This window comes from Lactuca serriola, chromosome 6 (genome assembly GCF_051521515.1).
Source record: "Lactuca serriola cultivar US96UC23 chromosome 6, Lser_US96UC23_V15, whole genome shotgun sequence".
Lineage (NCBI taxonomy): Eukaryota > Viridiplantae > Streptophyta > Magnoliopsida > Asterales > Asteraceae > Lactuca > Lactuca serriola.
Window position 1 is genome coordinate 56,158,438 of NC_136413.1, and position 144,179 is coordinate 56,302,616.

Sequence of the window (144,179 nt, forward strand, 5' to 3'; positions counted from 1 at the left end):
TTTAATAAATATTCAATAAACCCTTATAATTAATTTGGAAATTATTTATTTCTAGGAAATAATAATTTTCACTAGCAAGTAAGATGTTGTTTGTTTTTTCTAAGGCAAAATGTCTGCAGTCTGCGGACCACATCTGTAGACCTCTGCAGTAGAAGAGGTGGACCAAACGTCTGCAGTCTGACAAAAAAAGACTGTGTGTTTTTTTAACATCTGTGGGCTACTAAAATAAATTGAAATATAAATAAACTGATATTTTTAAACTTCAAAGTGATTTTTTAATGTTTTTATGATTTTTTTTATAAATAATTAACGAATCTATATCAACTTTTATGTATTATTATATAAAAAATAAAAATAAAAATAGTATGAATTAACGTATCTATTTGATAAAAACCAACAATTTTGGTTGTAAAGTTATAACTAAACATTACAATTAGTGATAAAAAAATTGATATATAAATGGACGAAAATAAACTTTGATTTTTTCAATTAAATCTATTAAAAACATACCATAAATATTTTCTAAAGAAATTGACGATACTGTATTAAATAATATTTTACAAAATTTGGCAAAAAAATATATGATTATATTATGAATTTTTTTCATATTTATATAAACAACTTCAACGACTATTATTGTAATAAATCTTTATTTACAAATTTGTCAAAAATATCATGTTAGTATCGTCGAACGTTTTTTTTTTAAGTTTTGTATTTTTTTTTCAAATTGTTTATCATTAATAAAGTTGGAAAAAATATAAATTAAAAAAAAACTTAAAAAAATAAAGATATATATGTTTTTTTAGGCTAGAAGATGTCTGAAGATGTTAGAAGACTCAGGTCCACATCTACGCCAAGAAGAGAACGCACAAACATTTTTAGGTCTGCAGTCTTCAAAAAAACAAACAGTCTGCGAAAGCTAATGTCTGCGCGTGGTCTGCGCGGCACAGACAGAAGAGGCTATGCAGATCTGCAGACAAAAAACAAACACTACCTAAGATTACATTATTTCATATTGTATGAATTAATAAGTCATGTACAACATTTTGGACCTTTAGGACTTTTTTTTTACCAAAAAGCTAAGGTTTATATTTTATAAAACTTACAACTTATGTATTCCTTTTTCTTCTCGAAATCATTGGTTGCCATAAGGATGAGAAGTCATGGGCTTTTGAATATTATAAGGGAAAGTATGGCATGACTTAAATCATGGGGGAACACTTAGGTGCAGGGGAATGATGGACTTAAGGAATTGGTGTAATAACTCTAAATTTATTATTATTAAAAAAACGTTTTATTACATTATATTGTTTATTTCCATTAAACATGTTAGTAAAGATAACTTATGTCGATGACTTAATTACCTTTATGTATCCAAAGGAAAAACACATCACACGGTCACCATTTCATTGCTTGTGAGTAACTAAATGCATACAATATTCACGATATAATATTAAACATCTCACTAATAGTTACTAATAATCATAATAAAAGTAATAACTTTTGAGCATATATTATTTTTGTTGACAACTTAAATTTTTATTTGTAGTTGTATGTAAATAAAAGTAATGAGAAACCCTTAAACATATTAGTACAGATAACTTATGATGATAGCTTAATTATATTTTTGTCTCCAAAAGTAAACAATGGTCACGATAATATTTATAGACGGTGACTATAAGTAATTATTTATCACTCTATATGAAAAAAAACACATCACTATAAGTATTTTATAGTCGCCGTTTAATTGCTTTTGAGTAAGTAAATGCACACAATATTCGTAATATAATATTAAATGTGTCACTAAAAGTTAGCAATAATCATAATAAAAGTAATAACACGTGTGAGTATAGATCATTTTTGGTGAAGCCTTAAATTTTAATTTGTAAGTGTATTTAACAATAGTAATTAGAAACCATTAAACATGTTAATAAAGATAACTTATGTTGATAGCTTAATTATATTTGTGTCTCCAAAAATCAAAACAATAGCCGCGATAAAATTTATAAACGGTGACTATAAGTAAAAATTTATTAGTTTATATGAAGAAAACCACATCACTATAAATATTTTACGGTCATCATTTAATTGCTTGTGAGTCAGTAAATGCACACAATATTTACGATGTAATATTAAACATGTCATTAAAATTTATCAAAAATTATAATAAAGTAATAACACATGAGTAGAGATCATATTTGATGACAACTTAAATTTTTATTTGTTGGTGTATGTAAAGCATAGTAATGAGAAAACATTAAACATGTTAGTAAAGATAACTTATCATGATAGTTGAATTACATTTGTGTCTACAAAAGTCAATAATAGCCATGATAATATATATATATATATATATATATATATATATATATATATATATATATATATATATATATATATATATATATATATATATATATATATATAAACGGTGACTATAAGTTAACATTTAACACTCTATAGGAAAAATCACATCACTATAAATGTAGTATCAACAACGATTATCAAAATAAGATAGATACATGTCTAAAACCACCAAACTATATAATGATGGGTTTGACCTATAAAAACGGGTTTTCATTTGATATACTGACCATAATTAAACCGCAACATATCCTAACATCAATGATGTGACCTTTCATTACATGTTGAATGAAAAAAAAAACTTGACATAAAATGTCTATAATGACGGGTTATTACGTGGATAAAGCCAAATTTGTACTAGTTCACAAAGTTGTCAAATTTATGGAATCCATCCACTCAAATCTACACAAATAAGATGAAATGTGCTTCAAAATCTAGACGTAGAACAGATGGATAAAAAGGTAGGAACTTATGGACTAGAAAGGTCCAAGCTACACACAAGAAGGCAATGGAGATATTTTCATGTTGAATACTTGCACTTGGAGCTCACATCTTCCTTCTTCAAGGTCACAAACTACCACAATAAGTTTCAAGATGAACATAAGGTGCTAGGGTCCTGTTTCTAGACTTGAGATGGTGATGGAGGTTGGGTGAACAAACCCTAGCCATCACATCCTTTAAATAGGTCTTTAGGCCTGAAATTAGGGTTTTGCACTCCAGGCTTCACCATGTTATGGCCATATCCTAGCTACATCGTGGTGCATTAAAAAATGCATGTTTCATAAAGCCTTGCTACACTGCGGTGCTTCCTCCACCACGTCATGGTCACCACCAAGGGCCGTGTTTAGAAAGCCTAAAATTACTTCGTCTCAAAAGAAGTATTTCTGAAACGGGGTGTTACAAGATGAAGAAGGACTAGGAATGGTGTAATTATGTATATGTGTCCTTTTATGCTGTTAGCTATTTTGTTGATGTTAAGTCTTTTAAAATGTTGTTTATGAAGTATAAAAGTTATATATGTTGTTATGAGTCCTAGAACTTTCGTATCTTACTAAGATTTTTGTAACACCCCATTTTTTATGCTTTTAATATTATGGTTGTAAAATAGTAACCACACCTAGTCAATTTTTACAAAAATATTCTCAAACAAATTTTTTTTTGGAAAAGAAACTTCCCTAATGAGGGTTTCCGGGCCAGCTTTCGCGCACCGACTAATCCCCTGCTGTAAACATGAGGTTTTGCCTCATGCCATGGAGTCACTGCAGACGAACCTCCATGACCACAAGGGCTGAGTGGTGTCAGGATTTGAACATGGGTCAATAGGTTATCTACCATATTTTCCACATGCCTTACCAAGTCACCACAACCAAAGTGGTTCAAACAAAAAAAATTTGTAAAAAAAAAAAAAAAAAAAAAAAACCTCAAATATTATTAAATTCACATCAAACTTAAATCATATCTAGTAAACAAGTTTACCAAAGATCATTACAAGGTGTCTAAAAGAAGCTATACTCTGACTATCATTTAAATACTTCTGGCATGTCAACAATCATATTCTAATCCTTTGATTACAAGCTTAGATACATGCAAACAAACAAAATGTGTCATTTATGTCTCGTATACCTCATATAACATATTACTTTCTTTTTTTCATTTAACTTTCTTTCAACAAAATGATTCAAATCTCATAGTCATTTAACAAATATATTAATCTGCTCATCCATTTCAATAGATACATGTGTTTTATAAAAGCAAAATACTCATTCCGGACATTTCTGCTCTTTTTGTTCAACTTTTTACCAAATAGTCATTTTCTTGCATAAGTGTGTTTACACTCCATGCCATATAGTCTAAACATGTGGCAATAATGTTTAACATCTTTCTAAAATAATACCAATGTTAATATAATAAAATACTAGGTGTGAGACCCATGTATTACATAAGTTTAATTAAAAAAAAAATATATGAAATTTTAACAATTTGAAAAGTTTGAATTTATAAGAAAAATGAAAAAAAATTGGATTATTAAAATTATTGAAACTTTAATGTATTGAATAAATTACATATATAAACCCTTTCTAATAAATACTTTACATATATATTACCTTACATATTAAATATGAAATTTTAATTTAATAAAATGAAAAATACAATAAAATGACAAATGGAAAATAGAAAATCTAAAAATTTTAGAAAATGTCAAGTGTCCAAATGAAGGAGAAGAGAACATGTGGCAAAAAAACATACATTTATTATAGTAGATGATAAATTTTTTCACATATTTCGGGTGAGGAATGTTTATAGTTAACGATACTTTAATTAAATATCTACTAAACAATCTGTTCAATTCCTACAAATTTGTGAAATGTTTTTATAGCGTCACGTTTTAAGTAGTATGACTTACTTGACAATAACCCGATTCTAAAGCTCTTTTGATTTAGTTGCATCATAAGGAAGACTCTCTTGTATTACTAGTCGCATAGATAATTGACATGCTATTTGATTATCATAATGTTATGTTTACAATCATCACCTAGTTTAATTTGCTTGAGTGGGCAAATACATCAACATTTTTCTTTTGACATGATGCCTAATAATATCAAAGAAAAGTAAAATATTATTGATGAAACTAAACCTAGGTTATTAGTTTAGTTTGACTTATAATTAGTCATTTACAACATCGAAATCATTTATGAATTCCAATATAATATGTTTGACTACAAAAATAAAAAGTGCCCAAGTAAAATAGTCGGAAGGCAAGAAACTTTGGTATAAACTTTTTTAAAAATCCATTAATCAAGCCAATCGTGACTATATATACTAGTATTACAATTCTAACTAATAATAAAACTAATTATAAATTAACTTAAAGTAATTACAGATAAATTATAAATTAAGTAATTTAAGAAGATGATAATAACAATTACGAAATCTTACATTTTTCCATTAGAAAGTGCTATTGGAACCAAAACCTACTTGGCTGCGTCGATTGCATCTACGAAAAAATTTATTTTGTTTACGGATTTACGTTAAAATATTTCAAATTTTCATAGTATGATTTGTTTTGCTAATTTATCAACCGGTGCAGTTGATTCAAGAGCACATTAATCGGTGGAAGTACTTCTTTTGGTTACCGACATTTTTTGATTCTTTGAAATTAGAAAATTCACTATTTGATAGTTTGATTGAATTCAAGGGAGTTTTAGAGAGATTTCTAGAGAGTAATAGATATTATCGTTAGAGAAGTGGTTGAAAGTGTGGGATATTTATAGGTTGAGTTTTGGAGAAAAAATGAGTCGTGTTATGACCATTGGGGACCTATTTAGAATGTGAGAAAACAATTTTCTCGCAATTGGGAGGCCACGAGGCCGAACTGAACACAGATGGATCTAGGACTGCTTTAGGATTGGTGGTTGACTCAAATTAGGGATTTGATATGGATACTGGATAGCCTAACGACTTTCCGTTTTAGGACCTGTTGGGCATGCTGTCATTTTTATGACCTTTTTGTGCAAGTCTAGATATTTATAAACGATCCTAACTACTTTTGAATATGAGGATGTGAGTCATAATGAAATTCTTAGGAAATCTGGTCATTATATTTTGGCTTTATTGATAAAAAAGTCATCATTTTTTTTTTTGTAATTTAACTATTGGACCCAAATATTACTTGCAAAATGGCACAATTTACAGGTTACCGCAAAAAATATCAGGTTTCGATAGTTAAATTGTAAACAAAATATCAATGATGACTTATATTTTTTAATGCACAATAGTTTTTTTTAACCTCAAGCCTTATATTTTTTAAGATTAAGAAAGTGTTTGAGATTTTATTTTGAACCTCAAAAGGACTTTTTTAGGCAAAAGGATTCATGTGAGAAAATTAGTTGTTTAAAAAATGTATAGATTAGCTTTTGTTATAGGCAAAGTCAATAAACCAACAAGTTGTTTTTTCTAAAAAATAATTTTCTTAACTTATATATGTTTTAAAAGGTGTTTGACTTTACAACCTAAAAAGTTATAAATAAATTTAAAAAGTACGAAATTCTAAATTATTGAAATATATTTTTTTATTGAAATGCCTTCGAAATTATAATCTATTTTTGTTGAAAGAACCGTTACATTTTGTTTGATTTTTAATATATGATAATAAATAAATTATAATTCTATTTAATAAAATATAAAAACCGACTAAAATGTAAAAATGTATTGTTATGAAATGTATCTATCTTTTTTTTAATGATGGAATTAAATCAAAATTTAATACGAAATATACATTCACATACCAAGTATCTGGTTGAAACCAATGCATTAATTCATCCATAGATCAATAGAGACAATGCAAAATAGTCTTGTCCTCATGAAATAAGAGCTTTATTTTTGCAATAACTTAGCAATAAATACTTTTAATTTATATAGAACTTGGTGAATCTTTGCACATTGGACAACAATATCATTATATATTAAAATAATAACACTTAAAAAAATATTATTAAATATTTCTAATTAAAAAAACAAATGTAAGTTTTAAAACAAACTTATAGGTAACCTATTAATTATATTAATCATAGTTTTACACCAATAGTGATGTATACCATTAATTGATATATTTATAGATCGTTAAAGTTGTGTAAATTATGAATCAAACCTATGATATATATATATATATATATATATATATATATATATATATATATATATATATATATATATATATATATATATACAGAGAGAGAGAGAGTTAGGTTCAAACCATAAACCCTAAACCTTAAACCCTAAACCCTAACCTTATATATATATATATATATATATATATATATATATATATATATATATATATATATATATATATATTGAACCAGCAAATCGTACTATATTATAAAATGAACATTTTTCCTTTCACCACATTCATTTGAAAACTCCAATGCATTTTTCCTTTCATGACATTCATTTGAAACTCTCATCACTTTTCAATTTCTTTCTAATAATGATTATAAGTTTGTTAATAAGGTTAAATAAATATCAAACCTAAAGTGTAATCATATATAAATTAAATTTCAATATTAAAAAATATCTTCCTTCTACATATAAAGTTATGTTTTTTAACTTTTAATATATTATACTTAATTTATTAATTTTAATATATTGTTGGATGTAAACCATTATCATTTTAAGCTACAAATTTGAACAATTTATATAAAATACTGAAATTATAAACTTAAATATCATATTACGTGGTCAACTTAAATATAAATTTTAGTTTAACTTAAACAACCTAAAAAATATTTTTTGTAAATAATTAAAATTGATAAATTGTAATGTCTTTCTAATAATGATTATAATTTGGTTAATAAGGTTAAATAAATATCAAACATAAAGTGTAACAATAAATAAATTAAATTTCAATATTAAAATAGTATATTTACTTCTGCTTATAAAGTTACGACTTTAACTTTTAACATATTATACTTAATTTATTAAATTTAATATGTTATTGTATGTAATCATTATCAGTTTAAAGCTACAACTTTTGAACAGTTCGGACAAAATACTTAAATTGTTAATTTAAATATAAGATTACATTGTCAACTTAAATATAAATTTCAGTTCTAATTAAAAAACCCAATAAATATTTTGTGAATAGTTAAAAGTGATAAATTGTTTTGCTAAATGCAAAAACTAAATTCTAATATCAATTTATCTAAAATATTTTCTATAGATACTTTTATAATCATTAAAAGTTTTCAAATAAGTAGCTTAAAATAACTTATAATAACAACAGTTAAAAATAACTCTATATAAATGATTATATTGTTACCTTTAAAATAAAAAAACAATATTTGATGTTTTAAATAATTACAATGATAGAAATTAAAATGTTAAACAAATAAATTTTAAAAAATTAATTAACAATAAAAACAACTATAAATACGTTAAACCATATATTATATTTAATTTTATTTATGAGTAACTCGCAGGTAGAAGTCATTCAAAGGATTAAGATTATGCAGTTATAATATATATATATATATATATATATATATATATATATATATATATATATATATACATATTATCATATAATTCGAAATAATCAATATATTATATCAATTTAGTATATAAGTTATTATATAAAATTTAACAACAATGTTATTGTTATATTTAAAAAAAACATATGTTTGTAAAGATTTCAACTATATAGGTCTTTCTGCGCAACGCGCGTGCATGTAATATATAATCTAGGGTTTTTTTTTCATAAAAGCCCAAATTTTACACAAAAAAACCGGTTATGCCCAAAGTCGTTTTTTTTTTTTTTTTTTTTTTTTGCCACAGATGCCTCAAATACTGGTAAATTGGTTCGATTTTGGCCTTTACCTTGATTTTACCTTCTGGGGCCAGTCATATTTGTCATAGAAACCCTATACTTATCATTTCCACCACCACCGCCCTTTGATACCAACACCACCATCAGCCACACACAAACCACCACCACCACCACTACCACTACCGTCCATCATCCACCATCCCCACCACATCGATCATCAAAATCGATATCCTCTCTCTCTCCCATCATCTGATCGGAAACAAATCATTGATCTACATACCAATTTCCGATTTCTAGTTGACTAGGTGCCATGAAAGACGATGGATTACAAAATCAGCCCATCCCATTCTTTTTAACTAGAAAGAACAACAATGGTGATGATGAAGGTGGGTGTTCGGTGATGAAGAACCCATATGTGAAAAACCCCATCTGGAACGACCATCATCCCCTTTCACCTTTTCAGAACCAACAGATACCACCTACACAAACACCATCTAGCACTGATAAGCACATCTGAACACCAAAAACAAAAATTGCAACATAAAAATCTAAAAAAACATTAACCCATATAAACAGCATTGCCATCACCTTAGTCCACCATCGATTAAGAGAAAAAGAAGGGGATTGATACTTCAATTTTGAAGTCAGTTTCTTTCTGAGAAGAGTGCACACACAGAAAGCAATAAAGAAACATTTAACCTGTTAATCGAACTAAGGGGTGAAACTCAATTCTTCTATGCAACTTGAAGGAAAAAGGAGAAGGAAGCTGTGAATTTTGGTGAGTGTGGATCGATAATACAAAGCAAGAGAAGAGAGACCTGCAAATCATAGGGACTAATCTCAATTCTAGCACCCTTGTGTATGATAATCTTGATGAATTAAGAACACAGGTTCTCTTCTTCATTGATGAATTAATTTGCAGGTCCGAAACAATTTGTGTGTTCCTCTGTATCACATACGATGCTTGGAGGCGGATGTCTTACCAGGTGAGTGTGGATCGATAATACAAAGTAAGAGAAGAGAGTGAGAGAGCTGCGAAATCAGAAGAGGAAGAAGAACCTTCAATCGATTTTGGAGAGTGAGAGAGTTGCAATTTTTTTTCTTGTTTCTTTGGATCCCGTCGATTAAAGAAATAGACGATGGTGAAGGGAACAATCAAAGATGATGGTGAAGGCAGAGAGGGTTTGAGAAAAAAACCATGTGGGCTACCGGCCATAGAAGGTAAAATCAAGGTAAAGGGCAAAATCGAACCAATTATCCGGTATTTGAGGCATCTGTGGCAAAAAAAAAACGACTTTGGGCATAACCGGTTTTTTTGTGTAAAATTGTGGGCTTTTATGACAAAAACCCTATAATCTACTCCTAAACTAACACTTACATCCACCTACATCCACAACGAGACTTGAACTCTCGACCTCAATAAGGGATGACACCACCTACTATGATGAGCTATATTTAATGAATAACAAAAAGTTTGAAAAAAATAAATACCATAACTTTTGATAACATGAATACACTAGTACATGTATTATAACATTTATATTAAATAACTTATAAAACACTTACAATTATTACAAAAGAAATATACAAAATTAGCATCCATTTGATATATAGAAATATTATATTATCCTAAGATTCAAGAAATCTATTTTTTTTTTAAATTTTAATATTTGAATCACAAATATCTTCATACATATTAATGTTTTTTGTATGCAAAACTTATTTATACTCCTATAAGTTACAAAGTGTAAAAATGAGAGGAAAATAAAAAGTCATTAGTTATTACTAATTAATAACCATATGTTAAAAACTTTTGAGTAGTACATATTAAGTATACATAAATTAGAACACATTTGATTTTAGTTGGAGTTTCAAATGAATGTGGTGCTTGGAAATATTCCATATTAATATATTAGATACTTAGTGAGTATTTGCACGATGCCCATAATTCAATTATATAGTTAATTATATAAATAGTTTGAGGATTTTTTTAGTAAATTTAAGATTACAATTTAGGTTTTACCTTTAAAATTACAACTTATAACTTTTAACAATTTACTAAATAGTCTTTAGACTAAAAGTAGACCTATTAACGTATCAATACATGTTATTTAAAACTAAACTACCGCAACTAAATGAAGTTTTTTTTCTATTCATATAGATACTTTTGAGAATTATGCAACTAAATAAAGTTTTTTTTATTCATATTGATACTTTAGAGAATTAGTTAAATATAACTGAGTTTAGCAATAAAAGATTAATATGTTCATGTAACACATAGACTAAATATTGTACCAAAACATCTAAAACTTATATTTAAAAATAATTATGTGTATCTAATATTTTATCTGTATTATTTATATCAGATTATTAGTACAAGGGTGTAAGTTATTATATAAATGGTGATTATTTAACTCCTTATTGGTAAGAGCAATTAAAATACATATCTTTAATTACATTCATGTAATGAAAATTTGTTAATTGCATTAAAACTCTATTTTAAAATTCAAAATTTTCAAATTTCAAATAAAGGTTATTTAGAATTAAACATATACAACTTAAAAAGTTTTTTTCATGCTATGATACTTATGAGACCTAATTAAAAGGATTAAAATATATAAATTGTGTTTAATAAATTAAATGAATAATATAATCATATGATGTGTAGACCATATATTATACCAAAAGCATTCAAAACAATTATTAAAAACAAAATTATGTGAATCTATTAATTTTTGTATATTTATTTATATGAGGGTGTATATTATTTTTGCTCAACAAACAATTTAATTAAATATGTAATACAAATTTATATATTTAAGACAACAATTCCATAACTACCTGATAAAATTTTCATATTTATTTGTATTGAATTACAAAAAGATGTTTACAAGAGTTCATATATACTACAACTATAGAAATAATAATTGTCATATGTTTATAATTAGTAGTCGATAATTTAAAACTTAATATACAATCAATAAAATTAATCACATATATATGTATTAAATTAAAATAGCACTATCATATATTTATATATTCTTTGTAAAGCCATTTTCAAATATTTATTTGAAGTTGAATCTTATGATGTTGAAATTTTCCAAAGAACAATTTTTAAAAAAATAAGAATAAAAATAATTACCGTATTAAAATAAAATTCACATGTTAAAATAACCCATCAAAACACAATTATGGTTTAAACACTTTAAAAACATCAAAAATGCCCTGACACTTTTCTTTTAGCTATAAATGTACAATCTTCACCCAACATTTTGTTGTTGTTTCTATCTTATTTCTCTTTTACAAACACACTTTCAAAACATAACATATCAATTCGACTCTAAACATACAACCTTGTGACAATATTCATCATATTAAAATACCAAAAACTTTTGGATTGACTTTTCTTTTGGCTCTACACATAGAACTTTGAGACAGTTCTTCATCATCTCTAAGTACAAAAAACTTTTGGATTGACTTTTATACATAAAATAATTCCTATGGAATTTTAAGAAAATAGATGAATCAACATATGGAAAGAAGAAAGCAAACATATTCAAAACTTCTTCATTCTTATGCACTCAAGATAACACAAATGAAAAGAAAAGAAAATGAAAAGAGAAGAAAAAGAAGTGTTTCTTATATAAGCAAAATATTTCAATTAAGTAACCATTTAAGTAGCATAATATGAAGAGTGTGAGAGTGTCTAATGAATATGGTTCAAGATAGATGACCTATCTTAAACCATATTCATTTGAATGACCTCTTTTATAAGAGACTAGACGAATCCTCGCGTGCTGCGCAGAATACAACAATATATTTTAATCTTTACAAATATATGTTTTTTTAAATATATCAATGATGTTGTTGTTAGCTATTATATAATAAATCTTATAATAAGTTGATATAAAGATTGTTTGTTTTGAATTATATGATAATGTAGACATCTTTTAAAATTCTATAATCTCAATTAAGTAACCATTTAAGTAGCATAATATGAAGAGTTTGAGAGTTTCAAATGAATATGGTTCAAGATAGATGACCTATTTTAAACCATATTCATTTGAATGACCTCTTTTATAAGAGACTAGACGAATTCTCGCGTGCTGCGCAGAATACAACAATATATTTGAATCTTTACAAATATATGTTTTTTAAATATATCAATGATGTTGTTAGCTATTATATAATAAATCTTATAATAAGTTTGTATAAAGATTGTTTGTTTTGAATTATATGATAATGTAGACATCTTTTAAAATTCTATAATCTCAATTAAGTAACCATTTAAGTAGCATAATATGAAGAGTTTGAGAGTTTCAAATGAATATGGTTCAAGATAGATGACCTATCTTAAAACATATTCATTTGAATGACCTCTTTTATAAGAGACTAGACGAATTCTCGCGTGCTGCGCAGAATACAACAATATATTTGAATCTTTACAAATATATGTTTTTTAAATATATCAATGATGTTGTTGTTAGCTATTATATAATAAATCTTATAATAAGTTGATATAAAGATTGTTTTTTTGAATCATATGATAATGTAGACATCTTTTAAAATTCTATAATCTCAATTGTCTCAGCGGTCATTACCTACATGTTATATATGAATAAAATTAAATATAATATATGGTTTAATGATCTATATGGCTGTTATTATGATTAATTACTTTTAAAAAGTTTATTTGCTTAAGATTTTTATTTCTATCATTATAACTATTTAAAACATCAAAGATTGTTTTTTTAAGTATTAGTAAAATTTTTGTATATAATATTATTTTTAACTATTGTTGTTGTAAGTTATTTAAAAGAATGTATTTGGAAATTCTTAATCATTTTAATTTGGATTTCAGAAATTTAACTTTTTTTAAATTTATTTGATGAATATTGTTAGTTTTTTTTATTGTAATTATTTAAAAGAACAAATATTGTTTTTTTTTTAAAAGATAACATTATAATTTTTAGTATATAATATTACTTTTAACTATTTTTATTGTAAGTTATTTTTAAGATACTTATTTGAAATTTCTTAATGACTATAAAAAATAATTTTCATGTTTTTTTTTTTTTTTTTTTTTGGTGAATTTAGGATTCACCATCCATATTTTCATTCATAGCTACAAATTTTCAGTTATATAAAGTGTATGACGTGTGATTAATTATTTTGATTATGAAAATGTGTGGGGGTTTCAAATGCATGAGATGTTTCTAAATTTATGTAAGGTTTCAAATGCATGATATGATTGGAAAATATATATATATATATATATATATATATATATATATATATATATATATATATATATATATATATATATATAGTTAAATAGATATAGATTACAATATGCCTACTTTTTTAAACATTCAAACAATAAACGCCATATGGTATTCTTTCTCTCTTGGATTTTTATAATGGTTACCAATGTCAATAGTGATTTCATAATTACCTAAAAAACCAATTTATGTAATTTGCAAAAAAAATAAAAATAAAAATAAAAATAACAATAAAAAAATCTACAAATCATCTTCCTTTTAAACATGTTTGTTTATACATAGCAACCAACATGAAGATTTTTCAAGCAAGTATTTGGTATTTGAATATTATTCGTATCAAATTTTAATCTAGATTCATTATCAAAAGCTAATAATACATGTCATAACAATATATTTTTACATTTTAGTCAAGTTTTATATTTTATTAAATAGAAGTTTAATTAAAATTTTGTATTTTATTTATTATCATGTATTAAAAATCAAACAAATTGTAATAATTGTTTCAATAAAAATAGATTGTAATTTAATCTTAAAATAGATAAGACTTAAGATTAAAGATTATTATGCATTGAAAAAAAAATTACTTATATTTTGGCCTACTGACAAAAGAAAAATCACTCTTGACACTTTACTTACGATTTAACCAACGAAACATGTTATTGTTTGCGGTAAACTGTTAATTAAGTTAAGTTGTAAGTAATAGCTGATTCCAATGGTTAAATTGCAAAAAATTAAAATAAAGAAAAAAACATAGAGCCAAAATGTAAATATTCTTTTACAGATTTCCCAAATTCTAACAAGCCAAATGTCCAGTGGACATGAAGATTTAAGTCGCAATGAAAAGCAACCACCAACTAGCTACTTGTGCTACCATCAATTATGTCCAATTCTACTATATTTCTTATCGGTAGAAAAAGAAAGTAAATGAAACAGAAATTCTTCCCTTGGTAATTAGTAGCCTAATTTTTCTATTAATGGTACGTTTTTGCATTTTACTTCTTATTACTTTCTTGGGCCATTACAGCTTGTGGACTTTTTTAAATTTGTTTAGTCGTGTAGGCCAATTATATCAATAATAACCTTTCTTTTGAACCACCATAATTAAGTATCCCACGGGTGGTTTGTGTAACAAGTTGTTTCCAACTGCAATTCATTAGACCAACCAACCGTTAGACCTATATAACATGTGTTAATTGTAAAGGCTATTTACTAGCTTTCTTCATCTGATATCTAATGGAAATGGAAAGCATTATTGAGTATCTTGAAAATAAAACTATCTTAGTCACAGGAGCTACTGGATTTCTGGCAAAAAGTAAGTCTCTCGCGTATTCAATCTCTCAACAGTAGAGATATGTTATAGTTTTTAATTTATGTTTATATACTGCAGTTTTAGTTGAGAAGATACTAAGGATACAACCAAACATAAATAAGCTCTTTCTTCTTATAAGAGCTTCAGATTCAAACTTAGCCATGCATCGGTTACACACGGAGGTACCTATAATATATCATATATATATGAGCGATCTGAATATGGGGTTATTATACATCCATCATTATGTGTGGAACCCATCAAAACTAGGTAGTTGTTAATAAAAAAAAACGTTTATTTGACGCTAGATAATAACCTACTGATTTCAATGTGATTTGTTTCTATCATAAAATAAATTAAAATCCGTAAAACCATTCCGAAGTCGAAACTATGCTTTTTTTTTTCATCTAAAAGAATTAGCACCCCATAGTTAAAACTTAAAACCTATTCCAACAAAAAAATGTTCTTTGCAAAAAGAAATATATATTTATTTAGATAGTTGCAAAAATATGCCACTCCTTTCTTTCTCACATTTCGAGATCCTCTCGTGCTTTTCCGTTGGAATTAAATTGAAATAACAACATAATTTTTTTTTAAATAACTTTTGTAGTGAAATAGATATATACTAGGTGTAAGATCCATGTATTACATGGGTTCATTTAAAAAAAACATATGAAATTCTAAAAATTTTAGAAATTTGAATTTATAAGAAAAAAATAAACAAATATTGAATTATTAAAATTAAATTGTTTGTTTTTCTTTTAAATTAAACAAATAATTTAGATAAATAAATAAAGGAAACTAATAGAACATTAATTTAGAAAATTTGAAATTAGAAGGAAGTCAATTAATAAAATTGATATGAATTTATTATTACATTTATTGTAATTAATTATTACATTTAAATATTATGTGGAAATTAATAAAATAAAAAAAACCATAAAATGCCATGTGGAAAAATATTAATTAAAAATAACCACAAAATGACATGTGCCAAAATCAATGAGAGTGTGACATGTGATAAAAAGATCTTCATTTATTATAGAGGATTCCAATCAAGTAGAACTGAACTGAACACAATAGGAAACATAGATCTTCGACTAGCAGTATCTATATTTTTTCCAAAAAGAAAAAGAATTGCAACAGTACAACTTCGCATAGCAGCATCATACAAATTCGATATCCATACTTTTGAGGGAGTTAGGAAAAGAGGAAACAAAAATTAGAGTTTTAATGTTTATCTAAAAGAGTAAATAATAGGTGTACGTTTATTTTTATTAAAATGATGTGTCATCCTTTCTAATAAATAAAGATTTTTTTTATTATACCTCATATTTTCATTTATTTTACCACATATAATTTTAAGGTTATTTTAAATTAATGTTTATTCCATATTTTATTTTATGGTTTTTTCATTTTATTAAATTCTAAATAGTATTTAAATATAATAATAAATGCGTATGAATTTCATTAATGAATTTTCTTTCTAATTTCAAAATTATTAAATTAAAGATTCATTAATTTTCTTTATTTATTTATCTAAATCTAAATTATTTGTTTAAATTTAAAAGAAAAAAAAACACTTTAATTTTTATAATTCAATATTTTCTCACGTTTCTTATAAATTCGTACTTCTTAAATGTTTAGAATTTTGTATTTAGTTTTTTATAAAATAAACTCATATAATACATAGGTCTCACATTTAATTAAATATAAAAAAAAATGTTATCAAAGTTTTATATTTATAAAATTGATTTTTAGTGTATCTAATCATGTAGCTGTGATTTTGAATCAAGTATCAAACACAAGGGAACTAGCTATGATTTTGAATAAGAAGATAAAACTATTAGTTAAACAAAAGAACATAAAAATAATTTGTGGATTTTGTTTAAACTTAATTAAACTTGAATTAACAACTAACAAACTAACAAACGACATCAAAGAATTTGATTAAAACAGTAATTTGAAAGTACTTTTACTTATATTCTGATTCTCTCCATTTTCTTATGGTTAACTTATTAGAAATGCAAAAAGATTTATATTATTGATTATTGATTCATATTTGATTAACTCTCATGGTCCGATTAACATACACTATTAATTGTAAAAACATTTAACACAATGTTCACGCAACTAACTATTTCAATAAACCAATTAAATATTTAAAATATGAAAGATTTGATTTAATGATTAATTTTAATAGTTATGAAAATTAAGCGAAGCATATAATGGTTAAGTAATGCTATCGTACACATTAAAGTCCCTAATTAAATCATTTAATCTTATGATTTGTTCAATCTCTAGTCCAAACAATTTATTGTTCATAAAAACCTATAGATGTAAACTATATTTAATCAGTCTACTATTACCAAAATCATATCGTAACCTCCTTTCGTATGATGGAGAAGTTCCATAGACCATCTCTCATTGGTTGCTATGAAGTGTAAACTATTTTTAATTAGTCTACTATTACCAAAATCATATCGTAATCTCCTTTCGTTCTAGGTGGTTTGGTTATGAAATACATGGCAATATTTTCCCATTTGCCTATGGGTAACGATAATGGTGCCAAACTACCATATGGTTTATGATGTTGAGTCTTAACTCTTGTGCAAGTCACACATTTGGCCATATACTTAGTGACATCAAGTTTCATCGTTGTCCACCAGTAATATAGTTTCAGATCCATATATATTTTGGTGCTGCCAGCATGGATATAGTAAATGGTTTTGTGAGATTCTTCCATGAGAAGATCTCTTATACCACCCATCTTTAGTATCTAAATTTTGTCGTGGAATACTTTCAACCCTTGGTTGTTTCTTCCAAACACTAACATTATTCCCATACATTCTTCTTTTCGGTTATCTCCTTCTAAAGCATCAATATTAGCCCTTTTGATACTTTCCACAATCGTCGAGACAATTTTAATTCTTAACTTTCTTGGGTTTTTCCTCTGCATGTTTATCTTTCTACTCAACGCATCTGCTATGAAAATTGCTTTACCAGGATGGTAAAGTATTTCACATTCATATTCCTTGAGTAATTCTAGCCATCGCCTTTGTCTGATGTATAAATCCTAATGATCAAAGAGATACTAGAGAGTCTCATGACAGTGAAAAGTTTACACTTCATTTCATAGAGATAATGCCTCCTTATATTTAACGCATAAACAACTGCTGCCAACTCTAAATAATGAGCTTGGTAGTTTTGTTCTTGGGTCTTCAGTTGTCGTGATGCATATGCTATTACTTTATTCCTTTAGGTCAAAACACATCCTATCCCAACTCCAGATGCATCACTGTAAACCTCAAAGTCTTCAACTCCATCGGGTAAAGTAAGGATCAGTTCTTCACGCAACTGCTTCTTTAGTTTCTCAAAAACTTCTTCATGCTTCTCACTCCATATATAAGTAGCCCCTTTGTGGGTCAAGGCTGTCAATGGAGCATCTGTTAAAGAGAACCCTTGGATAAACCATTGGTAATATCCAACTAATCCCATAAAACTATGAATCTTAGTGGGACTTTTCTTTCTTTCCGACTTCGTCATCGCTTTAATCTTTGCTAGATTGACCTTTATTCCATTTTGGGTAACCAAATGACCCAATAATTTCACCTCTCAGATTTAGAAATGACATTGGAAAACTTTTCATACAACTTCTCCTTCTTTAGAACTTCTAATACTTCACGCAAGTGCTTGTCATGCCCCTGCTTGTTCTTTGAGTATATTTGAATATCATTGATGAAAACTATTACAGATCTATCGAGGAATGGTTTGCAAATTCGATTCATCAGATCCATAAATGCTACCGAAGCATCGGTTTGTAAAAATCTTGTTCTCTCACCTTCAGTTGATGATATCCTAACCAGAGATCTATCTTTGAAAAGTAGCTAGCGCATTAAAATTAATCGAACATGTCATCAATTATAGGCAATGGATATTTATTCTTCTATGTTTCTTTATTCAACTCTCTATCGTGGATGCTCATTCTCATGGTTCCATCCTTCTTCTCCTTAACGAATAGCATAGGGGCTTCCTAGTATGATGAACTAGGTCTAATGAAACTTTTGTCCCACAATTCCTGAAGTTATATCATAAAAATTACTCGCCCTAGTTCATTTACACGACATTTGTGTCAATACACCATAAATGGTTCTTTTCTAAAGGGATTTACTCTAACCATCATCTTTCTAAAACACATTCCAGCATCTTTCACACTTAGCCAATTCATTCCTAGCACCATGTCTAAACCATTTGACTTAATGGGCAATAATTCCTTGTGGAACTTATTTGCATTCAAGTCAATGATGATGTTTTTCATGCAATCACTAACAGGTATTACCACTAGCAACTTCTATTGGTAAGTAAGTTTCTAGTTTGCATAGAGGCAATGCAAGTTTTCTACTAAATTTATGAGAAATAAAGAATTAATTTTCTCTCGAATCAAACAAAATATTGGCAGGAAAATCATTTACTAGAAATGTACTTGAAGCGACATTTTCTTCTTCTTTTGTTGCCTCAAGGGCCATCTTGAATGCTCATGCATTTGGGTTTGGCTGCAGATTTGGCATTGTAGCTCCTTTTTTCTTCAGACAATAATTCTTGAAATACCCTTGTTCTCTACACTCAAAACACACTTTCTTGTTAGAGGTACATTCCTTAGCATAGTGACCCATTTTTCCACACTTTAAGCGGGCCACCACTTCATCACATCTCCCATAATGCTTCTTCTTAAACTTTTCACACCACTTCACCCAGTTGTTACACCTAGACTTCTTGTTGTTGGGGCTAAACTTCAAAAACCTACTCTTCTTATTGGACCTTGAATATCCTTCAAAAAAAAAATTCTCTCTCGTACAAGCTTTTTCCAGACCCTTATCCGTTATTTGATTATCCATATTCTTAGCCGCCTAGAAGGATGCTTACAAGGTAGTCACTTACTTCACCTTTAGGACATAATATGTTGGCAAACCATAATCAAATTTCTTTATCTTTGAAAGTTCACTAGGGACCAAGTATGAAACTAAATTCATCTTTTTAGTGAAAGAAGCAACATACTCACTGGCCTTCTTCTTTTCTTTCTTCAGATTCTAGAACTCATTATTAATTTCCAAAAGGTCTCTTTCTGAATAGTACTCTGTTTTCAATTGTTTCGGGAATTTTTCCTATGACATATTTATCTCTTCTCTATTCGGCGTAGTCTCAATAAACATTTTCCACAAACTTAACACTCTAATCTTCAGTTTTTTGACAACGAAGGCTGTCTTCTACCGGTTGATGTAGTTGCAACTCTCAAATACGATCTCTATTTCAGAGATCCAGTTCATAACAATCAATTGTTTTGGGTACCCATAAAGACTCAGTGGCTTGGCAACCATGAAGTCCTTATACTTTCATCCATTTGTATCATCCCTGCATCTGCATTTCTCCTCCTAACCACTCATTGTTCAACTTGATCAATGGTTTTGCTATAGTTTCCTTTTTCCGACTGATATTCATTCATATATGGTTCAACAAATGGAGCAGCAGTTCTCTTCTATTCTCATGTTGAAGTCGTCTTATTTCCTCTATTTGTTGGTCTAACATAGCCTGTATCATAGCATGGACTCCCACCATCATGAAACGTTTAGGTGAAAGTACAACTTTTGGTGCACGTTTAATTAAACACTAAGGTTTAGGTTGTCGATTTCCATTTTCATTTCCCAATCCGCTACATGTCCTCACCATGACTCTTTGTACACCAAAACAATTTATTAGTGTATAGGAACATGAGTATATCATGATAGGGTAAGTTTTGTTTAAGTTAGACACATAAGTCCTCCTTATCACATAAAAACGTTACATGCTAATACTAATACAATAATTATACGTTTAGAATCATGTACACATAAAATTTCCTTTTTACAAATAATGGTTGGCAATAGAACTCAAATCTTTTCAAGTAATATCAATCTAGGTAGGCAACTCAAGACATGCTATAATATAAATCATTTAGCACTTAATAGCATATTAGGCGTGTGTAAAAAAGTAAGCTAGTACTCATATCAATTTAGGTGTACAACCTAAAATATATTAGAAACACACCTCAACATCGTCACTTAGCATTCTAATTTTATATCTAGAATTTAACAAAATTCTTAGTTCGCTTAAGCTAATGTTCTGATACCAACTGTGACATCCCAATTTTCACGGCTAAATAAAACTTTTAATTTATGCTTATTTTAAAATAAAATACTCTTTTACAAAATATATTGGTGCAAAATTTATCCCAAGACATTTGTAAGAGGAAATGAAACACATTTTCAAAGAAACAGTTTCATTAATATTAAAAACTTCGGATGTCAACCCTAATATAGAAACATAAGCATAACTTAGTCACTATATGTCTTACAACTATTTATTGTAGTAATAACCTTAAACACCATAAATCTCTCAAAAATTTAAGATCATTATGCATGTATCTTCATACCATTGCCTGTGATTTAAAGAAACTGAGTGAGTCAGACTTGAGAGTCTAGTGAGTACATAGAGTTTTCAACCCACAATAATATAGTTAAGTCTTTTTAAATTTGTATTTCACGCCAGAAAATTAACCAGATTATCCATTCCCATTATTCTCACTTATAATCCAAAAATGATGATCTTTACTACCCAAAGTAATTTAAGTATTATAATAAAATAAATAACTATTCAAATATTTCAATACCAAAAGGCCATTGGCCTAGCTGTAAGGAGTGATCATCTAATTTGAGAGGTCATGGGTTCAAGTCTCAATTGAGAAATAAGTGGTATATATGGTAGTTAGACTAGATTAGTTTTCCGTTAAAAAAAATCAAATATTTGAATTAAGCAAGCAAAATTCTATCAAGCTACTTTATCTAAAAAATAGTGCATATGATAGTTAAGTCTTTAAATACTATGTATTTATGTGTAATATGAAAGTAACTAAGCACTTACCTTGTAAAAGGTGGATGATTGTGGGAAAGTTTGTCTTTCGTCTGACACTTAAATTTCCCTTTTAAACAACCTACATAAAATTATTACTAAGTATTAGTCGTCGTTTTATATTTCTAGAAACTATAATTACACTATTTCAGATTCCTCAATAATCCCATTGGAATATCGAGTTCTTTAAAATAAGTAATGATCAGGTAAGATCATTTTAGAGGTAGAATCCGTTTAGTATACAAAGTATATTTTTTTAGAAAAGGGAAAACGACTTATATGGGTAGCTATGTTTCAAAATTATTCAAAAAATATCATTCAAGTTTGGTGTGCTCAAAAAACGCCATCCAAGTAAAGAATTTGTACAAAACACACCAACGAAGTATATTCTTTGTTCAAATTTGGTCCTGTGGTAACTGGCAATTACTGGTAAAAAATAAGTAAAGGAAAAAAAACAAGAGGAAATGACTCAAAGAGGTAACTATGTTTCAAAATCGTTCAAAAAACACCATCCAAGTAAACTATTTGTACAAAAAACACCAACAAACTATATGTCTTGTTCAAATATTACCCACCGATAACTAGCTCTTGCAGGTTAAATGATGACTTGCCTTAACTATTATGACATGGCATAACAATTATTGAAAAACAATAAATGATATATTCCTCCTTTAAAGCTCGATTTAGGGTTTCTTCATTAACAAATGAGTTCTTCTTCACCTATGATTGCTCTTCTCCTTCTAACCTGATGATCTCGAACTCAAGTCCAAAACTCTAATTCTTGACTTAAGGCAAAAAAGGCTCCTTTACCCCTGCCTTAATGGGCCTCCCTCCCCCTAAGGCCCAAATCCATAAAAAGCCCCAAAAGGCATCCAAGCCCAATTATAAGGCCTCTAAGGCCCAATATGGCCTAAGAACCCCCAACATGGCCTTAAACCCAATAAATGACTTGCTATAATCAGGTGGGCTTGAGGCCTAAATTAAACAAGTCCATGCATACGCCCAACATATGCTGAAGCCTCTACTATTTGGATGTCAAGCCAGTACGCCCGATGTACTCCTAGCATACTCAGCTAGGGTCAAGAACCACAAATCTTCTAAAGGCTATAACTTCTTCATTCTAAGTCCGATTTCATCATTCTTTATATCCACGAGAGTCAATTTAGGCATCAGACAACCATACCGAGGGTCTAAAGAATGACGAAATCAGACATGGAATGAAGAAGTTATGGCCTTCAGAAGATTGGTGGTTCTTGACCCTAGCCGAGTATGTTCGGTGTACGCTAGGAGTACGTCGGGCATACTAGCTTGAAATTCGGATCGTAGAGGCTTCAGCGTATGTTGGACGTATGCATGGACTTGTTTAAGTTGGGCCTTGGGTCCACCTGATTGTAGGAGGTTATTTTTTGGGCTTAAGGCCATGTTAGGGGTTCTTGGGCCATATTGGGCCTTAGAGGCCTTGTAGTTGGGCTTGGATGCCTTTTTGGGCTTTTATGAGTTTGGGCATTAAGGTGAGGGAGGCCCATTAAGGCAGGGGTAAAATAGCCCATTTTGCCTTAAGTCAAGAATTAGAGTTTTGGACTTGAGTTCGAGATCATCACTTTAGAAGGAGAAGAGCAATCATAGGTGAAGAAGAACTCATTTGTTAATGAAGAAACCCTAAATCAATTTTTAAAGGAGGAATATATCATTTATTGTTTTTTGAATAATTATTATGCCATGTCATAATAGTTAAGCCAAGTCATCATTTAACCTGTAAGAGCCAGTTACCGGTGGGTAATATTTAACAAAACATATATTTTGTTGGTGTTTTTGTATAAAAAGTTTACTTGGATGGTGTTTTTTGAACATAACAAACTTGGATAGTGTTTTTTTGAACAATTTTGAAACATAATTACATCTTTGAGTCATTTCCTCTTGTTTTTTTTCCTTTACTTATTTTTTACCGATAATTGTCGGTTACCAAAAGGTCAAATTTGAACAAAGAATTTACTTCATTGGTGCTTTTTGTACAAATTCTTTACTTGGATGGTGTTTTTTGGACACACCAAACTTAAATGGTATTTTTTGAACGATTTTGAAACATAGTTACCCATATAAGTCATTTTCCTTTTAGAAAATCCACTTTTAACACCTCACTAAATCTAACATTGACATCATTCCCTTAAATAGATCGATCAGTATAACAACTGGAATTACTAATAAATCACTTTTATATAAACAAATATCAAGTTCGACTAAATTATATTCATTTGTTGACAAGAAAATTTATATTGTCAACTGATGAAAATACGTATTTTCTAGGAAATGCCTAGCGACAAACATGAGTGTTATAAATAGCCTCGAAATCCGATTTCTTCTTTTGTTTACATTGTTCTCTTTGGTAAATTCTTTGTCTTTGTTGTCAGAACCTTTCCGCCTTTTCCATCTTGTACTCTTCATAAGGTTTCCACTTACTCTTCTATCTCCGATTCGTATTGTATTTATCGTCGAATGATAAACACACCTGGGCCTTTTTTTACCATTGTTTTCTAGATCCCAATCCTTTATTGAATGATGGTTTCTATAGTTGTCGCAACCTACTTGTATGGCATGGAGTCTATGGTTTGCATTCTTCATGTATTGACTCAATTTGTTGAGCTTTGTACTTAATGCCGCCAATCCATTGAAAATTTGTCTCACTGATCTCCCTCTTAATGAACCTTCTCTTGTTGTGTGTTCCATTGTAACAAATGCCTTGCAAGTTTGTCAACTAAATACTTTCTATCCGTAAGAGTCTTCTTTGTAATAGTCCCTTGGGAGCCTACCAATTGTCTTCTACAAATGTTTCCCCATTGTAGAAGGTTTGGACTACTTGTTGTGCATTAAGATCATGTTGTGGGCTATTTTGATGTAACTCTTTATATCAGTCCCATGTTTTGAATATTGTGTCCCCCCATCGAGTTGTTAAAATAATTAAACTTATATCTTCAGCTTGGCGATTTTCAAAGGTGGGTTAAACTGTTGGATAATTTTGTACTTGAGATCGTCCCACATAGTAATATATAAAGTCGATAAGGATTTTGACCCATTTCTTTGACGCATCCTTAAAAGTTATTGGGAAGACTTCTAACATGCTTGTACCCTTCTTCGCCTCTAGAATATTGAAATAAAAGGCGGTCTCGATCATTTCCTCTTCATGCCTGTGGGTGTCTTTATGGTCTTTTCTGAAGAAAAAAAATATAAAACAAACGTGTTGTGGGTGTCTTTGTGGTCTTTTCTAAAGTGGATGCTAAAATCATTAAGAAACTGAAACAAAATATAAAACAAACGTAAAAACGAAAAAAAATGAAAAATAAAATAAAAATAGAATCCCAGTAAACATGTTGTGATAGGTAAGGAGTCGTGTCGCGAATACTAACAAAACAGAAAAATAACTTTATGTGGGATAGATCTTAAAAAGGATGGATTACTAATGGCTAACTAATCTAAACAAAAACTTGATGTGTGGTTAACAATTTTTAAAATAATTTTCAAAGTTTTAAATTTCAAAATTTGATTTTATCACAACTAGAAAGTAGCACACATTACGCAGTATACCTAATCATGTAGCAACATAGTTATGTAAAACTAAGTATCTAATATAAGGGTAACGTTTCTGATTTTGAATCAGAAGATAAAACTTTTAATTAAACTATTGAACATAAAAGTAATTTGGGGTTTTGTTTAAACTTAATTAAACTTGAAACTAAAACAAACAAACTAGCAGACGAAGGAAAAGAACTTGATTAAAACAATAATTTTATAGTAATTCCACTTAAATTTCGAATCAACCACTTTTCCTATAGTTGATTTATTAGAAGTGTAGTGGATTTATATTATTAATTGTCGATTCCTATCATGATTGGCTATCTTGGTTTGATTAAGTAATACTATTAATTAAAAAAATATTTAACACCACGATCATCTAATTATTCATTCCAATCACCAATTTAAATTTTAAATTATGTAAGATTTGATCTAGTGATTAAGCTCAATGATCGTAAAAGTTAATCTAAATACATAATGGTCATCTAAAGTTATCTTACACATTAAAGTTCATAATTAATCATGTAACCTTATGATTTACTTAATCTCTAGTCATAAACATTTATTTTCCATAAATTAGTTAGGATACAAGCTTATATAAACAGACTAGTCATTTAGAATATAAAACTCAATTTTACGCAATAAAAATTGGAACTTTAATACGCAAGGATTTGCGATCAAACAAACCTAATAAAAAATAAAGTTTATAAATCCAAACTAACAAATCAAACCATAGTATTAAGGTTCATCTACATCTAACAGAAAACAACCATATTGGAATTGCTAAACAACCAAATGATTAATTGACGATTCCACTCTTTTGATCTTCGAAACAACACTCTAATCGTGTTCTTTATCTTCAAATTCCCTTCTAGTCATCTAAAATCGTAATATGACTTCTCTAAAGTTACTAGCATAAAGCATTTTGAGGAGGAAATTTATTTATAGGAATAAGAAAATCCTCCGTTTTGCGTAGCGACTATGGGTTTCGTGTCGATTATCGTATCATGTTCGCGTTCCTATATAACTTTGGGTCTTTTTTGCGGTGCTTTTTGTGATGTGTCGAAGCATGTCCTCGGTGAATTTGGAAAGATTTGAACTTTGATCTTTATCATCTCCATTAAGCTCTAATCATTTCCTTTTACTCATCAGATGCATATTTATCTATATTTATCCAATTCAAATCATTACCATTATCATTTATCTTTATATCAGTGTTGCAGAAATCAGCCTAATCGGCCGATTAATCGCTAATCGAACCTCTACCAATGAGATTTATTGCTAATTGGTCACTACAATCGGGTTTGGGTAATACGGACCTAATCGGGCCTAATCAGACTTCATCGGACTTAATCAGATTTAGTCAACACAGGTCAAAGTTGAACCTAATCGGCCCTAATCGGATCGAATCGCCGATTAATCACATTTTTTGTAGGATTAAAATTAGATTTATAAATTTTTGAATAATTTTATTAATAATTAATGGTCCCCGATTAATCTCTAATCGCTAGTCCATCGATTAGCAGCCGATTAGCGATTTTTGCAACCATGCTTTATATATAACATTTAAGTTCAATAGTATTAAGATCATCGCCTAGTATATATATATATATATATATATATATATATATATATATATATATATATATATATATATATATGGGAAAAATGAATCTGTGACTGTCATGTATGTAATATTAGGTATAGAATCATCAGAAGCGACTTCATTTTGACTATAAAAAACAATTTTTTTCATTGATAGCTTCTTTCTATTGCTTTTGAGCTCATATTATTTTTGATTTCATAATTTATCCTCAACATCTATGTATTTTGAATGTGTTGTTTATATTAGACCTCTAGTAGCCTTCATAACTTTCTTTAACACCTACCATATGTATACTTGCATTGTTCTATTTGATGTGTTATGGGAATAAGTTTATTGGGTTTTTAATGAATAATTTCAATCTTTATTATAGTTTTCTATATTAAATTTGAATATAAAGACTTATAGGTAATTGATAATGTATCCTCGTACATGGTTTATGGTGCAAAATTAAATATTTAAAACTCCATAAAAATATGTACAAAACCTATCATCTAGTTGTATAGAGGATACAAGAAGGATTGTAGAGAGATTTTATTGAATTTTGTTAAAACTATGTATTTTTGATGGTTTTATACCTAATATTAGGTACATAACAGCCACAAATTCCCTAAGCCCTATATATATATATATATATATATATATATATATATATATATATATATATATATATATATTAAGGCCATATCACAAAAAAGTCATACTTTTAATGGGTTCTACACATAATCTTAGGTGTATAAAAGTTTCATATCCATTTTTGTGTGTGTGTGCACGCACACACACACAAACATATATATACATATATATATATATATATATATATATATATATATATATATATATATATATATATATATATATATATATAGGAATAGGATTAAATGAAGGCACTAATTGAAATGAAAACATGAAGAGAATAGTTTTATGCTATTATTTTGCTATGAATTTTATATATAGTTTGTGTCATTATTCATCTATGAAGATATTAATAATTATAGATTGATGTTCACATTAGAAATTACTATAATACTACACATATACAAAACTTTATATAGCAAAATAATAACATAAATGTAATATGTTCATGTATTTCACTTTATTTAGTGTCCTCATTTTAACCATATAAAATATGTGGTATATTAGAGTTGTATTGAAATGTTTACAAATGTAGTTTACTAATGATTGTTTAATTGTTATATTATCAGTTAATTTATGTATAGATGTATATATAGGTACTCGACAATGACCTATTTATGAACATCAAAGAGGTACACAAGACAAATTTTCAAAGATTCATATCTGAAAAGGTTATGCCTGTGGCTGGTGATATACGACTACAAAATTTTGGAGTGACGAACATTAGTTTGTTGAATGAAATGCGGGGACAAGTCAATGTTGTTGTAAGCTCGGCTGCTACTACCAAGTTTGATGAAAGGTATTCACATATATCCATAAACCAACTTTTACATATATACATATCTTTGCCTAATTAAGTGTCTAGAATATTTGCAAAAGTATAATGACCTTGTCACTGAGGTTGAGGAGGTTTCTAACTCGATATTTTATTTGAGATTTTACTCTCTTAGTTATTCAACTAGAATGTTTTATTCCATTATGAAGCTTTAAGATTATGTTTCAAATACCATTAACTTCTATGAATATTAAAAGTGACATGCAAGATTGGTAGTGATCATAAAAAATAAATGGTACAAGAAAGAATCTAATCCATGATAATTGATCTTTGTTTTCAAGTTATAATTTGATTCCATGTTTCAGTAATGTTGTAATCTATATTAAAGTTTACAAAGGAAACAACTGCTACAAAGAAGTGAGAAATACGATATACTAAAGATCAAATTCCTAAATATATGGCACATTATGTAAAGTGCATCATTATTTATTTACTATTTGACCCTGTAGATTACAAGGATCTAAAATCCAAAGAAGCATCTAGGAAATACGAAGTGTAAACGTGAAAAAGAATATCAAAATGTTCTAAAATTCTCAACTCTCCAGTAGTCTTCCAACCAGATTATAGGTTATGTGACAACACAAAGGAAGATCCAAAGGGAACATCATCCTTGAGATCTAAAATTAATCCCCCCCCCTCCCCCAATAAAGCAAGAATCCAAACCCTCCATAAAATCCACTTCAAAATCAAAAATTTGTTCTCAATCAGGGACGGATGCAGAAATACACAGTAGGTGTTGCCGCAGTTGAAAAGGTGTTGCTGGTGCATGAAAAATAGGCAAAAAACCAAAAAAATCGAAATGTTTTCCATTGTGTACGAGAAAACTAGGTGTTGCCGGTTCCACACCGAGACACCAAGTAAAACTGTCCCTGTTCTCAATCAAACTTGATCAAGAAAAACCAAAATCGAATCAATCAAAGGACCATAGTCACCACAGCAACAATCTCAACTTGCTCAACACAATGCCTAAAGTAACATACCCAACTCTAACAATCCTTTCCCAAGCATCACAAAACAATATAGTTTTGAAAATCACTTTTCTTTTGATTGATCATACTAAAATTATCCTTTGTTTTATGATCTAAATAAGATCATAAAACCTTTGAATAGGCATGAGAATGTGCTCAAACATGTCAATCAATACCAAAACCCCCTTGACATGTGGAATAAAACAATAACTGTAAATCCTTAAAAATTATATATAATATGAATTGTACAAAATTTTGACTTTTTAGATAATCCTTTCACTTGAATTGGAACACAAATATGTACTGTTCATCGTTGTAAAAATCACTGGAATATGAACTTCTGCATTTGATCTTGAAATCACTAGCCAAAAAGAATTGTAAAGCTTCATGAAATGTGCCTCAAATCCGAGAAAATGCCCACTTCATTTGAACTTGATCCATAAACATGGCTTCTTTTCATCATGAAAAGAACCAAAAATCTGATGTGTAAATATTTATGTTGATTCACACATCACATAACCACGTGAATGATTTTGAAAAGTTGATCAAATGCATTCGTTTCAGAATATCCGATTCTTAATTCTGAATTCACGATAATTTTCTTCAGATTAATCATTCTTTAAGCTTTCGGATAAACAAATTAAACCATCGCTAGAAACAGTTTATGGATCAAATCAAACCGCTTCAGCAACATCACTTCATGAAATTCCACAAATTCATGAAATTCCACAAATCATAAAATTTTCGACAACGAGTTTGATCACGCTTCCAATCTCATCATTTTCTCATATGGTTTCATTGTGATTCAGAATCATCACAAATTTGATAAAATCTATTTCACTAACCGACACTTGAATGATAATATGAATCACAAATTGATTCAAGAACTGATGTTCAATAGAAACTTGGAACTGACTTTGATCAATTAGCAAATAAACATGATTGAATCCAGATCGATCGATTGAGCAAGAATAAATGAAATCGGCTCAATGAATTAAAGAATGTGTTAAATTCGAGTTCGGTATTTAAGAATGAATGATTTGCGATTTAGAATTCAGATTGAGCAATAGGATCAGATTGATCAAACCACTAAAAACAAATTAAGCGTGTATCAACAAAGAAGTTCCGAATCATAGACGTCGTAAGAACGTGAAAGAACAGATGAACTAAATGATTCGCACTGGGCTTTTTGAAGCACAATAAAAATATCAATGAACAATAATGGATCAGCATAATGGTCCAAAATTGAATTGGATTACAACAGATTTATAGAATTAGATTCGATAAAAAAATAATGATGAAGAGTAACTTGAATACATGAATTTGATTCCAAGAGCTTGAAAAATTTCACCAAACAAAAAATATCTTAAATCGATTATGTTGAGAATTGTGAAATCGAGATCGTTCTATCTGCTTAGATTTTCATGGTACGACTCTGATACCATTTGTTAGTATATATAACCAAGATTTGACATGTGGAAAGTAAGAACAACATAGTCATAAAGATATGATTTAGGTGTTAAAGTTGCATTCGGTGTTAAATCTCCTTCTTTTTGGAAGATGTTTTTCTCAATTTCGGAAGGTAATTGCGTTGAAGTTAACGAATTTGTTTTGGGTCCTTATAAGTTTTGAAGCTTTTCGGATTGGACTTTGTGCATGTTGTTCGATTAGTCCATGTATTTTTAGCTTTCTTTATTTTGGTTCCCCCCCTCCTCTAATTCATTTGAGCAATGCATCATTTTGCCGCTAGTGCATTTGTTAGCATGTCCTATTATCTTGTTAGCACAAGACCATTATGGCATGACTGAGTGTCACTAACATTTTTATGTACATATGTTAGAATACATTTTTTATACAATGATTGGTTATTTGAGGTGCTTGAAGGGAATTATAATTTATAGGTTTTAACTTGAAGGCTCTTTGGATTATGTATGATTTGATCGATCATTATGAATCTGTCTGTATTGTTTCATAGAGTTTGATACCAAATTTTGAGTTTTGTATTCAACTTTTATGGGACAACCACTTAGTGAAACTTATGACTGCACTCCTTATTTGCTTGTTTGTTATTAAATAAGAGATTATTTGATGGATCTGTAGCAACAAAGATCAGAGATTAGTTATTCTTGATATGTACTTCTGAGTGATGTTTAGGTTTCATGTATGATTTGGATGGTAGTGTATTATAACTGATAGGTATAATTCATTATTGTTTGTGTTTGTCACTCATTTCGAAAATAAAAAAATGTGTATATATTGGAAATATTTTATATTGCTTTGTAGGCTAAAAAAATTAATCATTAAAGCAGGTTCATCTGAGATGGTTTTGTAGAACATATTATAGATCATCTAGTTTTGTTCAAGAATTTTGTACCAATAGGTATTTGGTCCTAAGGCGTTTCGTCGAAATACATTTGATATGAAAGACATTTGTGAGAGATACATTTTTGTTAGATAATGTATTGATTCATTCTCAAAAGGTAATTACATAAGAATATATAGAGAATACCTAAATCCTAATGGCTAAACCCTAAAGAGCTTGGGCCTAAACCCTAATCACTAACATCCCCCCCCCCCCCCCCCCCCGAAGTTTGATCGGGTGGAGAAAGTTAAAATGGAAAAAAAAACATAAAAACTAGATGAAGATAGCGGCATCGATGGTGGTAGAGCTCTAACAATGGCGGCTAATATCGACTGCTCATCTGAGGAGAAAAGAAGAGGTAGACATAGGTGATTCTGTTGTAAAAAAGAGAAGACTGACGGCAGCTATGATGATCATGCAGCCAGTGGCAGAGGAGTTCGGAGAAAGGAAGCAAGAAAGAAAGAGTGCTCGAGTTGCGACGAACGGAGCCAATTCCGGCGAGATCGGCAACTGCAATGTTGATAGAGAAAGAAATGACTACAGATTAGAGGCTTCCTGACGGGGAAGGTGGCATTGGAGGGAGGCAACAACAACATCAGAAGTGGCTGAATTGGAAAAGAGATCTGAAGAAGTGACCAGCCGAGGAGGAGGCAGAAGGCGCATATACAAGGGTCATCTGAGGAGGAGGTAGAAGTAAACGAGGCAGCGGAAGAAACCAATGAAATAGCTCTAGTTTTGTGTCGGTGGCTATTTTATTATTCAGGCGGAAAAGAAAAGAAAAGGAAAATTGTGGAACATAATGAAGGCATCTCTGATGACTATTAGAGAATGTTGTCGGAAGTGGAAGGTCGTGGCTGTGGGTTGTGGTCAGCAGCAAAGTTTTAACCTAGAGCTCTGATACCATGTTAGATAATGGATTGATTCATTCTCAAAAGAAAATTACACAAGAATATACAAAGAATACCTAAATCCTCATGGCTAAACCCTAAAGGCCTTGGGCCTAAACGCTAATAACTAACAATTTTGTTGTGCATTCTAGCTTGCTTTGAGATTGATCAATTTAGTTTTATAAGGTATGTCACTTGTTTAGTTTCGACCATTTTAGGATATAATGCAATTTTGTTCTGAGTCATGGCGATGTCGAAACTCGAGGCAACATTTTCACTATTTTGAGTTTTGGACATACTCTTATTTGACTTTAAAGGGGTTGCTTTTGACTTTACATTGGAGTTATCTATTCTTTTCGGGTTGTGGGTATGTTGGTATCATTTGTAGTTTTTGATACACTTTGTTATATATACACAACCATAAAAGAGTTGCCAAAAATTTGGCTTTTTTGTTTCGAGAATATGGGTGCATTGTTATCAAGGTGGAGTGTTGTTTTTTGGTTATACATAATGCTTCCTATATACAATCGTTCGAGAATTTATAAATCTTCAAAAAAAAATTGGACAACTCAAAATCGCCTCTTATTGGCTACTCGAAGTAGCCGTTATTTGTTTTTTTGTCGATCATACCATATTTGGCACTTCCTGACCACTTGGTCACCAATTGAAATAACGATTTTTTTTGACAAATATGGCCACATAAATTGGGCACCAGAACTATCGGCCAAGTAGCCATTTTTTGTTGCTTTCCTCTAAGTTTCGAGAATTATGTCATTTTTGGGCTAGTCTTTCCTCCATTCTCTCTAGTGACTCTTTGAAGGCAAACTTTATTCTTTCACTTTGGCCACTTGAAAGTGATTTGTAACCATGTTTAATTTCTTATCAATAATATAAATCGTCAGTTTCTCCTTGTGGATGTACATAATCTCCAATTGTGGAACCATGTTAAATGCTTGTGTGTCATAAATTTATTGTTTTCCATTTACATTTGTTTTATCTTAGAGTGTACACGTGTTTATGAGTCCATGTGTTTGATATCTCTTTGGGATATGTTTGGGTTGCTAAGTGTGACATCCCCAAAATCACGGCCAGAAAAGACCGATTTCGTTTATGCTTTATAAAATCAGAGTACTTCTTTTTATAAAAATATTGCGGAATTTGTTCCCAGAAAAATAAATGCGTTATCAAAACATTTTCGAAGAAACGTATTTTATTCATTTTAAAACTTTTGGGATGTCATTGTCAATACAGGAACATAAGCATAAACGGAACTTACAATTATTTACACTAGTGATCTACATCTCTTTAAATCTCTCAGTGTAATGTCACTTCATATCAACACCTGTGATATAAATAAACTGAGTGGGTCAGGTTGGGAAACCTGGTGAGTACATAGGGTTTTCAACCCACAATAATATAATTATTATGTTCAATCATCAAACAATTAACCCAATTACCCATCCCCATTATCTTATTTATTCTTTAAGGATCTCCTCTAAGAATCAGCTATTTCTCGTTCATTCATTCCTAAGGATCATCCTAAGGAAACAACATGAAGTCCATTGTTGCCAATGACACATTGGTTAAGCGCAACTACTAATCTTGTCACTTAGGCGCAGCTGCCAAAATTGTGACATTTTCTATGAGGTGCTTCTGCCGGTATTGACCTTTAAACGCTACTGTCATGGTCATAAGGCTCCCCATTCGGCGCAGCTGCCGATACTGTCCTTAGAGCGCAGCTGCTAGGTCGTTTACCATAGATCTAAAACATCTACGGGTTGTGGCGCAGCTGCCAGTGCTCATCTATAGGGTACTAGGTCCACTGCTGCCAATGTATACCTATAGGGCACTAGGTCGATGCTACTAATGTCCCTCTATTTCAGCTTTTATCCCTCGTCATTCACCTACCCATGTTTTGTCCAACATATTTTGTAGATATAAAATACTTTACACAGTTTACATCATTTAAAACATGTATAAGAATCTTTCACCAGCATAGACAGCAAGTATTCAGACAATATGCACACATAGCACGTAATTAATAATAAAATACTTCATATTTATGTGTAAGATGAAAGGGACCATGCACTCACCTGAGTAGGTGGTGACTCAACACTCGAACAGCGCTTCGATACTCTCAAAACAATTTCCTTCGAGAAAACCTAGTATCAATACTACTAGGGTTTAGTCTAACGATAACCGCGACAAACTAATAGTCTAGCTATTATTATTATTATATAAGCGTTAAATAACACTCAATATAACTCATAATAGCCCAAATACTCATTATAAGTTCCTAATAATGTTACTAAATTAAAACATAAGCTATACTAAAGATAGGGTAGGTACAGCTCACTTATAGCGGGTTTTTCGCAAAACCGGGCTTCGCTGGAGCAGCGTTCCCGAGCCGAAAGGCTCTTTTCTCGGGACTCTGGGAGCCTCGGGGCTTCCTTCGGGTGCTAGGAGGTTTACCTAGGCTTTTAGGGGGGTTAGGGAGCTTAGAGAGAGAGAGAGAGAGTATAGAGAGAGAAAGAAGAAGGTTGAGGGGTGAGAAAATGAGGGAACCCGGCACCTCTATTTATAGGGGAGAAATCTGATGGACTCGCCGAGTCTGAGTCATGACTCGCCGAGTTGGTGCATGTGGCAACCTTCTGGTGGTGCCACGTGTCCAATTCTGGTGGTGCCACGTCACCCCCTATCGCTTATCAGCCTTCGAACTTAGAAAAATCATAAATTTCGCATACGAGCTCCGTTTTCGACGTTCTTTATATCCACGCGTAGGTAAAATCAAGATCTACAACTTTCGTTTACACTCCGTCGGCTAATTCTCGACCGATCTCAAATTTAACAGTAGGAGGAGTTTAGACTGTTAAATGACCGCGAAGAATTCGTAACTCCTTCATACGAACTCCGTTTTCGTCCATCTTTTTACCGTTGAGTTCCTATTAATGAGATCTTCAACTCTCATTTAGGTCGCGTAAGCCAAAAACCGCTCGACCTAAAATTCGAGTTTCGGGCCGTGCACTGCTAAGCCGAATCTTAGAAAAATCATAACTTCCTCATACGAAGTCAGATTTGGGCGTTCTTTTTATCGACGCTCTTAGTTTAACATATTATACAACTTTCGTTTAGATTGCTAAGGCTAAATCTCGTTCTAGCGTAAATTCACTATTTACGCTTCCCGGTGCCGTGCCGGTTTTGCCGTAAAACTTCGACGGGCCATAACTTCTTCGTTATAACACGGATTTCGGCATTCTTTATATGTATGGAAACCTCGTGACATATACTACAACTTGGTTAAGATTATTTATTCTAAATAATCTTTTGTCGAAAAGTCATTTTCGACCCTTATTGCCTCTAAATTGACTAGCCCGGATTTGCGGGCGTTACACTAAGGTAATCATTTGGAGTGCATTTGGAGCTTTCCTTAATTCCACGGTTTGCTAATTTTTGATAGACATCAAGTGTTTGATAAAATGTCTGGCTTATCTTAGAGTAATATTTTGCCTACCATATTACATCACCATATGTTGAGTTGATGGATGTCATGCTATTTCGGGTTGCACTCTTCATAATTAAAAGTGGTATATGGATGGTGATTTTGGTATATCATTATTGAAGATGACATTATAGGCATTTAAACGTCTATGGTTATGTAATGTCCCAAAACATATGTAAATTTTTTTATTTTAGAAATCATTAATTCCATACATCAGATGTCTCAAAATCAACCATGATATAGTATACCAAAATCATCAGAGTAAAAATAGTCATAAGTGCATAATCATGAGGGGGATGTTGTGCGATCACATCGGGCCCTTATTTTCATACCGGAATTTCATAAAACCATTAACATAAAACCATAATCACAAAGCTTAGTGAGTTTCCCAACGAACCACATACCATACATACAGTTAGGCCCAACCCTAGGGTATACTCCAACCCAACATCCAATCATGGTTCCAACCTTTTGGTATATTTCAACCCAAACATGTAATAATGGGACTAGCCCTGGGGCTTCTTTCAACCTAAAAATACAATCATGGGCCTAACCCTAGGGTTTCTTTCAAGCCAAACATACAAACATGCGATGGGTTTTATATGTTACAAAAATTTATTTTTGGCGGAAAAACATAAACCCTAAGTTCAAATTCACTCTATAGGATCTATGTTCTCACTATGATTTGCAAACAACTATTGAATACGAAGAACCTTGGAAGTATATTACTATTTTCATAATTATTAAAGGTTTATAGAAATTACATACCTTTTGTTTATTATAGTAAATAAACAATTATTCCTTCTTGATATCACATTAGAAAGCAAGCACCAGAAATCTCGTGCCTCTAATGGTTCAAAACCAAACCCTAGCAAATTGGAAACTAAAGAGGAGAGAGGAGGAGAGGAAGGATTTTTGTTTCTACCTCTTGTAGAAGGGATGAAAGAAATTGTGAACCCTTAGGAGGGTTGATATAGGTGACTAGAAGACCTGGATAAGGCATGTTTCTTTGGATAAACCTTTTCCCTTTTGCTTCCCCCTAAGGCATCCAAGTCTCCTAAGAACCCAAGAAAAGCTCTAGAAACCCTTTAGAAACCCCATAATCATCTAGAATTTCGTCCCCCCTCCTAGGGAAGTTCTAGAATTGGTTAATGCTCAACTTTTAAACATTGTCATATTTAGTCCTTCCACTATTAATTAATCCAATTAATCCCAAAATTAATTTCAATTAATTCTAAATTAAATAATACTATTTCTAATTAATATATTATTATTATAATAATATATCAATAAACTATTTGTTTTGATTTCTAATTAATTTATTAACCATATAATAAATTAATAAATTAGACTCTCTCTCTATTTCTCTCTCCCTCTATCTCTCAATCTATATCTCTTTCCAAAAACCAACCATTGACTAGGTTTGAGGGCAACCCAAAAGGACTTTGGTAATAATTCAAGGTTATACTAATTTAGTTAGTGGCTTAGACACCTACTCCAACAATATGGGCTCATCCCAAGGGTATATTTTAACCCAATCATACATGCAAGACTCATAAGGACAAGTAGCACCATACAAAACACAATCCAGTGGGTCGACATTGGTAACTTTGACCCATAAGTATGGTGAGAAAACTCACCTCTCAGTCGATACTCAACTGCGGCTGCTCTCGGTGCTAGAAATTATGATGCTAAGCACCACCTATATTGTTATACTAGGTAAGCCCTTAGCTCTTCTTTGAAAACTATGAGTTTGATCAAAAGTCAACTCAACTCAAAAGTCAACGGTCAAAGGTCATGGTCAACGGTGAAACTTCTCACTTCAGCAAATCACCACACTGTGTCATCAAATCAGGACAAAATAGTGGATCCATCCCTAGCTGCCACAGTGTGGCGATCTAATGCCACATCATGGGAACTAGGTTCCAAGCAACTTAATGGACTAAGTTGCTTCCTTCAACCCTAAGAGCTTCAAATCTCCGATCTGATCTGAAACATGGTCTAGAAGGATAAAGCTTCCAGCTTTATCCTTTAAGACCACCCAAAAGATAAATATTTCAAACCTTAGGTTCCAAAGAGGATAGGCAAGACATGGATTCATCCATTAAGCATTTATTCAAAAAATTCCATAACACATTAACTCCATAAGGTTTCTATCACCAAAACTAACATAAAATTTGGTGGTTTATAGACGTGCATGTCCAATTCATGTATTGAAGCCATAAGGAGTCTAAATAAGGGTTTTTGATAAAACAATCTCATGCATGGCTTAAAAACTCAACTATACTTCAGATCCAAACCATCATTCTCACCACATGTCCTAGAGATTCATAAAGTTGCAAACTTTATGAGATCTCATCACTCCAACTAAAAAGAACATGATGTTAAGGGACAAAAATGAAGATCTAGCAAGTTATCATGATAAAGATCGAGTCTTGGACACTTACAAAGGTCCAAAAGAGTGTTAGGGCGAAGAATGGAGACTTGCTATCTCCCTCTTCATAAAGGGCCATCAATAATTCAACTTCATATCACTATACATACTTGTGGCCCCTGGGTGGATCAAAAAAATTGACTTATGAGCATCCTCTAGTACTGTCTGTCTATCCCCACCAGTAGTTGGGACCGAAACCCTACCACATTGAGTCCAAAAACCCCGATTATCTCCAACGAATAATGGAATTAGTCACCTGATTCATTCCTCATTCCAATTTTCCTTCTTCAATCCTTGCACCTGAGCCTTCTTGATCATATATATAAGAGGAGAAACAACAATCATTCTCAAGAACAGATCCTTGATGGGTGTACTAAAGCGTCAGCCACAACATTGGCCTTCCTTGGGTGATATAGAATCTCGATCACAATCAGAATCCTTCACTACATCCAACCACCTTCAATGTCTCATATTTTAGTTCGGTTGATCCATTAGATATCTCAGGCTCTTGTGGTCAGTGTAGATACTACACCTAACCCCATACAAGTAGTGCCTCCAAATCTTGAGGGCAAAAACCATAGCCCCCCAACTCCAAATCGTGTGTAGGGTAATTCGTCTCATGCGGCTTTAGCTTCCTCGAATCGTAAGAAATCACGTGACCCCTGCATAAGTACAACCATCAATACTGAGATAAACACATCAAAATAAAATACACAATCATCCACACCCTCAGGAAGGGTGAGAATCAGGGCCTTGCATAATCTTTGTTTCAATGTCTCAAAAGTAGTCTATTGATTGGGCCCCCATCGAAAAGTAACATTCTTCTTCGTCAAGCGGGTCAATGGTACAACAATCTTGGAGAAATCCTAGATAAATCTTCGATAATAGCCCGCGAGACCTAGAAAGCTCTGAATCTTTGATGGTGTCCTCACAATCTCCCACCGCATCACGGTCTCAATCTTGGCCAGATCGGCCAATATACCCTTTTGGTTGATGATGTACCCCAAGAACTTCACCTCGCTAAAAAAACTCACATTTTAAGAATTCAGGGTCTCCACTACCTCTTGCAAATGCTCCTCATGTTGCTTAATGGTCTCAGAGTAGACCAAAATATCATCTATAAACACAATCACCGACTGATCCAACATCGGTCTACATACCTAGTTGATGAGATCCATGAACACTGCTAGTGCATTGGTGAGCCCGAATGACATCACCACAAACTCATAATGACTATAACGAGTCCTAAAGGTCGTCTTCTGAATATCCTCATCTCTGACACTCATCTGGTGGTAACCTGAATGCAAATCAATCTTGGAGCACCAATATGCACCCTAAAGTTGGTAAAATAAATCGTTGATCCTCGAGACCAGTTAATGATTTTTCACCATTAACTTATTTAACTCTCGACATTCAATGCACATCCTATGTGAACATTCCTTCTTTTTCATGAACATGATTACTGCTCCCCATGGTGAACGACTTGGTCATGTAAACCCTTTATCCAGCAGCCCTTACAACTACGTAGACAAATCCTGCATCTCCATAGGTGCTAATGATATGGTACTTTGGCTATTGGAGCTGCACTGGGAACCAAATCAATCCAGAACTCAAATTACTGGATGAACTCCAGGTAAATCCTCAGGAAACACATCGGGGAAATCCCGAATTATGGGCACCTTACTCAACGTCGTCATATCCCCAAACCGAGTATCTGCCACATAAGCTTAAAACCCCAAACTGCCCTGCTGGAAATATCTCATGGCCCTTGTAGATGAACGGAGGGTCGGTCCCTGCAGAGCTTCCTCGCCATGAATAACCAGTTCTCCCCCACTTGGGGTTTGAACTCTCTGTAACGACCCAAATTTTCACGACCAAAAATTTCATTTTAAATTAAGTGATTAACAGAACTTTAGTAGTAAAACATCATCCGAGCATATCAATTCATAAAACATATCTCGTGTCTGAAAACCAAAGCATGAAAATAATCATAATGTCAGAGTACAATCCCAGAACATCTCATCATGCGGAAAAACCAATGTGTATGTGTATGATGTGTCGCTACCGCGCCAGCTCTTTCCCCTTCGCTGAAGAGGTAACTTAAAACAATACTGTATACTGTAAGCACAAAGCTTAGTGAGTTCCCCCATCGTACCACATACCATACAATCATATCACATACATATAGCTAGGCATTTCTGGGGTGCCCGACCTAGCCGGTACGGCCATTCTGGGGTGCCGACCTACCCGAACGGCCATTCTAAGGTGCCGACCTACCTGTGTCAAGCCATTCTGGGGCGCTGACCTACCCATGTCGAGCTATTCTAGGGTGCTGACTACCCTTCGGTCCTAACAACTGAACCTCGGGGACTATTTCACCCCTACTACGACTATCACACATATCATAGCATAATCTATCGTCAGACATATCTGGGGTGTCCGACCTACCCTTCGGTCCTAACGACCGAATCTCGGGGTCCTTTCCCCCTTCTACTACCTCTATTTCACATAAGATATCATGCTAGCAGCTAAATATATCATAACATACTGTTAGGCATATTTGGGGTGCCTAACCTACCCTTTCGGTCGTAACAACCAAACTCTATCACTATCACATATCATATCACGCTAGCATATAACATATCAGGTAGTAGCAACACAAATGAATATCACAAAGACAAACATCTAACATACGATCCCTACTGGTGGGCCGACATTGTGGCCGTAGACCCACCACTACTGGAAGGTAACTCACCTCGTAGTAGCTGCTGATCTATGCGGGAACTCTCTATCTGCTGCTGCTGTTGCTCCGGAAATCCTCCGGCTATAAATCCCATAAATCACACCATCAGAGTCTGATATCTAATCTTTGGGTAAAATGACCATTTTACCCCTGATCAAGTCAAGTCAAGGACAAAGTCAACTTCCAATTGACCGGACTCGCCGAGTCCCTATCCTTCTATTTGTCCTTAAACCCGCTTCTACTCGTCGAGTTGGGACGTCAACTCAACGAGTTCTTCTGTCATATGAATGACACATGAAAACTCATCCGACTCGTCGAGTTAATGAACAACTCGTCAAGTCCACCTTCATATGATGAACAAGTTCTGTCCTCGAATCGCCGAGTTGATGAACAACTCGTCGAGTTCTAAGAAGATTGCCTTGGACTCCCCGAGTCCGTTCATGCACTTGTCGAGTCCCATGAATTTCTAGAACAATGGCTTAGTCCAAAACATTGGGTCACTCCCCAGGACCTTCCTGAAACCTTTCCACACTCAACTGGGTCCTTAAGACCCTCAGTTGATACGGGACAGAACCTTGGACTCGCCAAGTCCAAGAACGAACTCGTCGAGTTGGTCACATTCACTCACTGAATCTTCGATTTCTGATGTACAACCCTTGATCAAAAGGTAGATCTATACTTTTACAATCAATCTAGCACGTAAAGTTACAACCTTTGCGTGCTTGCATGGGGCTTTGACAATGCATGGGGTTTTCTTTGAGTGCAAAAGCCACTCGTTTCTTCCTTGTAACCCCTCTAAGGACCCAGATCCGAAACATCAACCTCAAACCATGCTTGCAATCTTGGTTGGTGACGAAAATGGCTTAGAAAAGCCCTAAAACTCCACAAAATGCGATCTATCAAAAGAGCAAGCAAGGTATAGACTTTATACGTTGTGAAGTCTGCAAATGATGCTCAAAACCGAATCCTCCTAGCCTCCTCTTGATCCTTCAAGCTTTACCTTCCTTTCTTGGATCACAAAAGCACCAAAATCACTCCAAATGCCTTAGATTGCTTTAATAACGGTTAGGGTTTTCTATGGGGGTCTTCTGGGAGCAAATGGGACTAAGGAGGCCGAGTTACGGTGTTTAAATAGGGTGCAAACCCTCGAATTAGGGTTTTTGTCCAAACAGGGTCTACTCGCCGAGTTCGGGGACTGACTCTCCGACTAGACCACTTAAGTCCCATGTCCCTTCTCGCTTCTACTCGGCGAGTTGGACCTTCAACTCGCCGAGTCCAAGGCCAAAATGCAAACTATATAAGAAGAGAATACGTACCAAGAACCAGGTGCTACACTTTACTAGCTAGTGCTTACATTCAATCATGTTCATATTGGGACCCAACCAATCCATCCCTATGATAACCTTCGACCCTCGCAGAGGAATCAGAACCAAGTTAATAGAATATATCTCACTAAACAGGTTCAGAACACACCCTCAATGAACCGTCGAACCACTCACCAAATGATCATCAACAATCTCTACCTCCATTGGATAATCTGATATCCTAGGAGCATCGCTAACCTTCTTGCTAAGTGTAAGAGATACAAAGGATCGGGTAGCACCCGAATCGAATAGGACATGAGCAGTTATACTGTTGACTAAGAAAGTTGCTATACACGATCAGATAAAACATAAGAATAAACATAAAAACAATAAGGGATAAGATAAGAAAACATACCAGTAACCACATCTGGTGTTGCTCTCATCTTCTTAGCCATCAGCTGAAATGCCTTGCTCTTCACCACAGGTGTGTCTGCCTTGCCCTGGCGGCCGGCGGTGATCATCAAGGTGGTTGGTGTAACTGCCGCCACTGCTCCTCCTGTCAGTCTCAACTAATCAACCTTTTTATGGTCTGTCTGTTTGCAGTGGAATCAAATTAGTGCACCTCGGGAGCAGTCCGTACCCATATGGCCAGTCTGTCCACACCTAAAACAACCCAAACCCAATACTTGACTTGCCCTGCCATGCGGCTTGCCACACTTGCCATAACAGTTATGACCCTGTTGGCCTTTAGTAGGGGTGCTCAAAAATATCCGTATCCGAAATTCCGAATCCGAATTATCCGAAAAATCGGATATCCAATTTTTTGGAATCAGAATTGGATAGTGCTTTTCAGATTTTTCGGATAATTCGGATATCCAATATCCGAAAATTTTGATTTTATTTTATACATTATTTTCTATTTTAGTCACATATGTCTTATGATATGAATTTTAGTAACTAATTTTTTTTGATAATACCCTTAATTAAATACCTATAATACTTCATATGCCTTTCTAATTTAAAAATATGTATTTTTAACTTAAAAACTTCATACGTTTTTCAAATTTTAGCAAAATTTCATATTTTCGGATATTCGATTCTGTATCCGAAATTTCGGATACGGAATCGGATACCAAAAATCAACTATTCGAAATTTCAGATATCCGAAATTCGGATATCCGATTATGAACACCCCTAGCCTTTAGTATGTGAATCAGAAGTCTTGGGCCTCTTTGTCTGGCCCACTGTTCTCTGTACCTATTCCGACTTGCGCTTCGTTTGAATCTCCAACTGAATCTCCCTTTCTCGGGCTCTCATAATCATGTCATTCAGGGTTTTACAACCTGAAAAACTTACAAACTCTCTAATATCGTTCCTCAACATATATTGGTATCTCGTCTTCATTATTTCCTCATTCGCAACATTCTATGGAACCAACAGAGCCCTCTCACAGAACTTCGTGGGGATCTCTGCTACAGTATCAATAGTCTGTTGAAGGTCCTGAAACTCCCTTGCCAACTACTGTTCCTCAATCTTCGGTGCAAACTCCTCGTGACATCTTGTAACAAACTCCTCCCAAGGCATGGCTACCACAATCATAGATCCCAAATCACGACCAACCTCCTCCCACCAGTCACATGCTCGGTCTCTCAAAACATAGGAGGCAAACCCCACCTTCTCCTCCTCAGGACAAAATCTCGTTAACTAAGCATTCTTCATTTCAGCGACCTAATAGTGGCTAGCAGTGGGGTCCTTAGCACCAAACAACTCTGGGCCTCTACATACCTTAAACTCCTGAAATAAGGGGACTCCATGTTCCTAATTATCCTGCGAGGATCTTTGTACATAGGGCCCCGAGTCACTCATCCAAGAGCTCTGTAATTCCCTTCTTGATGGTACCGAAAATCACAAGGATGGCCACCATGATATCGCGAGTAATCTCTAATTTGGTAAAATTGTGTAACCGTTCATCCATCAGTTCGGCACCAGAGCTAGAACCAGATCCCGAATCTCCTCCTTGAGTGGTCACCATACTCAACTTAAATACAAACAGACAAACAATCAACATAATCTTTATGTAACTTCCACTCTTCAGGCCCCTTAGAATCTCCGAGACTATTCTTGACTCGAGTACAAATCCTGTGCTTTCAGTAGTATGGTCCCAACACAACCTTCCACACCTATCTGTACTTTCCTCAAGAACTACCCCAAATCCTCTATGACACCCCACTAAAGCCATAACCACCATCCCTATGCTAAACAACATACATATCATACTATAGCATTTCTTAGGCTCTCCTAATAATTCTCAACTTAGTCATCCTGCAATACTAAGAATCTCAACCAACACTGCTGGTTGCCTTATGCATGCAAGTTGTACATAAAATGGGATCATACAGACTGTCGAATAATTATTCTTCCCTAAGTCCACAACCAAACTAGAAACATGAAATAAGGCTAAACCAATCATTCTAGGGCAATATGAACCTAATCATATACAAATTTCAAAGCATACACTTACCAATTAACTGAGTCGATATCAACCCCAAGTAACAAATAACATCCCATTCTCCTAGGCTATAAATCATCACACAAATAAGGAAATTCTAACATATGATTCTTGAAGGTATACGTAGCCCTACTATGGCATGCAACTCACTTATAAGCCATACCAATCATAACACATGTATATGGTCATTTTAGGAACCACTTACTTGAGCTCGGCTGATTGCACGCATCACACCCCCTTTTCTTTATAAAAACCCTTTTATAAAGTTCATTTTCCTTTTGAAAAGATTATCAATTCCCCAGTTTGTTCTGATAAACCCAAAAGTACACCCGAATCCCTGAAACTAAGGCTCTAATACCAACTTCTAATGTCACAAAATAGTGGTAAATTTTTTCATTTTAAACATCATTAATTTCGTACATCAGATATATCAAAATTAACCAGAATATAGTATATAAAAATCATTAGAGTAAAAATATTCATACGTGTATAATCATGAGGTGGATGTTGTGCAATCACGTTGAGCCCTTCCCTTTCATATCGGAAGTACATGAAACCATAAACATAAAACCGTAAGCACGAAGCTTAGTGAGTTCATAAAGTACCACATACCATACATATAGTTGCGCCAAGCCCTGGAGTATATTCCAACCCAACATCCAATCAACGGGCACAACCCTTGGGTATGTTTCCACCTGAACATGCGATAATGGGCCCAACCCTGGGGTTTCTTTCAACCCAAACATACAAACATGGACCCAACCTTGGGTTTCTTTCAACCTAAACATATAAACATGGGCCTAGCCTTGGGAGCCAACCCTGGGGTATATTTCAACCAAATCATACATGCAAGATTCACAAAGACAGCTGGCACCCTACATAACATAATCCAATAGGCCGATATTCGTGCCTTCGACCCACAAGTATGGTGAGAAAACTCACCTCTCCGTCAATACTCAGCTTTTACTGCTCTTACTATTATAAATATCGATACTACACACCACCTATACAACTATACCAGGTAAGCTCTTAGCTCTTCTACCAAAACAAGGAGTTTCATCAAAAGTCAACTCAAGTCAAAAGTCAACAGTCAAAGGTCACAGTTAACAGTCAAACTTCTAACTTCAGTGAATCGCCACGTCGTGGCATGGAATCAGGACAAAACAATCAATCGATCCCCAATCGCGACCGTGTGGCGACTTGATGCCACGTCGAGGGAACTGAGTTCCAAACAACTTGATGGATTAAGTTGTTTCCTTCAGCCCTAAGACCTTCAAATCTTAGATTTGGTCCGAAACATGGTCTAGAAGGATAAAGTTTTCAACTTTATCCATTAAGACCACCCACAAGACCAAAATTATAAACCATAGGTTCCAAAAAGGCTTGAAAAGACATGGATTCATCCATTAAGCGCTTATTTGAAAAAGTACTTAGCCTATTAACTCTAGAAGGGGTTCTATGACCAAAACTAACATAAAAGTTGTTGCTTTATAGACATGCATGTCCAATGCAAGTATTGAAGACATAAGGAGTCAAAATATAGGTTTTTGATAAAAAAAATCTCATGCACGGCTCAAAAATTCAACTATACTTCTGATCCAAAGCATCAATCACACCAAATGTCCTAGAGATTCATAAAGATGCAAACTTTATGAGATCTCATCACTCCAACTAATAAGAACATGAAGATTAAGGGACAAAACTCAATATCTAGCAACCTAACATGATAAAGATCGAGTCTTGGAAACTTACAAAGGTTCAAAAGAGTGTTAGGGCGAAGAATTGAGATTAGCTCGTTGAATCTTAGCTTACTTCTTCTTTTTTCCTTCAAGAACGTCTAAGAAACCAAAAAGATCTTGAATAGTGGAGGAAAGAGATTATGGTTTCTTCATGGAGGCTGAGGGTGAGCAAACACTAGCCTCTTCATTCCTTTAAATATGGAGCAAAACCAGAAGAATAGGGTTTGCCATCAGACAGCTGCCATGTGGTGGAAACTTAAATGAAATACACCTTCCAAGATTGCCTCTTCACATCATGGTGGTACCTCCACCACTTCATGGCAACCCTAAAATGCCAAAAAATTAAAACATAAAGTACCTCAAGATCTGAGCATTACATGTTAGCCTTGGGAGAGAATATCGTTACCAAGATATTTGAAGTAACAATATCAAGGGTAATTGTAATAAACTCAAGGTCATTTATTGGAGATGTCACTAATTAACAAGCAAGATTTGATGATGTCAATTCTTTCTTAGCAATTAAGGGAGAGATTGTGTATGAGAATCATTAGGTGGTATTTGAAGATTGGCATCCTCGACGAGGATTTAAAGATAAAGATAAAGGGAACAATTTTGAATATTTGATATAGAGCTTTTGGATATGATATGGTTACTCTTTCTTCTTAATAGATACACCAGTTAGCTAGTAGCTTGATTTGTGGTCATGAGGCTACTAAACTATCTTATTTGAAGATTTGCATCCTTATTGATGATTTAAAGATGAATATATATGGGTATAGTGATGTTTCTCTTGATTGTGGTAGGTGTGTATGTTGAATAGGGTTTTGGCGAGTTTCAGCCACATATAAAAGGGAAGATTCATGACCTTTAAAAATCATGGAAGCTCGCTATGTGAAGTTCGTAAAAGATTAAAGATGCATGCTATTTTTGTGAAGGACTTTTTCCATTTGGTTAGGGATCAGAGATTCTCAAGATGGTTGAGAACAAGGATACTTCATTTGTTTTCATTTACGATAAGGCGTTTGGTTATTTTTGGGTTCTTTGAATATATGATGTTTTGGGTACCATTTAGGTATTTCATGGTATTATGAGTAGAATGGGACAAAGTTTGGTTTATCGACGGTTGTCTCTGTACTATGGATTTTGCAGTTAGGTGCATTTGTATCGAATATATACTTTTGTTCTTCATTTTGTCCTGTGTTTCCTCGATTCTCATTTGTTCTTATTACATATTTTTCTTGGCTCTGTTGTAAGTCAATTTGTAAAATTTTAGGGACGAATGTCCATTTGGTAGGTTCTTCTTTTGGAGTTTGGTTGTGTTGGTGATGATGGTTGATTGGGTTTTAGTTGCTCTAGGTTCATTTGTATTTGTTGAACTTGATGCAGATTATTTTGTTCTTATTATGGTTGCAGATATTTGGGATATGTAGTTCCTTGTGTCTTTCTCATTAGAGGTATTCATTGTTTTTTTCATCACAACACATTTGGGCTCCACAATCATTAGGATTATGTTAAGTATTTTGGACTTGCTTGAGTTTCGACACCATTGTTCTCATTGTTGCTTCTTATTATGGGATTAGTTCCTTCCTATTATGGGACCAGTTCCTGTTCAACCAACAATGGATGATTTCGTTGATTTTGGAAGGGTTAAGATTATATGCTTTTGGATTTTGTGCATATTTTGTGTTAAGTTTTACCTCACCATACTTTACATAGACAAGTTGAATTCATTTGTTATACGTGAATTAACTTGGTTATATAAGATTACTTTTTTTTGTTTAAATGTTTCTTTTTTAGGAGTGTTTGGAGATATGTGATTTCATCACTCATTTATCTAAAAAAGCCATTTGGATTTCAGATGCTTGTTTTCTCTACCTTCTACTTGTGTTTGTTAGAGTAGTGATTACTTAACCTTTATGATCTGCCTAGGTAAGAATGTACCAAGTAGAGAAGCTTTCTAATTAAGGTGGAGCATATTGAAGCATTTTTCATGTTGTTACTTCTTGGAGATATTGTTGCATCCGACATGTGTCATTAGGTATATTGGGGTCATTTGTTTGCATGCATAAGTTATAGTCTTTGTTTGCTTATACTTTTAGGTATAGTCCATGAGTATCCGTGTTGCTTTGGAGATCCAATGAGGATGTTTCATCTTTTATTTGTTTGTTGTAGTATTTGGAGTGGCCAAATTTTGGTTTGTCTACCATCCCTTAGAACCGCCTACTCTATTTGACTATGCTTTGGCTTAGCTTTAGGTGATGGATGTTACACAAAGTGGCTCATTACCATTTGGGTATTCACTTTGTTTTGGTATTGCTTGGGCTAATTATGGAGTTTGCATACCATTTGATGAGGTTTTTGGGTGAGGGCTAGTTTTTAAGGCTTGCAAATTTTGATCCATCTTACATTTTGGAGAATTTCACAACAATGGTGTATAGTTGGTTTGGATATTATCATGGATTTACTTGTTGCATGAAGGATCCTTGCTTATCGGTCTAAGTGTTTATTGGGTGTTTACACTTATTTACCTCTTTTACACATTTAGTATTTTTTTCTTCTAATGGATATTAAGCATCGATCACTTTGAGACAAGTAAACTCTAGATTGACCTTAGTGAAGCATGGTGAATCTTGGGACATGTTATTTCTCAAGTCGGGAAGATAATTCCATTAAAGTTGATGCATTTTCTTTCTAGTCCTTATAAGTTTTGAAGCAGTTGGGACCGGACTTTGCAACGGTTGTTCACCTACTCCATGCATTTGCTTTTTTTTGTTTGTTTTTTGTTTTTGGTATCTCATCACTAATTAAGATAGAGTCCTTTGAGCAAGGTACATTTTTCCATGTCTACATTTGTAATCATGTTATATAGTGTGGTCAACACAAGGCAACTTTTGCATGATCGGTTAATGTCACTGACAGGTTTATGTATATATGCTATGATACATTTGTTATGCCATGATAGGTATTTTTGAGGTGCTATCAGGGAGCTCCGATTTTTAGTTTTTTATCCAAAGGTGTTTTGGATTATATATAGTTTGATCGGTCATCATGAATCTACTTATGCAACTTCATAAAGTTTGTTATCCAACTAGTTTTGTATTCAAGTTAATTTTATGAGACAAGCATTGAGTGATAATCGATGTTGCACTCTTGGTTTCTTAATTAAAAGAGAGATTCATCAAGGGATTTGGAGAAACAAGCATTATATATGCTTGATATATACTTCTTATTACTGTTTGTGTTTTTGTGTTCGATTTGGATAGTAGTAGATTATACTTGACAAGTGGAACTCATCAATTCTGGTGGTTGTCACTCGGTTCAAGAATGGAAACATGTTCACATCTTGAAAATATTTTCCATTGCTCTGTAGTTTGAAAAAGTATTGCAATTACCATGGTTGTAGAACTCGCTACTCAGTACCTACTCGGTCGATTACCAAGTAGTGAGTACTCGGGGAGTACTCGGATTCGGTAATTCATATAGAAATATTTTTAGGGAAATTATATATTTCAAAATCATAAGTTAAAACCATAAGTTGAATGAAATATATAACAAAATTAGATACATGTGAATACACAAAAACTAAAAAAACACACAATGATCCCACTTCGTGAATAATTATTAAAAATTTAAGATATATATGTAGTAATAATCACATATGTGTGTTAAATAATAAATCATTAAGTATACTATACATATTAATCAACGAGTCGGCCGAGTTTTACAACAGTGTTCGCTTCAACAAGGGGCCGATCGGGGAGTACTCGGATTTTGTAACTCGCCTCGGTAAGGGCCAAGCAGCGAGTACTCGGACGAGTATTCGGCCAACTCGGCGAGTTTTACAACACTAGAAATTACTATAGAATGTTCATTTGGGATGGTTCACTGGAATAGTTTAAAGATCATGCAGTTTGTTCGGACAAGATATTTGGTTGAAAAAACATTTTGGACGAAAGGCTTATAGTAGCCATTTTTTGTTGTTGGTTTTCTTTAAGTTCCGAGAATTAGTTCTATTTTAAGATAGTCTTTCCTCCATTCTCTCTAGTAATTTATTTAAATACAAAGGGCATAGTTCCTTAATTTGGTCGCTTTTAAGTGATTTGTAACCCCGTGTGATTGCTGATCAATAATACAAGCTATTTATTTCTCCACGTGGATGTGCAAAATTCCCTGATTATGGAACCATGTTAAATGTTCGTATCTGTAAGTTTATAGTTTTTCATTTACATTAATTTGCTATATATATATATATATATATATATATATATATATATCTTGGTATGTGTTGCTCTTATTATTATACATTGTTATGTTATTCCATATTCTAGTTTGTTATCTATTTGGTTGTTAGGTTTTATACCTATTTAACGGATTAAGTGTTTGTCATCTCTTTGGGATATATTTTGATTGCTAAAGTAATCATTTGGATCCATCCTAGGATCCCGTAACAAAAATAACACAACCACAACAACACATGTTGATAATAAGTCATGTTGATAATAAGTCTAGTAGGAAAAACACAACCACAACAACACGGGCACAGGCTGATAATAAGTTTTGTTTCCTACTAGACTAACTAACTATTTTCCTAGAAAGCTTATTTTCCTAACAATTATAGTATAAAGATGCATAAATAACTGATAATATAAAAAATCAAAGAATACCAACTTGTGATTCGATTTTCTCTCATATATTACATTTTCACGCTTACTTTGCTCAAGTCCTAATCTAGATGAAAATCAAGACCGTATTTCACCTTTTTACCCTTGATTTTCAAAATGTCTACCTAATCCACTTTATGTTTCTTTTTAAAGGACAAAATACATAATCTTTTTTTTTCTCAAGTCATTCAACAATTCTACATCTAACATAATATTTCTTTTTTGCAACATAGTCTAATATTTTTATTCATGATCAATCTCATTAGAGGACATTATCATATAATTAGAATTTTATTTTGAAACGACAAACTAAATTACTCCTAAATACCACCTATATATATATATATATATATATATATATATATATATATATATATATATATATATATAATAAACTCATGACCTCTCATTTGAGAGTCACTCTTTATCGTTAGTCGATTGGCCCTTTGGTTGATCATTAGATAATTAACTGATCCATTTACTGTTGGCATTGATCACCCTCCATTTATACCTGGTCCATGAGACATCAACATCATCATACACCTCTATTCCTAAGACATCTATGAATTTTGTTGATTCCATGCCCATGACCCATCAATATACTTGTCCTCGTAAGTCTACCAAACTCCATGATTTTAACAAATTAATCCTTCTGTTTAGCTTCATTTTCAGTTTTTTATAGTATAAATTTTACATATGAAACAATGTCCTGTTGTGAGATTGTTTCTGATCCTGTATGATAGAATTCTATGACTGATAAAATAATTTCTCTTTACCTAAAGTATACATGTTATTTTGTTTTGGTAACACGGAGAAAATATATCATATATTTTCATTGGTTTAATTATTATGATCAAATATATGGGTCCACTGAAAGGTACAAAGCCATGCTTATTACCAAAACATACTGAAAAAAGTTTGGTAAGGATTATGAGAATATATGTGCATAATTGTAACAATAACGACTATTCATATTATGATCATAGTTGTTTATGTTCACAAGTAGAAAAGTATATCAAATGGATGTCAATAACTCATACTTAAACAATTATTGAGGAGGTAATTTAAACCATCCTATGTATTATGCAACATTCAAATTAAGTTTTCGTCTTTATAAATCCTTATATGGTCTCAAACAATCTCATCATGATTGGTTTGAGAAGTTTTCTTTATTGATTATCTCTGTTGGTTTTCTTAATAATTATCACAATCTGACATTATTTGACAATACACAAGTGCATGTCAAAGTATCTTATCCTTATATGTAAGTGACATGATTATCACTCGTGATGCCTAGTATGATATTGAGTCTCTAAAGCATCATTTGGCTTATCCTTTCGCTATGAAAGACTTAGTATTTTGCACTAGTTCTTGGGCAATGAAGTTACTCTATCCCAAAAGGGTTATACTTTATCTAAGTCATATCACATATCAAATTTGTTTGAGCATGCATGCCACTCTAATAACATAACTAATAGAAACCCTTCATAATCGATGCTTGTTTTTCTCTAACTTATGGCATTCCTCTATTAAATGTAGATATGAATCATACTATTGTTGGTATCTTTGTTTATTTTGTCGGTACTCATCTAGACATAACAAATGCAATTCATGTAGTTAGCTAGTTCATTACACTGTTTTGGAGTCTTTAATTTGTTCCATTAGACGCCTTCATTAGAGTTGCATTCTTATAGTGATATCAGTTTATATAGAAATATCAATGATCACAAATCTATTACTGGTTTCTATATTTTTCTTGAAGATTCTTTAATCTCATGGAAGAGTAAAAAAATGGATGTAGTTTCTTGTTCCTCCATAGTGATGGAGTATCATGCAATAGTTGTGACTACTTGTGATATATTTTTGGTTACGTTGGTTACTTGTGGACCTAAGTTTTGATATTTCTCATCCCAGTTCCTAATATTGTAGACGCGGGTGTTGATTTTCTTTACACTCACCATCATCTCCAACTAGGAAATAACTTGTTAAACTATTTTCCTTTAGCTTTATATATTGCTGATATTTTTACTACGACTCAATGGGCTTCATATTTTAGTTCCTTATATGACACACTCTTAATGATTATTGCTTTCATATCATTGACGACATGGGTATTGATTGTCATTGTATTTACCATCATCTCCAACTTGAAACCAACTTGTTGCCCTATGTTTCTTTATCTTTACAAATTGTTGATGTTTTTATAAAGGCTTAGTTGGCTTTGCATTTTCGTTTCTTATCTCACAAATCTTAATACTTATTGCTATCATATTATGATTTTGTTAGTTTAAGGTGGGCTATTACCATATATTTATGTTGGGTGTTAATTAGCTTTTTAGTTATGGGTCTTTTCTTTGTTAGGTTATCCATAGCTATTCCCTATATATTGTTTTTTTTCACTTTTTTGTATAATTGTATCCATACTATTCATTAAAGATAAAATCCAGTTATATATGGCTCTCAATCTTTACATATTTGTTCTAAGAAAAGAGATTGATAAAAGAGAATTATGATAAGAAGCTTTAAGATGGAAGAGCATGGAAGCTCATACATGATTTAAAAGAGACACATTTAGAAAATGAGTTACAAACGGGAAAAGATAAAAATAGATGCAAATCTCGCATCAATTTAGCAGAACTTAGACAATGTCAATATGAATGCTTGATGCATGACATTCTATGCAATATCATACTTATTCTCTCCATAGCCTTTAATTGGGCGCTCTTGTACTAGAAGATGATATGTATTAAGTGAAGCAATGGATGTTCTTATACCACAATATGGAAAAACGGGGTATGACGGAGAAAAGAACAAGATATAAAGAATTTTTGAGAAACCTAAAACTATCAAGAGGGATACCCCTAGATCTATCATACTACTTGGAAAACTAGCAAACTGCTAAGACCAATTAATACGATGAACTTTTGAATCATTATTCAATGTCCATTGCTTCACTTCCATCTTATTTTTCTTCGTAGATCTGATTTTCAAGGACCTTCAACTTTCCTTTCATTTAGACCATAATGTTGCTCTATTTGATACAGCATGGATCACTACTAATATAAACACTATTAAAGGACCGCTAATTCAACATGTATCTTAAAGTGAATAAAATGAAAAGATTGCTAATAAGCATACACGCCACTAATAGCAACAATTACACATTTCATGAACGACTATGATTAAAACAAAACGTTATTCATAGAAACATGAAAAATAAGCCAAAGTTCACAAACGTGTGTAATCATGATAAGTGGTTATACGAAAGTCCATTTGCATTTAAACATATGATATTACCAAAAAAGTTACCCAACATAACCACAAAATTTAGATTATAAAATAGTACATATGATTTATCAAAGTAAGGGTTTAAATAGAAAAGTTAGGAAGATAAACACAAAATTCAAAAATCATCTAGATAAAGACTAACAACTAGATAACTAGGGATAACCATGTAAGGGTAGAATAGGAATATTATCACTCCCCTTCAAGCTCGAGCATGTAAGTCCCAAATGCTTGCAATTTGAGACTTTGTGTCGACGTGTACTAGAGCAATTTCTTTAGACTCAGCATGTTCCCCGAAAAAATGACAATCCATTTCCACTTGTTTAGTTCGTTCATGGAAGACAAGATTATTGGCAATGTGTCTAGCAGCTTGATTATCACAAAATAGATGAGTAGGTCCTATTTGTGATACCTGCAAGACTTTGAGCAACCACCGTGCCCAAAGGATTCCACTAACTGTAATTGTCTTCGCTTGATACTCTACTTCAGCCGATGAACGCGGAACAACAGTTTGCTTCTTTGTTTTCCAGGAAATTGGTGGTCCCCTCAAAAGAAGCAAATAACTCGTCCTTTACCGTCGAGTAAAACTACAGCCCAACCAATCTGCATCATAGTATGCAACAAGTTCTAAACCACCTTCTTTCGATATAAGAATGCCTTGGCTCGGAGTGGTCTTCAAATACCAAAGTATTCTCATAGCAGCATTCATATGTTGTTCTTTATGATCCGACATGAACTGACTAAGTACGTTGACAACATAAGGAATATCGGGTCTAGTTGCTTGGAGATAAAGTATCCATCCAATCAAGTATCTATACTGATTAACTTCAACTCATGGATATCATCACCTTAATCCAACTGTAAGTTTTGTTCCATCGGAAATGAACTAGGTCTACATCCTATCTTCCCACTATCTTCAAGAATATCGAGAGTGTATTATTGATAGCTTACGAAAATTCCATCAGAGGTTTTAGCCACCTCAATACCAAGAAAGTATTTCAATGAGCCTAAATATTTAGTACTAAATTGCTTGTGAAGTTGATTCTTTATGTCTTGTATTTTCTCAACATCGTTTCCTATGATGATAACAACATACACGTAAATTAGGACTACAACTAAGGAACTTCGCTTTTTATATATACAAGAAAAGTGAAGCGTCAGCATGAGACTAGTGGAACATTAGTTGAGTTAATGTCATAGTAAATTTTGGTACCAATTGTGCGATGCTTGCTTAAGATTATAAAAATCCTTCCTTAACCAACAAACTCGAGTATATCCCTTCTTTGCAAAATGCTCAGGGGTTTTCATGTACACTTCTTCATGGAGCTCTCCATGCAAGAAAGCATTGTTAACATCAAGTGGGTGTGCAATCCAGTCTCTCTTTGTAGCTATAGTAAGCAAGGTACGAACAGTGACTAGATTTGCAATTGGTGTAAAGATATCAAGAAAGTCAGTCTCTCTGTAGCTATAGTAAGAAAGGTACGGACAGTGACTAGATTTGCAATCGGTGTAAAGATATCATGAAAGTCGGCTCCCTCCATTTGGGTAAAAACCCTTTGCCACTAATCCTACCTTGTAACTTTCAATTTCCCTGTTGATTTTGTATTTCACTTTGTATATCCATTTGGAATCAATGGCACGTTCTCCCGCTGGTAATTGCATAAGGGTTCACGTTTTGTTTTCTTCAAGGGGTTTTATTTCTTTTTTGCATTACCTTTCGCCATTCACTCTTTTGTGCAGTTTGTTTATAATATTTTGGCTCATCTATTGAACTAATAGTTGACAAAAAAGCTTTATGTTTTTTAGAGAAATTGATATAAGATACATAATTATCCAGAGAATGTACCATAGAGTCGCTTTAATATGATATGGGCCCTACATTATCTATCGAAGGAGGTAACTTGACTTGAAATTCAACAAATCATTTTGGTCGAACTCTGATTCTTTTGACTCTAGGTTCAAGTGGAATCTGATTATGAATTTCAATATTCACTTACATTTCTTGCTCAATTTCATTTGACTGATTTACCTCTTCAGTCCCTTTATGGGAGTCCTCACTAGGAGGAGTAGTATTACCAACATCCTATTCGATGGTGTCTTTATTAGGTTGACTGCAAGAGATTTCCTAATCATCATCACACTGCAGCGATTCATCGAAGTTGTTAATTTCATTTTCTTGTTGTGTTTTGCTCTGAGTTTAGGCAAACGGGTAAACTTGTTCAACAAATCTTACATCTCTTGAGATAATTACCCTTTTCATTTCAAGGTCATATACCCGGTAACCCTTTTGCCCTTGTGGATACCCGACAAAAACACTAGATCTCCCCCTCACTTAAATCATATCTCCTTTAGTTTTGGTGTTTCTGAAGTATGCTAAACATCCAAAAACCCTCATGTGGTCTTACTCTGGCTTTTTTTGAAAGAGAATTTCGAAAGGTTTTTTAGATCGATTGACCTTAGAAGGTAGTCTATTGATGATATATGTCGCTATTAAGATATATTCTTCCCAAAATTTTATTGGCAGCTTGGATTCAAATCTCAAGGCCCTAGAAACCTCAAGCATATGTCTGTGATTTCTCTCAACAACATCATTTTGTTGAGGTGTATGAGCATAACTGGTCTCCAATATGATTCCTTCTGATGCATATAACTCATTCATGGAGTTGGAGGTAAATTCTCCCCGTTGTCACTTCTAACTCTCTTAACTCCTTTCCTGAATTGAGTTTAACTTCACCATTTTACAAAAGTTAATAAGACACTTACTTGATTCTTGTTTATATTTAATAAGATATACCTATACACCCCTACTAAAATCATCTACTATAATAAAAAAAACAGCATGCTCGTGAAAGAGAATGTGTTCGATAATTACCCCAAATGTCACAATGCAATAAATCAAAACACCGAATGGTTTTAATAGATGAACTAGGAAAAGGTAATCTTGTAAGTTTTGCCTTTATACACGAATCAGAAGTCTTTTTTCTTAAAGAAAAAGTAAAATTCTTCAAAAACTCAACTTGCTGCATCTTTGATTCTGAAGGATGCCCAAGTCATGTGTTCAGTCATTCCTGTATCTACAACCCAAGATTTAGTTTTAGAATTCTTACCAGCCATGTTGACATTTGTTCCCACACCATCTTTGATCTTATTAGTTGCAAAGCTAGAAAAGTGTTTGGCAACCATCTTATATTGTTCACTCATCAAACTTGGTATTGTTATCCCGTTTCAATCAGCCCACACAACCCAAGATTTTTCTTTCTCTTTCTTTCCTTTCATGGGCCACAAAACTGGATAACCAATCTTCTTGAAGCAACCCTCTTTATTATGCCCATTTTTTCCACAAAAGGTGCAATGTTCTGACTTCTGGTTGTTGTTGACTCGCTTAGTTTCTTTCACTGATCTTTTGTTCTTTGTTGGTCCTTGTCTACTAAAGGTGAAGGTTTGAAAGGCATCAACATCATGTACCGTTTTTCTTGTAGTTGAGATTACTCTTTGTTGTTCGTCTTCTACAACAAGGTGATAATTGGTCCCCAACGTTGTTGTCCGTTTCGATATGAGTATTTGAGTTCTCACGTTGGAAAAAGTCCCATCAAGACCCATCAATAACTCATACAAACTCTCCTTCTCGTTCGATTCACTTAGTCTTTTTCTGATATTGCATTCACATTTGCCACAAGTGCAACTAGGCAATAGCGATACCAATTGTATTTCATCCCAGAGGACTCACATCTTCGTGTAGTAAGCCGAAACGGAAGCCCCATCTTGTTGAGTTACTGTGATGATTTGTTTTAGTATGTATACGCGAGGTGCAGTTTCCTTCTCAAACCTCTTTTCGAGGTCCTTCCACATCTTTGCCGATGTATTAGCATACTTGAAACTGGATCTAATGTTCTTCTACATGGTTGCGGTGAGCCAGCCCTTACTCATGGCTTTGCATCTCATCCACATCATGTAGTTCTCTGAGTCTTCCTCCGGTTTCTTGATCGTCCCATTCATGAATCCCATCTTGTTCTTTGCAAAAAAAAAAAAATTAATCTCATGTGACTAGTCACCATAGTTGCCATCTGTGAGGATATCATTGGTGTGCAATAGGATAAAATTTAATCTCATGCGACTAGGGATAATCACGTGATAACCACGTAAGGGTAGATCGGAATTCAATCAATAACTTTATTAATTTCGAAGTTTCGGAAGTATTGAATATTTTTTTTTGTCGTTGCATTGCTTCGGTTCTTGGGTAATCAATTTGGATATTTGTTTTATTAGAATAATAATAAACATTATTTCATTTCATGTTGTCTTGGTAATCTGATATTACTTCAGCTTAATTTTAAAGGTAATTGAACTAATCTGCTCTACATTTATGTTCGGTGTGTTTGTAGATATGATGTGGCATTAGCAATTAACACTCTCGGAGTTGAACATCTTTCCTGCTTTGTTAATGAATGCCCCAACATGAAATTACTTCTTCATGTATCCACAGGTTTGTATTAAAGTTGCAATAAAGAAAAAATCTTAAATATAATTAAGGGCGTCTGGTGAAGACACAAATAAAATCATATTTGATAATTGCTGGCATGCAATGCATTTGTGTAGAATGTCAATTATTTTTGCAATTGAAACCTTCTTATTTCAGCTTTTGTCTCTGGAGAAAAGTCTGGAATCATATTCGAGATGCCATTTAAAATGGGTGAGACACTCAATGACAACAATAATCTGGACATTAGAGAAGAGAAGAGGTTAACACAAGAAAGACAAAGACAGCTCATCATTGAGAAAGCTAATGAAGAAGCCATGTCATCTGCCATGACGGATCTTGGTATTCAAAGGTTTCTCATTTTCTTTTCTTCAAGAAATCATATTTTTTTACTTATAGAGCAAGGTACACATTAACATTTCCACCGATTTTAAAACAGCCAGATTCACTATCGATTGATAATTCCATACGAAAGACCGACAAACATCCACACCAATATAATGATAATTCTCTTTGATTTGTGTGACAGTAGTTTTGCAATGACATCTATATGGTACCAACAACCATGTAAAAGTGGTCCCCTAACAAATAAAAATTTATTTTGTATTTTTAGTAAATACCTTCATTATCTTTATAATTAGTCAATAACATATTCATATTAATATAACCAATCATAATATAAATACTAAATAAGTATTAACATACAATCAAATAAAAATCAGTATGTAACTAAGTTATTTGAGTCATTTGGGCGAAGGGAGTAATATCATATTTGTCATACTGTTTTCTGGCATCTAAACACGTCACATCAACTGTACAATACGTTTAGGATTTTTTTGCCATTTCGGTTTGCCATTTTACTATTTTAACAACTGGATTTAGATAAAAAAAATATATTTTTCATTAAATTAAAATAAAAGAAATACATAAAAACAGTTAAAAACTTCATAAGTTAAAAATTTCAAATACGAAATTAATAAAAACTACATAAAGTCGTCATCCAAAAAATTGGTCTTCCAAATCGTCTATGGTATCCACACTCAAGTCAATGTGGTCAATAATTCAAATATATTCCATCAAATCGCTTTGAAGATTGTGATAGACTTCCATGAAAATTGTGATAGACTTTCATATTGATGTCATTGAGGGAACTGGGAGCACCAAAGAAGGCATATCCACAAATATTATGATGTCATTGCTTTAAGTATGACCGTTGGATAACAATAATTGTTCTTGTATGTATTTGACTGCGGTGTGAACTCAGACAATTAAACATTTATAAAAGCATACAAAAAGAATACATAGAACTCAAATATGCTTAATATATCTGATATATTGAGATACATAATAAAATTCTCACTAATTTATGCAATAAAACATATTTCTTCAACTCTTCATATCTCTTTAAGTATTCATGTTTGAATCACAAAAACACTTCAAATACATCGTGACTTCCTATAATGTGTATGAACTTTTGGTATGTACTAGAGTCGAGATTGTATGAAGTTAGAAAAGGTTTTATCGGTTATGTCTTGGCGCAATAGGTATGTAATTATGATGTTATTGATCATGTTGGGAGGTTTGGTAGCCTTGTTTCTAATTGGGACTAGAAACCTTTGGATGTGGATAATATAATCACTGATCGGAATTATATTATTGTAAAGGGAAAATCGAAATCTTGTAATCAGAAATACGGGCTTTTGACTTCGACGATCCATATGATCTTAAACTAAAATCAGATCTTTGGAATGCTCTTTCTAATATCCTTATGGACGATTTAGACAAGGTATAGCTTTGTTGTTGCGACTTCAACAAGGTTAACTACTAGAGAAAAAAATAGGCAAGTGTATGATCCTAATTGTTCATTGTTATTCATTAAATTTATCGATTTTATGTCCATGCTTGATCCTAATATTGGTGGACGAATATTTACGTCGATAAGCAAAAAATGATCCAAATTCAGTAAATTGGATAGATTTTTAATTTCCAACAATTTCTTTAATATGGGCCCAACTCAAATCGTATTACACTGCCTAAGATCAATTATGATCATCGCCTATTGCTTCTTAGCTCCAATGAACCAGATTTTGGACCCCATCCATTCTGTTTCTTTAAGTATTGTTTCCTTAATCTTGGGTGTACGTAGGATGTGACAATGCGAGTTTGAGATGTAAATTTAGAAAATTTGGATGTCTTCTCCAGTATTGAAAAACTAAGCAGAAAACTATGTATGGTGAAACATGAATTACATAATTAGAGATGTTAGAAAAAAAAGGTAGACGAACAAAAAGGAGATGGTTAAGCTTAAGAAGAAAGTTCTTGTTATTGACATCATAATGGAGTAGGGTCTTACTGATGATACCTATACTAAGGAAAAGGAAGAAGGTAGTAACAAAATCAAAGATGATAAAACCTTATGCTTCTCTTACCTCAAGAAAAAATCTAGATGCAAATGGTTACTTGAGGGTGATTTCCTTGTATGACCTTTTGATTTCGAAGATCTAAAGATAGCAGTTTGAAGTTATGAAAATGAGAAAGTTCTAGGATCAGATATGTTCACTTTCATATTCATAAGTCTTTTTTGAAACATTATTGGAAAGGACATCTTCCATGCGATCAACTATTTTAAAGAGCACAACAACATCAATTATGGTAGGAATGTCTTGTTTAGCACCTTTGTATCCAAACTAAATGACCTTACCCTTTTTGATTTTAGGCCAATTAATCGGATTGGATGTGCATACAAATTAATTGCTAATGTGAGAATAATTTCCCGTGAATATTATTAAAGAATTGATGCAAATATATACACAATTACAACAGGAATAAAAGGAAACAGAATAACTAATTTACATAAGAGATTTATGCTTATTTATTCCTAATACCCCCCCCCCCCTCAAGCGAATGGGTGGTGGATGAACATGCAATTGATCTCGGAACCGTTCAAACAACAATCTGGGCAATGGCTTGGTGAATATATCAACAACCTGAAGCTTGGTTGGAACAAATTTGGTGTGAAGTTTTCCTGCCAAAATAAGTTCTCGAATGAAATGATGATCAATGTCAATATGCTTGGCCCTTTTATGTGCAACAGGATTTTGACTCAAAAAAATAGCACTTAAGTTGTCACAAAGGAGTGTAGGGCGCTCAGAAGGAAGAGCATTAAGATCACGTAAAAGATGAGTAATCCAGATAAGTTCAGCAGCAGTGTTGGCCATAGCCCGATATTCAGACTCACAACTTGAGCGAGACACAGTTGGTTGCTTCTTCGCACTCCATGAAACTAGATTGCCACCAAAAAAGATAAAGTAGCCATAAGTAGAACGTCTAGTCTCAATACAACGTGCCCAGTCAGCATCAGAATAACCAATAAGCATAGACTTGGTGGGGTGTAAGAAAGTGAGCCCATGATGAAGAGTGCCTTTAACATAACGCAAGATTCTTTTTACAAGAGAAAAATGGTGATCCGTAGGGGCATGAAGGAACTGACTGGCTTGATTGACTGCATAGGATAGATCAGGCCTAGTAATAGTCAAGTATAGAAGAGCACCAACATAGGATCGATACAAAGTAGCATCATGAAAAGGAGTACCAGCAGTAGTAAAAACATCATTTGTGGCAAGAGGCGTGCCAACAGGTTTAGAATCAAGGAGACCGGCCCTTGACAAAATATCATGCGCATACTTACTTTGATTGAGACACAAACCTTCAGCAGTATAAGTAACCTCTAGACCAAGAAAGTAGGTAAGCTTCCCTAAGTCTTTAATAGAAAACTCACGTTTGAGGGAAGATACAAAACGAGCAATTGAAGGTTCATGATTACCAGTCAAAATTATGTCATCAACATAGACCAGAAGATACAAAAGACATGAGCCTTGATGAAAAATAAAAAGTGATGTGTCAGCCTGACTACACTTAAAACCTTGAGCAATAAGAAAGGTGCTGAGTCGTTGAAACCATGCACGAGGAGCTTGACGAAGACCATAAAGAGCCTTATTAAGGTGACACACATGATTTGGATGGCGTGGATCAACATAACCTGGAGGTTGCTCCATATAGACAGTCTCACGTAAATGGCCATTTAAGAACACATTTTTTACATCAAGTTGATGAAGGTTCCAACGATTTGCAACGGCTAGAGAAAGAACAACACGGACTGTTGTGGCTTTTACAACTGGACTAAACGTGTGAGAAAAATCAAACCCAGGAACCTGAGTGAATCCTTGAGCAACGAGTCGGGCCTTATGTCGCTCAATAGTACCATCAGCATTAAATTTAGTCCGGAAAACCCACTTAGAACCTACGATGTTAGTGGCAGATGGTCGAGGTATGAGAGTCCAGGTTTGATTATCACGAAGCGCCTTGATTTCATCATCCGTAGCACGACACCAATGTTCAAACTTGGAAGCTGATTTAAAACCCTTAGGTTCGGTGGTAGCAAAAAGAGCATCATGCAAAGTAGAAGGAGAAACAACAAGGAGATCAAGAATATGCCTTGGTTTAATAATCCCATGCTTACTACGAGTAGTCATAGAATGCCCCTGAATTGGCGGAGGCTGTGGTGGAGAAGGTTGTTGAAAAACGACCGGTGACGGAGGTGGCGAATGAGGCAACGCTTGAACTGGCGACACAGGTGGCGATGGTGGCATAGCTGGCGTAGGCTGTGATGATGGTTGGACATATGTCGAGTCATCATGTAGACAAGCGAGACACGGCTGAGATGGGGTAGGAGAAACAGCAGGTACCGATGTAGGAGAAGACTGCTTGGAACTGTCCAGAATTTGCACAGGGAGATCTTCAAAATAAGAAGATAAAAACAAGTGTAATGTGTCAGCTGTAGGAGGATCATACGCATAAGGAAAAATGCTTTCATCAAAAGTTGCATGGCGAGTAATGTAAACTCGAGAAGTTGAAGGATCCAAGCACTTGTATCCTTTGTATTAAGAGCAATAACCGAGAAAAATGCAGCCAATACTTCGAGGAGATAATTTATGCTCCGCATATGGTCGTAGATAGGGGTAGACACGACACCCAAAGGCTTTAAAATTGTTGTAGTTAGGTACGGTGTGAAAGAGAACTTCAAATGGAGACTTATGATCCAAAAGCTTTGTAGGAAGACGATTTATGACATAAATTGCTGATGTGAAAGCATCAACCCAACGATTTGCAGGAGCATATGCACTAAACAACATGGCAAGTCCGGTTTCTGTAAGGTGACGATGCTTTCTTTCGACACGGCCATTTTGTTGAGGTACATAAGGACACGCAACTTGATGGTGAGTGCCATTATCAAGAAAAAGTTTGGTAACTCGAGTGTTTAAGAACTCTCCACCGCCATCACTTTGAAATACCTTCAGTTTGCAAGAAAACTGAGTTTGAGCAAACTGTAAGAAACCAACTAAAACCTCATAAAAATCAGATTTCTTTTTAAGGGGATAAATTATTAAAGAATTGATGCAAATATATACACAATTACAACAGGAATAAAAGGAAACAGAATAACTAATTTACATAAGAGATTTATGCTTATTTATTCCTAATAGCTAAAACCTTGGGGGAGATATTGAAAAACACAATTTCGGTGATTGTTCACAATGAACAATTCGCATCTTACATTCAAGGTATAAATAATCTTGATGGTCCTCTTATGATGAATGAGGCTATTACACGGGCGAAAAAAATATAAAAATGATGTTCATATTTAAAGTAGATTTTGACGAGGTGTTTTGCAACCTTGGTCTTTTCTTCCTAATATTCCTAAGCTTATGAGGTTCAAATAGAGGTGGACTATTGGATTTTTTCTTGTCTTACTTCAACTAAAGTTTCAATACTTCTTAACGGAAGTCACACACTAACCAGAAATATCCCTTGCTTGTCTCGTCTCCAATATGCTAATGAAGCCATTTTTATGGGGGTCGTCTGTTGTTGGCGTTCGTTCGCTCTTGTATCTACTGTGGGATAAAATACCCTAAACTTTCATTTCTACAAAAATCATGTTCTAGATGGATAATTATATTGTAGTTCCTCAAAAAGTCAAAAATTTCAGTCTTTGTGGTTCTTATGGCCATAGTTTGGATTATATATATGGAAAAATGGGAACAGCCACATATTTAACAACATGGTGAGAAAAAGAGAACCTCACCATCGGTTTTTATTGCGGTTGCGTCTAATCGGTTGTGGTTTATGCGGTTAATTTTAGTTGGGGTGCGGTTTTTCTCACCTTACCTAGTACCCAAATCATTGACTTGGCCTCGCTCTTGCAAGTAGTCCTACAAGACATTGCTATTTTAGGGCTTTGGAATAGCAAAATGTTTGGTCTAAAAAGAATAACGTTAGCTACAAAGTTGTTCTAATTTCAAGGAAGTTAACGCCTATTAAAATAACAAGTTTCTAAAAGTATAGGGCATTATTCAACAGACTATCAGCCTCAAAAAAACACATAAAGCAAAAGATTGTTAGATTGTCAAAAGTAACTGTTGGCTTCTGGCTTCTGAGTATGCCAACATATATAACCCAACAATGGAATTCCCATGTTATCTTTCTATCATTTCGGATCCCTTTTTGCCCGGTCAACACCTTTACTACATCCACATGTGGCTTGCAAACTCCTTTCAACCCTTTTGTAATTTGCTACAGAGTACTTATATTATCAAAAAGATTAAATTAAATTGAATCTTTAGTATTGTAAAATATGAGGTCTTTTAATAATTATCTATTAATGGGCCCGTAATAGGATTCTAGTGACATTAGGAATAGAATTTCACACAAAAAAGTTCAAAGTTTAAATTATGAAATACTTAAAATATTAGTAGTACTCTATGAATTGACATCTTATATGGCCTTTAGACAACATGACATGAGTCATTCATATTGTACAGTTTACCATATTTTTTAAATAAATTGCAAAGTATATATATATATATATATATATATATATATATATATATATATATATATATATATATATATATATATATATATATATATATATATATATATATATATATATATACTACTTACTTAATTATAATTTATTAATATATTGGTTAAAAATGTAAATTATTTACTTATCTAGTCAACAGGGACCACACATGAAATAATGTTAATACTATATTAGACTATTGGGTATGAACACCTCATGCTGACGTGTTTGCACCTTCATGCCATGAACATGGGGGAAACCCGTTATGTGATGCTTCGTGGTGGTGGTAACGAAATGCAACGAGTGTTATTCCTTTGTTTTGCCTCTTTAATTTGCCTCGTAACTGCGTTTATTGCCTTGGAACACCACCCCTTAAAAATTGTAGTGGAAAGATGAAGAGGGTTTTATGCCTATGTGGACTTTCAATTGGTTTTTTTTTTCTTTGTCCATACCGGCTGGTCTTAGGGTGAATAAAATTTGATGGGACATATTTAAAGCAAAATTTGATGTGACACAATTATAAACACAGTGACATTGCACTAATAATATGCATGATAAGGCAGATTCATTGGTCAAGAAGTCAACTTTCTTTGTTTACCAATTCTTTAAGATGCAATGTGTGTCGCCATCATTTACATTATAATTTGTATTATGTTTGTCTGGTGCAAGGGCAAAGTTGCATGGATGGCCAAATGTCTATGTATTCACCAAGGCAATGGGGGAGATGCTATTGATCAAGCGATTAAGACAAGATGTGTCATTAGTCATACTACGTCCTACCATCATCGCTAGTACCTATAAAGAACCATTTCCTGGATGGATTGAAGGCGTTAAGTAATTCAAATGTCATTTTATTTGCAATAGACATTACAAAATTTTCATGAATTTTATTGAATAAAGATCATGCATTAGATTACATTTTACTCTATTATTCTTAATATGATCATGAACATTAAAAAACATTAAAAACAATATAGGACGATGGATAGCTTCATTGCTGCATATGGTAAAGGCAGGACTTCTTGCTTTCTGGCTCATCCCGACAAAGTACTTGACATAGTAAGTTCTCCTTAACTAGAACGATGACACTCTTATGTGTTAACTATGCATATTGGTGACGATATGCTCTTGCCTACCCTTTTTGGTATGGTGTTTTATAAAGTATTGTTTGCGAGCACTTGATTGGATTATAATAATATTTTTTATATCAAAATGCTAGAAATGGTTAATTAAAGTGTTAATAATGCATGTCACATTCCTCTTATACCGAAACTTGTAAAATAATAATAGTAAGAAAGACACAACCACTCTTGTAAATGGCTTCATATAATTTATTATGTTTTTTTTTTAAAAGCCTAACGCATACCTTCCAAATCTTACTCGTAAACTACTTCATTTGTCCACCACTAACTTCATTTGTCCACCACTACTAGTTAAAAAGAGAGGCATATTTTCAAACACCAATATTGCTAGGCCAATAGCCATTTGGTATATAATTTATTATGATATTCTCTAAAATATGCAGATTCCAGCAGACATGGTGATTAATGTTATGATCACAGCAATGGGTGCCCACATAAATAAACCAGTCTCGATGACTATTTATCATGTTGGATCATCTATGTCAAACCCATTAAAAATTTCTACATTTAAGAATTGTGTAATTGAATACTTTGCTAAGCATCCATTAAAAATCCAGCAAGGAAACCCCATCAGAACATCCAAAACAATTACGTTGTTGAGTTCCATGAGCATCTTTAACAGATATATGGTGATACGTTACGTGATTCCCTTAAAGGTAATCTCTTCATTTCATCAACCTTTTAATATGGAAAAACAAAATAAATAACATTTAGTTTTGGAAATATTATACTTCACTGGTTTTTAACATTTCTTCATGTTCTTTTGAAGGTATTTAAATATGTAAACATTGTACTAGGTAGGGCTTTCAATGCATGGTATCTCGACGCAGAACGAAAAATCAATATCATATTCCGCTTAGCAAGTCTTTATAAACCATACGTTCTTATCAACACAATGTAAGCAATCTTTCAATCATTTTCTAGTTATTAAATTATGGAGAGCTCTTAAAACATACACAATTGTGTTTTAGTAGTGTATTGATATAAGAGATAATGTAACAACCAAAAAATGATAAAAATTTAAAATTTTCAAAAACAATCTATTTCATCTATAAAGTGTTTTCTAAAAATATTATTCAAAATCAGAGTTTCCTAAGATCTAATGTCATAAAACAGGAAGATGTGCACGAACATGTCTTTGCTTTCCCACGATCCTCTGAAGTACTTGAAAAAATGAATTAAAACTATAAGTCAAAGCTTACTGAGTTCCCCCAAAGAACCATCACACCACATAACAATCAGAAGCATACAAACATGAGCCTTTATTCTCACTGGACCGTCTCGTAGGGTCTACAACCTATTTGGACCACCCTATGGGCCTTCGGCCTGACTGGACCGCCTCGCAGGGCCTACAGCTTATCCGGACCGTCCCGGGTGTCTTGGCCTTCAGCACAAAGCATAATTGTCTCAACCCAACCACAATATGTCGAAATATGTAAAAGATAGACATACACACAAATCTCAAAAATAAAAATAATCATACAGATTTAGCAATCAGCCATATACTAGCATATCACAATCTTATAACCCGGATACATAATCTAGTGGTCCGACATAGGTGCCTTCAAACCATGGGTACAGTGAGGAAAACTCACCGCTCAGTCCAACGAGTAGCAGAAAAGTACTCAACACCAAGTGCAACTCAAACACCAACTCTACTGATCACCTACACGAAATCGAGACTTTAAGCTTAGTTAATAATCCCATAAGGCCTAAATTACCCAAACTACTCTTAGGTCAACCTTGGACAAAAGGTCAAAGTCAACAAACCATCCGAGTCAACCCAACTGAGTATGCTGGGAGTTCCTAGCTGAACGTAGGACGTAATCCTCTTGACCAAGTAGTCGGGGGCTTGATCGTGTACGTTAAGCATGCCATGTGGTACACCCAACATACGCACCTGGTAACCTCAATTTCTTATTAAGAGCTTAATACATCATGTCCTTATGTGCAAATCGATATCTAAGTCCAAAATAACATTATAATTCATAAAGTTTCCAACTTTATAACTTTGCATGGCTAGAAGTTCTTAATACCAACAAACCCTAACTTCTTAATCCATTAAGTCATCCTAGCACATGCATGGGAAAGAACTAAGATCCAAGATCATATTTTGATGCTTCTAGACATCTCAAAACATCCAAAATGACAACTTATACGGGCTGGAGCATGCCATACTCATAAAGGTCAAGACTTGGGACCAAAATGCTTCATGAATAAAGAACTAACAAGATCTAAAGAACACAAGCCAATTTCTGAACTTTATACCTCTTGGAGTTTGCTAGGTAGATGAGGTTTCCAAATCTAGATCTTTTTCAAGCTTCCAAAGTGCTTCTACTTCCTTTCTTCTCCTTCAAGATCACCAAAATGGCCACCACATGTCAAGAATGCTCAAACAAGGAACTATGGTTTGCTAAGGTCGAATGAGGTGATGGAGGCTGATGAAAGAAGAGGTTTGGAGGCGATAAGGATGTTTAAATAGGGTCCAAACCCTAAAAATTAAGATTTGGGATCTTACCACATACACCCAACGTATGTGCCCATGCTCCATTAATTACAAAAATACCACTATGGGCAATTTTTCAACATTTCTCATACATAAGGGCTAAAATGCAATAATCTTCATACTTAGGGCTAAAATTTGGAATTACCTCAACATCAGGATGTTACAATTCTCCCTCATTTGAACTAGATTTCGTCCTCGAATTATGCTGCTGTGAACAAGTCAGGGTAATGCTCCCGCATCTCGGACTTGAGTTCCCATGTCCATTCGGGACCCTTTCGGTGTTGCCATTGCACCTTGACCAAAGACACCACCTTGTTGTGCAAGGCCTTCGTCTCCTAATATAAGATCATCACTGGTCTCTCCACATAATTTAAGAGCACATCAATCTGAATATCCTCCAAAGGAATAACCGCCGAATCATTAGCCACACACTTCTGATGCTACGAGACATAGAAGGTGTTGTGGATATGGATGAGCTCCTTAGGCCAATCCAATTTGTACGCTACCTTGCCAACCCTCGCTATCACCCAAAATAGCCTAATATATCGGGGCCCCAACTTGCCCCTCTTCCTGAAGTGGATTACACCCTTCCAGGGTGATACCTTCAACAAGACCATATCCCCGGCCTGATATTCCAACTCGGATCGATGCTTGTCGGCATAACTCTTCTGCCGACTTTATGTTGTCTGAAGTCTCTACCAAATCTTCTAAATGAGCTATGTCATCTGAAGAACTACCTTAGTCCTTCCTATGACTCTTTGACCAACCTCTCCTAATAAATTGGGGTACAACACGTTCTCCCATAGAAAAGCTCGAAAGGCGGTGCACCAATATTGGAATGATAGTTGTTGTTGTAAAAAAGCTCAGCTAAGAGAAGGTAGGAGTTCCAACTCTCACCAAAATCTATAACACAAGCTCTGAACATGTCCTCAAGTGTCTGAATGGTCCGCTCACTCTGACCCTCCGTCTGCGGATGATAAGCAGTGCTAAAGTGCAACCTTGTACCCAATTCCTCATGGAATTTCTACCAAAAACGAGACGTGAATTGAACATCTTGATCAGATACAATGGAGACTGGAATACCATGTCGAGCAACGATCTCCTGCACAAAAATATCGGCCAACTTCTCGGCCGACGAGCTCTCACAGATGGATAAGAATTGGGCACTCTTGGTCAACCGGTCCATAATTTCCCAAATTGCAATAAACCTCTTAGTTGTCCATGCTAACTTGGTGATGAAATCCATGGTGAGTTGTTCCCATTTCCATATGAGAACCTCCAAAGGCTGAAGCTTTTCATGCGGTCTTTGGTGCTCGGCCTTGACTATCCGACAGGTCAAACACCTCTCAACATACCAGGCCATCTCTCTCTTCATGCACGACCACCAATAACTATGTCATAAATCCTGATAAATCTTGATAGCTCTTGGGTGTATCAAAACCCTAGACTTGTGTGCCTCCTCCAGAATAGTCTGCTTGATCCCACCAAAGTCTGGCACTCAAACCCGTCCGTATTGGGTCAATAATCCACGACTGTCAGTTGCAAACCTGTTAATCTCACCCCTGAGTCTCTCCCGTTTCCGATTTTCCTTCTTGACTCCCTTAGCCTAAGCCTCCCTAATCAAATCCAACAACGGAGAAACAATTAAAATCCTCATACAAAGGCCCTCAATAGCAAAAGTAGACGTCTTGCAGCTCAAAGCATCAGCCACCACGTGGACTTTCCCGGGATGATACAAAATCTCACAGGTGAAATCCTTAACTATATCCATCCACCAGCGTTGCCTCATGTTTAGATTCAGCCTATCCGTGAGATATCCCGGACTCTTGTGATCTGTGTAAATGGTACAATGGACCCCATATAGATAATGCCGCCAAATCTTGAGAGTGAACACTACTGATCCCAACTCCAAATCATGAGTCGGATAGAGAACCTCATGCGGCTTCAGATACTGAGAAGCATAAACAATAACCCTCCCTCGTTGCGTAAGAACGACTCTTAGAATGCTGATGGATGCATCAGAATATACCACAAAATCCTCAACACCCTCGCGGAGGGTCAACACTGGGGCCTCACATGATTTTTGTCTCGGAGTCTAGAATGCGGCCTGCTGATCGGGCCCCCAGCAAATATCCACGCCCTTACAAGTCAGACAAATAAGGGGTACCACAATCTTGGAGAATTCATGAATAAATCTCCAATAATACCCTGCCAATCCCAAGAAACTTCTAATCTACAAGGGAGACTTCAGAACCTCCCACTGCATCATAACCTTAATATTGGCCGGATCGACCAAAATCATGTTTTGGTTAACGAGATGTACCAAGAACTAGACCTCTCATAACCAAAACTCACACTTCGAGAACCTGTCATACAACCGTTCTCACTTCAAAAATCCTAGAAGCTCTCGAAGGTGCTTTTCGTGCTGCTCCCTAGTCTTAGAATACACCATGATATAATCAATGAATACAATAAATGATCGATCAAGCATCGGCCTACATACCTGATTCATCAAATCTGGGCGCATTGGTGAGCCCAAATATCATCACCACGAACTTGTAATTACCATAACGAGTCCGAAGCGCGGTATTCTCAACATCGTCCTCTCTAACCATCATCTTATAATACCCCAGCCTCATGTCGATCTTGGAGAACCAAGATGCAACCTGCAACTGATCGAAGAGGTCATCTATCCATAGGAGGGGATAACGGTTCTTCACCGTCAACTTGTTCAACTCCCGGTAATCAATACACATCCGGTGTCAACCATCATTCTTCTTGACGAACAAAATCAGTGCTCCTCACGACAAACTGTTCGGTCTAATAAAATACTTTCCCAAAAACTCTTGAAGCTGGGAGAACAACTCCTGCATCTCAGGTAATGCCAATCGGTACGACGCCTTAGCAATTGGAGCCGCACATAGAACCAAAGCAATGCTGAACTCAACCTGCCTCTCTGGAGGCACACCAGGTACCTCCTTTGGAAACAAATCAGAAAACTCTCTGACAACATGCACATCTAAAACCGAAGCCTCCATTTAAACTCGAGTATCAACCACGTAAGCAAGATAACTCATACAACTATGATGAATATATTGTCGAATCGTGGTAGCAGATTAAAAGGTTGATCCCAATTTGGTACCCTCTCTATAAATAACCAGTTCTCCCCCACTGGAGGTTCAACCTACTACCTGCTGACCCTCGCAATCGATCATAGCCCCGAATCTACTTAGCCAGTCCATCCCTACAATCACACGCACATCTCCCATGGGAATAGAGATCAGATCAATTAGGTAAGGCACCCCAAAAATCTCAAAGACACAATCCAGAAAAACACTCGATGCAGAAAACCCATGTTTGTTGGCTATAGAAACCCGCAACGAACTTTCTAGCTCCCTAAGAGTTATATCAAAACCTATACTAATAGACTGACATATAAAGGACCGACTGCACCCGATTCGAATAGGACAAGAGCAAGGAAGGAATTCATGAAGAAGGTACCTGGCAGAATCATAACATAAGCATATCATAAAATAAATGACAGAATGATAAATGGAAACATACCAGTAACGCCGTCTGGCGCCTCCCTGTCCTCCTTTCTTGTGAGCTGGAAAGCACGACCTCGAGCCCTTGTGGGCTCCTCCCTACCCTAACATCCATCTTTGATCCTCAAGGTAAATGTGTTGCAACCCGCATCGACCTCGCAGTAAGCAAGGGATAGTTGGCCTTAATATGGTCAACCTACTCATAGTGGTAACAAATCCTGATGATCACTATTAGGGCCTGCTAACTATAATCCTTGGCGTAATGCCCCTCCTTGCCATATTTGTGGCATCCAGATGAAGATTGACAAGCACCATCATGATCCTTGCCTAACTTGCCACAAGTACAACCCTTCTGTCCCCCTGGTCTTCAATCAGCGGGCTTGAAACACTTTGTTGCAGGTTGTGGTTGCATATGAACTTGCCTCAGCTCCATCGCCTAGAGCTCTATCTCAGTCTTTGTCCTCCTTGTGGACTCCTGTAGCTCAGCGAGAGTACCATAACGCTAGGTGGACACAAACTCGTGGGTATCCGTCTTGAGCATGCTCAAGTATCGGGCCATCTGAACTTACTCAGAAGCAGAAAACTCAGGACAGAAAAGGTCCCTCTTTGTAAACATCTTGGTGATCTCCATCACAGTCTCAGTCCCTTGCCTCAGATCCATATACCCCTGATCCAGCCTCTCCCTCTCTACCAATGGAACATATATCATGCAAAACATCTCGAAGAACTGCTCCCAAGTCACAACAACCCTTTTCTTAGGAGTGTACGAGCCAGTCACCAATATTCACCAATCATTAGCCCCTGACTGGAAAAGGTTCAGGGCACACTTGAACTTTTAGTCAGTTTGGAAAGAACATGTGTAGAAACACCCCTCCACATTATACAACCACCTCATCGCTACAATTGGGTCCTGAACTCCATCAAACACCGGAGGCTTCATAATGTCAAAGTCCTGGTACTATAAAACTCTCTCCCCACAACAGCCTCCAAAAGTGCAACATAACAATCATCGAAAAGCTCAATCATGATGGTCTTGATAGACCCAAACAACTCCGGAATTGATCCCCAGACAGAAGTAACAACCTTAACAACAATCATCTCATCAACCTGATCCTCGGTCAATCCTGGCCTATCCTGGCCACCTGTTCTGGCACCTAAACTTGGTCCCCTTGTGAGCACCATACTGAAAATAAACCATAAAATATCAAACATGTCGCATTTCATACCATACAAGCTATTCTAAGTAAATAAAACCCTTGAGGTTGTGACTTCCTTGCTATGCGTACAGGTCCTGGGTTTCTAGTAGTACGGGTGTATACTACCTTCCGCACCTACCCATATTTGCCTCAAAGGATCATCACAAACCGCCCTAGCAATACAACGTCTAGGATACGCTTACATCATATCCTCACTTCTCCCTGGAATGGCTAAACATTCCTCAACTACCCGGCTGCTCACACATATACTCGTCAATAAAGCTTCCACCAACCCTGCAACACTCGTGAATGCTAATCATACATAACACTGGATCCTATAGAAAATTGAATACTTGATTCTACCCTAAGCCCACAACCATAGAAGGAACAGGAAATAAGGTTAAACCAAACATTCTATAGATATAAAATCTTAGTTATATACAACTATGATGCACACACTAAACAACTACAATAATGATATGAATTTCATACAAGAAGTAACCCTAGGATATCAGGCATCATATAGCAGATAATTCTATCACGCAATTCCAGAAGATCCCTAGCCTATTACTAACATGTTGCTCTATCATAAACATGATATCATATAACAATGTGGTATTTTGGGGTATACTTTCTTACTCCAGCTGATCATACACATCACATCCTTCCTTGGTCACATTTGACAACAATTTTTGAAAACCGTTTTGAAACTTTTGTAGTTCCTTAGTTTAAGTCTGGATTCATACGAATGACCATCCATTTCACTTAAACCAAGGCTCAGATACGGACTTGTAACAACCCAAAAATCATAGAAATTTAAAATTTTCAAAAACAACCCATTTCATCCATACATTGTTTAAAAAACCATGGTTCCAAAAATATTAATCAAAATCAGCTTTTCTCAATATCCAATGTCATAAAACAGGAATATGTGCACGATCATGCCTTCGCTTTCCCATGATCCTCTGAAGTACCTGAGATAATGAACTAAAACTGTAAGCCAAAGCTTAGTGAGTTCCCCGAAAGTACCACCACACCACATAACAAACAAAAAGCATACAAACATGAGCCTTCAGCCTAACTGGACTGCCTCGCAGGGCCTACAGCCTATCCGAACCGCCCAGGTGTCTTGGCCTTCACCACAAAGCAGGACCGCCTCAACTGAACCATAATATGTCAACTTACATACTAGATAAACATAAACATAGATGCAACAAATTTAAATAGTCATATAGATCTACCAATAAACCATATACTAGCATATCAGTCCGACGAATTGAAGAAAACTACACCTCGCCGAGTACAACTTCAACACCAACTCTACTGATCACCTAAATGAAATCAGGACTTTAAGCTTAGTTAATAATCCCAAAAGAACGAAAATACCCAAACTACTCTTAGGTCAAGCGTGGACAAAAGGTCAAAGTAAACAATCCAGCAGAGTCAACCTAGCCGAGTACGTTGGGCGTTCCCAGATGAACGTGGAGTGTACTTCTCTTGGCCAATTGGTCGGGGGCTTGACCTCAAATTCCTATTAAGAGCTTAATACATCAAGTCCTTACGTCCAAATAAATATCTAAGTCCAAAATAACATCATAAGTCATAAAGTTTCCAACTTTATGACTTTGCATGGCTAGAAGTGCTTAATACTCACAAACCCTAACTTCTTAATACATTAGGACATCCTAGCACATGCATAGGAAAGAACTAAGATCCAAGATCATCCTTTTATGCTTCTAAAGATCTCAAAGCATCTGATAGGATAACTTATATGGGATAGAGCATGCCATACTCATAAAGGTCAAAACTTGGGACCAATGTTCTTCATGAAACATGAACTAACAAGATCTAAAGAAATGCAAGCAAGTTCAAAACTGTATACCTCTTGGAGGTTGCTCGATAGATGAGGATTCTAGATCTAAAGCTTCTTCAAGCTTCCAAAGTGCTTCTTCTTCCTTTCTTCTCCTTCAAGGTCACCAAAATACGCACCAAAGGTCAAGGATGCTCAAACAAGGAACAAGGGTTTGCTAAGGTCGAATAGGGTGATGGAGGTTGATAAGAGAAGAGGTTTTGAGGCCATAAGGATGTTTAAGTATGGTCTAAAGCCTAAAAAATAGGGATTGGGATCTTATCACGTAAGCCTAGCGTATAATATTTACGCCCAGCGTACGATCCCATGCCCTATTAATTACAATAATACCACTATGGGTTATTTTGCAATATTTCTCATACATAAGGGCTAAAATGCAATAATCTTCATACTCAGGGTTAAAATTTGGAATTACCTCAACATCAGGATGTTACAGATAAGTGAAATTGCGTGAAAAGACATAACTAAAAGATTAATTTTGCTTGATATAGAAAAGGCAAATATATAAAGGATACTATTTCTTCACTTGTAAAGTGATATTCTATGCTTACACTATCTTCCAACTTCTTTATTTGTCATCTTCTCCTCTTTTTTACCTTCAACCGTCACCGTCCACCCCCATATAGGTTGTCATTGATGATCTTCTTTCCACATATACATACCAAATTAATCAATATGTATAACACCCTCGCACGAGCCTATTAATAATAGTATTAAAATATTTTTAGCGCTTTAGTTTGCAGAAAACGGTCCAAAAGTTTAATTCAACTATTTTTCATATTTGAAATGTAGATAACAGTACAAAAACATAAATTCCCAACCATTTATGATTTAACAAAAACATTTCATGCGAGAATGTCACAACATATATCAAAACAAAGCTTTAAGAAGTCTTTACAAACTAAGAGTCATTTAAATATCTAAGCTTACGAATCTTCTATGCTCCTGATAATATGCACTAACCTGCGAAATTTATCAACATAATGGGTTAGGCTATGGGGAGCCAAGTAAGTACAATCTGAAGGTTAGACATTGCATTAGTAGTATATGAATGAACACACAACTCATACATAAATATAAAACCCATACCTTCTCAAAACAACAACAAAACATCAACAGTTAACTTGAAAATATAACAATACTCAAAGTACATTATCATAAATATCAAATCTTATATAAAATTCAAAAATAGATAAATAACATAACATAGTTATGTCTTAGTTAGTCAATTATTAACAATCAAAACCAACATCAAATCATATATATATATATATATATATATATATATATATATATATATACTTGCATGAATTCAAAACATTCAGATTCGATAACCTAAAGAAAACAAATATACTAAACTTTATATTTTTCCAAAAAAAATATTTTACGAAGAAACAACTTGAATAGATAATGCAATGCATGTAACTGTCCCAACCCATGTGAATCTCTAGAAGTCCAAGTTGCTAGAGAAGGTGGGTCTTACACTTGCGTATATCTCTAGGAAGAAGGGTCTCCTTAGTTTTATGTATGGGTAAGTGGATCTCCTACCATCAATCTAGGAACTACATAGCCATGATCCCTAGCCCCACACAAGGGGTATCGAGCCTACATGTGCACATGAGGATTATCTCAAAATATACTCACAACAAGTCAACAGGCAATGGGTCCAGTACATGAAAACACAAGTCGCCAATCCTAGTATGTATGTATAAATAGGATGCTAAAACACTTTCAAGATCGATATTTACCTTTTGTTATCAAATCAGTTTTAAAATTTTGTTTCATGAATGAAAGCAAGTATAGGCACATGTAAGCAAGTCAAAATCAGGTATATGTTAGATAAGTTTCAAAACACAAGATCAATAATAAATGATGTATCCTCCCAGTAACTCAAGATGAAGATTAAAAGGGCAGTCATAACCGTCAAAGCAAAAATAAGTTAACCCCCCCCCACCCCACCCTACCCCTCGGTCAATAAAATCAAATTATTAAAAGCATGTCCTTAATTCAATAAAGGACATCCCTCAAATCATAAATAAAATCATTTAGGACGTATATGCAATATGCACATATAGTAGACAAAGGATATGAATACATGTATAGTAGTGAACATAAAGGAAATCACAATTTAAGATACTTATATAATGGGGACAAGTATTCTAAGATAAAATTACTCACCTTATTAATTAACATGTGACATAGATACAGACCAATCACATCAAAATACATACTATAAGAAAAAAAAATCCATCATAAGGTAAACACTAATTTGAAAACATACAGTGATGTTGCACAATCCTACGAGAAACTAGATCAAATCCCAAAAAAATAAATGATGCTACTAACTTAAAGATAAATAAACTTACAGTTGACCTACCTTAACAGTTGGAATTAGTTTGAAAACCTTATGCAATCTAAGAGACTTTTGAGTACATGAATTTTTATAAACAAAATAAAAACAAAACAAATTTGAAATTCTTGTTCCCCTGGTCTAAGTCGTCAAAAGAATGTGCGACTATGCTTGGAAGCTAAATAGATTTTATTTATACTAAAGATATTGTTAACTAATTAAAAGTTTTCATTATATATAGGTATGATGATACAAACCTCAACAAGTTGCATGGAATATCTGAGATAAAGACATTTTTCTTTGATGTGAAATCTCTTAATTGGGAAGACTTCTTCATGAATATACATATCCCCGGGTTGGTGAAATATGCATTAAGAAAATAATCACACTTAAGTAACTAACCATTAAAATTATGTTTATTATTGTAAGGAATTATGTAACCTATACATGTTTGTATGAATTTAACTTGTAATAATATTGGGGATTCTTAAATATGTTTATGGTAAATATTCAAAAATATCTTAATGCTCAAAATGTTCTCTTAGAAGGCCCTTTTAGTTTTGTTAATGAAGTGAAAGATTCCATGGGTTGTGTCAATGAAAAGGACTCAGAGAAAGATAGAGTTTTCTTTAAATTCATGACAAAATATTAGGAGACTATTGGGTTGAGCATTTTGTTAGTGGAAGAGAACTCAGATCCCAAATATTGGAAGTAATACCTTGTTCATCACTCTAGTTAACAAACCTAAAAGACTTTTTACCTTCGGGATTATATGATGATCAATATCATAAGGCGTGTTTCGAAAATAATCTCAATAACTCTTTCATGGATACTCAAAAGGGTTACTGAGACAGTCATTAGCAAATAGCAAATAACATTTTTTTTAATGGTAGGAACATCATAAATGGCTCGTTGATTATAAATCGAAACAATCTTGTAGGAAAATAAGTTAAAAAAGAATGCTCCTATTTAAAGTGAAATTCAAAAAATTTGAGAAGTTAAATTGGAATTTCCAAGATTATTAGATGATACAATTGAGCTTTAAGGAGGAGTGGTGGTTGTGGTTTCATGCTTTCATTTTTCGGTCCTTATTAATGGGTCACAAAAAGAATTTTTTTACTGTGTCTTAGCTATTATCTAGTCACAAAAAGGATTGTTTAATGAGCCATTAGTACCATCGAATAAAAAATTGTTTCAAAAATGTTGTCGTAATCATGCATTTTGCCTAATAATTATGGTTATAAACTCTTTCTAGACACACAATTGTTTTTTTAGTGACTATTGTTCATCTAAAATGCCACAAAATTATTTTTTTCATTGTAACCTAACCTATTATTTAGTCACAAAAAGGATTGTTTATTGAGTCTTTAGTCACATCAGTTTATGAAAATTATGGAAAAGTGTTGTTGTAATCAAATATTTTGTCAAATAATTGTGGTTATGAACTCTTTTAGGACACACCAGTGTTTTTTAATTGTAACTATTGTTCATTCAATGGCCACACATATTTTTTTTCAATGTGTCATTAGCTATTATTTAGGCACAAAATAGTTGTTTGTGAGTTTGGCCACATGGATTTAAGGAAGCATGACCAAAAGCGTGTTACATGCACATAATATTTTTAAATATGTTTATCCTTAAACTTACAATCATATCATTTTTTTAGAATGAAAATTGCCACAATTCAAATATGCATATATGTGTAACCGTGACTATTCTATATCGTTTTTACATAGAAAATCAATCAAACAATGATTGTAATTGTTTTATGTACATATGTATGTTGTCACTTTAACTGTTCATTATTCATTTCATGACCCCAATAATTTGTTTTCACTATGGCTTATGTTTTTAATGTGACTATTTTTTATAATTTATACACAAACGTATTTATAAACTGTATTTGTAACTGTTGTATAGTCACGTTTTTTTTAAATGTGACTATTTTACCTATAGTCACCTGGAGTTTTACTAGCATGGGTTTTTTTTATCGTTTTAGACATTCATTTTGCTTTCGTTGTGGAAAATATTGTCTAGTACTCCTCAAAAGTCTCGTTCACCATAACATTTGTTATCCTTTAGACACACAGAATTTTTCCAAGTGGGTAATAATCGTAATATAGAGATCAATCAACTAAACCATAGTTGTACGTGTGTAGAAACATCAAATAATTTGAAGTATGGATATGGTTTAACCTTTGGTAATATTAATTTATTTTTCCCATGGCGTTTGATATCATTCAGTCATATATAAACAAAAAATAAAATTGACAATTTTTTTACTTTTGAAAACATATAATTGTCAAAACCATCACAATAAGGAATTATTGGAACGTTTTTATATTATGGTGCGACCAGTGTTTATCTAAAGTCATATGGAATCTTTTTAATTTGGTTGTTGTGACACCCGGTATACTTCAATCAAAATTTAAGGCTACGATTTAATCCAAAAACAAGGTTTAACAAAATCCATTTAACAACATATTAGTTCGTTAAACAAATAGTTTTAAAAAAAAAAAACAGTCTCTTGGGTGTTACTAACATTGTATCAGTAAACCATATCAAGCAAACCAAGATTTACAAGATCATATCTAAAAGTAACTTATGCTCCACTAATCCCCCATAGACTTCATTACTTTAAGAATACTCCATACCTTTAGTTATCACCTGAGATACATGGCATACAAAAATACATAAGATATTATGTCTCATGAGATACGTGGGTTTGACTCCCAAAAAATTTATCACAATTTGTAAAAACATTTTATTATCTGTGGCACAATTTAAAAAGAATTTATTTTCACATTCCATCAAAAATATTTTGTTAAACATAACATATTTCAAAACATTTCTTGTCACATTACATTCCTTTTTAACATTCAAGTCTAATTAAGGCAATGAACCACTGCAATTTTTATACTTATGGTTTAGCAATACCCTCAAGTCTATACTAAAGTGGAAATAGGATAATCAGTCTACTCTAGCATCATATCCCTTACGTAATCTATATAGCTAAGGGGTGGCACCGCCCCGATAGATTCATCTATATCTCATTACGGGGATATCATGGCTCGAGCAAGTCATTCTTATCATTACTTTTCATACTTTAATCAATCATTATCTTAGTGTCAAAAGTACTCGTTCCATAAGTAAAGCAACTTCGTATTTAAATACATTAAACGTATTATCATGTTAATCAAAAGTTCATTTTCTGTGTACCCCAAAGTGGGAAAAGTCCATACATACTCACCTAGTTCTCCGATGTAGGTTGTTACCCTTTTTTCAAGCTCCTTTTCACAAGTAACCCTCCCTTACGTACTTTCTATACAATACAAGTAAATGTCAATCAAGATGAAAAATACCCCTCATAGGTTCCACTACTAAATTTTATTGTTTCAAACTATCCCTCGTGTAAAAATATGAATGTAGGCGAAAACCGTGCGCAAATCCATGTCAGTATGCAGAAATTATGAAGAAAAAAAACCCTCTAGCAAAGACTTCCATGGGCATGGAAATTAAGGCATGAATTTCCATGGGCCATGTTTTCATGTCCGCACACACACAAAGCTTAATTTTTCTCAAAATAACACTCTGCTTTGCGTAGTTCTTGAAGACCCTTTTCCCATTCACTTTGTTCCATTTGTAGGTTCTCACACATTATTAGGAGGTATTTTATCATCTTAAAATACTCCACTTTATCCATTATGTTCTCATTCAAACATCTAATATCATATAAATCTTTAAATTCCATAAGAAAGGCTAACTTGTCAATTATTCACTTGAACATTCCAAAGTTAACAAAGGTTCCTCCCAACTCATTGCATACTTGAATAGGTGTTGTTAAGTGCAAGTTATCACAATAACTCTCATTGTAAACACCTAATATAATCTTGGAACCCTCAACTTCAATCCATGTTCCCAAATTCCCCTTAAGGTCAATAACTCCATATTTCAATCTAAGAATCGAACAACACCTTTTTTTTTATGTTCAATACCTTCTAAGAGTATCCATCCATGATTATGAACTTCCTTTACTCATTAATTGTTTATTTCCAAGGAACTCTGTGGTTTCCATCTTAATATCTCCAATTCCCTTTCAATTCAAGCTTGTACATGATTCTACCATCATGGACATGTTTGAGCATTTCCCAATGGGTTTTGTTGTTGTCAAACCTCATCTAGGTCATTGATTCCATCATAACTCCACATTCAAATATAATATCTTTCAATTTGATATTTTAGGGTTCTTAGTTGTACTTTTAACCAGCTCATCAAAACCATCAATTGAATTATGGGTTTGAGATTAGAACCATCAAAACCGCCGAAAGGGGGTTAGAAATTGAAATGCTAATCATAAAATCCTACTAAAATCGACATTGGGGTTTCACCCTCTTCACAAATTCGAATTTTAAGAGTACTAGAGAAGAGTTTTACCTTGCTAGCTTTCATTTATATTCTCCTTTGCTTGATTGGCCAATTCTCCTCTTGAGTTAAGCCCTAAATTTTGAGAAATGAAGTATTCACCATTAGAGCTCTCTCTTCCTTGCAAAATACATCTATCAAAAATAAGGGAAGTATGCTTGCATCTTATTTCCTCAAATTTTCACTTATGGACCCTCTATTTTGATTGTTTGGTTAGTTATTACCATTACTTGCATTTTCCCAAATCTAACTTGTTATTTGACATATTTTAACCAATAAAATCCTTATTTTTATTTTAAATTAAATTTTAGGATGTTACAATTACATGTCCCTTAAGAGGAGTATGTCCTTGGAATCGCCTCGTAGTCTACGATAGTAGGGTACTTCCTCATTATTTCTTCTTTTGTCTCCCATGTGAGATTGGGGCTGAGCGTATGCTTCCATTTGATTACATCCAATTCAATTTCCTAATTCCTTATCTTTATGTTTTCATTTCTAGAATTGCTTTTGGTTCTTCTACTAGTCTCTTCTTCTCATCAATTCTCAAGTCATTCAATGGAATTATCAATTCCTTTTTTCCAAAGTATTTCTTCAAGTAGATTACCTGAAAGATATCATTTATTCCTTGGAGTTCTTGGGATAATTCCAAGGTAAAGGCTTAGTTTCCAACCACTTTCAATACGTTGAAGGATCCAACGTATCTTGGACTCAATTTACCCTTCTTACCGTGTCTCATGACTCCTTTCCATGAGGAGACTTTCAACATTACTAATTCACCTTCTTTTTTGTCATAAGGTATTTTCTTCAAAATTGCATAACTTCTTTTCCAATATTAATTTACCTTCATGTTAGCTTGAATGCTTTTTATCTTTTCATTTGTTAGCCTTACGAGTTTGGGGTCCATGAAATTCTTTTCCCCAGCTTCAAGCCAACATAATGGTGTTCTACACTTCCTACTATACAATGCTTCATAAGGTGGATTTCCAATACTTGAGTGATAATTGTTGTTATAATAGAATTCCACAAAGGGTAAGTGATCGTCCCATTTTCCTCCAAAATCAATCATGCGTGACCTCAACATATCCTCCAAAGTTTGGTTGTTCCTTTAGGTTTACCCATCCGTCTGATGGTAGTATGCAGCGTTAAGCATATTTTTGTCCCCAGTTCTTCTTGTAAGGATTTCCAAAATATAGATGTGAATCTGGCATCCCTCTCTCAAACTATGGTAAGTGGCACACCATGAAGTCTCACCAATTCATCAACATAAATCTTTGCAGGCTTTTCTAAAGGGGTTTTTTCCTTTATGGCAAGGAAGAGTGAATTTTTAGTCAAGCAATCAACAATCACTGAAATGGAATTTTTTTTCCTTTACTTGTCCTTGGTAGACCCATCAAGAAGCCCATAGTAATGTACTCCCATTTCCCGACCAGTGTTTGTAGTGAATGAACCTTTCCATAAGGAAATTGGTGTTCCACCTTGACTTGAGTAGAAGTCAAACACTTAGAGATGTAATTCACCACTTTTGGTTTCATTCCTGGCTACTAAAAGTGTGTTTTTAAATCTCTTTAGCTCTTGGTACTTCCGGGATGAATGGAGTATTTGAATTTGTGAGCCTAATCTAGAATAAGCTTCTGATTCTTTCCATGTTTTGGGGACCCATATTCGGCACTTAACAGTCAACAATCCTTGTTTGTTTTCACCAAATTTGATCTTCCTTCCCAAGTTCTTCTACTTGACATTATGTTCTTTCAAAGCTTCAACTTAGGTATCCTTGATTATCTGAATTAGGTTGGACACCAAATCGATTCACATTGATCGTCCTTTAATGGGTTTCTCATGAGCCTTTCTACTTAAGGCGTCAACCACCACATTTGGCTTCCCTTCGTGATAAATGATTTCACAATCATAATCATTTATGAATTTTATCCATCTTCTTTGTCTCATGTTTAATTATTTCTGTGTGAAAACATATTGAAGACTTGTGTGATCCTTATATAATTTCCATTTGGTACCATAAAGGAATTGCCTTTAGATTTTTAGGGAAAAAACAATCACATCTAACTCCAAATCGAGGGTAGTCTACCGAGTCTCCTCTACCTTCAATTGCTTAGAAGCGTAGTCAATGACCTTTAATCGTTTCATAAGCATGCAACCAAGCTCTTTTTTGGAGGAATCACTTTAAACTATAAAGTCTTCCATGCCATCGAGTAATGTGAGGATTGGAGCCTCACAAGGTTTGTTCTTAAAGATATTAAATGCTTCTTGTTGGTTTTTGCCCCTACACAAATTTAACTTCTTTCTTGGTAAGTTGGGTGAGTGGGACCGTAACCTTGGAAAGTCTTGGATAAACTGTTTGTAATAACCGACTAGTCCAAGAAAACTTCTAACTTTGGTTGGAGTCTTCGGGGGTTCCTATTTCATGACCACTTTAATTTCATCGAGTCAACTTTTGTGCCTTCACAAGACACCATATGTCCCAAAATTTGAACTTTTTGTATCCAAAATTCAAATTTCGAAAACTTAGCATAAAGTTTCTCCTTCTTGAGTAGTTGTAAAACATTCTGTAAGTGATCTCCATGCTCTTCTTCACTTCTTGAGTATATCAAAATGCCATCTATGAAGATAATGATGAACTTGTCAAGGAAAGGCTTGAAACTCTATTCAACAAGTACTAAAAATGGTTAGGGCTTTAGTGAGCCTAAAGGGCATTACAAGAAATTCATAATGTCTGTAACACATTCAGAAGGAAGTTCTGCCAGTGTTTTCATCTTTCATTCAAACTTGATGATAGTCGGAATGAAGGTCAATTTATGGAAAGTAGTCCACTCCTTGTAGTTGATCAAAGAAGTCATCAATGCGAGGTAACGGGTAACAATTCTTGATCGTGACCTCGTTGAGTTCTCGGTAATCTATGCACATGCGCATTGATCCATCTTTCTTCTTAACAAACAATATTGGAGCACCCCTACGGGGACGAACTAGGACAAATGAATCCTTTGTCAAGTAATTCTTGAAGTTGGTATAAATGCTCTCATTTTCGTAAGAGCAAGACGATAGGATGCACGAGCCATGTGGTTTACACCCGACATTAGATCGATGCTAAAATCAACTTGTCTTGTGGGTGGTAAACCGGATAAGTCATCGGGAAAGACTTTGGAAAATTCAGTAACTATATTCACTTCTCCAATTTTCTCCTTTACTTTCTTTCCATCGAGGACACATGCTAAAAATGATTCACATCCATTTAAAAGACACATTTGATGTTTGAAAGCCGATATCACACAAGGAAGTTTGTTGTCCCAGTTTCCATACACATAAAGCTTTTCTCCCTTGGAGGTCTTGGTAGAGACCATTCTCTTTCCACACAATATTTTTGTATTATTATCTCCCATACAATCCATTCCCGCTATCACATCCAATCCTTTAATCCCCATTGGAAGTAAATTGATAGAACATGCTTGACCATTTATTTCTAGAAGGTAATCTAGGTAAATGTGATTCACTGTGATATGGGTACCATTAGCTATTTCAATACTATAAGATCGTGATAGTGTGGCTAAGGGTCCAATTAATGTATGACAAAATCATGCGATACAAAAGAGTAACTAGCATCCAAATCAAATAATGTGTGTGCAACGTTAGAGTCAACAAGTAGGGTACCTACTATGACATTATGGGTTGTCTTTTCCTCCTCTTCACTCATCAAGTACCCTCTTCCCGCAACAACTTTTTGTTCTACCTTATTGTTAGCGGTAGATGCCACTGTCTCACTTCCCTTCTTCAGGCATTGTGCACTATAGTGCCCCTTCTCATGACAGGAGTAACATTTGATGTTTCTCACATCCTCCGGTTTACAGTCTTTAGCCTTGTGACTGATTTATCCTACTTGTAGCATTCTCTCGACATAACTCTACACTCACCACCATGTCGTTTTCCACATTTCCTACAATCCTTGGCTTCATCTCTCAAAGTAGCTAGATGCAGAGTGACTTCTCTTATGTGATCCCGAAGATCCATGGAATTTCCTATTTTCACCAAGCATTTGTTTCTCAATTTCATTCTTGAGTATCATGTCTTCCACTTTAGAGGCCGCCTCAATTGCTTCATCAAGCGTTGTGGTTTTTCCCACTTCCAAGGATAAGTCACCTGGAATCCCATTAAGGTAGCGTTTCACCCGTCCCTCTTCATTGGGCAATGTATTCCAAAGGAAGGGAAGCATGTTGGTGAACTTCTCGATATGCTCACCAATTGTCATATTGCCTTTTTGAAGAGCAGAGAACTCATTCACCAACTAATCTTTCCATCTCGTGGAAATAAATTTGGCTTTTATGTGCTTCACAAATTCTTCCTAAGTGAGGGATGTAATCCCTTCGTTTCTAATCACGCCGTGAAGGTTGTTCCACTATCCGAGAGCATCATCTTTGAGCATGTGGCTAGCAAATCCCATTTTCAATCCGTCTGCGCAATTACAAGTATAGAGGATATGTTCAATTTTGACAATCCACTTCATCACCACCATTGGGTATTTTTCACCTTTGAACTTTATTGGGCGGCATGTCATAAAGTCATTGATGTCACATTCCCTCTCTCCTATTTGTCCACCTTGTGGTGATTCTAGAGCAATCATCGATGGTTTGGGTGGTGGAGGTGGAGGAGTAGGAGGTCCATGAGTGGATGAATCAAATTATCCAACATCCCCGGGGGTGTCTCAATGATTGTGGGATTGCAAAAGGTTCTCGATGAATCCTTCTTTCGTTCATCAATCAATCATCAAATTTGAATTCGATTTTGCTCTTGATGTGCTTGCAACAGTTGTTGGATTGCCTCAAGGATAACTGGATGAGGATCGGCACGACCATCATTGTGGCCTTAGTTGACCACTCTCGGTCCCTAATTCACAGGAGGCAACTGGCTCAGGCCTTATCCTTGACCTTTATCATGAGAATTTTGACTCCTTGTTTGTGATGGAAAACGTAGATTACAAAACAATGCTCTAAGCAAAAGAAACATTTAATAATTAAATGATTAGGTCACATGCAATCTGAAGAGGATCTATGTTATTCATATAATGGCAACATACTATGAACAATCAAACTATAAAATTAAATTCACAAAGAAGGTTACATACCTATTGATTTCTTGTAGTAAATAAACCTAAACCTTTCTTCAAAGCTATTGGAAGTGAGCACCAGAAATCTCATGCCTCTGATGGTTCACATCTAACCCTAGCAACTAGGATACTTGAAGAGAGAGGAGAGGGGGAAGTAAAATTTTGGCCTTGGCTCTTAGTAAAGGAGTGGCGGAAAATCCTAGCTCAAGGGATCCTTTTATAGTGCAACTTGGAAACCCTAGATAACCCTTAAATGAATAAAATAATGTTAATTCAAATTGGTAATTATCCAACTTCCTATTTATATGAAAGAAATATTCCACATGCCCTAGAATATCCTAGAAATCGTCCACCCCTTGCAAGGAAGGTACTGAAACCTGTCTTGTTTAACTATTGAGTAATTGAACTTTAACCCTTGCACTTTTAATTAATCCAATTAATCCCAAAAATAATTCTAATTAATTTTCTGGTTAATTCATAATTAAATGTTACTATTTCTAATTAATATATTATTTTCATAATATATTAATAAATTACTTATTTTTATTTCTAATTAATTTATTAGTCACATAATAAATTAATAAATCAGTCTCTCTCTCTCTCTCTCTCTCTCTCTCTCTCTCTCTAAAAGTCATCATTTTCAATTACTATGTTTGAGGGCAACCCAAAAGGACATTGCTAATAATTCAAGTATATACTAATTCACTTATAGTCTTAGACACCTAATCCAAAATTCTCTCAATTAGATAAGTCTATAACTACAATCAAGGTTGTAGAACTCACTACTCGGTACTTGCTCGGCCGACTGGGGAGTAGCGAGTACTCGGGAGTACTCAGGGAGTACTCGGATTCGGTAATTCATGTAGAAATATTTTTTGGAAAATTATATATGTCAAAATCATAATTTTATTGAAATATATAACCAAAATTAGATACATGTGAATATATAAAAACTGAGATACACATAATTGTCTCACTACGTGGATAATTACTGAAAATTTAAGATATATATGTAGTAATAATCACATGTTTGTGTTAAATAATAAATCATTAAGTGAATTATACATATTAATCTTGAAATTCTTGATTTTTTTCTCTTTTTATGACAATTTTGACCCTTTGACCGATTTTGACCGAGTAGGCCCGAGTAAGACCAAGTAGGCCCGAGTTTGACCGAGTTTGTCTGATTTTTGACCGAGTTTGACCGATTTTTGGCCGATTTTGACTAAATCCGAGTTTTTGGCCAAGTTGATATTATTCGCCTCGGTGGAGGGCCGATTCCGAGTAATCGGCCGAGTATCTATTTCTAAGTATAACTTCTAAATTAGACACCAAAGAGTGCTTCCATAGAAACTACCGAACTCAGAACTAAATAAACATTCGTCCTAAGATAAGTGATCAAATATTACTCCGTTATTCTACATATCGTACATACATGAGACATGGATCAAAATCAATCTCATTGTCTAAGTTTTGTTTCCCAATTTCTCGATTTGTGATGACGACATACGTCTTCAAACTAAACACATCAATTAAGTCATGGTTGGGCCCAACACTATAAGTCAACACCAAGTCACCAAGGGACCAAAGGAATGAATAAACTTTGACTCATATGCTTTTATCCTTTACTCATCAAATCCTGCATGACACTGCGTTTTATAACATCATGTTATTGATGCGTTTTCACAACTCCAATACACAACCAACTTGTAAATAACAACTCATATATCTTCGTTTCAAGAATATAAGATATTATCGTCTCACAATTACTCTTGATATTATCCATGAAGTAATTCTCTGAGTGTGGGTTTATCCAATACTTAAATATCCATTTCTAACTACTCATGAATGTTGTAGCAATGTAATTACTATGTCTGGACTCTTTAGATAATCTACAATCCAATTCAATACACTCTTCATTCACTACTTACTTCCCACAGTATGAGTGATTTTTGAGCTTCGAATAATCAAATTATTCAGGAAGTAAAACATGCAAAGTGAAACACAATAATAAATTAATTAACTATGGTCTCAACCCTATTGAATATAAATAATCTTTATTATTTAATCATCATAATAATTACAACTTTATTCATTGTATATGGTTTCGAGTAATTAACTAACCACTTTAATTAAATAACATCAGTCATGCCATGTTATGAACATGCATACTATGTCTCTCTATGGTCCTTTCTTTTTTAACAGATCAACTGGATATTATTCCAATGTTGCTCATTTCACAATTCCAAATTCTTGTCACTATCTAAAATGTATTAGAATTCCAACTTTACATACATTTACCTTCTGGGATGTCGAGGCGTCTAAGTCATATAGATTGAGCCAAAGATATTACATAATGTTCCATTGGAACTTTGTTACTAGACACAATTATATGGTAATAAAGTTTCAAATTCAAGGTACACTCCTAGAACACTTTTCCTGCATTAAAGTTTCCAAATCACATTTATATTTAATAATCAACTCGCATTATGGAAACATTTCCATATTCCTATATGGCCATCAATTTTGACCAAGAATCATCTCAATATAAAACATGTAATTATGGTCCTCCCAAAAAATACCATACTTGCAACTGTCCATAAGCAACCAATCTTTAGTAAACCTCAGAGTGTTCTTGGTAGTTGTTTAACAACTTTAGTCACACCAAAAATTCTAATCCCTTTTCCTCTTAATGCTCAAGGCATTTGAAAAAAAATAGAATAAGTGAATATTATATCGTATGTAATCGATCCTATATCCAAAGGAAATGAAAACCGATTCATTATGACTCACATAAGGATTTCATATATGTTCCATCTCTTGCTATAATATTCCCATACATCGAATCTCCTATGTTGAACAAATTCAACATGATATTCATATACATCGATGACTAATTAGTTCTATTATATGATCTTAACCTTTAAATTCGAAACGAAGTATAAGTGCAATTTCCCTTAGGTCTAACATAGCGAAACAAATTCCAAACTTTGCAATTTGCAAATTGAAAAATTTTGCTCCTTATAAACAGTATCGTCAATATGCAATACTTAGCAAAACAGTTATGCTCCCACTAACTTTGTGTGACAACCCAAAATTTCCATTCTGTACAACATACCAAGTCAATAGAAAGTCAAACTCATTCCTGCTATCATTCGGCACAATTTAGAGTCCGTTTGAGAGTTCTGAGCCTTGTACACTTAAGGAAGAAGTGTCGGGGTTTATCTGCTAAATTTATAGCACAAAGACCGAGCCTTAAGCACATTAACCATGAGTTCACGGCCACCACATGGGAGTTTATAGCCGTAAACTCCATGTGGGCCGTAAACTCACCTTATATGGTGAAGATGAAGGTCATTTGTTCATTTCTTTCATTTCCTTGGCCCAAATCCTCTCAAGTACAATCCCGGTCTTCGTTCCCGATCTTCAAAACTCGTAAGTTTCTTTCCTAACTAGTTGATATCTTAGATGATCTAGTAATCTTACATGATTTCATCCATGAAATCATTCCATATTGTATATTTTCAAGATCCACCAAGAACACCAAGAACACACACTCGTGTTCTTGGCCATTATCGACCATTTGAGCTCGTAGATTGTAAGTACTCTTTATCCAACTCATTGTACACCATGTTTATCATATTTAGAGCTTAGAAAACATAAGAAATCATGAGATTCATGGAGTTTACGGCCAAGACATGTTCTTGGGCCGTAAACCCCTTTTTAGGGTGCAAATGACACCCTAACACCTTAGTAATCTTTGGTTAGTGACATAGAACCTTACCCCATTGACCTAAGGATCCCAATTCACGAATTGGTACTCCTTACCATGAGTTTACGGCCGTAAACTCATAGGGGAGTGGTTCCAAGGCCGTGAACACAAAGCAAGGCCATTTTAGGACCTTAAACCCACCCAAACACTTATTTAAAGCTTTGGAGCACTTAACCAATTAAGCCCTTAGAGTTTTAAGCCTCTTTTTGTGACCAATGGAGAGTTTACGGCCAGGAGTAAACTCCCATGGTCCGTAAACTCCAATAAGATGGTCATTGAACCATAAACTCCCGTATGGGGCTTTGCACTCCTTTATTGCAACCCGATAGCCTCCTAGCACTTGACCAAAGTGTTTTCCTCGCAATAGGATGTTCATACATGTTTAATTAGTGTTATAATCACTAATTTTATATATACATATTTATTCATATGTCATTAGGATCATTGTGTGTGTCTAAGCCTTCACTTGACACCAAGCACTTGTCTGACATTTCCTTCCGATCCGCTCACTGCAGGTGAGTTCATAACCCTAAATCAATCTTTTAAATGTCTTTAAATTCTTTAATGGGGGGAATATAGGTTGAATCCTGCTAGTTATTATATCAATTATGTGATTAATAACCAGCATACTAAAGAATTTACTACACTTTAAGCTGTTTTACCAAACAGATTTCTGTAAATGGCTTTCCAAAACGTGTTTACAAACTAACATCAAGTCATTTTTCGTAGTTGTTAAACTTTACAAAGGTATTTACAAAAATCTATTATACTTTGGTATCAAAGGTGATACTTTTGAAATGTTTATTAAAATGACATCAAGTCATTGTTAGTTATTGTTCAAAACTCTTAAATGTCTTACAAAACCATTTTTCATCCTCTTGATTAGAACTATATCTATACACTTATGTTCTTATATATATATATATATATATATATATATATATATATATATATATATACATATATATATATATATATGTATATATATATATATGTATTGATATGATATAGATTTCATCCTTCATTCAGTTCCTACACTCTTGTGTAGCAAGGGTGTATACACCTTCTTGGACATCAATTACCTTCCAGTAAACTATTATAGAGATATTTAGGAGATGCCAAACATTATTCCTATTACAAGGAAATACACCAAAGTCAGTTCATTCATGAGTCTATACTATACATTACATGTTACATGAATACGTCTACATAGATACGCTTACATGAATACATTTACATAAATACATTTACTTGTATACACTTACATGGATAATTGTACCTAGATTCTATATGATGAGCTACTAGTACATATTATATGTGTAAATTAGTTCTGCCTATCCTAGTTCAATAGGATAACTAGACGGGGCTAACCATTCTGGAACCCACCTGTTAGCAACAGAGGTAATGAACGTCTACGGATACCTACGGTTAATACTTATATTAGGGGTACCTTTACGGGACTAACCATTCCTTAAACCTGTTGTTAGCTACAAAGGGAAATGAACGTCTACGGATGCCTATGGTTAATACTTATATTAGGAGTGCCTTTACAGGACTAACCATTCCTTAAACCTGCTGCCAGCTATAGAGGAAAATGAACAATCTACGGATGTTCAAGGTTAATACCTTTTCGGCAGTCGCGATGTTGAGTTGATCCTAATACAAAAGTATAACACTTACATGGCTATATTTTTCCTATTATTTTTATTTTGTGATACATTCACATAAACGACAAGGTAGACTTTATATTGTTAATAGTAGTTATAGAGGGGAAAACCATCTTTGTTATAGCAAAACATTTGAGTCTTGGTAGAAGACTACTTTCTAAACATTTGAGTCTTGGTAGAAGACTACTTTCTAAAAATTTGAGTCTTGGTAGAAGACTACTTTCGAAACATTCGGGTCTTGGTAGAAGGCTACTCTTTATACTAATAGAAATCATAGGGATTTGCTAGGGTATTCAAACGCTTTCAACTACTTTCAAACAGTTCATACTTATACAGTCTTTTTCCAAAGGTTTACAAGTCATTACTTTACAGTTTTACAAATCAAAGACACGTTAATACTTATGAATTGACCTGCTTTTTGGCTGATACTCGCTTTCAAAATAACTTGTATTCTCAGGTCACAAATAGACAGGTACGACGACCAGGTTTTGTGAAGATGGAGAAATCAAGAATCCTATTTTATTTTGATTGTTCATTATGTTGTCTTATATTATGAAAGAACACTTGTAACTAAAATTATACTATTAATGCAATGGATGATGTTGTTGTTTGTTTACTACTTTGCATTGTTATGATACATTACATGACGTCCTCTGCCCCAGAACGTTTCCGCCATTCTCGGTTTTGGGGTGTGACACTTTGACATGTACCCAGATATCAACTGGGCTTCTAGAAATCAATACTCTAGACTTTTTTACTGAAGTATAGATTTCTGCTACACGATGCTATGATAAGTCTCCAAATAGACCATTTAAGCTTATACACCTTCATTGGACAGCTTGTGTATGTGTCTAAACCCTTTCAAAACTTAAAGATATATGTCTTGAAACTTCAAACAAATCCTTTCCACTCCTCACAATTCGAAATATGAAGAGGGGTGTTGTAATAATATTATGAATTTGAGAATGAAATTAACACAAACCAACATTCACACTGATCTTTATCAGATCCCTTTCAAAATCTACTAGTAAAAGTATTTCCTCAGAGTTATTTTCATGATATTGAGCGAAACCTTTGACATCTAGATTTTATTGTGCCTGCATTCCCACCGAGGTGAATCTATCATTTCCAACCTAAAATCATAAGACAAGGTATAGGAAAAAATCAAATTCTAATTTTTCTTTCATTAATGGACTGAACTTCACTATTTTAAATTTCTTGCCCTCTGGTAGCACAAGGGCCTACCAGTGCTTCCGTGTTGTTATGAGCTCACCTATATTGATCAATACACTTTCATTGACTAACACGCTTTGCTTTTGCAGTTAAATGAAAACATAGAACTCATAAGCATTTCCAACTCAACTTGAAGTTCATAGAAATAAGAATGTGTCAATCAAACACAACTGGTCATCAACCTCAAGTCGTGTGCTAGTGATGACTAAAAGGCTTATTGTCAATTGACTCCTCAAATTTTCAAAATCAATAGGACTCCCACTGACTTCTTTACATATGAGTTTTTCTCTCAAAGAACATTCCTTGATGAGCTAAAACAAATATTCATAACTCTGTGTGAATTACCAACAATAAAACACTTCATAGAATAGGTCTCAACTTATTTTTTGTTTCTCGATTAACCAAAACATCACAACTCCTAACCTATATGTGCTAGATTAAGAATACATTTTTACTCTACATATTCAAGGTTTTTTCAACCTTATTAGTTTGACAAGAGTTTCAAGATCTGATTTGTAGTAACTAGAGTGTGGCTCTAAAACTTGATTAGAAACGAAGCATGACTCATGTCCTGATTGAACCATTCAAATAATATATGATTCCTCTTCTTAGTCATACAATTATACTAAGAAGTTCTTTGACGGTCAATTGGGATATAGTTCCATAATCATTAAGATGATCACAAAACATGATACTAAAGGATTCTCCTTTCTCTTTCATACAATTTCCATTGTCCCACATGGTCCTTCATCCAAAAATCATAAAGACAATCTGGTATATCATGACACCAAGTGTCCTACATAGTATAGCGAGAAGACTTACCTCAAAGTCGAAGTATACTAATACCACAACATGCAATAATGTAAAACTTGGCACTACATACACACCACATAAACACTAATCCAAAGGTCAAAACTCAGTCCACTACTTAAAACTAGCAACTTGATCAAAAGTCAACCCAATCAAAAATCTAGCGGTCAAAGTCAACCCTACAGACGATCGCACTGTGGCAAGACCTTGGTCAATCCGTGGTCCAAATCGAACAGAAAACACGATGGATCTGCCCAATGTATGGTGGTCAATCATGCAGATCCGAAACCTTGTTAACTTCTTAATCCGCTAAGTCTACTGCTATAACTTTCCATATAGCTTCATGGCACCCTAATGGTCCATAAAAAATGTAAATTAATGGACACGCATGTCCAATACATTTTTCCTTAAACTAGGTGAAAACGGTAGAAATAAGGTTAAAACCCCTTGAATGGCACTAAAAAAACATGGCGGTCCAGAACTGAAATGTGTAGAACTCTTAGGACCACTGTGATCAATAAATTTACAAATGTTATTGTAACCACTCACTTAAACTCATCAAAATGACCAAAACTAGCTTAACTCAATCTACAAGATATGGAACCACAAAGATTGATCCTTGAAGATTTATAATGGTCCAGGAGATGTTCAAAAGGAATTGCTTGAGCTTGCTAAATGGTCTATTTCACCAAAACGACCTCCTTTTTCCTTTAATGGACACCAAGCCGCAAAATGAGCTCAAGAACAACAATATGATGCTATGGTTTGGTTTTCTGTACTTGAGGTGATGGGGGTTGAGGGTGGGAGGAACCCTCACCATTGCATCCTTTAAATAGGGCCCAAGGCCACATATCTATTGTTTTGAACCTTATCTGCCAACGTCTCGTAGTGAGGGGTTGACCATGTCATGGTTATTAAAGGACTCATGCGTCGTGTTGTCAGGAAAAATCCAAATTCACAACATTGCAAAACATAAGACTTATACTTGGAATTTGGACGTTACAACTCTCCCCTACTTGAATCATATCTCTTCCTCAAAATCTATTTCATAAAAAAAATCTTAGGGTAATGCTCCATTATATCCTCTGCAGGTTCCTAATTATATTTGGAACCCTTTTGGTGCTGTCATTGCACCTTCAACAAAACTACCACCTAGTTGCGTAAAGTCTTCGTCTTCCTTCTAAAATGGCAATCAGTCACTTGACATACTTCATATTTTTATCAATTTGAATGTCATACATAGGAACTATTATAGAATCATCGGATAAACACTTTTTTAGCTTATAAACATGAAAGGTGTCATGGATCTGACTAAGCTACATAGGTAGCTCCAACAAGTAGGAAACCTTGCCCTCTTAAGAAACAACTCTAAACAGACTGATGTACCTTGGGCCCAATTTTCCTTGCTTCCGAAATCAGACGACACCCTTCCAAACTAACACCTTCATAAGCACATAATCCCAACCTAGAAGTCAAGATCGGAACGATGCCAATCAACATAACCCTTCTGACGGCTCTGTATGGTCTGTAACCTCCCATGCACCTATGGTATCAACTATGTAGTCTTGAGCGTGACCTTCGTGGTCCCCAACACTCACTAACCAACCTCTCCCCAAAAATTGGGTTCCGACACTTCCTCCTATGAAGCATCTCAAGGGGAGGCTTTTCGATATAAGTGTGATAAATGTTGTTGTAACATAAATCAGCTAAAGGAAGTTAGGTATCCCAAGTCCTAAAAAATTTAACACACATGATCTATACATATCCTCAGGAGTCTAAATAGTCTAATTTCATTAACTATTGATTTGTTGCTAGTAAGCAGTGATGAAGTGCAATCGAGTACCAGTTCCTCGTGGAACTGATGGGTTTTATAGGTTACAAAAACTATGTGCTTGTAGAATTTCACTTAACACTTAAGGGAATATGCAACCTAGAGGATCTATTTCATAACACTTTGAATGTAACATACTCATAACAACAAAAGTATCATGAAGCCTAATGAAACCCTAGTATAATCATAATACAAGAATTATGGTTACATACCTTTGATTTGTTGTAGCAAACAAATCCCTTCAATAGCTTGTAGATGTTGGACTTGGAAAGCTTAGTATCAAAAGGATGATGCATCTAATGGCTCTGGCCCAAAACCAGAAACCCTAAAATAAGGAGGAGGGAGGAGATATGAGGGAAGTTTTTTTCATATGCTTCAATGTAATGTCATGAACGAAATTTGCAAGCCAATGGGTCCTATTTATAGTTTAGGTAACTTGCAGGTAAACAAATTTTGAATTGACTAAATAATAGATTTTATCCTAATTCAAATCATTTCCTTTTATGCAACTAAGAGGCTTCCAAAAACCCTATAAAAGCTCCCAAAACCGACCATGCTTGTACGGTTCTAGAATTTCCTTTTTTGTTCAACTATTGAAAAATTAGAATTCACCCCTTGCACCATTAATAAAATCCATTTAATCCTGAATTAATTCTAGATTAATTTTGATTAATAATTAATCAATTCTTATTGATTTCACTTTAATTTATTAATGATATAAATTAACAAATCAATTATTTAACTATTTATCTCATATTAATTTATTAATCACAAAATAAATTAACAAGTCTACTATATATTTCCAATTAATATATTGATCATATAAAATTTTAACAAATCATTTCCTCATAATTTCCAATTAACTTATTAATCATATAATAATCTAGTAAATTATTCTTCTCTATCCTAATATCATTTCTAGCTATTTCTGGTCTTGAGGGCAACCTAAACAAACTTTGCTTCTAATTACAAGAGTATACCAATTTAGTTATGAGCTTGGACACCTTAATCCAACAAGAACTTCTTCCAAAATCCGGAGGAAAAATGAACGTCTCGATCGTAAACTATAGAAACCGGCAACCCATGTCGTGCGACTACCTCCCTGATGTAGATGTCGGCTAACTTCTTGGATGAAGAACTCTCTAAGATCGAAATGAAGTGATAACCCAAATCGAATTAACCCCTCTTTCCATCCTCGGTGGCTTTTTGATGGAATCCATGGTAATATACTCCGATTTCCATATAGGAATATATGATGGCTGCATCATTATGTGAGGCCTTTGATGTTCGACCTTGACTTTCAAAGAAGTCAAGAACGTCTCCACATACCAAGTCACGTCCCGCTTCATTCAGGGCCACCACTAATTGAGTTTTAAGTCTTTATACATTTTTTTCACACCAGGATGAATCGAGAACTTTGATTTGTGTGTCTCCACAATTAAGGTTTGGCATGTCTCTCCTAAATAAGGTACCCAAATACTACCATGAAGAGTTAAGAACCCTCAACAATCATAATCAATGGAAGAAACATGACCAACAATCCTTTTACATTTCTGATGCTCCTCCCTCCCTCATTGCCTCAATTTGCATGTCTCGGATTAGCTCCAACAATGGAGTAACATTAGTTATCCTCAAGCACAAGTCTCTGATAGGAGCATTATGTGACATCCCCATTGACACGACCAGAAAATACCGATTTTGTTTATGCTTCATAAAATCAGAGTACTTCTTTTAATAAAAATGTTGCGGAATTTGTTCCCAGAAAAACATGATAAATAAGTTATCAAAGCATTTCCGAAGAAATGTATTTTTATTCATTTAAAACTTTGGGAGGTCATTGTCAATACAGAAACATAAGCATAAACAGAACTTACATTCATTTACACTAGTGATCTACATCTCTTTTAAATCTCTCAATGCAAAGTAGCTTCGTATCGACACCTGTGATACAAATAAGCTGGAGTGGGTCAGGTTGGAAAACCTGGTGAGTACATAGGGTTTTCAACCCACAATAATATAATTATTATGTTTAATCATCAAACAATTAACCCAATTACCCATCCCCATTATCTTCTTTATTCCTAAGTACCCTCCCTAAGGATTTATCCTAAGGGTCGTCTCCTACATCATATTTACCTCTCATCTCCTTACATCGCATTTCCTTATATGTTTGTTCCTAAGGACCCCCCCTAAGGATCATCGCCTACATCGCATAGACAATATTGATTCAGGGATTACTCCCTCAATACGTGACCAACAAGGGTTAGGGAATCATCGCATGAATACGTAGTTACAACATCGCCTGAACTCGTAATTCATACTAAGGGTTAGAGTATCATCACATGAATACGTAGTTACAACATCGCATGAACTCTTAATTCATCACCTACAGGTTATGATCCTGCTGGTGTATCCACGGTGTTGTCTATAATAGTCTGTGGTCGCCATCTATACTCTAGTAGAGGACTACATCTCCAAATTTCCGGACAAGGTTATAGTATCTTTCATCCTACATCACCAATTCATCATCACCTATCTATCCTCACCTAATTATCATCACCTTCCTATCATCACCTATCTCTCAGCATTTTATTTCATCACACACCAACTATTTCATCTACCCATGTTTTATCCCAACATATTTGTAGATATAAAATAAATATATAGTTTAAATCATTTAAAACATAGATAAAATCATTCATCCAGCATAGACAGCAAGTATCTAGATAATATGCACACATAGCACGTAATTTATATAAAATACTTCATATCTATATGTAAGATTAAAGGGACCATGCACTCACCTGATGCGGTGGTGACTCGGTAGTCGGACAGCACTTCGTTACTCTTAAAAAATTTACCTCGACAAAACAGCGGGTTTTATCGAAAACCGGGGCTTTGCTTGGAGCGGCATTTTTTGAACCGAAAGACCCTTTTTATCGGGACTTCGGGAGCCTCGGGGCTTCCCTCGGGTGCTAGGGGTTCACCTAGACTTTAGGGGGGGTTAGAAACCCTAGAGAGAGAAAGTAGTGAGGGAGAGATGAGAGAAAGGTGTGAGAAATCCAAGCAACTTCGCATGCTATTTATAGCTTCCTAGCCTCGGTTACATTGGGAGTTCGGACGAGGCTACGCTGGGCGTAGTCTCCGGATAAGGATACCAGCTCGCATCTAGTTGTCGTGCATGAGCCATTCTCAGAAGTGGATAAGGAGCGAAGGTACACGGGGCGTACCAACCTCGGATGTTGGGCGTAGCAAAGGGCTACGTGGCTTCATCTGAAGCGATGCCTGATCCGCAATGGATGGTCCAGATGTTGCCACATCATCAATTTCACATCAGTCTTGCAATTTTCCTCTCCGACTTCTAAAAATCATAACTTTCGCATACGAGCTTCGTTTTTGACGTTCTTTATATCCACGCGTAGTCAGGAACGTACTCTATAACCTTCATTTAGACTTTGTAGGCTAATTTTGTCTCTATTTTAAAAGTTATATTCTTAACAGGCCAGGGCACGATTGGTCTGTTAAAAATTGATAACTTCTTCATCCGACGTCCGTTTTCGTCTGTCTTTTTACCGATACGCTACTATTAACGAGATGTTCGATTCTCGTTTAGGTTGAGTCGGCTAAAAACCGCTCGATCTAATATTTGAATTTTGGGTTGTACACTACAAAGCCGAAACTTCGAAAAATCATAACTTTCTCATACGAAGTCAGATTTGGGTGTTCTTTTTAAGGACACTCTCGGTTTAATGAACGCTACGACTTCCGTTTAGATCACTAAGCCTGAATATCGCTCTATCGTAAATTCACTATTTACGTTTCCCAATGCTGTGTCGGTTCTGTCCCGAAACTTCAACGGGTCATAACTTCTTCGTTATAACTCGGATTTCGGTGTTCTTTATATGTATGGAACCCTTGAGACATATTCTACAACTTGGTTAAGATTATTTATTCTAAACTATCTTTTGTCGAAAAGTCGTTTTCGACCCCTATTATCTCTAAATTGACTAGCCCAGATCTGTGGGCGTTACACATTACTCTCCTTGCGAATCAAAGCATTGGCCACCATGTTCACCTTATTGGATGATACAAAATTTCACAATCATAGTCATTCACTAGCTCGGGCCACCTGCGCTGCCTCATACTTAGATTTGACTGATAGATAAAGCATGTTAAAAACTTATGGTTCATGTAAATGGTATACTGGACCCATAAAAATAGTCCCACCAAATCTTAATGGAAAAACCCACAACCCCAGCTCCAAGTTGTAAGTAGGATAAGTCACCTCATGAGGCTCCAACTGCCTAAAAGTGTATGTGATCATATGACCCCTCCACCAAATCACACCACCTAGACCCAAAATCGATGCATCACAGTAAACAATAAAATTATCCACACCCTTAGGAAGGGTCATTATCGATGCCTCACATAGCTTCTGTCTTAGAACCTAAAATGTTGCCTACGACTCAGGCCGCCACTGAATAGTGATGTTCTACTTTGTCAATTACATCAAGGGAACTGCAGTATTAGAGAAATCATAGATAATCTCCGATAATATCTTGCTACCCCAAGGAAACTCTTATTCTCAAATGGAGACTTCATAACCTCCCACTGCATCACAGATTCAATCTTAGCCGGGTTTACCAAGATATCATTTTGGCTTATAAGTGACCCAATAACTGAACCTTGCACAAACCAAGAATTGCATTTGGAGAATTTATGGTAAAGCCTCTCCTTACTCAGAGTCTCTAGTTGCTCCCTTAAATGCTCCCCATGATGCTCTTTGGTCTTAGAGTAGACTAATCTAGCATACAATTTTTTGAAATTGATAACTTAAACATAGTTATAAGAATACCTTTTCTTTGTTGATTAGTTGATCTCTGACCTTCAAGAGCTTAGTGCCTCAATTGTTGCACCTCCAATGGAGTCACAAACACCAACTAGAAATATATGAACAAGAGAGAGAGAGAGAGAAAGAGAGAGAAAGAGAGAGGATGGAAGCTAGGATTTTCCACTAGGGTTTCTTCTAGGAATCAAGTGGCCAAAATCCTCATGCCAAGGGTTCTTTATATAGTTGTGTTGCAAGGGTTTTAGATTGAAACCCTAATTCTCTGCTTATGCCTTAAGCAATCTATGGAACCCTTCTAAAAGGACCTTTAGGTGAATTCTTCTATAGGCTTCCCATAGAATTCGTCCACCCCTTCTATTAGGAGTCCACAACCCAACTTGCAACTAATAGTAAATTGCAATATCAGTACCCATACATTTAATCAGTCTCTTTTGATCACCAAATTAATTTCTGATCAATACTAATTAAATAATATGATTTCTCAATTAATATATTATTCTTATAATATATATTAATAAATGATCTATCAACCTCTTTCTCCCAATTCATCCTGTCAAGTTTTTATGGTGAAGGAAGCCCAAAAGGACCATCTACTATCGGTTCAAGTACATACCAATTATAGTTATGTGCTTAAACACCTAATCCAACAGTCTCCCACTTGGATAAGTCTAATAACTATAACTGCAAGTACGACTTCAAAATCCGATTACCAATCGTAGCTCTAAAAATACGCTATCAAACTCTGACCTAGTCAATGACACGTCCTTTAGATAAGGGATCATATAATCCTCCGTTCTAAAAGATACCGTGTGGAAAATGACATGGAACATAATCATTCTTAATCACAACCAATTTGTTTCCCGGCATCTCTTTTGACATAGAACCTAATTGAACACATCAATTTACTCCTGACCGGGCCCGGCACATAAGTCAACACAAAATCATCGAGGGGCCCATGATATCGATTTTACCCTCTTAGGATAAAAGGAACATATAAACTTTGACGTAAATGCTTATACTATTTACTGATGTGTGTGCGCATTATCAATGCACAACCAACTTGTAAACAACAACTTAGATATATCGGTTTAAAGATTATACGATAATATCGTCTCATAATCACTCGTGATAAATTCCACGAAGTGATTCACATGAGCATGGGTTTAATCCAATACTCAAATCTTATTTCAAGAGCACTCATGAACGTTGCAGCAAACCTTGCTATGTCTAAACACTTAGACAATCTACAAACCGATTCATGACAGTCTAACCTCATAACATACTCCCAAAGTATGATTGACTATAGATAATTTGAATAATCTAATTATTCTGGAAGTAAAACATGTAAAAGTGAAACAATAGTAAACAATCGACACAAGATAGTAGAGTTTACACATAAATAGAACTCATTTATATAATCATCAAATGTCAATTACATTTATCTATTACAAGTTTCTAAACATCTATCTAATCACTAAAACTAATATCGTCCTTCAGACCAATGCTCCTCGCATGTTCTAAATGCTTAACCCTGCTCAGAACCTTTGTGAGGGGACCTGCTAGGTTTTCCTCTGATGATACCCTATTAACTACGAGGACTCCCTCTTCTACCCGATGTATGATGAAGTGGTCTTTTCTGTCGATATGTCTGGATCTACTATGATCCCTTGGTTCCTTGGTTAAGGCAATCGCTCCTTCGTTATCACAGAAAATCTCCATAGGCTCCTTTATGGCTGGTACAACTCCGAGGTCTCCAACGAAGTTCTTCAACCATATTGACTCCTTCGACGCTTCACTCGCTACTATGTACTCTGATTCACACGTTAAAATCAGCCACGGTCTCCTGCTTAGAACATTTCCATGTAATCGCTCCTCCATTCAGGGTAAATACCCATCCCGACTAAGAGCGGAAGTTATCCATGTCGGTCTGAAAGCTGGCATCACTATACCCTGTCACTCTCAAGTCATCACTCCCACCAAGGGTAAGGACCCAGTCCTTAGTCCTTCACAGGTACTTAAAAATGTTCTTTACTGCGGTCTAGTGAGCTCTACCCAGGTTCCCTTGATATCGGCTAACCATGCTCAATGCAAAAGCCACATCAGGGTGAGTACATGTCATAGCGTACATGATCCAGCCAACAGTAGAAGCGTATGACACTCAACTCATTTTCGCTATCTCGGCATCGGTACTCGGACTCTGAGTCTTACTCAGCTTGGTATTTCTTTGGATTGGCAGTTCCCCTTTCTTGGAATTCTCCATGCTAAAACGTTTCAGCGCCTTGTCCAAGTAAGTACTTTGACTAAGTCCTATTAGTCTCTTACTTCTGTTTCTCAATATCCTTATCCCCATAATATAAGCAGCTTCTCCTAGATCCTTCATAGTGAAACACTTCCCAAGCTAGAACTTAACCTCCTACAAGGTAGGGATGTCGTTTCTTATGAGTAGTATGTCATCAACATAAAAAACTAGAAAGTAAACTATACTCCCACTAGCATTAACATCACACATGACTCATCCTCGTTTCTCGAAAATCCAAACTCTTTGACTTTCTCATTGAAACAAATATTCCATCTGCGAGATGCTTGTTTCAATCCATAAAGGGATTTCTCAAGTTTGCACACTCTATTGGGGTATTTAGTATCCACAAAAACTTATGGCTGACACATGTAAACATCTTCAGCCATCTTCCCATTAAGAAAAGCAGTTTTGACATCCATCTACCAAAGTTCATAATCATGAAATGCAGCGATGGCCAACATAACCCTAATAGACTTGATCTTGGCCATTGGTGAGAAGGTCTCATCATAGGAAACACCCAGGGTTTGACTAAAGCCCTTTGCAATCAATCGTGCCTTGAACGTATGCACTTTCCCATACATGTCAGTCTTCTTCTTGAAGATCCACTTGCACCCAACTGTCTTACGACCCGGTACATTGTCAACCATGTTCCAAACTTGATTATCATACATGGACTAAATCTCGCTGTCCATAGCCTCCTTCAATTTTACAGACTTTGTGCCCGCCATGTCTTCGTTGTAGTTGTTAGGTTTATCCAAATTTATCAGTGTACTATCGTTGATAAACGTATCACCTTCAAATGTTATATGGAAACCATACAACACCGGTGGAACACTAACTCTACCGGAACGTCTTAGAGGTAAGGTCACGTCAACTGGTTCCACATGAATCTCTTCCTCAAGTTGAGCGCTAATGTTAGAGCTTCCTTCATCGCTTGACACTTGAATCTCTTCAAGATCAATTTTCCTCCCATTTTCCTCTTGGCATGAGTTCTCTCTCTCTCTCTCTCTCTTTCTCGAAAAACCCCTCTCATCGCTATAAAGACCACATTGTCACTTGGTCTGTACAAAAGTATCCAAAAGATTTTTATGGGTATCCAATGAAAATACACCACTCACAGCAAGGTTCAAGCTTGTCGTGGGTCTCTCATCTTATGAAATCCTCACAACCCCAACCCTTGATATGTGCCAACGAGGGAACCTTCCCTGTCCACATCTTGTGAGGTGTTTTGGCAACCTTCTTAATTGGGACTAGATTAAGCATATGGGCAGCATTCTCTAAGGCATGCCCCCAAAATGAGATAGGTAGTGAAGCTCGACTCATCATGGAATGAATCATGTCTAACAAGGTCTGATTGCGCCTCTCAGCCACACCATTGAGTTGCGGTGTCCTAGGTGGCGTCAATTGTGAAACAATTCCACATTCCTTAAGATAGTCGTGGAACTCAATACTAAGATACTCACCACCCGTATCAGATCTGAGCATCTTTATCTTCCTGCCTAATTGATTCTCCACTTCTTGTTTAAACTCTTTGAACTTTTCAAAGCTTTCCGACTTATGCTTGATTAAGTAGATATACCCATATCTGCTATAATCGTCGGTGAACGTAATGTTGGGTTTTAAGTACTATAACACTCTAATCATGCACATACAACCCTAGACGCTTTGCATCTAAGTTTTCTCTAAATATACATGTAGTTTCATTTTTCAAAGCATATACCCTAACTAGCATGCAATTGGAGATGTATAACATGAAAAACTAGTTAGAAGAATACCTCTTATTTGTAACTTGTAGATCTTGGCCTTTCAAAAGCTTAGCACCTAAAATGTGATTCCTCTAATGTGTCACAAACACGAAAAGCAAGAGGAGGCTTATGAGAGAGAGGCTAGGAAGCACAAAATCGGTTATGGTTCTCATTCAGGATGCCTTAGCCGATTTTAGGTGTTAAGGGGTTACTTTTATAGTGTGGCATTGCTAGGGTTTCTTCCATGCAAACCCTAATTCACCAAGACTCTTCATATCTCTTAAGCCCTTTGGATTAAGCCTTCGTGGACTTTCATATAGGTTTAGCACATCCCTAGTTAACATGGATCATTAGCCCAAACTATGTGTATTACTGATTTACTTAATTAGTCCCTGTAAATTTAATCAGTCTCTTTTGATCACTAAATCAATTCCAAATTAATTCTTGATCAATACTAAATAAATAATATGATTTCTCAATTAATATATTATTCATATAATATATTAATAAATCACAAATAACCTCTTTCTCAAATATCCACCCTGTCAAGTTCCTCCGGTGAAGGCAACCCAAAAGGACCATGCTACTATCGGGTCAAGTACATACCAATTATAGGTATAGGCTTAGACACCTAATCCAGCAGTCTCCCACTTGGATGAGTCTAATAACAATAACTGCCAGTGTAACTTCAAAAACCGATTAGCAATCATCACTCTCAAAAGCCGTTGTCGAACTCTAACCTAGTCAATGACGTGTCCTTTAGATAAGAGATCAGATAATCCTCTGTTCTTCAAGATATCATGTGGAAAAATACATGGAACATAGTCATACTTATTGTCCAGCAGTTTGTTTCCTGATTTCTGATTTGTTTGACATAGAACTTAATTGAACACGTCAATTGAGTCCTGACCGGGCCCTACACATAAGTCAAAACAAAATCATTAAGGGGCCCAAGATATCGCTTTTAATCCTCCTAGGATAAATGGAACAAATAAACTACGACTTATATGCTTGTACTAATTACTTGTTAAATTATGCACAATAGCACGTTTTATAACATCAAGTTACTTATGTGTTTTCGTACTATCAATGCACAACCAACTCGTAATCAATAACTCATATATCTTGGTTTGAAGACTATACGATATATCGTCTCACAATCACTCCTGATAAATTCCATAAAGTGCTTCATGTGAGCGTGGGTTTAATCCAATACTCAAATCTTATTTCAGGAGCATTCAAGAATGTTGTAGCAAAATTTTGCAATGTCTAAACACTTTAGATAATCTACAAGCCAATTCATGATAGTCTTGTCTCAATACCTACTTCCAAAGTATGATCGAATGTGGATAGTTTGAATAATCCTATTATTCTAGAAGTAAAAACATGCAAAAGTGAAACATTAGTAAACAATTGACACAAGATAGTAACTTTAGTTATAATTAAAACTCCTTTTATTCAATTATAAAATGTCAATTACATTTTAGCAATTACAAGTTTCTAAATATTTATCTAATCATAAAACTAATATCGTCTATCAGCCCGATACTCCTAGCGTGCTGCAAGTGCTTAACCCTACCCAGTCCCTTCGTAAGGGGATCTGTTGGGTTCTCCTCTGACGATACCCTCTTCATTACAAGGATTCCTTCTTCTACTCGATGTCTTATGAAATGATATTTTCTGTCGATGTTCCTGGATCTGCCATGATCCCTTGGTTCCTTGGTTAAGGCAACCGCACCCTCGTTATCACAAAAAAATTTCATAGGCTCGTTTACAGATGGTACAACCCCAAGGTCTCCGATGAAGTTCTTCAGCCATATTGCCTCCTTCGACGCTTCGCTTGCTGCTATGTATTCTAATTTGCATGTTGAATCAACAGTCTCCTGTTTGGAAGTTTTCCATCTTACTGCTCCTCCATTTAGGGTAAATACCCAGCCCGACTGACAGCAGAAATGATCTATGTCGGTCTGAAAGTTGGCGTCACTATACCCTGTCACTCTCAAGTCATCACTCCCACCGAGAGTAAGGGCTCAGTCCTTAGTCCTCTGCAGGTACTTAAGAATGTTCTTTACTGCAGTCCAGTGAGCTCTACCATGATTCCCCTAATATATGTTGACCATGCTCAAACAAAGGCCACATCAGGGCAAGTACATGTCATAGCATACATGATCGAGCAAACTACGGAAGCATATGGTATTCGTCTCATTTCTGCTATTCCAGCATCGGTACTTGGGCTCTAAGTCTTACTCAGTTTGGTATTACTCTGGATAGGCAATTCTCCTTTCTTGGAATTCTCCATGCTTAAACATTTCAACACCTTGTCCAAGTAGGTACTTTGACTAATTCCTATTAGTATTTTACTCCTATTTCTTAATATCTTTATCCCTAAATTATAAGCAGCTTCCCCAAGGTCCTTCATACTGAAACACTTCCCAAGCTTGGACTTAACATCCTGCAAAGTTGGGACGTCGTTTCCTATTAGCAGTATGTCATCTACATACAATACAAGAAAGCTAACTATACTCCCACTAGCTTTGACATATACGCAGGACTCATCCTCGCTTCTCGAAAAATGAAACTCTTTAACTTTCTCATCAAAACAAAGATTCCATCTGCGAGATGCTTGTTTTAATCCATAAATGGGTTTCTCAAGCTTACACACTCTATTAGGGTACATTGCATCGAAAAAATCATCCGATGAAAATACAACGCTCACTTTTAGGTTCGAGCTTGCCGTGAGTCTCTCTTCTTACGAAAGCCACGCAACCCCAAACCTTGATATGTGTTAACGAGGGAACCTTCCCGGTCCACATCTCGTGAGGTGTTTTGGCACCCTTCTTAGTTGGGACTAGATTAAGGATATGGGCGGCAGTCTCTAAGGCATACCCCCAAAATGAGATAGGTAACGAGTCTCGACTCATCATGGAACGAACCATGTCCAACAAGGTTTGATTGTGCCTCTCAGCCACACCATTGAGTTGTGGTATCCTATGTGGCGTCAATTGTGAAGCAATTCCACATTTCTTAAAATAGTCGTAGAACTCGATACTAAGATACTCACCACCTCGATCGGATTGAAGCATCTTTATCTTCCTTCCCAATTTATTCTCCACTTCTTGTTTAAAGTCTTTGAACTTTTCAGAGGTTTCTGACTTAGGCATGATTAAGTAGATATACCCCTATCTGTTGTAATCATCCGTAAAAGTCACATAGAAGTGGTTAGCATCCCTTGTGGCGGATCTGAAGGGTCCACACACATCAGTGTGTATGAGATCAAACAAACCCTCACCTCTTTCACAAGTACCAGTGAAGTGTGACTTGGTCATCTTTCCAAGCAGACAAGATTCGCATGTGTCATCCGACTTTAAGTCAAATGACTCCAACACTCCATCCTTTTGGAATTGGGCTATTCGCTTCTTGTTGACAGGTCCAAGACGACAATGCCTCAAGCATGCTCTGTCCAAACCTTTGGACGAATCAATATGCAATACATTATTTCCTAAGTTGTCTACAACCATCACAGTTTCGTATACACCATTACAAAGAAATGTTTCAAAATAAAATTTACCATTATAAAAAACATTAATATAACCAATTTCATTATTAAATGAAAATTTAAAACCTTGTTTATACAAACCATGAAAGGAAATAATGTTTCTCGCCATATCGGACGAGTAGCAATAATTATTCAAATCTAATTCTAACCCACTACTAAGAAATAAAGAATAAACTCCAATCTTGGTGACAGGTGACACTATCCTATTCCCCATGATCAGGTTCATCTTCCTGTGCACCACATCCCTACTTCTTTTTAGACCTTGCAATTCAAAACAAATGTGAAAACCACATCCTGTATCTAGGACCCAAGAATTAGCATGTGATGAGTTATTAGAATGAATAGTATAAATACCTGCGAAGGTGGGCTTTATCTTCCCATCCTTGATGTCCTGCAAGTATTTGGGGCAGCTTCGTTTCCAGTTCCCCTTGTCATGACAGTAGAAGCACTCTGCTTCTTTTGGATTGGAAGAGGAAGCAGCAGAACCACCTTTAGACTCACTAGAAGACGATCCATCATGAGACTTTCCCTTATGATTCTTTAAAGGAACTTTCCTTTTCTTCCCTTTACTGTGTCCAATTGCTAGGACAGGGGTAGCAGTAGTGGTAGGAGTGGGAACAATATATTTGCCTTTCAAACTACTTTCAACAGTTCTCAGTAGGCCTTGAAGCTTGCTAAGAGTGACTTCCTCCTTGTTCATATGATAAGTCATACGGAATTGATCATAACAAGAAGAAAAATAGTGTAGGATAATGTCAATAGCCAACTCTTTATCAAAGTTGACATTCAACTTCAGCAAGCGGTCCACAAACCTTTGCATCTTTTGCAAGTGGGTCGTGATAGGCTCTCAATCCTTCATTTTTTTTATCATGGAGGAAATGATTTCATACCTTTCTAGTCGAGCACTTTGATGGTACCTTTCCATCAAGTCTTGGTGCATCTCGAAAGGATAGTAGTCCTCATAAGACTTTTGGAGTTCAACTGTCATAGTGGCAAACATGACACATGACACCTTTGTCGCGTCCTTCTCATGAGCTCTATATTCAGCGACCTCTTCAGGAGTAGCAGTTGCTTCATCCACCTCCTTAAGCTCTTTATCGAAGCCATATTCCTTGTCCTCGTAACGAGTGACCATTCGAATGTTCCGAATCCAGTCATTGAAATCCGATCCATCGAAAATGAACCTCCTACACAAGTTCATGAGGGAGAAAGAGCCGGAGGGTTTGGAGCCAGAAGTGGTGTTGGAAGACATCTGAAAAGAAAGACAAAGTTTTGATTAGATAAGAATCCTTAACATAACACCCAAATGAAAAATTAAGGCAAGGACCTAACACAATATTTCACAATTTAGAAGAGGGATGCCATTATCCAATTGCAAAATATTTCAAGGTAGGTAAATGACGATTTACCAATTTTCACCATTAAAAACGAAAAAAGAGTATTAAGTTTTAAATGAATTGACATTCCTAGATTCTTTTGAGATTCATTGAACTTTTCAATGCCATGTTTAAATCTCGATTATACCCTTCAAGCTTGTGACGGGGATACTAAGGATCACAAACAAGGTGTCAATAGCCATACAAATGTGCTTGGTACTCTTGATCTATGACAAACATCAAGATACCCTTTTCCGCCCTTGCTAGTCCCAATTTAGTGTGCCGGTTAACCACACACACTCCACTAATGACTTGGTAAGGTGCAATGTGCAATTTCATGGAATAGCACCATTTTCACATTTTTCCTAAAGTAACTAAGATTGGGAATTTATAAAACATTTAGTTACTTTATAATTATCATTATACTTTTTAATGAGAATTAATGTCCTATCCTACCCATTCGGCTAACGACCCTCCATCAATCAAGGAAGCGGTGGGTGAGAGTGGACACCCATTCAACCACCATTTTATAGGCAGTTTCCTTATACCCCCCCCCCCCCCTTAAAGATCGGCTTCGTGAATGAGGCCTACTAACAGTAAGACTAACTTGTCTTATACATGTATATAAGCATTAAACTTTTAATGTTATAATAATATAAGGGTTGAATTTAATTCTTTTAAAATTCTAGGGTTTGGAATTTTAATGTTTCATAAATGAGACTTTTCAAATTCCAAAACTTGAGGGCAAATTTTGAAACTCTTCAAAACCTCTTGAATTCCATAACTTAAGGAGTTAATGTTTCATGAATGAGACTTTTCATCTTTTATAACTTGAGGATAAGTTATGAAACTTTTCAAGAAACCTTTAGATCAAATTTAACTAATGGAATTATCATATAATTTATTATTTACCAACTTGACCTAATTTAACTAACAAAGCAAGGCAATTCAAAACAAATAATACAAATAATCAACTTATTATCTTAAAATTTGATAATTGTCTTTTAATTGGATGAGGATAATCATCACCATATCAAAAAAAAATCGAATTTTATGATACAAAACGTTTTGTGGTAATGATCCTAATCCAATTATGGCCAAAAAAAATAAAAAATCTACAAGCAGAAGATCCTACTCATCGAGTGCATGAATTGAGCTCGTCGAGTTGTCAGTCTGTGAGTGAACTCGTCGAGTTAGATAAATGGACTCGTCAAGTCCATTAGTTAGAGGCCAGAAATGTGACTTTTTTCAGCTTTGAAAATCAACCAATGCATCAATATAACAGAAAACACCCTAGGCTCTGATACCACTATTGGGTTTTAAGTACTATAACACTCTTATGGTGTACATACAACCCTAGATGCTTTGGATCGAATTTTTCTCTAATTATACATGCAATTTCATTTTCCAAAGCATATACCCTAACTAGCATGCAATTGGAGATGTACAACATGAAAAACTAGTTAGAATAATACCTCTTATTTGTACCTTGTAGTTCTTGGCCTTTTAAAAGCTTATCACCTCAAATGTGCTTCCTCTAATGTGCCACAAACACCAAAGCAAGAGGAGGATTATGAGAGAGAGGATAGGAAGCACCAAAATCGTTGATGGTTCTCCTCTAGGATGCCTTAGCCGATTTTAGGTGTTAAGGGGTTACTTTTATAATGTGGCATTGCTAGGGTTTCTTCCATGCAAACCCTAATTCATCATGACTCTTTATATTTCTTAGGCTCGTTGGATTAAACCTTCATGGACTCTCATATAGGTTTATCCCATCTCTAATCAACATGGATCATTAGCCCAAACTATAAGTATTACTGATTTACTTAATCAGTCCCCACAAATTTAATCAGTCTCTTTTGATCACTAAATTAATTACAAATTAATTCTTGATCTATACTAATTAAATAATATGATTTCTCAATTAATATATTATTCATATAATATATTAATAAATCAAAAATAACCTCTTTCTCAAATATCCACCTTGTCAAGTTGCTCCGGTGAAGGCAACCCAAAAGGACCATGCTACTATCTGGTCAAGTACATACAAATTATAGTTATGGCTTAGACACCTAATCCAACACGTAACATAGAAGCGGTTAGCAACCCTTGTGGTGGATCTGAAGGGCCCACACACATCGGTGTGTATGATATCCAACAATCCATCACCTTTTTCACAAGTACCGGTGAAAGGTGATTTAGTCATCTTTCCAAGCAAACAAGATCTGCACGTGTCATCCGATTTTAGGTCAAACAAATCCAACACTCCATCCTTTTGGAGTTGGGCTATGCGCTTCTTGTTGACATGTCCAAGACAACAATGCCACAAGCATGACTTGTCTAAACCATTAGACGAATCGATATGCAACACATTATTCCCTAAGTTGTCTACAACCATCATAGTTTCATATACACCATTACAAGGCAATGCTTCAAAATATAAAGTACCATTATAGAAAGCATTAATAGAACCAATTTCATTATTAAATGAAAATCTAAAACCTTGTTTGTACAAACCTTGAAAAGAAATAATATTCCTCTTCATTTTTGACAAGTAGCAAGAATCATTTAGTTCTAAACCTAACCCACTACTAAGCACTAAAGAATAAATCCCGATCTTGGTGAAAGGCGAAGATTTTCTATTCCCCATTATCAGGTTCATCTTCCCATGCTCCACATCCCTACTTTTTCTTAGCCCCTGCAAGTCAGAATAAATGTGAAATCCACATCTTGTATCAAGGACCCAAGAACTAGAATGTAATGAGTTATTAGAATGAATAGTATAAATACATATGAATGAGGGCTTTATCTTCCCATCATCGATGTCCTGCAAGTACTTTGGGCATCTTCGTTTCCAATGCCCTTTGTCGTAACAGTAGAAGCACTTTGCTTCTTTCGGATCAGATGAAGGAGCAACAGAACCACCTTTTCCTTTTGATCCATTTGAATAAGATCGATAATGAGGCTTTCTCTTGCGATTCTTAGAAGGAGCTTTCCTCTTCTTCCCCTTCCCTTGTCCAATAGTTTGGATTGGGGCAGTAGCAGTATGGGTGGTTGCAATAGCTTTTCCTTTCAACCCACTTTCAGCGGTTCTCAACAAACCTTGAAGTTTTCTCAAGGTGACTTCCTCCTTGTTCATATGATAAGTCATATTGAACTGATCATAACAGGGAGGTTAAAAGTGGAGAATGATATCAATCGCCAACGCTTCGTCAAAGTTGACATTCAACTTGAGAATACGATCCACATACATTTGCATCCTTTGCAAGTGGATTGTGATGAACTCTCTATCTTTCATCTTGGTCGTTATCAACAAGGCGACAATCTCATGCCTTTCTTAACGCGCACTTTGATGGTACTTTTCCATCAAATCTTGGCACATACTGTAAGGCCAATAGTCCTAGTAGAACCTCTACAGCTAAGGAGTCATAGTGGCTACCATTATACATGAGACCTTTGTTGCATCCTTTTCGTGAGCCCTATACTCAACTATTTCTTGAGCGGAAGCTTAGGTTTCATATATCTCTTTGAGCTTTTCGTCGAGGATGTATTCTTTCTCCTCGTATCGAAGGACCATGAGAATGTTGTGCATCCAATCATTGAAAATGGACCCATCGAAAGTGACCCTCCCACAAATGTTCATAAGAGAAAAGGAGCTTGAGGAGTTCGAGTTTGGCCGGAAGCGTTGTTTGAGCTAGACATCTGAAACAGAAAAGGAACAAAGTTTAGATTAGATAAGAAATCCTTAATATAACACCCAAATGAAATATTAAGGCTAGGACCCAACCCTATAATTCACAATTCGGAAGAGGGATGTCGTAATCCAATTCCAAATTATATGAAGGTAGGTAAATGACGATTTACTAATTTCCACCATGAAAAATGACATGAACATTTAGGTTTTAAATGACATGAAACTCCTAGATTCTTTTGAGATTCATTGAGCTTTTCAATGGCATGTTTAATCTCAATTATGCCCTTCAAGTTTGTGACTAGCATACCGAGGATCACAAAAAAGCTGTGAATAACCATGCAACCTAACTTGGTACTATCGAGTCATTTACCACCTAATCAATGTGTCGGTTAACCACACATGCTCCATTGATCTATGATAATTCTCGATCTACGTTGTTCCACCCTTGTTAGTCCAAGTTAGTGTGCCGATTAACCACACAGGCTCCACTAACGAAATTGACAAGGTGCCAAGTGCAATTCATGGAATAGCATCATTTTCATATTTTTCCTAAAGTAACTAAGATTGGGAATTTATGAAAACATTTAGTTACTTTATAATAATCATTATACTTATTAACGAGGAATTAATGTCCTATCCTATCCGTTCGACTAACGACCCTCTACTAGTTAAGAGTACGGTGGGTAAGAGTGGATACCTAATGGCGGTCATTTTACAGGTCGCTACTTTAAACACCCTTATAGACTAGCTTCATGAATGAGGCCTACTAACGGTAACACTGACTCATCTTATACATATATATAAGTATTAAGCTTTTAATATTATAATAGTGTAATGGTTGTATTTTAAACTTTTAAAACACTAGGGTTTTAGAATTTAGTATTTCAAAATTAAAACTTTTAGTCAAATTTTGAATTCCAAAACTTGAGGGATAGTTTTGAAACAATTCAAAAGTTCTAGATCAAATTTTAAAGCAATTAAATTAATCATATAATTTATCCTTATCATAAATTTGACCTTATCCATTTTACTTTGTAAGAAAATTCAAATCAAAAATTTTCAAATAATTAATTTATCACATAATCTTGTAATTATCTTAAAATTTGACAATTATCCTTCAATTAGATGAGATAATCATTACCATAACATAAAATTTGAATTTTACAGTTAAAACAGTTTATGGTAATTATCCAAATCTAATTTAGGCCAAAAATCCGTAAAATCTGCCATCTGACGAACCAACTCGCCGAGTTAGGGCATGGACTCGTAAAGTTGGTCCAACTCGTCGAGTTCCTTCATAGGACTCCTCAAGTCCACCATTCAGAGACCAAAATCGAAAAAAAATCAACTTTGAAAAAAATACAATTGCATCATATAACAGAAAAACACTCTAAGCTCTGATACCACTGATGGGTTTTGAGCACTACAACATTCCTCTGGTGCACGTTCAACACTAATGCTTTGGATCTAGTTTTTTCTCAAGTTATACATGAAAATTATTATCCAAATCATAAACCCTAATCTAGCATACAATTTTTTGATATTGATAACTTAAACATAGTTAGAAGAATACGTTTTCTTTGTTGATTGGATTATCTTGACCTTCAAGAGCTTATTGCCTCCATTGTTGCACCTCTAATGGAGTCACAAACACCAACTCGCAATAGATGAAAAAGAGAGAGGATGGAAGCTAGGATTTTCGGCTAGGGTTTCTTCTAGGAATCAAGTGGCCAAAATCCTCATGCCAAGGGGTCTTTATATAGTTATGCCTCTAGGGTTTTAGACTGCAACCCTAATTTTCTGCTTACGCCTTAAGCAATCTATGGAACCCTTATAGAAGTCCCTTTGGACGAATTCTTCTATGGGCTTCCCAAAAAATTTGTCCACCCCTTCTATTAGGATTCCACAGCCTAACTTGCAACTAACAGTAAATTGCAATATCAATCCCCATACATTTAATCAGTCTCTTGATCACCTAATTAATTTCTGATCAATACTAATTAAGTAATATGATTTATCAATTAATATATTATTCTTATAATATATTAATAAATCATCTATCAACCTCTTTCTCATAATTCATCCTGTCAAGTTGCTATGGTGAAGGCAACCCAAAAGGACCATGCTACTATCAGGTCAGGTACATACCTATTATAGTTATGGGCTTCGACACCTAATACAACACCAACATCTTCCTGCACACCTGATTCATAAGATCCATGAATGTCGTCGTTGCGTTGGAGATCTCGGATGGCATCATTACGAACTCATAATGTCTATAACAATTCCTGAACTCCATCTTCTAAATATCCACATCCCTAACCCTCATTTGTGATATCCTGACCTAAAATCAATCTTGGAGATCCAAAATGCACTATGTGGTTGATCAAATAAGTCATCGATCCTCATAAAGTGGATAATAGTTGTTTATCGTCATCTTTTTCAACTCACTGTAGTCGATGCACATCCAATGGGATCTGCTCTTCTTTTAACAAACAAATTGGGTGCCCCCTAGGCGAACTGCCTGGTCTAATAAACCCCTTGTCCACCAGCTCCTAAAGCAGTGTGAACAACTCTTCCATCTTAGTATGTGCAAAACGATAAGGTACCTTAGCTATTAGAGCCACACCCAAGAATAGATCACTCTTAAACTCCAGCTACCTCTCAAGAGGCAATCCTAACAAATCCTTAGAAAATACATCTGAAAAATCCTGCAGAACGGGTACGTCCTTGATAAACTTTATCTTATTGTCCAAAGTTTCCACAATATAAGCCAACATTCTTATGCACCCATGTTGGATGTACCTCCTAACCCTTATAGTTGAAAATTTGGTTCGCCCACATCGTGCGTCCTCTCCACAGATATTTAACTCTCTCTCATTTGGGATATGAATTCATACTAATTAACGCTTGCAGTTAATCATAGCTATGAATTGACTGTGCCAATACGATCGCCCATAATCTCCACAACCAAGGAATGATCTAACTCCTCTAGAGCAACATCAAACTTCTTGCCGAACACAAGAGATATAAACGACTGAATGGCCCCCAAATCAAACAAAAAAAATAAGCATCAAAACGAAAACAATAATAAGAATAATTGGAAACATATTGGTAAAAACATTTAGTGTTGCTCTAGCCTCCTCATCCGTCAAATAGAAAGCTCGGCTCCTCACCACAGGGGCCTCCGACTTACCCTAGAGGCCATAGGGGATCCTTATGGTAGATGGAGCAGGTAGCCTTACCTCCCCACTAGCTAAACTCTGACAATCGGCCTTCTTGTAGCGAACCTAGTTTCGTGGAAATATTATAGTGCCCCTACTTGCAATCCTTGTTAAAGTGTCATGGCTAGCCACACTTGAAACAAAAAACCCTGCCACCCGAAAAAACTCCATCGTACGGCTTACCGTACTTTCCACTACGACTCCAACCATGTTGGACTCCTGATTGTGAATCAAATTCTAATACTTCTTCGCCGAAACAACTACAGTCTAAACCTATGGTGACTTCCGCTTCTTCTGAAGCTCCAACTTAATCTCCCGCTCTCGGGTTCTGTCAATCATTTGCTCTAATGTCTGGTAGAACGAAAAACTAACAAACTCCCTGATTTTCGCCCTCAACATATTATGGTACCTTAACTTCTTCACCTCCTCATCTACAGCATATTGCGGAACAAACAAGGCCCTCTCTCTGAATTTGCTGGCGATGTCGGCCATAGTCTCCATCATCTGCTGGAGATCATGAAAATCCCTTGCCAGCTATTGCAGCTCGTAGTAGGTACAAACTTCACCCTGAACTTGGTGACAAAATTTGCCCACCATAGTCTTGATGGGCTCTCCTCCAAGAGCCCAAAACCACCTCGCACCACTAGTCTCTAACTCCATTACGAAGAATACATGTTGCAAACCTAAAATTTTCCCCATCTCGTCAGAAGATAGTTAGGAAAGCGATCTCAACATCTACAATCCACCTCATACTCAAAACGAGCTCCTTCTTACCCTAAAATTCAGGAGCCCCACAAGCGTGGAAGTGTAGGAAAGTAAGATTGCATGCCCCAAACTGACCAGTTCTCAATTTTACCAAAATGGACCACATGCACTCATCCATTATCTCAATCATCCCCTCATTCATCATGACAAACATGTCAGGCATGTCCTACAAAAAAACTCTTGAAACCTATGTAGCGATCAACTCATATAACTCAACATCACTCGTTCTAGTACCCAAGCATAAGTCAGAACCAGAACCATGTCCGTGACAACTCACCACCATTCACACTAAAAACTTCCTATGATTTCTGGGACATTTCCTCATTCAAGTACGGATCATGTGCTTTCAGTAGTACGAGCCCATACTACCTTCCACACATATATGTACTTTCCTCAAGAATCATTCCAAAATTCTAAGTTGCTTCCTTATAGTCACACACACATGGTCTTTTTGACATAATAGTTTATTCATAATCTAAAATGCTTCTTAGGCATTCATAGGATTCTACTTCCCATATGTTCCGAAAGGCCAATGCTGAAGTTGGAAAACAATTCAATGAATGCAGATGATATATAATCAAAATAAAATAGACATTCAAAGAGATGTCTCTACCATAAGGCGTTCATCAAGCAAGATCATGCAATAAGGCTGAACCAAACATTCTAATACTATCTAATCTTAATTATGTATCACCCTAATGCATTCATCAAATAAGTTTCCATTTTCAAGATAAACCCCTAAAGCACCTGACTATTAGCACATAACATGAATGAAAACGCATCTCTCTTATGCAAGCATTCTATCATGCAATCCTGAGTAGATCGTTAGCCTAATTCCAGCATGAAACTCATATCATAGCATACTTAACATAACATTCACGTGTGGGTATTTTAGGAATCACTTACTTGAGCCTCACCTGATTGCATGCATCACACCTTTTCTTTATAAGAACCTTTTTAGAAAAATATTTTCTTGTAAAATATTTTATTAAGCATCAGGTTGAGTTCACACACACCTCATGCTAGCCCGAATCCCTCAAACCATGTCTCTAATACCAACTAGTAACGTCCCCAAAAATATAGAGTAAAATTTCCATGTTTAAATACACTTAAACCATTCATTTTCATTTCCTCAAAAGATCATAAAATTACTAAGTTGTCGTTTCAAAACATCATAGTGAAAGACACCAAAATAAATATTGTGGAAATCTCAAGTTGATGTAACGCAATCAAGCTTCTATCTTCCGCTTGCTACAAGAAGTACCTGAAACATTAAACTTAAAAACGTAAGCACAAAGCTTAGTGATTTTCCCCAATATACCACATACAACAAATAACATTTGGCCCCGTTATAGGGTTATATATCAAACCAAGTGAATGTTATTGTCCATCCATGCTCTAACAACCACTTTTGTTGCTACAAACCTACTGCAGTCATTCCTACTATGGTCCACCATGGTCTTTCATACAATTACCATGGTTCCTCCATAGTCTCCCATATAATTTCCATGTTCCCCTATTGTCTTTCATGCAAAAGTCAAAAATACAATGTAGCATCTAATGACACCAAGTGTCCTATAGATTAAGTGAGAAGACTCACCTCATAGTCGAAGTAGACTAACACCACAACACGCAATAATGTAAGGGTTGATACTAAAGACCACCTAAACATTAAGACCAACATCATATCTCGGTCTACAACCTAAAACCAAAAAGTTGACCACAAGTCAACCTAGTAAAAAATTCAACGATCAACAGTCAAGGTCAATACTACATATCACCACGTCGTTGGAAGACCTTGGCCACACTGTGTTTTGGATTGAATAGAAAGCGTGATGGATCTGCCCACCGCACCGTATCCAACACTTGAACACAACGTGGTGAAAATCGGCTCCAAATCAGGAAAAATTGGGAAAACTCGGAAATTTTTACTTTTTTAGAAAAAAAAATATAATTGTTATTGATGTTCATCTATTTTGTTATAATTTTCAGTAAAATTATTATATTTGTTATATATATAATTTTCCTAAACTTAATTTCATATAATTTATCCTATCCGAGTACTCCCCACCTAGACCAAATACTTGCTAGGCACTAGCCAAGCACCCTGGGGACACATAACGATTTTTTGCAACATTGGCTTCATGGCACCCTAATGGTCCATAAAAATTGTGACTTTATAAACATGCATGTCCAATACATGTCCTTCCCAAAATAGGTCAACATCAAGAGAAATGGGGTCAAAACACCATCCACAGCACCCAAACAACATGAGGGTCCATATCTAAAACATATAATACTCTTAGGACCTCATTGATTAATAAAGTTGCAATTTTTATTGCAACCACTTACTCAAAACTCATCAAAGGACCACGAGTAGCTTAACTCGAAATGTAAAAGAAATTAAGCCAAAAATATTGAGCTATGAAGACTTACAATGGTCTAGAAAATGTTCAAAAATATTTTCTTGAGATTGATAAATGGTCCCTTTTACCAAAAATTACCTCCTTCTTCCTTCAATTGACACCAAGAAGCAAATGAACACAAAAACAAAAAGATGAGGCAAGGTTTTGGTTTTCTAAATTTGGAGGTGAAGGAGGTTGAGGGTGTGAGGAAGCCTAACCATCATATCCTTTAAATAATGCCTGAGGCCTAAGATCAAATGGTTTAACCCTAGCCGCCACCACATCGTTGTGAGGGGTTGACAAATTTGTGGACATTAAATGACTCTCATGGCATGGTTTCGAGAAAACCCAAAATTCATAACATTGCAAAACATAATACTTATACTTGGAATATGGGTGTTACAACTCTCCCCCACTTGAATAAAATTTCATCCTTGAAATTTGTTATCGCAAAAAACTCGAGGTAATGCACCCCCATCTCCTCCTTGTGCTCCCAAGTCCATTTAGAATCTTTTCGGTGCTGCCATTGCAACTTAACCAAAACTACCACCTTGTTGCGCCAAGCCTTCGTCTTCCTGTCTAAAATTGCAATTTGTCGCTCCAAATAATTCATGCACTCATCAATATGAATGTTATACAAAGAACTACTATGAAATCATTGGCTAAACACTTCCCAGTTGAGAAACCGGAAAGGTGTTATGGATCTGACCAAGCTCCCCATCTAGCTCCGACCAATAGGCAACCTTGCCCACCCAAGCAACAACTTTAAATACACCAATGTTTATGCGGCCCTACTTGCCCTGCTTTCGGAACCACTTTATATAGGACCACCGCAGATCGAGTCTTAAGTCTCTAAACATTTCCGTCACATGAATTAAGAACTTGACCAGTAATCATCTCATTCTTTTGATGCTCTTGTTTCATTGCCTAAATCTACACCTCTCGAATCAGCTCCAACAGTGGAGTAACAAAAATCATCCTTAAACACTAGGAAGTGTGAGTCGTTTGACACATTTTGGTGAGTCATCTAAATACCTATGAGTAACTCATTTGTAAGACTTAGTGTAAATTTTTCAGTAATCCCTTAAGGATTTATAAGTTGTAATGATTGTCGCATAAAAATTTAATTACTCTAGTTGTTCGTTGTTCGTAAAATATTGTAATTGATAACCAAATAAATTTTTTTGATCATATCTGCTTTTCGAGTGTTAGTACCGATTCCTACGTTGTTCATGATCAAAATTCATCTTACAATATTTTATGTAACCCATTATTTTTATAATAACACATGCTTCATATATATATATACACACACAGGTTTCTTTAAAGCTAGTAATAAAAACCAAAAAAGTCTTGTGTGGTTAGGATGAAAAAGTTTTCAAACACTATCATCCAAAAGACTATGCCCCAAAAATTAGGTAGCAACAATACAATACACTTTCATATATTGACTTTCTCATGTAACTCTAACGCTAACCTCAGGCATATACAACCCTAATAATACTACCATAACCTGAAAAGAGTACCTAGTATAGGCACTAGGTCAGTGATATGTCTATACATAAGATATTAACAGTGCAGATGTTTTATGAGTGATAGTGTGAGGATGTATAATACATACAACTTATTAAGTATAAGGATGTAAAAGATGGTACTGGTATTTCTTGTGCATTCCCATGTAGTGACTATCTTGTTATGCATTTTGGGAGTAATTTATCTATTCCTTAGTGTTCTAAAGCATTTAATTCTCCAACTACCGTCCCCAACTCCAGTCGTGCATCAGACGGACCATAATAAAACATCAGTACACAACTAGGTTTAGTTGTTGTTCGTCCAATGTACCGTACCAACTTTAGATAATGTATTTAACGTAAACTCTTGAGTTGTATTCTCATAGAGGGTCTGTGTTTTATGTATTATATATGTGTGTTCTCATCAAGGGTCTGACTATATATATATATATATATATATATATATATATATATATATATATATATATATATATATATATATATATAACCCTAAAAATCATAGAATGCATAAAAAAATACTTAGAGATTACAAAACTTTTTTTTTAAATCGCAGGTTTTTTAATAAATTCGTTGAAAAAAAAATAAAAAATCAATTTTTTTTTAAATTTCAAAAAAAATCACCGAGTTTATTTAAAAACATGTGATTTTTTCATAAAAAAATTCAAAAAAAAGTTTTGTGATCTCTAATATTTTTTATGCATTTTTATGATTTTTAGGGTTTTTGTATTCCATAGAACCTAAACATATATATATATATATATATATATATATATATATATATATATATATATATATATATATATATATATATATATATATATATATATATGATGTTTGTTTGTGTATTTTATTAAATTTTGTTCAGTGCTTCAAGACTATCAAATAAGGATTGTCTAGTCAAGACTGTCGGAGGGCAGGACTATTTCAACATGTAGCTTTTTTGAAATCCAACAACCTTACACCATGTTCATCCTAGATATCTCTCCCATGAGTAGTCAATCAATAGTGTAATTAACAATAATGCTTGTTATCTGTAGGTTTAAGGGATAAACCTAATCGGAGCGGTGAGCCTAAAGCTATAGTCACAATTCCTAAGAAAAAACAAGTTTTCTATAGTCAATAGTTCTGATATCAATTTATGACACCCGCATCTGGCGACAAAAACACTGGGATATGTGACGTCATCATGGATTATAAATATTGATTACATTAAACAATATATAAAAAGTATAACATAAATATTACTTCCATTAATGAATAAAATATATTACATATTGTATGATGTTTTAGAATACAAATAATTAAAGTATAAGTATTGCCCTAAATAGATAGGCAAAATAATAACAATAATAATAAAGACAAGTAGTACTCCGCGATTCCATAAATGATTCCCAAAAGATTGAAACATCTGACTTTTAAGTTTCCAAGAATGAATGTGATTTGAAAACGTCAACATAAAGTTGGTGAGTTCATAGGTTTTTATATTTGTATCAAACGTACTTTTCATACCAAAAATTATATTTTTCATCGTATATAAGTATTTTCAAATTATATTTATATGTGTACTTTTACCCCGAAAACTAATCGTTTTAGTGTATATAAGTAATCTTTCAACTTATATTATGTGATTTTAGGCTAGCATTATCAACATTACAATGAGTTGTAATAACCGAGCTATTGACGATTTGTTGCCCATCGACACACTTCATTGGACGTGGTATAGTTTAGACAGTTATCACTCGTGACTTGTTCGTCGATGGTTGTAGCTAGGAACTGTAAGTAGGGGTGTGAATCTATATAGATTTATACATAACTCTCCCACTCACCTAAGATTTAATGGTTATAAGCTAGAGGTATTGCTAAGTATTTACACATAGGTGATGAATCTATCTCATGTAAATCATTGAGTGAGTAGCACTAAAAGCCGTAGCCTTAATTTTAAATGGCTTGAGTTTACCAGGCCAAAGTTTATATTGTATAATTATAATAATGTTTTATAATTATATCATTTAATTATTTCGGAAAATTAAACACGCAAAGTAACAGCAGGGTATAATAATTATATGCATATTATATGCACAGAGCAACGACATTGTAAAGCTAATATCCAAGTCTTAAAAATAGTATTTCTAATAATACAATTCATCGTTATACCAACACGATAGTTTTAGCCACAAATTTATAAGAACGATATAGATAATAACATTTATAAAATAACAATAATAAAAAGTTGATATTTATATAACAATTATTATTATTTAACATGTATGCAGTATGCTCCCCTAAAAACAGTAAAATGTTTAAAATCGGGTCGTGAAACTTATCCTCGAAGCATGCTTTAAATGTGTTTATTTTGCGTAAAAACGAACGGGCAGCACATCCCCGTCAAATGAGTTGGGATGTGGCTTGAAAAGAGATGCGAGCTTACTAGATTTTTCTGTCAGGAAACGATCACGATCATAGGTTTGCTTGAAAATAAGCCCCGATCGTCGGAAAGGTGTTGCTGCAAAAAAAATGACCAAAACAGTGGTTTGCGGTGGTCGAAAGGGTGTGGAGGTGGGCGGCTGGTGGTGGTTAGAGGTGGCGGTCGATGGAAGCAAGCGGCAGTAGCTATGCATGGATATAAAATGCATGCCTATCATTCAATATAAAGAGAGTAGAATATGAATATGGTATAAGAGAGTTATAATTTTTATACAGACTTTAACAGTCTAAGTCTGTTTAAAATATAAATTTAGAATTAGCTGACGGAGTCTGAACGAATATTGTAGATCTCGTCGACAGCTATACACGGATATAAAATGCATCGACAATGGAGCTCATATGAAGAAGATATGAATTTTTGAAGAAATGAAGATTTTTCGCGCGCAGTCACGCACACGGACAACAGGCGTGGAAGACCCTGAAACTCCACCAGAATTTAGCAGCGTGTCACCATCCTGGAACTGCCACATCACCCTCCCCGACATTATGTGCAGCGCGCCCAGACTGAGTGTCAGGCACGCACTCAGGTTTTGGCTATAAATACTTGCGAGTTTCAGCCTATTTCTCACACACTTCTTACACATTCTCTGGGGAACTTTTCATAACCCTTACTTCCTTTACTCCCGAGTTCCTGGCTACTACAGTGAGGCCCTGCGGTGTATAATAGCTGGCAATTAGAAGCTCTTGGATCTGAGTTCTGACTGCATAACTCCCAGTTTTCGCTAAGAACTCTCTATAAGTCATACTAAACTTAGTAAGTGTAACTTGTATTTATATTCATAGTCATTGTTATGAATATGTAAATAAGATTTATCAGTAATTCTAATCATAATACCGATTGATCTACTTATGTGAGAGGTGTCTAGAATGGTCACATTGGCTTGGTTGTTGGATTTCAGAAAAACTATATGCTGAAATAGTCTTTCCTCCCAACTGTCCTGACTGGTTGGTCCTTATTTGATAGAACACTCCACATTCATTTGGATTATTAAAGGATCTAGTTTCTCATTACCAGATTCCCATAGGAACTAATAAACTACAATACTATAGGTAAATCCTCGTCAGCCTGTTGCTCGCCAGTTGAATTGTACGGTTAACTATTAAACCTCTGAGAAATTGTTCATGAGAGTTCTCCTCACTATATTGAATACTACGGTATGTATTCTTTGTATGTTAGGATATATTTACCCTATAGTACAAAGTCAAACCACTAGAATAGTATAGTTAGTTCACCATCATGTTGAATTGATTTCATGTTAGATGAGTATTGATATACCTCTACATATGGGAGTTGAGGGCAGACAAGATTTGTGCTAAAAGCCAATATACTCAGGCGGACTAGCGTTATGTTGAAGGCCAATGTGCGAACCAACTTTACGCTGAACTCAAAAAGGGGTAGATCGGCTTTATGTTGAAGGACATTATGTGTATGCATTATATATATATATATATATATATATATATATATATATATATATATATATATTGTAGTATATGGTAGCTTAGGAGAATTCACTAAGCCTCGGCTTACAGTTGTTGATTAATTACTTTTGAGGTTGTTCTTCGAACCAAGGAAAGGCTCACACAAGACTGTACCTACATCAAAGGTATTAAGAAAATATTTTTAAGGCTTCTGCTAAAACTCTCTTTTATAATTAATATGTAATATAACTTATGTTTTGAATAAATAAAAATGAAAAAATTGCCTCAAAATTCTGTATGTTACAAGTTCCTATCAGAGCTCTGGGTTTGAGAGAATTGGATGACCACTCATGTGACTCCGGACTTAAACTAATGATCTAAATATCTTAACAAATCTTTTTATAAAACAAATGGTACAAAAAATAAATGGATGTGATGTGTACAATCATGCGAAGCTCATAAAGGAAAGTGATTCCCAAAATATTCATACTTTTATTATTTGTTGATATATGATCCGTTAGAAATGCATGCTATTGTAAGGCTAATGAGCGTTTTAGGAATTATTAGTTAGAATTGTCTGATATTTTGGATGCATTGTAGCCTTAAGGATTACTTTTATGTTCAACTTGAAGCTTGTACTGATATCATGTAATTACTAAGTGTATGCTTTAGAGTTATACATGACTAGGATTCTATAACCTTAGAATACTTAGTTCACCCTTACTTCTTTTTCCTTTTCTTGTTGTGGGATTAGAGTAGAATTAATTATTTGACAGACTATCGATTCATTGATTACGTACGACTTGGATATACGAGGCAACCATTGATATTACGAAAAAACTTGTGACAATACAAGAATGTGGTTAGGAGAAACCCTAGAGAAAAGTCTTGAAGAATTAGTGATCAGGTCCTTGTAACACTAGCTGTATGAAAAAGGCATACCAATAGAAGAGTGTAGTGACTTAGGAACCTTGAAACGATTTTTGATCTAGTTTGGATAGGTGTCGAAGGTCATATGGGCCCGTACTACCTAAAGCATAGGATCCATATGATAATCAAGAAAAGTTGCAGAGTTACTAAGAAATTGGAAAGGATTGACTGTTGTTAAAAGATAACACAATAAATTTGTATTGATCTAGTCCCACTTATATCTCCATCATGGTGATGATTACTAGAGCAAGTGGTTTTGGATCTAGATCGGAAGGGCCAGGACCAACTGAGACTGACATACGCGACTAGATAGAGGTCGCAGTACCATTGCCATGAGAGAAATGATTCCAGAGATGTTCAGATCTATCAAAAATTAACTAATCGCCCTTCTCGACAAGAGGCATGTTGTTGTTCGTAGTACCAATGTCGCTGGTGCAGCTTCACCTGGAGAAAATGTCACACCCCCAAACCAGAACGACGGAAACGTTTGGGGACGGAGGACATCATGTACGATATCACAACAATTGTATAATAGTAATAAAAGCAAACATAACCATTACATTCATAAAACATTGTATTTACATTTGTTCATAACATAGTTTGTATGACCTCAAAAGTGTATAACAAAAGTATAAAAGACGAGACTCTATAAAGCTCCATCTTCTCAAAATCCTACGGGTGTACCTGTCTACTAGTTCCCTGAGAATACAAGTGAATTTGAAAGTGTATCAACATTTAAGATGGTGAGTTCATAAGTATGTTTTAGTGATAGGAAGCTTGTCTTTGTACCTTGAAAATGCTAGTATGTTTCTCCAGAAAATCCAATATTTTCTATAGTGAATGTAATGTAGTATTGTAAATGGATGAACTATTTCATGTGTATTCCTTATAATTGTATGTTGTATTAGAGTACCCTATTCTAGAAAATAGTGTAATGTATTTGTATTTGTATGAAAATCTTTGTATGTATGCCTGGATACCACCAGTTGTAGTGTAAAGTAGTGTATCATAGTAGTTTTATTAAATACAATAAAACCATTGAAGTATTGTTAATCCCATAAACATATGTTTTAGTTATATTGTTGTGAGTTTCATATAACCATGCTTGATATGACCTAGTGACATCTACGATGTTATTCAGGCATCTGAAAGTTATGACATTTGTCACCCCAGGCCAGTCGGCCTAACTGTAGCTAGCAGATCAGGTGTGGGATTGTCAGTCCTATATACATCTATACACAAATCTTACGCCCTCCCTCCACGAGACTTTGTTTATAATGTATAGGATTTAGTTTCGTACCCCGAGGGGAACAATTGAAGTACTGCCTCACAACCCTGTATTAACTAGTTTACGTGTAGTGTTGTAGTGTTCTCTTGAACTAGAAATTATATGTATTGCCTTGTAATAATGTACTTTGTAATGTAAAATAATTATACTTAAATAATTATTTTAATAGTGTATGCTTGTATCAATGTATTAGGGTAGTGCCACCTAAACTATACCTATTATAGTTTGAATAAACGTTCTTGTTCTGTGTATTGTATTTAGCAAATTAGTGTAGTGATTCCCAAACTATGCCAATTATAGTTTAACTGTAATGTTCTGTAGTGTACCAAAAACGTTATCAATTTAATTATATGAAAGTATAACACCCTTATGCTCGACATATTACAAAATGGTTAAAATATAAGAATATTTTTATGAAATGTAGCGAATACTCGGTTTGAATTGATTGCAAAGGTTTTTAAAATTCTTAAAAAAAGGTTTGTATAAACACAAGTCCTTGTGTTTTACTCGTATTATCTCCCTAAGAACATTAAAAACATTGAAAAATAGGGATATGAACTCACCCATGGTATGTGTTTGTGTAATGATAACGGTGTTGTAGAGATGATCCCCGGATTGAGGTGCGTGGAATTAACGGTATCCTAATAATAGTTAACACATAAGTGTATTTAAATTAGCGAAACTATTACTTACAGTTTTAGAAAACACTTGTTTTGTGTTAGGAATAATTACCGAGAATTCTATAAGTGTTGAAGAGAGTTTTCGGTTCCAAGGGGTTCTCAGCCGAAAACGGTTCTCGACCGAACACAGGTTCTCGGTCATGGGTGTTTTTGGTCACTTGAAGGTTAGAAGGATGTTCTTGGTGTTCTTGGTGTTCTTGGTGTTCTTGATGAAGATATGAAGATTTGAAGGTTTTCACTTGAAGGTATGAATGTTCTTGGATGATCCTTAGGAGCAAAATGAGAGTGTTTTCGAGTGTAAACGGTGAGAAATGGTTAAGTTTTCGAAGGAAAAACTTATATACGGTTGGATTTTCGGCCGGAAAAGAGATTTTGGCCAAAATTAGTTTTCAGTCCTAAGGTTTTCGGCCGAAAAGGATTCTGGTGTGAGGGTTTTCGTTTTCGATGGAGAAGATGTTGATTTTCGAGTGTTTTTTATTCTGAAAACTTATGTAAACATTATTTATATAATTTAAATTAGTTTCTAACCCTCACGGACTTAACGAAATAAATAAATAAAACTCGAAATTTTATTTGTCGGATTTGACTTGAAAAGTAACGGGTTGTTACAGAAAAGGGGATGCCTTATCGAGTGTTTAATAACACCAAGCCCCCAAAGTTTGATGGTATGAGAGATTTGATTGTTACCATGTGATGGATCTCGGATGTAAAAGGATTCTTCTACTGTAACATCCCGAAAATCATATGGTAAAATTTCATTTTTAATATAATTTCAAACAATCAGTTACCTTTATTCAAACATTTAAAGGTATTCCAGAGTAAAACAATTATCAAAGTAAAATCCCAAAATCACGAATTACGGAAAACACGGGTGGATGCGTTGCGATCAAGCTAGGCCCTTCTCTTTCGAACCGAAAGCAACTGAAACCATAAACCACCAACTATAAGCCCAAAGCTTAGTGAGTTCCCTAAATACCACATACCATACATATCAAACGAGCCATACATATCACACATATCCAACATTCAATAGAAAGTGCTACGTGCCAACCATAGTCTTGCCATTACGCCATGAGCTGTATCATGGATTCATGGTAATCCTTGCCAGGCCAGGGGCCAAAACCATGGGTCTTATAGAAAAGTTCTAGGAGTCACCTCCTAGTCTTCCATGCAAGCATCTCAAAGACAACTAGCATACAATCTACAACTACTTGACTAATTAACCTCTAGAGTTCAGACTCTGGTCTTGCATATAGACTTCCAAGAGCCGCCTCCTGGTCTTTCATACAAAATTCCAAGGGCCAACCCCTCGTCTTCCTATAATACATAAACCAAATGGTCCAGCATTGGCGCCTTCGACCCATAGAATAGTGAGGATACTCATCTTGAATGCTGAAGCTCACTAAAAGAAATTCCTAGTCGCTGCCATGACGACTCCCCGAGCAATCAGTACAAAATAACACCCAATTAACACATGGGTTCCAATCTATGGCCCTAAGCCTCATGACAACTGATGACTGGGCCGCAACACCAAAATAATGAAGCAATTTGAAACCGAATGTTACAACTCTCCCCCACTTAAATTAGATTTTGTCCTCAAAATTGCTCCTTAGTAACACTCAGTTATACCAAACAACCTGAGGAACGTAACCGAAAATCCTGAGCATAAAACGAACTTCCCACGGCAACCAAACCCAACCCAAACAGAAACTTCCAACCCGAAGAAGAACAAATCCTTAGTTCCTGCAGAAAACCACTTCCACCTTTCCGAAACCTGAAATTTACATTGGTCTGACTCCCCGAAAGACCGCCCACGCTAAATCATTACCATGCTAATTTCTCATTGAATAACAACCAAGAAAAAACACTTCCAACCCTAATTATCTTTACGCTACCAATGGGAACAAAGTCACTGGCCATAAACAGTTGTAGAACACATATACTTAACAGAAGGCTCAGATAATCCTTCGAGTAGAAGATTTATCCCTACAATGGTTAGACTCAAACGAGAGTCGCGCAACAGGGTCAAATCATCCACTCTGAGATTATTTAATCCACTGCCAGTGACTTAGCAAATGCCCTGGATAACAAGTGGCTCCACACACGAATCCCAAATCACTGAAACCACGCCGACTTATCTTGCTGCCCCCTAGTTGCTTCCTAAAAGCAGCTGAGACCTCCCTAGTCCCAACTTCTCTGCCAACTATCTGTAACACCGAACTCCTACCCAGGTTTTGAGTCAAAAATCACACAAGCACAGTCACCCCATGCAACTTCTGAGATAAACCTTATTTGACAATTATTGAACAAACCATCTCGCCACCAAAACCAATGCTAAAATGGATGCTACATAACCATTAGTAGTCTCATATCACACCAGGCCTCCAACAACCTACCATTTTATGATTTCAAACATGTTGTGGCCCTCCCACAGCCTTGGGAACTGACCCACTCTGGTCTAAACCATCTGAAGAAATCCATGACCAAATCATATATTTGACACACTCTTACTATTGCACAGGGATCGGTGAATGCTACGGGCCACCCCACAGTCTTACAACACTTCCACTTTGCCATAAACATGCCCATGGTTTTACCGATCATCTATTAATCCGAACACACCCAGAGTCAAACACGCATTCAAACAAGCACACACACTAAACTCGAGAAATGATTGGAATCCCTAACTTGGGCCTATTAAAAGCCTGCTAACCAACACCAAGAAGTCGCTAACCAACTGTTGGGAAGTTTCCCGAACTCCCATCTCGCACAATCCTCAATCCAGGCGGCCACTTGGGCCGCCTTCCTCCTCGACGGGGATGCAAAACTTATCCTAGTTTCACACCTGCTTTTGATCCTGAATACTTGAACGGATCTCCCCCACTTTGATTCATCTAAGATCTTAGAGCACACAAGATTTGAAGGACTACCAATCCATCTTACCCTCCAATTATCAAATTGTTGACAACCTACGCTTACCAATGCCAGTGATCCCTCACTAGACAAACCCAAAAGGTCGCACAACCCTTGAAGACCAAATGAACACTTCCCGAAATTCCATCAAAACCGATAACTCTAAATGCTTCCTATAATACAACACCCAAGTCTTGAAGTCCTCGGAACTGATGTCAAGACCAAAACCTTAGCAATAGACCCCCTTCTCTTGGCACTCCTAGTTACCAACGGAGCATAAAAGCTTTAACCACTGAACCTTGACAATACTGGAGAACTTGCCCACTGAATCTTGACCATAGACCTTCCACACAATACCCCTGAACTGATTCCGACTAAGAACTGGAATAACAATTGTACATGCTAAAACCTGATCAACAAGATGCAACACCTTCTGACCCACTAATGATTCACGGCATGCGAATGGAATATAATAGTTCTTGAAGATATAACCCAAACATAAATAGAGAATTCAACCAAAGATAACACTTACCCAAACTGAAGCAAGATTCCAAAAAACATAAATACTGATAAAACCGAAAGAAAGCAAAAGATAACATACCTGCAATATCGCATGTTGGAGTCCTCACCTCCCCTGTTTGACATTGCAATGCCTGTCTCCTCTCTGATGGGGCTCTAGCCCTAGCCTCACGACCATCAGTGATCCTCAAAGTAGCCAAAGCAGGTGCACTCACTTCTCCTCCCCTCAACATCGGACAGTCCGCCTTCTTGTAGCCTACCTGGTTGTAGTGAAAACATAACGGGCTTGCCCCTGAGGGAAATTCCTGCTGACATGACCAACCAAACTACACTTGTAGCATCCCAAACCCATAGAACAACAAACCCCATCGTGTAGTTTCCCACACGTGCTACACTGACTCCAACTCTGTTGGCCTCCCAAATGCTGATCAGAAATCATGGGTGTCCTACCGGGACCCTCCACTACTTGTACATGATTTGGCCCTCTCTTCCCCAGGTGCTCTAAATCGATCTCCTGCTCTCGAGCCCTAGATATCATATCAATTTAGGTTCTTGCACCCTGAAATACTCACAAACTCCCTGATATCATCCCGTAACATATCATGATACCTTTCCTTCTTCATTTCCTCATTTGTTGCATACTGCAGAACCAATAAAGCCCTCTCTTGGAACTTGGCAGTGATCTCTGCCACAGTCTCAGTAGTCTGGCAGAGATCCTGAAATCTCGCGCCAACTGCTGCACTTTAATCACCGGTGCAAAGGCATCTCGAAACATGGTTTAGAAATCATCCCATAACATAGCATCAACAGCATCATCACCCACCTCACTACCAACCTCTTCCAACCAATCTCGTGCCCTGTCTTTCAAATTGAAGAAAGCATATCTGACCTTCGCCTCCTCGGGGCGGAAACACTCCTGAACACGTTATCTATATCTGCTAACCACCTCATACTGGCAATGGGCTCCCTTTTCCCATAGAACGCAGGAGCTCCACACGCACGGAACTCACGGAAAGAAAAAGTGCAAGCTCCGATGATAGCCATAACCTCAGCATGGAACGCACCCAAGCGCTTATCCAAGATATGCGAAATACCGTGAGAAATCTCCAGTGAGATGAACTCCCGAATTGGCTCAGTACCTGCACCTGAGCCGGAACCAGAACCAGAACCTCCTCCCTAAGTGCTAATCACCAAACTAAAATACAACATGAAACGATCAGATCATACCAAAAAATCCTCCTTCCTCAGGCTTCTTAAATTCTCCAAGAATATCCATGATTCAAGTATGAATCTTATGCTTTCAGTAGTATGGGCCCAATACTACCTTCCACACCTATCCATACTTTCCTAAACAATCATCCTGAATCCTCTAAGTCACCTACTCAAACTGATGCACAAAAAACTCACTAAATCGCACCACTAAACCCAATGAAGCATATCATATGCTCTCCTAGGTTCTCGGCCTCACCCAACCCTCGGCTGCTGAAGGACTCCCACCAATGTCAACTAGCTTCCTCATGAATATAGTCACATGCAACAGACATCAGATAATTCTTCAAGTAAAAGGCTCAACCCAATTACCTAGGAAAATTCTATTATTATAGGAAATGTTCATCCCAATTACCTAGGAATTCCAAGGTACATGCTCTCAGCATATCTTCAAGTGTTTGTATTGTTCTTTCACTCTGACCATCGGTCTGCGGATGGTAAGCTGTACTTAAACACAACTTGGTACCCAATTCCTCTTGTAGACTTTTCCAAAACCTCGATGTGAAACGGCTATCACGATCCGACACAATCGTTAACGGAACACCGTGAAGCCTCACAATTTCCTTCACGTAAGAATTCGCAAGCTTCTCCATAGACCATTTCTCCCTGGCCGCTATGAAATGCGCACTCTTAGTGAATCGATCAACGACCACCCAAATCATGTCGTGACCATTCTTTGTTCTGGGCAGTTTAGTGACAAAATCCATAGCAATGTCTTCCCACTTACCCATAGGCACAGGAAATGGTTCTAAACTCCTGTAAGGTTTCTGATGTTGTGTCTTGACTCTCGCACAAGTCACACACTCGGCCACATACTTTGCAACATCAAGCTTCATCGTCGGCCACCAGTAGTAGGGTTTCAGGTCCCTATACATTTTAGTGCTACCCGGATGAATTGAGTACATGGTTTTGTGAGCTTCTTCCATCAGAAGATCCCTAATTCCTCCTGACTTAGGTACCCAAATACGATCTTGGAATACCTTCAGTCCATGACTGTTTACACCGAACACCAACGTTTTGCCCAAACGTTCCTCCTTTCTGTCATTCTTCTCAGAAGCTTCGCTCTGAGCTTTCTTTATACTGTCCAAAATAGTTGAGACAACTTCAATTCTCAACGCTCTTGTCCTTTTCCTTTCAGGATTGACTTTCCGACTGAGAGCATCAGCAACAACATTAGCTTTACCGGGGTGGTAAAGTATCTCGCAGTCGTAGTCTTTAAGTAATTTTAGCCAGCGTCGTTGCCTCATATTCAATTCTTTCTGATTAAAGAGATATTGGAGACTCTTATGATCAGTGAAAAGTTTGCACTTCGTGCCATAGAGGTAATGCCTCCATATTTTCAGAGCGAAAACTACCGCTGCCAACTCCAAATCATGAGTCGGGTAATTCTTTTCATGCTCTTTCAGCTGTCGAGACGCATATGCTATCACCTTTTCTCTCTGGGTCAAAACACAACCCAATCCAACACCAGACGCATCACTATAGACAGCGAAGTCTTCAACTCCATCGGGTAGAGAAAGTATCGGTGCCTCGCATAGTTTCTTCTTTAGCTTCTCGAATGCTTCTTTATGCTTCTCACTCCAAGCATAAATAGCTCCTTTGTGGGTCAAAGCTGACAATGGACTAGCGATCGAAGAAAAGCCTTGGATAAACCTTCGGTAATATCCGGCTAATCCTAAAAAGCTTCGAATCTCCGTGGGACTTTTCGGTTGTTCCCACTTCATCACAGCTTCAATCTTCGCTGGATCAACCATTATCCCTTCTTGGTTGACCACGTGACCCAAGAATTGGACTTCACGAATCCAAAAATCACATTTGGAGAACTTTGCATAAAGCTTCTCCTTCTTCAAAACTTCTAACACTTCTCGCAAGTGTCTGCCATGATCCTCCTGGCTTTTCGAGTAAATCAGAATGTCGTCTATGAACACTATCACGGATTTATCAAGGAACGGGTTACAAACCCTATTCATCAAATCCATGAACGCTGCTGGAGCATTGGTTAGTCCAAACGACATAACCAAGAACTCGTAGTGTCCATATCTAGTTCTGAATGCAGTCTTCTCGATATCTTGCTCTCTTACTTTCAGCTCATGATATCCTGACCTAAGACCGATCTTCGAGAAATAGCTCGAACCTTGCAATTGATCAAACAGGTCATCAATCCTCGGCAACGGATATCTATTCTTTATTGTTGCCTTGTTCAGCTCTCTGTAATCAATGCACATTCTCATGCTTCCATCTTTCTTCTTTACAAATAACACCGGAGCTCCCCAGGGTGATGAACTAGGTCTAATGAAACCTTTGTCCAATAACTCCTGAAGTTGCATCATTAGCTCCTTCATCTCCGTCGGTGCTAATCGATAAGGTGCTTTTGCAATTGGCGTCGTTCCTGGCAACAAGTCAATACGGAATTCCACTTGTCGATCAGGCGGTAATCCAGGAAGATCTTCGGGAAATACTTCCGGATAATCACACACCACTGGAATATTCTGCATCACCTTCTTTTCCTTCTTAGCATCAATCACGAATGCTAAATATGATGTACACCCCTTGGTCAAACATTTTCTGGCTTTCATCAATGAAATGATTCCAGAATTCACTCTGCGTTTATCTCCATACACCATAAACGAATCTTTCCCAGGCGGGTTTACTTTGACTATTTTCTTCTTGCATAAAATTTCGGCGTCGTTGGCGCTAAGCCAATCCATTCCCAATACGATGTCGAAACCATTAAGTTCGATAGGCAATAATTCCTCGTGGAACTTATTCCCATTCAGATCAATTAAGATGTTTTTCATGCGATAGCTAACAGGTACAAACTTGCCACTAGCAACTTCGACTAATAAGGCATTATCTAGTCTAACAACAGGCAAAGCTAGCTTTCTACCAAATTCATGCGATATAAAGGAGTAGTTGGCTCCAGAATCAAATAAAATTTGGGCAGGCAATTCGTTAACGAGAAAGGTACCTGAAGCGACATCAGCTTCATCTTTAGCAGCTTCCAGTGTCATCTGGAATGCTCTCGCCTTTGGCTTTGGCGGAATGTTGGGTCTAGCTGCCTCCTTCTTCTTCGGGCAGTCCCTCGACATATGACCCTCCTCACCACAACCATAGCTAACTTTCTTTGTGAGGTTACACTCATTGGCATAGTGCCCTGGCTTTCCACACTTGTAGCATGTGTTCGCCACCTCACATCTTCCATGATGCTTCTTCTTACATTTGTCGCACCATTTCGCTTCACCTCCACCTCCCCTCGAACCAGACTTCGAGAACTTGTTTTTCTTGTTGGACCCTGAAGTTCCATCGAACTTCCTCTTTTCTCCAACATCTATCCTTTCCAGACCCCTTTCCTTCTGCTGGGCCTCCACATTCTTAGCTGCACGAACAGCCGTTTTCAGAGTAGTTGCCATCTTGACTGTCGGACCAAAGTCGGCAGGCAGTCCGTTAGCAAACCTCTCAATCTTGGAGAGTTCCGTTGGCACTAGGTACGGAAACAACTTCATCTTCTCAGTAAATGCAGTAGCATAGTCATCTATGCTCATCTTCCCCTTCTTTATGTTTTGAAACTCATTGTTCAGATCAATCAGATCTATCTCCGAACAATACTGCACCCTTAACTGTTCCAAGAACTCCTCCCATGACATTTTCAGGGCTTCTCCTCATGGCATAGTATCTGCCAACAACTTCCACCAACTCAAGACTCCAGTCTTCAGTTGTCTAACCGCAAAGACGGTCTTCTGTTTGTTGCTACAGTCGCAACTTTCAAATACCATCACCATTTCGGAGATCCAATCCATTATCTCAACAGGCTTTGGGCTCCCAGAAAGACTTGGCGGTTTGGCGCCCAAGAAGTTCTTGTACATACGCCCATCCTTGTTGTTTCTCCTTTCTGGATCGTTCCTTCGTTCCTCTTGAGTCCCAACTTGACTCACCATGCGACTATTGTTCCCTTCCTCCGATTGCTCGGGAATCAATTCAGGTTCCTCAATAGGTATGACAGATTCATCCCTATTATTATGCCACATTTGTCGCATCTCCTCCCTTTGTTCGGCTAGCATAGCCCGAATCATGGCTTGCACTGCAGCCATCGTTATTGGTTCTGGTGCTGCTGCTACAACAGGTATCTGCTCAATTACTGGCGGTTGATTCCTGTTTTCATCCGCGTTTCCAACGCCACTCCTTGTTCTCACCATTTCGATCTACACACCGAATAAGGTGAAATTAGATCCTTATTCACGATAGATATTCAAATCATCCTTATTACTCCGAAACGTTTACATGCTAGTTCTAATGACGTAGACGCACGCTTAGAATCCTACACACATAAGGTTTCCAGATCCGGTCGGCTACAGACCGTAGATCCGAACAATTAATATCATATATGGCAACATATAACATTTAGCACATAAAAGCATTTTAGGCAACTTTCCTAAAATAAATTAGTGCTCGTGTCTAAAATCCAACAGACACACATCTCATCATTCCATTTAGCATTCTAAGTTTAAGTCTAGAAATCCTACAAATTCCTAGTTCGCTTAAACTAATGCTCTGATACCAACTGTGACATCCCCAAAATCTCGGCCAGAAAAGACCGATTTTCATTTATGCTTTTAAATAATTTCAGAGTAAATCCTTTTGATTTGAAAGAGTTGCGGAATTTGTTACCAAATCAAAACATGATAAAATAATATTTATCAAAGCATTTCATCAAGAGATGCATTTCATTATATAATCAAAACTCGGGATGTCATGTTCGGATACAGACCATAAAGCATAAACGATAAACATTACAAGTCATTCAACAAATATATACATATACAGACTTGTAAACAAAACAACAAGATGATCCATCCATCTTACGCCCTTGTGCCACTTCCTGTAATACAAATAAAATTAAGTGGGTCAAGCTTGGGAGCCTGGTGAGCATATAGGGTTTTCAACCCACAATAAATAAGTTATATTTAATTTCACCAACCAATCACTATCCCGATTACCCATTCCCGTTATCCTCACTTTACGTCCCTAAAACAACAACTATCTCAAGGGACCTAATCTAGGATTTTCATCGGGACGGACATCACTCCTAAGGGGTTTCCTCAACAATAGATATCCTAAAGGCAACCATGAGGGGGATAGAGTACACCGGTGAACACATCGTTCACAACACCTACAGGTTATGAACCTGCTAGCGTTCCACTGGACTGTCTAGAAAGAGTCCGTGGTCGTTATCCATACTCCGCTGAATAACTAGATCAACAACAACAACAACATCGAGGCCTCTCATCTGTTTATTACACACCAACTATCTACCCATGTTCTACCTAACATATTAGTAGATAAAAATATATATTTTCATACGTAGTTTAAAAACCTATATATCATTTTCATTCAATATATATTCCACATAACAGATGAGGCATACCACATAACACGTATTCCATAGAAAACAATTCAGATCTATGAGATAGAATAAAGTGAATATCCATTCACGCATACAATCACAAAATATACACATAACAAGTATATCATATAAAATACTTCATAGTTACTCGTTAGAAGAAAGTAACTATACCCTCGCACATATAAACCACAATATACTTAATACACTCAAACTGCACTTGTATTATTATCGTGTTTATGAAAGGTAGTATACACTCACTTGATCAGAAGACGATCGGACAGCACTACGACTTGCAGAAGTAGTAATCCACAGCAGATCTGGAAGATCTTCACAAAAATCGAACTTCTCGCGGGCAGAGCTTCGGCTCGGGAACCGCACTTCTCGGGATCTCGGGACTTGCCTCGGGGCTAGAGAATAATATCGGGGCTTCGGGGTATTTCTGGCACGCAAAACGATGCAAAACGGGAGAGAGAAGAGAAGAAATTGGCAAAATAGCCGGCTGCCTTCGGATCCCTTTTATAGAGGCTGGAGCCTCGGAGTACGCGGGGCGTACAGGCGTACGCGGGGCGTACTAGCCTCCGAAATCGTCACTGCATGCATCATCCGAAGTGTCGACACTTCCGGATTACGCGGGGCATACTCGCGTACGCGGGGCGTACGTCGGATCAGACCACATAATTAAGCAATTAAGCACAAAACACATAATACTCAAATAATACATTCTTATTATTTCAAAATGGGTTACAAAGGTTAACCTAGACTATTATATTGCTAAAAATGGCAAGCCCGGAAACACAGGCGTTACAATTCTCTCCACCTTAGAATGATTCCGTCCCCGGAATCACACATCAACAAACAAATGCGGATAGCGACCCATCATGTCACTCTCCGTCTCCCAGGTGAGATTCGGCCCATTCGTGTGTTTCCATCGGACAAGCACTAACCCAACCATCTTGCGTCGCAATTTCTTAGTCTTTCGGTCAACAATTGCCTCTGGTTCTTCAATCAACCTTTTGTTCTCATCAATTCTCAATTCAGAGATTGGAATTATGTCGGGAACTTCTCCCGTGAACTTCCTCAAATAACACACATGAAAAGTGTTATGAATTCCATTCAGTTCTTCTGGTAATTCGAGCTTGTAAGCTTGGTTCCCAATCCTCTGAAGAACTTTAAACGGTCCAATAAACCTTGGACTCAACTTTCCCCTTTTACCAAATCTTATAAGTCCCTTCCACGGCGAGACTTTAAGCAAAACCGAATCCCCAACCTCAAAAGTCATCGGTCTTCGCTTCTTGTCAGCATAGCTCTTTTGACGATCCTGAGCTGCTAACATTCTTTCCCTAATTATTTTCAACTTTTCAGCAGTTTGATGAACCAACTCCGGTCCCATAAACTGCTTTTCCCCAGCCTCAAGCCAACAAGACGGCGTACGACACTTCTGTCCATACAAAGCTTGGTACGGTGCCATCTTAATGCTCGAGTGGAAACTATTATTATAGGAAAATTCTACCAACAGTAAATGTTCATCCCAATTACCTAGGAATTCCAAGGTACATGCTCTCAGCATATCTTCAAGTGTTTGTATTGTTCTTTCACTCTGACCATCAGTCTGCGGATGGTAAGCTGTACTTAAACACAACTTGGTACCCAATTCCTCTTGTAGACTTTTCCAAAACCTCGATGTGAAACGGCTATCACGATCCGACACAATCGTTAACGGAACACCGTGAAGCCTCACAATTTCCTTCACGTAAGAATTCGCAAGCTTCTCCATAGACCATTTCTCCCTGGCCACTATGAAATGCGCACTCTTAGTGAATCGATCAACGACCACCCAAATCATGTCGTGACCATTCTTTGTTCTGGGCAGTTTAGTGACAAAATCCATAGCAATGTCTTCCCACTTACCCATAGGCACAGGCAATGGTTCTAAACTCCCGTAAGGTTTCTGATGTTGTGTCTTGACTCTCGCACAAGTCACACACTCGGCCACATACTTTGCAACATCAAGCTTCATCGTCGGCCACCAGTAGTAGGGTTTCAGGTCCCTATACATTTTAGTGCTACCCGGATGAATTGAGTACATGGTTTTGTGAGCTTCTTCCATCAGAAGATCCCTAATTCCTCCTGACTTAGGTACCCAAATACGATCTTGGAATACCTTCAGTCCATGACTGTTTACACCGAACACCAACGTTTTGCCCAAACGTTCCTCCTTTCTGTCATTCTTCTCAGAAGCTTCGCTCTGAGCTTTCTTTATACTGTCCAAAATAGTTGAGACAACTTCAATTCTCAACGCTCTTGTCCTTTTCCTTTCAGGATTGACTTTCCGACTGAGAGCATCAGCAACAACATTAGCTTTACCGGGGTGGTAAAGTATCTCGCAGTCGTAGTCTTTAAGTAATTTTAGCCAGCGTCGTTGCCTCATATTCAATTCTTTCTGATTAAAGAGATATTGGAGACTCTTATGATCAGTGAAAAGTTTGCACTTCGTGCCATAGAGGTAATGCCTCCATATTTTCAGAGCGAAAACTACCGCTGCCAACTCCAAATCATGAGTCGGGTAATTCTTTTCATGCTCTTTCAGCTGTCGAGACGCATATGCTATCACCTTTTCTCTCTGGGTCAAAACACAACCCAATCCAACACCAGACGCATCACTATAGACAGCGAAGTCTTCAACTCCATCGGGTAGAGAAAGTATCGGTGCCTCGCATAGTTTCTTCTTTAGCTTCTCGAATGCTTCTTTATGCTTCTCACTCCAAGCATAAATAGCTCCTTTGTGGGTCAAAGCTGACAATGGACTAGCGATCGAAGAAAAGCCTTGGATAAACCTTCGGTAATATCCGGCTAATCCTAAAAAGCTTCGAATCTCCGTGGGACTTTTCGGTTGTTCCCACTTCATCACAGCTTCAATCTTCGCTGGATCAACCATTATCCCTTCTTGGTTGACCACGTGACCCAAGAATTGGACTTCACGAATCCAAAAATCACATTTGGAGAACTTTGCATAAAGCTTCTCCTTCTTCAAAACTTCTAACACTTCTCGCAAGTGTCTGCCATGATCCTCCTGGCTTTTCGAGTAAATCAGAATGTCGTCTATGAACACTATCACGGATTTATCAAGGAACGGGTTACAAACCCTATTCATCAAATCCATGAACGCTGCTGGAGCATTGGTTAGTCCAAACGACATAACCAAGAACTCGTAGTGTCCATATCTAGTTCTGAATGCAGTCTTCTCGATATCTTGCTCTCTTACTTTCAGCTCATGATATCCTGACCTAAGACCGATCTTCGAGAAATAGCTCGAACCTTGCAATTGATCAAACAGGTCATCAATCCTCGGCAACGGATATCTATTCTTTATTGTTGCCTTGTTCAGCTCTCTGTAATCAATGCACATTCTCATGCTTCCATCTTTCTTCTTTACAAATAACACCGGAGCTCCCCAGGGTGATGAACTAGGTCTAATGAAACCTTTGTCCAATAACTCCTGAAGTTGCATCATTAGCTCCTTCATCTCCGTCGGTGCTAATCGATAAGGTGCTTTTGCAATTGGCGTCGTTCCTGGCAACAAGTCAATACGGAATTCCACTTGTCGATCAGGCGGTAATCTAGGAAGATCTTCGGGAAATACTTCCGGATAATCACACACCACTGGAATATTCTGCATCACCTTCTTTTCCTTCTTAGCATCAATCACGAATGCTAAATA

At 35.3% G+C, this 144,179-nt stretch overlaps 2 protein-coding genes across 5 annotated transcripts; one reads left to right on the forward strand and one right to left on the reverse strand.

Moving 5' to 3' along the window:
* The first annotated feature begins 15,137 nt into the window (after nucleotides 1-15,137).
* On the forward strand, nucleotides 15,138-79,794 carry LOC145058506 (putative fatty acyl-CoA reductase 4). Of its 4 annotated transcripts, none has more exons than XM_079006400.1 (10): nucleotides 15,138-15,283; nucleotides 15,359-15,462; nucleotides 28,625-28,827; nucleotides 59,637-59,737; nucleotides 59,891-60,083; nucleotides 67,323-67,487; nucleotides 67,631-67,712; nucleotides 68,179-68,451; nucleotides 68,565-68,692; nucleotides 79,504-79,793. In XM_079006400.1, exons 1-10 carry the CDS (start codon nucleotides 15,205-15,207, stop codon nucleotides 79,643-79,645), a joined length of 1,470 nt encoding a protein of 489 aa, XP_078862526.1. In that variant the 5' UTR covers nucleotides 15,138-15,204; the 3' UTR covers nucleotides 79,646-79,793. The 4 variants fall into 4 exon arrangements, with proteins under 4 accessions (XP_078862526.1, XP_078862529.1, XP_078862527.1 ...); XM_079006403.1 differs by having other exon boundaries at nucleotides 68,593-68,692; nucleotides 79,504-79,642; XM_079006401.1 differs by lacking the exon at nucleotides 67,323-67,487 and having other exon boundaries at nucleotides 79,504-79,794.
* A 6,889-nt stretch (nucleotides 79,795-86,683) lies between these two features.
* On the reverse strand, nucleotides 86,684-87,939 carry LOC145059776 (uncharacterized). The gene is made up of 2 exons (XM_079007563.1): nucleotides 87,720-87,939; nucleotides 86,684-87,186 (listed from the first exon to the last, which is right to left on the reverse strand). Exons 1-2 carry the CDS (start codon nucleotides 87,937-87,939, stop codon nucleotides 86,684-86,686), a joined length of 723 nt encoding a protein of 240 aa, XP_078863689.1.
* Between the last annotated feature and the right edge of the window lie 56,240 nt (nucleotides 87,940-144,179).

What these genes read in the sequence shown, in the direction of transcription:
- LOC145058506 (XM_079006400.1), top strand. Translation starts at nt 15,205, where the DNA reads ATGGAAATGGAAAGCATTATTGAGTATCTTGAAAATAAAACTATCTTA. An exon ending in ACTACCAAGTTTGATGAAAG is followed by an intron (nt 28,828 to 59,636) that starts GTATTCACATAT and finishes GTGTGTTTGTAG; the next exon opens with ATATGATGTGGCATTAGCAA. An exon ending in CCGACAAAGTACTTGACATA is followed by an intron (nt 67,713 to 68,178) that starts GTAAGTTCTCCT and finishes TAAAATATGCAG; the next exon opens with ATTCCAGCAGACATGGTGAT.
- LOC145059776 (XM_079007563.1), bottom strand. Translation starts at nt 87,939, where the DNA reads ATGACAATTGGTGAGCATATCGAGAAGTTCACCAACATGCTTCCCTTC. An exon ending in AATTGAGAAACAAATGCTTG is followed by an intron (nt 87,187 to 87,719) that starts GTGAAAATAGGA and finishes CCCATATCACAG; the next exon opens with TGAATCACATTTACCTAGAT.